At 38.5% G+C, this 144,179-nt stretch overlaps 10 protein-coding genes and 2 pseudogenes across 10 annotated transcripts; 5 read left to right on the top strand and 7 right to left on the bottom strand.

The window, feature by feature from the left end:
• Positions 1-4,141: 4,141 nt before the first annotated feature.
• On the bottom strand, positions 4,142-5,101 carry LOC130880533 (olfactory receptor 52R1-like). Its single transcript, XM_057779612.1, has one exon. It carries the CDS (start codon positions 5,099-5,101, stop codon positions 4,142-4,144), a length of 960 nt encoding a protein of 319 aa, XP_057635595.1.
• A 15,670-nt stretch (positions 5,102-20,771) lies between these two features.
• Positions 20,772-21,728, top strand: LOC130879984 (olfactory receptor 51F2). The gene has a single exon (XM_057778795.1). It carries the CDS (start codon positions 20,772-20,774, stop codon positions 21,726-21,728), a length of 957 nt encoding a protein of 318 aa, XP_057634778.1.
• A 6,198-nt stretch (positions 21,729-27,926) lies between these two features.
• On the bottom strand, positions 27,927-28,871 carry LOC130880402 (olfactory receptor 52R1-like). The gene has a single exon (XM_057779409.1). It carries the CDS (start codon positions 28,869-28,871, stop codon positions 27,927-27,929), a length of 945 nt encoding a protein of 314 aa, XP_057635392.1.
• Positions 28,872-40,813: 11,942 nt separating this feature from the next.
• LOC130880685 (olfactory receptor 51A7-like) lies at positions 40,814-41,727 on the top strand (annotated as a pseudogene).
• Positions 41,728-47,664: 5,937 nt separating this feature from the next.
• LOC130879032 (olfactory receptor 51S1) lies at positions 47,665-48,636 on the bottom strand. Its single transcript, XM_057777014.1, has one exon. The coding sequence runs from the start codon at positions 48,634-48,636 to the stop codon at positions 47,665-47,667; it is 972 nt and encodes a 323-aa protein (XP_057632997.1).
• Positions 48,637-80,840: 32,204 nt separating this feature from the next.
• LOC130880714 (olfactory receptor 51H1-like) lies at positions 80,841-81,797 on the top strand. The gene has a single exon (XM_057779891.1). It carries the CDS (start codon positions 80,841-80,843, stop codon positions 81,795-81,797), a length of 957 nt encoding a protein of 318 aa, XP_057635874.1.
• A 9,884-nt stretch (positions 81,798-91,681) lies between these two features.
• LOC130879983 (olfactory receptor 51H1-like) lies at positions 91,682-92,586 on the bottom strand (annotated as a pseudogene).
• An 8,952-nt stretch (positions 92,587-101,538) lies between these two features.
• Positions 101,539-102,549, top strand: LOC130879045 (olfactory receptor 51T1). The gene has a single exon (XM_057777037.1). It carries the CDS (start codon positions 101,542-101,544, stop codon positions 102,547-102,549), a length of 1,008 nt encoding a protein of 335 aa, XP_057633020.1. The 5' UTR covers positions 101,539-101,541.
• A 7,171-nt stretch (positions 102,550-109,720) lies between these two features.
• LOC130880587 (olfactory receptor 51A7) lies at positions 109,721-110,659 on the top strand. The gene has a single exon (XM_057779698.1). It carries the CDS (start codon positions 109,721-109,723, stop codon positions 110,657-110,659), a length of 939 nt encoding a protein of 312 aa, XP_057635681.1.
• A 6,498-nt stretch (positions 110,660-117,157) lies between these two features.
• Positions 117,158-118,096, bottom strand: LOC130879792 (olfactory receptor 51G2). The gene has a single exon (XM_057778610.1). The coding sequence runs from the start codon at positions 118,094-118,096 to the stop codon at positions 117,158-117,160; it is 939 nt and encodes a 312-aa protein (XP_057634593.1).
• Positions 118,097-128,139: 10,043 nt separating this feature from the next.
• Positions 128,140-129,099, bottom strand: LOC130879982 (olfactory receptor 51G1). Its single transcript, XM_057778793.1, has one exon. It carries the CDS (start codon positions 129,097-129,099, stop codon positions 128,140-128,142), a length of 960 nt encoding a protein of 319 aa, XP_057634776.1.
• Positions 129,100-142,797: 13,698 nt separating this feature from the next.
• On the bottom strand, positions 142,798-143,739 carry LOC130880404 (olfactory receptor 51A4-like). Its single transcript, XM_057779413.1, has one exon. The coding sequence runs from the start codon at positions 143,737-143,739 to the stop codon at positions 142,798-142,800; it is 942 nt and encodes a 313-aa protein (XP_057635396.1).
• Between the last annotated feature and the right edge of the window lie 440 nt (positions 143,740-144,179).

Below are 144,179 nucleotides of genomic sequence, written 5' to 3'. Positions count from 1 at the left end.
GTGTGCAGGCATGTGTGTGTGTGTGTGTATGCGTGCGTGATTGTTTAATTCTAGTCAGGTTTTCATCACTGTAACAAGTTACCTGACATGCAACTAAAGAAAAAGAAAGTCCTACTTTGGCATGTGGATACAGAGTTCTGGTTCTGCTCACTTGGTTGTGTTGCTTTGAGTTGATTCCTCATGGCAGGACGGCCTGCTGGAGGCCTGTTCACCTCATGGCAGCTTGGAGGTCAAGAGAAATAATGAGCTGGGATCCCTAATGACCCCTCCAATGTCAAACCCCATGACATAATGTTCTGTTGTGGATCCCATCAGCTTCCATTGCCTTCCAGTACTGCCAAAGTCTTAAAACATGTGTCCTTTATTAGTATGCAAAATTTCTATCACAACCACACAGAGATGACTTTGAACCAAAATCAGTCAGAAGAGATAGAAAAGGACACTTTATACTCATCACAGGAACCATCATCAAGATGAAGTCTCAGTCCTGAACATCTATGCCCCAAATACAAGAGAACCCAGATATGAAAAAAATTACTAAAGTTTAAATCATACATCAAACCCCACACACTAATAGTAGGAGATTTCAACACTCCAATCACCACAACGGACAGGTCAGTCAGACAGAAATCTACCCCTGGATCAACATAACAACAATGGCAATCCTACCACAAGCAATCTATAAATTCAAAGCAATGCCCATTAAAATCCCAACACAATTCTTCACAGACCTTAAAAGAACAATACTCAACTTCATATGAAAAACCAAAAAAACCCAGGATAGCAAGAACAATTCTGTATAAAAAAGTAACTTCCAGAGGCATCACCATCCCTGACATCAAGCTCTATTATGGAGCTACAGTAATGAAAACATCTTGGTATTGGTGTAAAAACAGACAGATTGACAGATGGACTCAAATCAATGGCTGGATATTAATCCACACACCTATGAACACCTGGTTTTTGATAAAGAAGCTATAATTATATAATTGAAAAAAGAAAGCATCTTTAACAAATGGTGCTGGCATAACTGGATGTCAGTATATAGAAGAATGCAAATAGATCCATACCTATCCCGTGAACAAACTCAGGTCCAAATGGATTAAAGACCCCAATATAAATTTGACCACACTGAACCTGATAGAAGAGAAAGTGAGAAGTAGCCTTCAATGCATGGGAACAGGAGACCACTTCCTAAATATAACACCAGTAGCACAGACACTGAGAGCAAAAATAAATAAATGGAACCTTTTAAAACCGAGAAGCTTCTGTAAAGCAAAGGACACAGTCAATAAAACAAAAAGGCAGCCTAATGAATGGGAAAATATCTCCACCAATCCCACATCAGACGGAGGACTGATCTCCAAAATACATAAAGAACTCAAGAAATTAGACTTCAAAATACATAATAATTCAATTGAAAAATGGGGTACAGAGCTAAACATAAAATTCTCAACAGAAGAATTGCAAATGGCTAAAATAAACTTAAGGAACTCTTCAACATCCTTAACCATCAGGGAAATACAAATCAAAATGACTCTGAGATACCATCTTACAGCAGTCAAAATGGCTAAGATCAAAAATACCAATGACAGCTTATGCTGAAGAGGATGTGGAGTAAGGGAACACTCCTCCATTGATGTGGGGAGTTCAAACTTGTACAATGATGCTGGAAATCAGTATGGTGGTTTCTCAGAAAATTGGGAATCAACCTACCTCAGCAATACCACTCATAGGCATATACTCAAAGGATGCTCAATCATACTACAAGGACATTTGTTCAACTATGTTCATAGCAGCATTATTTGCAATAGCCAGAACCTGGAAACAACTTAGATGTCCCTCAACCAAAGAATGGATAAAGAAAATGTGGTACATTTTCACAATGGAGTACTACTCAGCGATAAAAAACAATGACATCTTGAAATTTGCATGCAAATGGATGGAACTAGAAAAAAACTATCCTGAGAGAGTTAACACAGATCCAGAAAGATAACATGGTATATACTCACTCATAAGTGGATACTAGCTGTAAAGCAAAGGATCACAAGCCTATAGTCCACAACCCTAGAGAAGCTAAGCAACAAGGTGAACCCTAAGAATAGCATATATAGATTCCCCTCTAGGAAGGGGAAATAGACAATATCTCCTGACAAAATTCAAAGCTTGGGGATGGAGGGAGAAGGGAGGGAAGAAGGGGAAGAGGAGGTGAGTAGGGGAGGGGAGCTTGAGCAAATGCGGTAGTCGACATTGAGGAAGGACAGAGATGGAAAACAAGGAAAGAGATATTTGATTGAGGGAGCCATTGTGGGGCTGGAAAGAAACCTGACACTAGAGACATTCCCAGGAGTCCACAGGATGACCCCAGCTAAGACCCAAACAATACAGGAGAGGGGGCCTGAACTGGCGTTGCCCTGTAGTCAGATTGTTGACTAACTTAAATGTCGCCTTAGAAACTTCATCCAGCAACTGATGAAAACAGAGATAGAGACCCATGGCGAATCACTAAGCTGAGCTCCCAAAGTCCAGTTCAAGAGTGGAAGGAATGAGAATATGAACAAAGAGGTCAAGACAGTGGAGGGGACACCCACTGAAACAGTTTACCTGAGCTAATGGGAGCTCACCAACTCCAGCCGGACAGGGAAGGAAGCAGCATAGGGCCAAACTATTGCCTTTGAATGTGGGTGACAGTTGTGTGGCTGAGGCAGACTGCGGGGCCACTGGTACAGGCACCAGGATTCATACCTACTGCTTGTTCTGGCTTTTTGGGAACCTATTCTCTTTGGATGGATACCTTGCTCAGCCTAGATATAGTAGGGAGGGCCTTGGACCTTCCTCAAAGCAATGCGCCTTACCCTCTCTGAGGAGTGGATGGGGGCTGGGGTTAGGAGAAGGTGAAGGGAATGGGAGGAGGGGAGAGACTGGAAACTTGGATTGGTATGTAAAATGAAAAAAGTTGTGCATTTTTTAAAAAATAAAATAAAAAATATTTTTGCAAAAAAGAAAACTAAAAGGCTGTAAGCCTTTTTAACAACAATAGGTATTAACATTTATGTGTCTTTATTAAGTAAATTCAAAAGATGTGTATTTATTTTACAATTAGCATCGAGAATTATAGAAATTAAATTTATTTTATCTAAAATTTAATAGCACATTGGTAATTTTTTATATCCTATTACACATAAAATAACACCTATTATTCAATCTCATTTCTTCCTTTGCTTTCATTTATTTTTCTCTCCCACCTACCCTCTTCCCCTCATTTTCTTCTCTCCTCCCCTCCCAGTCTGCCTTTCTTCCACTTCCATCTTCTTTTCCCTCCTTCTTCCCGCCTCCTTCCCTCCTTCTTCCCCTTCTCTCTTCTTTTGTTTTATTTTACTGAGATAAAGTTTTTCTATATAGGCCAAACTGACCTCAAACCCAAATGCCCCTGCCTCAAGTTCCCTAATGCTGTGATTATTGGCATGGATCACCACACTCAGTTCTTACAGAAGAAGTTGTATGTTTCCCTTTGTTTTTAATATCTGGATTCAGGCAGGACTTTGAACTTATATCGATTTCTAAAATAATATTTTTAAATAAAGAGATTTCCAGATGGAATAGAAAACTATATATTTTTTAATTGATGACATCTATAGATTCCTTCCAAATTGTATGACCGTCTATTTAAACTATGGCAACCCAGTGCAGTATTACTGACTGAATGGATGACAAGTTAATTTTTTTTTCATTAAAAAAATTTACACTTCCTCCCCTCCTCCCATTCCCCTCCCGCTTCCTCACTCACCCTCATCCCTCCCCCTCCCTCCTTAAGAGAGGGCAGGAAACCCTGCCCTGTGGGAAGTCAACAGTTAATTTTTTCAAGAGGAATATACTGCCACTAAGTCTATATTACATATCACATCTCTCAGATCACTTGCTGTAGGGACCATGAAATTTATTTTTCCTTGTTCTAGAAGGTTTTCAGCCTCTAGACTAGCTGTGATTATAGGGATGGCTTTGCAATGGTGGGTAAGAGCCTGGAACTGCTCCTCATCTCTGTGGGTACAAACTGAAGCACGAATGCTAGGCTCCCTGGTTCAAGGGCCTTTTCTACAACACCCTTGGATAACCCTGTCCCTGATCTGCTGGGCTCCCTGGTTCAAGGATCTTTTCTACAACACCCTCGGGTAACCCTGTCCCTGATCTGTTTGGTTCTGACTCCATAGATGATGGGATTGAGCATGGGAGGAACCAGCAGGTAGACATTAGCAAACATGATGTGCACAACACGGGGTACATGGTGGCCAAAGCGGTGGGTAAGGAAGGTGAAAAGGGCTGGAATATATAAGGTTAAGCTTACACCAATATGAGAAGCACATGTACCAAAAGCTTTGAGGCGGGCTTCACCTGAGGGCAACCTCAGCACAGCTCTCAGAATCATCACATAAGATACACTGATGACAATTAAATCAAAGCTAGCCACAGAGAAAGCCACAAAGAGCCCATATCCACGATTGATTTTGGTATCAGCACACACCAACTTGAGCACAGCCATGTGCTCACAGTAGGACTGGGGAATGACCTTGCTGGGACAGAAGGGCATCCTGGAGATCATGAAGCAGAAAGGGCTCACCCACAGCAGCCCTCTGACCATCACAGCTGTCCCCAGTTTGATGACTACAGATGTGGTCAGGATGCTGGAATGTCGGAGTGGGAAGCAGATGGCCACGTAATGGTCCAAGGCCATAGCCATGAGCACCCCAGACTCCACAGAAGAAAAGGTATGTATGAAGAACACCTGAATGAGGCAGGCATGGTATTCAATCTTATGGTCATGAAACCAGAGTATGGCCAGCATTTTAGGTTGTGTGGAGGAGGATAGGACCAGGTCAGTGGTAGCCAGCATGGCCAGGAAGAGATACATGGGCCCATGTAGTGTGTGGTCTATCCGGATTATGTGTAGGATGGTGACATTTCCAGTCACTGCCACAATATACATGACACAGAATGGAAAGGCAACCCAAAATTGATAATTCTCCAGCCCTGGGATTCCAAGCAAGATGAAGAACGTAGAATGAGAAGAGCTGTTCCTGGAATCCTGCACAAGAGAATGGGTCATCTTTCCTCTGTAGTGACGTTCATCTGCTTTCTGAGGACAATAACATCCAAGAATGATTATTTGCACTTGTGTAAAACTGCAATTTATTTCACAACAGATTGTAGTAAAATCATCTTTTACAACAAAATAATATTTTGGAACATAAAATGATGCTACTTAATATTTTATTAGTACTTGTAATAGTCAAAATATTACAACATGGTAGGATCAGGGGAAATTATTTTCTAAAGAAAAAATATTTTCTTCGAAGTAGAATCTGTGAAGGGCAAATTACTGTGAAAAATTAGCTATAATAACCATTGCCATTTTCTAGTTAACAAATTACTTGGTCAACATTTCACACAGTTCCATTTCTCTCCACGTTGGGTCATTTCAACATCATTAGCTCAAGGCAGGAAGGGAACATAGATTAAAGGACCATAGTAATTTATTCTTGTACTATCTTTGGTTATTTAAGATAGTAATCATCTTGGTTCTAGCCTGAAGAAAAAGATGGACCATCTGTGTGTTTGCAATTATATGTATTATCTTCAATTAAAATCATAAAACATGAATATATTGTTTGTGTTATGATTTATTTGCTCTTTAAATCAGTGTCTTTTTCTGTTACAGTATAAAAGTAGGCATGGGTCACGTGTTAGTGCATGTCTGCTTCTATATTCTAACCTGGATTTGCTTATACAAACTGCAACCTGAGTTTGATTTGTTGACTGTACTTTATTCAGGGATATCCTGGATGGTAAATAATTCATGAAAATGGCTTTGAACCTGTCACTCAGCCCAGCTCCTCTGTTCTTGATGATGAGAAGTTGGGTACAAGTATGGCGAGGGAAGTATCTAATAAAGGCCATTATTCAGATGTTATAGACCCATTGGCTGATTCCCATTAAAAATATTCCCAACTAGAACTTTCCTTAACCAGAATCCCTTGACCCCTGTTTGAGCTATGTTTATTAGTGTTATGGCTGTTTATCATACTAGAAGTTATAGAGAACTTTTTGAGTGCCAATTTTTACATGTTCTTGCTTAATTAATGTTGCTTGTTTTTTTGAGGTCTGAGCTCTCTAAGAAACACAACTTGTGACAAAAAAAAAAAACCCTGTAAGACATAGGTGACAAGCGATTTGGTTCTTATTCAACATGTCTTCTCTTAGTCTTTGCTGCCGTGTGTTTTGGCTTGAGAACCTCAGTTTTCACCTCTTTCTTAATGGGAACCTGATGAGAAGAGCATCCTTATAGGTTCCCTTAACAAATACTTGCAAACTAACAAATATTTTATAGACTTTGAGGATCCTGAATGGGGTTCTTCAAGATTTCAATCAGGCCTCATATCTTTATTTACACCCTTCATTTATAATGATCTGATGTTGAGGGGGCTCAGATTTTATCAGTCTCTTCTAGACCAGAAAGCTAATCAACCTTCTAGCTAATAATCATGAGATATACCGAAAAAAAATACTTCTTTGAAATCTCCAGTGGCAATTAGATACTCACATTATCTGGAACTGAGGGTCTCTGCTTTGCTTCCTTTTACTAGATTCAATCTGCTCAAATAGTACCATATTTTCTGTTTAAACAGGAGGGTACATATTTACCTGCCCCTGGCCACAATATGTCACTCTCATTTGGTGGGAACGGTCATCAGGATTAAGAGTGATTTGAGAAAGCATACTTAGATCATCTTCATTGTCGTCCCCAGGTGCTGGACTACATAGATGCTGGCTGAAGCTTTAGCTTTCCAGCGTGCTAGTTCCTGCTGATTAACTGTGGAGGAGGGATTGTTGGATTTTGAGACCCTTTACTAAAGCTCCTTTAAATTGTTTGTTTCTAAATTATGAAAAACGTCTGTGTCATCATTTACCATGAGGAACAGTAAGAGCCCAGAGTCATTAAATAATCTGTCAATGATCACATACAAAATTGTTGTCAGAGTACATGACTCTTGGACCAGGGCTTTTAGAAGCATACAATACTGTCTTTGTTGGTAATGAGTAGTTGAGAATCCTGCTCCAGGTGGGTCAGGAAAATTGTTAACCTGTTATGACTACTGTTCATAAACAGGGTGCTTAGACAATATACTGAATTAGAGAATTTGAATTTAGGATTGTTGCTACTTCCCTGGACTAGGTTGGACTTTCAGTGTCTTTGACAATGTATTGCTTTCTCTTAGATCTTTCCTCTCTCCCTCCCTCCCTCCCTCCCTCCCTCCCTCCCTCCCTCCCTCCCTCCCTCCTTCCCTTCCTTCTTTCCTCTATCTACCCTCTATCTCCACAGGGTCTAAATATATAGTAGGTAGCCTAGTTGCCTTATAATCCAGAATACTAGGATTTTCTGATTGTACAGCCATTGATTTGAGATAACATTCTTATTGGCTTTTTCTACTATTCTTGGTAGGGGACTCACTTATTTTACATAGTTTGGAAGTGGGACACCCCCCATGTTGCATGGCTAAATCCAGTTTTCCTCTTCTGGTCTCTCTAAATTATTTTTTCTCAGACCCAGAACACTCATGTCAAGAGACAGGTCTCAGTCTTTCATAATCTAATCTCTTTGGTCTGACTTTATGCTCTCAGTGTTCACTTTTTTGAGAAACAACAGAATAACAAAAATCACCCAAGAGCTACCCTTGAAATGGGAAATGTGGCCTCATCCTGTGTCTGTTTTCTCCACGAACTTTTCCTTCATGTGCCATGGAATCTATTGTCCTGACATTTGGAAAATTTCTCCTGTTTCCATTTCATTCTTAGTAACTGAGCACATGAAGATTTATGAATACAAGCTATGTTTAATGGACAGGAAGTTTGTTGATCCTTGGTTATTTTTGCTGCATATGAAATGATTTCATTATGAAGAGAACAGTTTATCATCTGCTTTGTTTGAAAGATGTGGTTGAGCATTCCTTAGAAAAGTGGAAAAGGACATATAATTTTTCTCTTTCTCAATATTCATTGCTCCTCTACTCCTTTAAAATATATATTTTTCTATTTTTACCGGAAACAACTATTACTTGCATACTATATAATACTATACAATATATTCTGAAATAAAGTTATATACTTTTAAAACATTAGTGAAAGGGTGGTGAAAATTTGATTCTGATTGTGGAATATCTGAACCTAAGTGTAGAACATGGAGGTTCAGAATCAGTCTGCTGCTGGAGAGCTTCTGTCTGGAGGGCATCTTCCTACCTTTCTAGGTCTGACACAGTGGAAGCCATAATTCTTCTTCCCATCTCAAAGGGTGGCTCGGTGGACTTGGATCTCTAGATGAGGTGTTCCCATCAACTCAGAAGTTTAAATATGGTACATGACTTTGCCTTCTACATTCTTGAAGAATCCACATCTCCCACTGATTTTTGAGAAGGTGAAAGGAAAAACTCTCATAGAGATCTGGTTTCTCTTTGAACAAGCTGACTATAACTAAAGAAGTTCTGACAAGCACCTGGGATTCAGTCTTGGGTAGAGACCTCAGGTTGGGGTCTATTTAAAGAACTGTGCGTTCTGTCTGTTCCCCCAAGCACTAGTTCTTTCCTTCTTTCTAAATTCACTGCCTCATATTCACAGTAACTACAATGACTCCCTCTGAGACTAGAAGCTAAAGCTGGAAGCATTAACCCCTAACTTTCCTCTCTTGTCTGTGTACAGAAATACAAAGACATGATTAAAGAATCTACAAGTAGCTGTGTTGTTGGGATTGCATAAATTATCTTATGTTTATAATTACATTTTCTTTTAAAGTATTTATAGCTCACATTTTAGACATATTCTGTGCAATATGGCAGCTCACTTATCCTTCACATATGTTTATGCATGACTATGAGAGGTAGCCTATAAACATGAAAGGCATTGGTATGGATATGTGCATATGTGTATATATGTGAAGTGAATGAAATTTATGCCCTGGCAATGCTAAAACGTGCATGGGAAGTTCATGCATATACGTGAAAGTGTTGATAATTATTTAAGTATATATAATTAATGTAGTTCCCTCATTCAATGGCTTCGTGGTTACTGAATGCACAGGGTTTGTGTAAGTAAATGCCTAATTACATTTCTAATAGTGTAAAATAATATATCATGATACATACTTAAAATGGATCTAAGTTTATGGTATTATTTTAAAATAAGACTAAAATGATTATGGTGGTTAGATAAGACTCTAGTGGAGTATGATAAATTCCTAGTCCAAGATGACTGAAGTCCTTATCTAAACACAAAACTACACACACACACACATACACACATACACACATGTTTTGTGAACAAAAAGGCAGAGATCAAGGTGTTGCCCTATAAATACAGGTTTACAACAAACTATCAGAATACTGGAAGAGAAGAACATAAGAGATTCTCCTACAAAACCAAGAAAAATGAAGCACATCTAGTAACATATTGATAATGGACTGGAGGCCTTTGGTCTATGACAAAGGGATTTCTTCGATTAGGTCACTAAGCTCGTAAGTCTTTATCAGAAAGAGCCTAGAATAATGATTGTGTCAATACCTTTATATAGATTTTTAAACATTAAAGAAATTTTATTGACATAATTTCTTTATTGATTCTTTTGGAATTTTATAACATGCACACCAATTCTGCACATTTTCCAGTCCCTCCATATCTGCCCTTCATCCTGGCATCACCCCCACCCCCCAAAAAACAAAGAAAATTAAAATTAAAACCAAACTAACCAAACAAACTAACAAAACCCTCAAAACACTTTACTCCTTTCTTTCCTGCCTCTCCAGCTGCTCTTCATTCACAATAATGACATTGGGAACTGCAATCTGCCATACAATACACCCCTTGCCTATCAGTTTTACTTGCAAATGTTCATTGCAATGAATCATTGGTCTGATTCAAGGTCTCTTGTTTCTGGTACATCATCATCACTGGACCATCACTGAAACTGCTCTTAGCTATTCCATGGCTGCCTTGAGTCGGGGCGGAGCTCCTGTGGAGCAGAAGCGGTTCCTTCACATGTTCCAGTAGGTCATAGATAGGGTAGCTATTAGGGTGGGTCAACCCACGGCCTTAGATGTGGGCCTGGATAATCAGCTGAGTTGGTCAGACCTGTGTGCCAGGGCTGCCTCTTCAGGTGCTGGGCAGAGTCAGCTCTTGTATGTCCATGCCCATGAGAGGGGCAGTGCCATCTCATAGAATACAGGGGCCCAGCTCTGCCATGAGAGTTGGGGTCAGCTCTCTTGCTTCAGTGACCAGTGAAGGCAGGACCAGCTTTCCCAGGGCCAACAAAGGGCAGGCCTGACTCAGTTTGGCCCCTGATATTTCACGAAGTGTGGTTCTTAGGACCCTCTGTGGTAACATGAGACATGGACATCAACACAGACCCCTAGCTGCTGCAGGGCCACGGACACAAACATGGCCCTCGGCACCACTTCAGACTCAGACGTCATCATGGCCCCAGGGTGCCAATGCAGGTCACCCACATTGGCATGGCCCCAACAGCAGCAGGGTCCTTAGACACTGGCATGACTACAGGTGGTGGTCCAGAGTGGGACGTTGACATATTTTTTGATGACAATATGGGCCATGAATGTTAAACACAGACCCTGGTTGCTGCGTGGACCCAAACATGGTCTTCAACGACAACCTGAGACTGGAGATCACCATGGCCCCGGGTGGCAGCACAGGGCACCCAGACCAACATGGCACATCTGCAGCATGGTTCTTGGACACCAACATGGCCTGGGGAGGCAGACCAGACTCTGGGCATCTCCATGGCCTTTGGTGGTAACATGAGCCCAAAACATTAACTCAGACCCTGATTGCGGTAGGGCCCTGAATCCGTGCATGGCTCTCAGCTGCAGTTCTGTCCTGGATATCACCATGGCTCTGGCTGGGTGAAGGTCACTTAAATAGGCAAGGCCCTGTGCTGGCACAGCCCTACTTCTCCTGCATGGCCACAGGTAGCAACCCAGATGCTGGATGAGCATCCTTGTGGCCTTTGAAGGCAACATGGGTCACAGAAGTCAATACAGACCCGGGCTGTGGTGGGAACCAGGTAGGCCATTAGTAGCAGCATGGGCCCATACTTTACCATGTCCCTGGGTGGCAGGCTGTCTACCCATACCAGCCTGTGCCCCACCGCCTTTGCTTCATGCATTCTACCTCTTTCCACAGCACACGAACCATTCCATTTGCCTTTCTCTCCCATTGCTCTACTACACACTTGCTTATCATAAGCACACTCTCCTACCTGGGACTACATGTCACTGGGTGGACCCAGGCTGGCCAACGGGTGGCTTCCATCCACCTGAGCCAAGCAGCATTAAGCAGGCCTATTCTTTATATTTATTTTGATGAAGCTTAGCATACAAATAATAGTATGAAGTCATAGCATTGTTTATCAATGCCCTTACATCATAACATGAATTTTAGTCATTTTAATGTCCATTCTCCTACCCCTCTCTCCCTCTTACACTGGAGGACTTCACGCATCTCTTCCTACTTTCGTATGTCTTGATCGGTGGCCCCACTGGGATTAGTAAGTCCTTCCTAGGTGTAGGTGAGAGGTAGCAGTGGAACAAGGGCACTTTATTTGTGGTACACCACTGGAGAAAATGGCACTCATCCCCTAACAACCAGTAATTATCAATAACTCTTGGGAGGGGGTGTGGTCTCATGAGTTTCTTCACTAACCATGAAACATCTAAACTGATAGAATTTTAGGTGTTGCTTTTTATTTTCCTTACATTTGAGTTTATAATAGAATTAATTTTTCTTTCCTTTCCCCCTACAAACATCCCATACACCCCTGCTGCTCTCATTCACCATCTCTCTTTCAAGTTCATGGACTGCTTTTTCTTTCTCTTTCTTTTTCTTTTTTTCAAGACAGGGTTTCTCTGTGTAGCTTTGGAGCCTGTCCTGGAACTAGCTCTTGTAGACCAGGCTGGTCTCGAACTTGTAGAGATCTGCCTGCCTCTGCCTCTTTCTTGAGTGCTGGGATTAAAGGCGTGCACTACCACTACCTGGCCTCGTGCTACCATTGCCTGGCCTAGACTTTTTTTTTCCTCTTATTAATGTTACTGAATGCACAAGTATATTTGTATAGACATATACATTCCTAGATAAAATATAATCAGTCTGTATAATGTTATGTGTATGTTTTCAAGGTTGATGCTTGGTATTGGATAACCAGTTGCTATTCTTTTCCCTGGGGAAAACTACTTTTACGTCTCTCAGTGTTGCTTGTTTGCCTACAGTTCTTTGTTAGGGATGAGATCGCATGGGCTCCCCCTGTCCACTTCGGCTGTCTATTGTTGTTCTTTTCAGCTTATGTTTGGCCGTCGTGATGGGAAGACTTTATGGGTGCAGCTTCTCACATTACCAGGAGACACAGTCTCACAGCTAACTCTGATCCTCTGGCTCCCTTCTTTCTCTTCTGCATTGCTTCCTGAGACTTAAGTATGAGAGTTAATTTTTTTTGGTATGTGTATCCATTAGCACTGGGTCCTCAACTTTTAATCTTATTAGTGAAGCATAATTTTAATGAGATTTTTTTTTCTAGACAGAAATTATCACATAATTTCTCAAGTGTCCCATATATCTTATGATTGATCTTATATTTGTGGTAGGAGGTGATTTTATTTTTAAAAATGATAAAGTGAAAATTTCCTCAGTGTGAAATTAATTGATTATAAATAGAGGAGACAATGCAGTTAATAGATACTGCAATAGTGTTAGAAATGCTGAAAACATGTATTAAAGAATGTACCACAACTTTTATCTAAATATTAAAAATTTATATGAGACAAAAAAATAAACATAAAAACATAGAACTAAAGTTGAAACTATTGCTCAAAGCAATAATGGTGTGCATATGTTTTTGGACCCTGTAGAAAGAGAAGAATTCCCCTTTCTAAAGATTTATTTTCTCATAATGTACTTCTGGCTGCAATTTCTCCCCCCTCTATTTATCTCAGTTCTTCTACCACCTCCTCTCTCTCCCAAACACACTCCTCTTCCATTTCCCTTCAGAAAAGAGCAAGCTTTTCTGGGATATCAGCTCATCATGGCATAACTGTGGACAGAGTTTCTCTGTTTCCTGACAGTTGTTCCCAAATAACCACAAAGAGGCTTATTATTAGTTACAAATTCTTGCTCAATAGCTCAGACTTATTACTAAATAGCTCTTATAATTCAAATTAAACAAATTTTTATCTAAGTTCTACCAGGCATCTCATGGCTTATTCCCTCATTTTGTACACATCCTGCTTCCTCTATGTCTGATTTGAGGCCTTTCAGACTCTACTCTTCTTCCCAACATTCTTTCTGCCATGAAAATCCTGCCTAGCTCTCAGTCAATCAGCTTTTTATTAACAATGAGGACAACACATTTTCACAGTGTGTGGAAGGATTTTTCCACAGCAGAAATGAATAGAAACTGATTTTTGTCAATTTAAAGGAAGGTTTTTTTTTTAAAAAAACTTTAACATATTAAAATTATATACAAAAACCAGTTATCAAGTACAGTTGCAATATCCAGTCCATTTGTGTTTGACAAAATTTGAGAAGTCTATTATTTATCTTATCTATGTGAATCTAAAGTCTTAAACCCAATTTATTTTTGTAACCAGAGTTTTCCTGTTCTGCTACTCTCAAATAATAACTCAGATGCTTAATATTAATTACAAATGCTTGGTCAATAGCTCAGGCTTATTACTAACTAGCTCTTATATTTTAAGTTATGATGTAACTTATTTATGATCTGGCACATGATGGTACCTTTATTAGCATGGCAAGTTTATCTCCTGCTCTCTCTATATCTAGATCACAACTCCAAACTCCACTTTTCTTTCTCCCAGCATTCTCAGTTTGGTTTTCTTGCCCATTCATATCCTTTTCAGCTACTGGCCAGTCACTTTATTAATTAACAAGAATAATACATATTCACAGTGTACAGAAAGATTATTTTACAAGTTACAATAAGACTGGGCACATAAGGCTGCATGAGACAACACACTCCCAAGAACAGGTGATACTCCCACTCCCATTGTTAGAGGAGTCCCACAAAAAAATACCAAGCTAACAAATATATTTGCAGAGGACATAGAACAGACCCATGCTGGCTTTATGACTGTGACTTCAGTTTCTGTGAGCCCATGTGGGCCTTGCTTAGTTGATTCTGTGGGCCATGTTCTCTTTATGTCCTTGACCCCTCTGGCTCTTACAAATCTATTCCCCCTCTTTTGAGAGGATTCCTGAGCTCTGAGGGGGAGGAACCCTGTTGAGATCTCCAATTTGGGCTCTCTCTGCCTCATGTTTGGCTGTGGATCTCTGCATCTGCTCCCACTAGCTGCCTGAGGCAGGTTCTCTGAAAGAAATTCTTTAGAATACAAAAGGCACTAACTATGACAAGGAAAAATAGAACCAACAATGGACTTAATCAAGAAAAAATGTTCAATTATAAAAATGAAAATGCAAAACATGGTGAGACTATTCATAATGAAATTATCTGACAGAGAATGCCTCATGATCCATTCTTAGCAAAGAAGAAAACTTATTAAAGGCATTAGCAACTTGTTTAAACAAGAATTTCATAAAGAGAGATAGGTGAAAGGCCACTTTGGAGATGAAAATATGCACAACACTCTTACTCACTAGAAAAATAAAAACAAATTAAAATGAGATATCAATGTACATCTTTAATGTGCATAAAAATCTGCCAGTCATGGGTTTTGATCCTACTGCATGTACTGGCTTTGTGGGAGCCTAGGCAGTTTGGATGCTCACCTTACTAAACCTAGAAGGAGGTGGGAGGTCCTTGGACTTCCCAAAGGGCAGGGAACCCTGACTGCTCTTCGGGCTGATGAGGGAGGGGAACTTGATTGGGGGAGGGGGAGGGAAATGAGAGGCGGTGGTGGGGAGGAGGCAGAAATCTTAAATAAATAAATAAATAAATAAAAATCTGCTGGTCGCAGACTAAGCCTATTATTTTTAAATTTTCTCAAGTGAACACCCACATGGAGAAGAAGACCTGAGATAGACATATGACTGGATATAATATTGTGTAACATTTTAAATAACTTGTCTGAACATATTTGTGGCTTAATTTAATTTAGTGGCTAAGACTACTTGATCTGTAGTCATCAAGAGGGCCAGTAGTCATGTCCAATATATTGACACGAACTTAGAATATGCTCAGGTAAAATCATTTGTGGCATAGATTCTTATATTTTCAATCTAGGTATAAATATAACAAAAAAATAGAGGGCTTATAATAGCAAGAATGCAGTGTAGTTTTCCTCTGAAACACATTAAAATCTGGAGCAGATGCTGCAATGAATAGACAAGACTTCAATACTTTGAACTCATGATAAGTAGTAGAAGTGCATGGACTCAGAGACCTCCCAGTGTACATACAGGAGTGAAACTGGTGTGGCATGAAATCTGCAGTGTGTTACCGTCTTGCATATGGTGTGACCTCAGAGCTGGAGAGATGTCAGAAACTCAGAACACAGTCTCCACTTCTGACCCCGAATCATGTTTTTTTATATTAACAAGATATAGACATTGATATTCAAATCATGATTTTCAAAGATTTAACTTTTTATAAACTAATAGTCATAAATAATGATGTAATGAAGAAAGCTTATCCTTTTGTAGCTACAATTTGAATTTCTAAGAAAAAATTTGCTTCAGGAAAACATGGTCTAAAATAAATTAAAATTTACATAACAATGAACAACTGAGCCACTGTTAAGAGAGTTAGCTTTCTTCTCATTGCTGGATGACTTGAGTCATTCTTTCGTAGACACAAGGTTAATTCTGTTTTATCATTATTGTATATTTAAAATTCATTTTTCTAAAGAAGGGTCTTCTGTAACCCACACTGTCCTTGGATTGAGTGTGTAACCAAGGATGGACTCAGACCCTAATTCCCTTGACTTCTCCCAAGAGACTAGGTTACAAGTGGGCATGACATGCTGAACCTCTGTAGCCACTGAAATTTAATTGTATTCCAGTCAGAAGTTAATTACTTTTCAAACTTGAATAACTTAAACACAAACATGGAGTAGTAATTATGAACATATGTATTAGTTTGTGTGTATTGTTGAGAAAAGCATTATGGTACAGTAGTTCAATTTGAATAAGAATAGGAAAGGGAAGGAGGGAAGTTCTCGACATTTATCAAAAATTATAATCTACAGATAATGGGAAAGGACAGAACATTTATATTTAAACATATTATGAAGATAGCAAATGAGAGGCAGAAGTAAATAGGCATTTTTGACCCGCTTAGTGCAGTGTGAGTAGCCTCCTGGGTAATTCTCCTTGTCAACCCTCTTTGGAGTCCCATGGGATATTTGGCAGCAGGCTTGAAGAATATGCTGGGATATTTCTTAGAGGGTCAGGTCCGTGAAGCGATAGAGCAACCAGTACATACGTGTGGGAAGCGCAACAGTCCTTGTGTTGGTAAAACACCAGGGGCAGGTAAGATACTAAGACCCTTACAATGAGGCCCATGAAGTAGACTGCTGAGGTCCAACTGGAGGGTGGGACAAAGGGACAGAACAAAGCAAGGAGGCACAGGAGTGGGAGGGATGTTTGGAGCATAAAGACCACAGTTGATAGGTGGAAGAGGACAACCTGTGGTGGTGCTGGAGCAGGCAAGTTTCTTTCCAGGAGACAACATCAGAGAAAGAGAAAGTCAACAATCACTGTGATTCAAGGCAGTCCTAAAAGTGACATTCACCATGTATTTTTGTTTTTCAGTTTTCATTCAGCTTTGGGATTGGACTCATTTCTGTATCTCTCTTTGCTTTGTCAGGAAGAACACTCTCCAGCAGGTTTAATTCTACATCAGTTCTAGTCTTGGCTGTAGAGTGTATTTAGCATGGTTTCTGTGCCTAACCCTCTCACCCTCAATTAGACAAAATTTAGTCTATTGCAAATTAGTGACCTATCTTCCCCAGATATTGGATTTATTTGATGCTCACCGAGATATAGCTTTATATTGTTTTTTTCATTTTCTCTGCCATTTCAGTGGCTGTATCAGTTTGATAACTGATGCTTCTTATGAAAATAGCTACTTTATAATATAGTTATGTAATTATACATGGAAATACTTTTATATATACTATTCCATCATTTTAAAGGTACATTTACTTAATTATATTGTTTTTATTAACTTTTACATTACTTTTCTGGATGAGTTTTTTTGGTTTTTTGCCCTTTTCTTTATTCCATTTTATTTTATTTTAGATAGGCTCTTTCCCTGTGTAGTTCTGGCTGCCCTGGCATTTGCTCTGTAGACCAGGCTGGACTTGAATTCAGGGATCCACATGCCTCTGCCTCCAGAGTGCTAGGATTAAAGGTGTGTGCCACCACAGCTGAGTTCTGGATGAGTTTTTTAAAAGTTCACCTAATATTGGATTTATTGTTAATGAGTTTATTTTAACATTTTATATCTATTGACTAGTCTTTTTGATGTCTACTTAATAGTTTCCTAGTTTTTTATGTTGACAACTTGAATATTTCTTTTCTAATAAATACATATTCACTAGGTTATCATTAGACTTTCATACTGATATGTAGTTTTCTTACGTTACCCAGTTTAAAAGATAATTTTCCTGAATCACTTTTTTTTCTGGTATCGATGAAATACTGCTTTGGGGGCATTCTATCTTTTTTTTTTTTTTTTTTTTTACTTATTTATTTATTTTTATTCTTTTTTAATTAAAATTTCCACCTGCTCCCCATTTCCAATTTCCCTCCCCTCCTCCCAAATATTGCCCTCCCCCCACTTCCCTCCCCTTATCCCCACTCCTCTTCTCCTCCCCCCACTCCATTCCCCCTCCCTCTCGATACTGAAGAGCAGTCCAAATTCCCTGCCCTGCGGGAAGACCAAGGTCCTTCTATCTACGTCCAGGAAGGTGAGCGTCCAAACAGGCTAAGCTCCCACAAAGCCAGTTCATGTATTAGGATCGAAACCTAGTGCCATTGTCTTTGGCTTCTCATCAGTCTTCATTGACCGCCATGCTCAGAGAGTCCGGAATCAACCCATGCTTATTCAGTCCCAGACCAGCTGGCCTTGGTGGGCTCCCAATAAATCAGTTCCACTGTCACAGTGGGTGGGTGCATCCCTCGTGGTCCTGATTTTTTGCTCATGTTCTCCCTCCTTCTGCTCCTCATTTGGACCTTAAGAGCTCAGACCGTTGCTCCAAATTGAGACTCTGTCTCTACCTCGATCCATCGCCAGATGAAGGTTCTAAGGTGATATGCAAGATATTCATCAGTATAGGATAGGGTCATTTCAGGTTCCCTCTCCTTAGTTGCCCAAGGTACCAGCTGGGGACATATTCCTGGACACCTGCGAACCCCTCAAGAGTCAAGTCTCTTGCCAACCCTAAGATGGCTCCCTTAGATAGGATATATACTTCGCTGCTCCCGTATCCATCCTTCCTATATCCCAACCATCCCAATCCTCCGAGCTCCTCCCATCCTCCCCTTCTCATATTTCTCATCCCATTTCCCCTTTGCCCCATGCCACCTCAAGATCCAGTAATACCACTATTGGGAATATACCCAAGAGATGCCACATCAAATGACAAAAGTATCTGTTCAACTATGTTCATAGCAGCATTGTTTGTAATAGCCAAAACCTGGAAACAACCTAGATGCCCTTCAATGGAGGAATGGATGAAGAAAGTGTGGAATATATACATATTAGAGTACTACTCAGCAGTAAAAAACAATGACTTCTCGAATTTTGCGTGCAAATGGATGGAAATAGAAAACACTATCCTGAGTGAGGTATCCCAGACTCAAAAAGAGGAACATGGGATGTACTCACTCATAATCGGTTTCTAGCCATAAAATAAAAGACATTAAGCATATAATGTGTGATCCTATAGAAGCTAAATAAGAAAGTGAACCCAAAGAAAATCATATAGTCATCCGCATGGAGAGGGGGAAGTAGACAAGATTCCAGGGGGCATTCTATCTTATACCAATATCCTAGTATTATCCTGAAAAAACAGAAAATTGTAATTTTTTGTAAGTTAACTTAGTAGTTTATGTTAAACTATATGAAAATTTATAAGAGACACTGTATTCAAGGAAAGCTGAGGTAGATACAGAAAGAAATATTAAAGTTTGAGTAGAAGTACTTTGATAATTGATTGGAAATGGTGCCAGTTAAATAAATGAAACACAACAGTAACATTTTTAAAAGCTGGGCCATTTCTGTGGAAATAATAATTTATAATTCTAGTGTATATAATATATTTATATGGAGATGAAAGCTAACGAGGGAAGTTATTAATTATGACAGAATGATAAAATCCATTGCATGTTAGTACTTCTATTTATGAGAAACCATGTAGATTTTACTCAAAGAACTTTTATTTTTATGTTTAGATTCTGGCAACCAGAATTGGTCTTTCAATATTTACTTGAATTTTTTCTTTCTGTAGATGAAATGGAAGTTGGGAAAATGGGCAGGGTACTTTTTTAATGCCTTGACAATAGGCAGAGAATTGATATCAGAAAAAATGTAGGCAAAGCTGCAACATGGGTTTTATTGGGAGAAAACAAAAGCAAAACAAAAAGGAAGAAGAACTCTATTGTCTTGAAATAGCCAATAGAGACTAGTTTCCTCAGAGGATGGGGAGAGAAATTTTCTATGAAGAATCTTTAAGAGTACACACTAAAAATTTGCTGGTCACTAAAATGAGCCTCTGGATTCATTGGCTTCTGTTGAAAGCGTAGCTTGAATCTCTTGGCACAAGATGGAGCATCAATACTGAGGTCACTTCCCAGGAAAACTAGAGTTCCACACCTGCACAACTTATCTGGAGTTGTATTTGGCACATATAAGTCTCCACCTAAGGAAGCATAGTGACTGCAGTGTGTCTCTAGAAAGGTACCTATTTGGAAAGAGTTCATCAGTAGCTTTGTCATCTCAGATGGTAGATAGACTCCTCCCATGCATTTCTGACATATAAGGAGTGGAAGGCATTAGTATCAGAATGAGAAAGTTCATCCATTCTCTTGCCTAATTGTATACTTTGAGGAGACTTACTTAGTTCACCACCCTTTATATATGTATGAGAGAGGGAGAGGAGAAATTTTACTTCACTGAACAGTTATGATGATTGGATGAATACAGATAATAAAACAATAGCCTCTTCCACTTTGTGTATGTTCTGGGGACAATACTTCCCTGGATTTCAAAAATATACTGTATCAATATTTTATAACACAGTGTTTAATTTACCATGTTAAAAATAAGGTCAAGGATGTCTTTCTCCCTTCCTCCTTCTCTTCCCTTACCTTCTTCTTCCCCATTTCTTCCTCTTTCTCTTCTCTTCTTTTGTCTGTCTTTCCTTATATTTTGCTGTTATACCTTTTTTCTCTATTTCTTATTTTTCTCTAAGTATTGTTTTGTTCTCAAGAGTCAGGCAGAGATTTGTCAAGGTAGTAGTGCAATTATTTAATGATTCAATTTCTGAGATATAATTGCTTCATCTGCAAAATACATGTGCTGGGAGAGAAGCCTACAGTTCCAGGATATCAGTAAATATAAAGATTATTTAATAATTAGTCAATATTTAATATTGACTAAGCACCAGAGAGATATTTATGTGATAAGCTGTACATGAATTGTTACATCCACTTATCTAATTACCCTTCTCTTCCCAGCCTCCACTATGCTCATCCTCAATAATACCAATTCCCAGCCTCCAACATTTCTCCTCACTGGTATCCTGGGTCCGAGAGCAGCTCAGGTCTGGATCTCCATTCCCTTTTGTCTCCTGTATGTAATTGCCCTCTTTGGGAACAGCATGATCCTGCTGGTGATCCTTCACGAGCACAGCCTTCATGAGCCGATGTACTATTTCCTCTCTATACTCTCAGTCACAGACCTAAGCCTGTCTCTCTGCACACTTTCCACTACACTTGGTGTCCTCTGGTTTGATGCTCGAGAGATCAACTTAAATGCTTGCATTGCCCAGATGTTCTTTCTCCATGGGTTTACTTTCATGGAGTCTGGGGTTCTTCTGGCCATGGCCTTTGATCGTTTTGTGGCCATCTGTGATCCGCTAAGATACACCACCATTCTTACCAATGCCAGGATTGCACAGTTTGGCATAACCGTACTGATAAGGAATGTTGCTGTCATGTTGCCAGTCGTGCTCTTTGTCAAGAGGCTGTCCTTCTGCAGATCGTTGGTTCTTTCACACTCTTACTGCTACCATGTTGATCTTATTCAGCTCTCATGTACAGACAACAGAATCAATAGCATTCTTGGTCTGTTTGCATTGTTCTCCACTACAGGGTTTGACTGCCCTTGTATCTTGTTCTCCTACGTACTGATCATTCGATCTGTGCTCAGCATTGCTTCCTCAGATGAGAGACAAAAAGCCTTCAATACGTGCATATCCCACATCAGTGCTGTTGCCATCTTCTACATCCCTCTCATCAGCTTGTCTCTCATACACCGCTATGGCCATTCAGCACCTGCCTTTGTCCACACCATCATGGCCAATGTCTTCCTGCTCGTCCCTCCTGTGCTCAACCCTATCATTTACAGTGTGAAGACAAAGCAGATTCGAAAGGCTATTATCAAATTTTACCTCAGAAACAAAGCCAAATGTAAACAATAACCATCTTAGTGGAAAAGGATATTTACGAATAAATGATTCTATAAAATGGGGTAATTTTACTCAGAGTACCAAACATACTTTTAAGATGTCAAGCTATGAAACTTCTAGGAAGTATGATATTTGCCTACTCAGTTTCTTTGTCAGTAAACTTGTATTAATGCCATTTAAATTATGATTTAATATAGCATGAGCTAATGTAGGCTAAAAACTACTCATATTTATAAATAAGCTGTGGTATTAATCTGTGTAAAGTAATAATTCAGATTCTCCATACAATTAAAAAATGAATTTTATGTGTGAAATTGTAGATGAGTCAGTTGTTCTATTTTAAATGATACAGAAAAATATTTCAATCAGTCTTATATGTTTTACTGAAAACTTTTGGTTTTCTCACTGCTTCCTAAATTACTACATTATTGGTTAAATCCTAAAATACATATTAGCAATTTGAGTCATGTTCAGTGAATCTGTCTTGTCTTTTATTGTATGCAAGAAAATATAGATCTGGGTAAAATCTGAGATTTTTCTCAGATGCTACTTATATTAATCCCAGTTGTATGCTTAAGCAGTTGAAGATTAATCACAGTAGATTGGAAAAGTCATTGGGTTTACTATCAAATAAAAAATTTCTAGAACTCTATTAATCATTTGCTTTTAACAATTTTATAAAAAGTGATAGTTTATTTAGGTGCTTATTTTGTTTCAGTAAATGCAAGTAGGAAGAAATTTTGTTTGTTTGTTTTGTGTTTCATTCTTTTTTCTAGTAATTTCAGTAGACAGCTTATTTTCTCCTGAGATACTAATAAAGCTTCCTTGCTTGTTCAGGCTTTGATGAGACCTAAGCTGTGATTGGCCAGGGTGCAATGGGAACTGCTTGCACAGTTCTCCTGGAGGAAAGATGTCATGTGTGAGGCACAATGTTGAGGTTTGACTTTAGTGTGTCCTAGAATAGGAAAAGCTGAATTTCCGATACTTTATCAGATCTTCCCCTAAAGATCATTCAGCCATTTGTCAAATAGCGCCGGCTCCCTTTCCCTTAAATCATCTCTCTGAGAATTTGCATTATTTGATCTACATGTGTAGTTTTTTTCCTACCAAAGGAATCTAAAGAACTGGATTTTTATTTGGAAAGTCTAACTAGCCTTTTTTCCCCTCAAGTTTTCTGTGCTGAGAGCAAGTTCCATAATTTTAAGAGCTATTATTCGCAGGTAAAATTGGAAGGCGACATACAAGAGCCACAGTCACCATATAACACATTTCTTATCTTTTAACTGAAATTTGCCAGGTCAATTATGAGTGAGAATCTTTCTGATTTAGCCTGCCCTTTCAGTCCAAATATTATATTCAGCCTCTGAGCACAGGAAATAGAATCTAAGTTACAAATTGCTTATGGTAGTAATAGTGTTACTGTAGGGCCCGAATGGGAGAGGACTCATGTCAAATAGAGGCTAAGATTTAAGATGGTATGTTAGATGCAATGTCAGATTATAATAAATAATCATTAATATGGAAGCAAAGTAGTGAGGAAGTGAGCAAATAAGAAAGTTAACCAGAAATGTACATAATCTAGAGGAAATAGATACGAAGAACAAAGAGTGCTGAGATGGAACTGCCAGGGTGAAGCCCTTATTCCATTCTTTATGTCTATGAAGTCATAGAAGGGCCTTATTTTTGACACTTGAAAAAATATCTGCCCTCTCTATTGCCAGAAAAGTCCTTCCATACAAAGATGCTACCGGGAGAAGGGTGCTGTACCTGAAATTTGTAGACCCTCTCTACATGCATATTCATTCATGTCTCAGAGAGCTGGTGACAGGGCATCTTCTCAGCATGAGGTTGTGTGCTCAGGTTTCCAGATTCTTAGTTATATGGAGCCTTTAAGGTACATACCCAGGCCAGAGTAGATGGAGCAGGAGCTACCTCAGCCAGAGTGCGGCGCATTATGTATGTGGGTCTTCTGGTTTAGCCATTGGTGTCACGTAAAACAGGTGAAGAAGAATGTGGGTGGTTCAGTATTGAAGAGATCTGTGCACTGGTGGAAATATTTCTGGAAAAAAATGATCCAAAGCTTATCTTTTAACATCATCGTAGCCAGTTACAAAGAAACTATGTGGAGAACTCTCTTTCTCCCTGTGTTCCTTCATTACCATCAACTGACAAGAACTAACACTATACCAGATGGTAAAAGAAAAACAAGTTATTGTGTCCACACCATTGTCACAGGACAGACAAAAGGAACGTGTAACTGAGAATTGGCAAATCAAACTGAGCCAGGCACTACTATGAATACATATTGCCTAATCTTGCATATCTATGTGTGCATATTTATCAAATATATTTGATGATTGTCTACCTAGGAAATTAAAAAGGGAGTGATTTATCAGTCAGACCGTATCTCTCCATGGCCAAAGTTTACCTCACAGCTCCCCAATTTCCTCAACACATCTGGATGAACCATGAATGAGTGCTAAGCAGTGACAGTGGATGTCTCATGCCCTCAACAGGTGCACGGTGCTGTTGTATCATGAGGTGTTCTCGTGTTCTCCAGAGCTTATCACGATGATGATTGCATGTGGGTTAGTTACTTTTCTTGTTGCTGTGACTGAACACCTGACAAGAATCAACTTGAAGTTTTATTTACTCATGGTTCTGATGAGAGTAGCCATCACTAGAGAAGGCATTATGGAAGAAGTGTGAGGTAATTGGTTACATCATGACCACAGCCAGGAAGCAGAGAAAGGTGAATACTGTCACTGAGTCAACTTCCTAGCCCCCTTTATTGACTCCAGCATCCCAGTCAATAAGATATGGTTATCCAGATTATGGTTGGACTTCCTCTTCAATTATGGAAACACTGTCATAGGCACACTCAAAACATGCTGCACTAATATCCTTCCTGAGTATCATGTCTTAATGTAATCACACTGGCAGTTGAAATTAACCATGGAGGTATGATTGCTATAACAGTGATTGGAAGATGAGGCAAAATGATTTGTTACTGATGCTCTAGAAATCAGTGATAATGAGATAAACTCGAAGCATGTGGGTATACAGATATGGTCGCATCACCTTGAGACATCTGAATCGTTACTCCTGCTGTCATGGGAATCCATGCTTGGTCTTTTTTTGTTTTTGATATTGTTAATCTGATATTTTTATTGTTTAAAAATTTTGCAATGCTTATAACTGTGTTTTTATCAAATACAGCCCCATTTCCTCCCTTCAATTTCTCCCCTATCCTCCCTACTACTTTCCCTCTTGACCCTATGTGTTCTTATATTTTCTTTTAAGCCTACTGTGTCCATTTAGTGATACTACTATTGCATGACTATAGAACCATCTACTGGAGTAAGAATAACCTTTCAAGGGCTGCATCCCTGAAGAAAATTTACTCCTCCTTCCTTAATAGGCATCAATTGACAGTATCTTCTCAGCTAGGGGTGGAACTTCATGAGTCCCTCCCTCATTCATGCTGAGACTTTTGTGATTGCCTTAATCTTGTTCTCTAGTTCCAGGGGACCCAAAGCCCTCTTCTATGTATGTAGTGCACAGACACCCATGAAGGTAAAACACTCTCATGTATAAGAAATATATATATATAAAAGGAAACAAAATAAATTTAAAAGCTAGGCATAGTAGCATGCTTTTGTATTCAAAACCCAGGGATATCGAGGCAAGTGGTTCCTAGGATAGTCAGCCTAGGCTATATAAAGAGTTTGAGCCCCTGAATAATCCTGTCACATTATTTATCTTGGTTTATTTGTGGGACTCCTATCAGTGGGTTCAGGACCTATCCCAAACTCTTAAGCTGGCTTTTGGGAACGTGTTCCCCATACTAGGTTGCCTTGCCCAGCTTTAATACAAAAGGAGAAGCTTAGTCTTACCTCAGCTTGATATGTTGTGTTGTGTTGACACCCATGGGAGACCTGCCCTTTTCTGAACAGAAACAGAGGAGGAATAGATAAAGGGAGGGTAGAGGGGGAGGAAATGGAGGAGAAGTGGGAAGGAAAACTGTAGTTGAGATGCAAAATAAATGTAAAGAGTTAATTAAAAAAGGAAAAATCCTGTCATAATGAAAATGGAGAGTGGTATCTAAAAGAATTGCAGTCATGGTTCTGTAGTATCCACATACATGTGCATACATTTTTGAAATGAACATACTTATGAAAAGTGAAAGTGAGAGAATTGCCAGGGGAGAGGCAATGCATTGACTTTGAATATATGTGTTTTACAAACTTTATAGTTTTACCTTTGTTTTAATATTTTAAATTATATGTTATCTCTGGGGTGAGAAAGTGAGAAAAATGGCTCATATTTAGAAGTAGAAGCTACCACTAGTGGAATTCCAAGATTTCTAAACTCCACCATATAAAACATTTGTCTGTGAGTAGGTTGGAGCTATAATGCACAGTGCTGAGACATTTTACCCGCAGGAAGTCTCTCCCACATGTTTGCCAAGTCTTTAATGGATCCAAAGGCTGCGTGTTTTATCTGCCTCCTCTCCATTATGCATCAGAGGAAAGACTTTACTAGAAAACACTTCACCAGTTCTCAAGGGTGTTCTGAAAAAAATTCCATTAACATTGGTAGGGAAGAAAGCTCAGCTATTCCTGTGCAGTGACCCAAAGAAATCATGCTTTAAAATACTCTAAGATGATAATTCTGAATGAAATTAAAATTTAATTGTGTGATCAGAATTTTAAAGACTTTCTTCTGAACTTAAACCTTATTTTCCAAAGAATCTGTTCTTCATTCTGAAATTCATTTTTCTCTGAGAGTTAGTAGATTTTAGATATGAGAGACCAAATTTTCAGTTCACTTAATACTCATTGTTAAAGTCTCAATAAGTTGAGATTTGGTAGCAATATTGTCAGAAAGTTTGCAAAATATTGTGCTTCTTAATGAATTATGTCATCTCTTGTACTCAGGTGTAGTATGAGCTATGGGCCTGCTTTCCTGCTGGCCCAGCTCCTGGTCGCCTGGCTAGCTTATGCCCCGAAATAACAACACACAAACTGTATTCTTTTAAACACTGCCTGGCCCATTATATCTAGCCTCTTCTTGGCTAACTCTCGCACCTGGACTAGCCCATTTCTAATAATGTGTGTAGCACCCCAAGGTGCGCTTACCGGGAAGATTCTAGCCTACGTCTATCCTGGGTGGGAGCTTCATCGCATCTGCCCTTGAGAGCAGAGCTATGGCATCTGAGCTTACTTCCTCTTCCTCTCAGCATTCTGTTCTGTTTACTCCACCCACCTATGTTCTAACCTATGAGGGCCAAGCCGTTTCTTTATTATTTAACCAATGACCTTCCTCCATCACTCAGGGACCATTAAAGACTTTCCCATAGTTTTTGGCATAAACATTTTTGCATGTGTTTGTTGAATTATAAAATACTTTTCTCTCCTACTATCATCAGCTCTATCAGTTGAGGATTATTATTAAAAATTAGGGTTTAAGTTTCCCTTTAGTATGCAGAATTAAGCATTTAACCAAACAAAATAAAACACAGTGTTTTTTAAAGAATAAAACTGGAAATCTACAATATTCCTCCCTGTGGCTATTAACAACATTACATTGACTTTATCAAAACTTTCCCTCTGCATATATTCTCAGTTTCTCAAAGTGCTTCAAGACTTCCTGATAGTTTTTTGTCATCATTGTTGTTTAGTGTTACATATCGATGAGTTTCACATCTTTGTATAATTGTGACAGTATAGTTAAGAGACACACAACACTCAATTGTTCTTTGTTTTACCTGGTTTTATATTTATTGATATAAATAACAACTTTACATAGGCTTTTTAGACATATTTTAGTTTTGAAAAAAAACATTTCTATAAAGAGATTCCAAGATGGGGAAAATGTATGAACTGTCATCTGTTTAAGAAAGATTTTTAATCTCTATTCAAACTACCTGTCAAATTAATGTTTTCAACTTTAATCATCTGTAGAAGACAGCATTCTTTTAAAGTATTCAGTGCTTTAATATAGGAAAAATCATATTTGTTTTTCTTATAACAAAAACAGGTTAAATAAATATGCATTATTCATTAAAGGTCACTAAACTCTCATTCTTGATAACTTGAAAGTTATCTTCTGGAGGGATGCCAGATACCTTGTAAATGTATAATGACTTATCAATGTTTGTCGATTATGTCATTTGATCATTTACCTGGGGCTACTGGGATGCTTGGCTCAAGGATCTTTTCTACAGACTCCTCGGGTAACCCTGTCCCTGATCTGTTTGGTTCTAACTCCATAGATGATGGGATTGAGCATGGGAGGAACCAGCAGGTAGACATTAGCAAACATGATGTGTACAACACGGGGCACATGGTGGCCAAATCGGTGAGTGAGGAAGGTGAAAAGAGCTGGAATATAGAAAGCCAAGATAACACAGACATGGGAAGCACATGTTCCAAAAGCTTTGAGGCGGGCTTCACCTGAGGGCAACCTCAGCACAGCTCTCAGAATCATCACATAAGATACACCAATGACAATTATATCAAAGCCAACCACAGAGAAAGCCACAAAGAGCCCATATCCACGATTGATTTTGGTATCAGCACACACCAACTTGAGCACAGCCATGTGCTCACAGTAGGACTGGGGAATGACCTTGTTGGGGCAGAAGGGCATCCTTGAGATCATGAAGCAGAAAGGGCTCACCCACAGCAGCCCTCTGACCATCACAGCTGTTCCCAGTTTGACAACTACAGATGTGGTCAGGATGCTGGAATGTCGGAGTGGGAAGCAGATGGCCACGTAACGGTCCAAGGCCATAGCCATGAGCACCCCAGACTCCACAGAAGAAAAGGCATGTATGAAGAACACCTGAATGAGGCAGGCATGGTATTCAATCTTATGGTCATGAAACCAGAGTATGGCCAGCATTTTAGGTTGTGTGGAGGAAGAGAGGACCAGGTCAGTGATAGCCAGCAAGGCCAGGAAGAGGTACATGGGCTCATGCAGTGTGTGGTCAATGCGGATTATGTGTAGGATGGTGACATTTCCAGTCACTGCCACAATATACATGACACAGAATGGAAAGGCAACCCAAAATTGATAATTCTCCAGCCCTGGGATTCCAAGCAAGTTGAAGAACAGAGGGTGGGAAGAGTTATACCTTGAAGCCACCATGGGAAGATAGTTATTGTTTTCTCAGCAGTGAAGGTAATCTGTTCTCTGTGGATAATAACAACGGAAGGAATGTTATTGATTATAATCTTTTGAATGATTCTATTGGGGTTTTATCCAAAATGTTAAGGATTAATACAAACAACTTTGTAGACTGAAGTGATGTAGCTCATTTCTTTTTATTGACATGTTGATGAGGAGAAGTTTTGAGCATATGGACTCTCATACGCTCTCCATATCAGTATTTCCAGCACAGTAAGTTACACTAGTGGGAAAATAATATCTTGACCAATAATGCTCCAGTCAGCTCCATGTTTCTATTATTTACAATAGAAGAGATAATTCAGTCTTGCCCATATGACCACATCCCTCTCATGGAAGACAATAATCCTTAAAAGACCCTAGCTATTTAGGGCTGATGACTTAACATTAACTCTAAGTGAAACCTAGAGAAGATTTTGGAGTGTAGCAGAGCTGACTGACCTAGTGTACTCCTGTAACTAAACACAGTACCATCACTATATGCATCCTCCTAGACCAGTGTACACCTGTAACTAAACACAATACCATAGGTATATGCATCTTCCCAGACTGGAAGTCAGGATATGCTTTCTGTAGAGGTCAATTAAAATATCACTGCTTCTATAAGCATTATAGGCTCCATTGCAACTAATCACTTTAACCTTGAGTACAAAGAGGCCCTACTCATCAAAGTGTGTGTGTCTATGTGGTCCAATAAATCTTTATTTTTTAAAAAGCTCACAAGCTGCATTTATCCATCAATTGCAGTTTACCAGTCCTGTTCTTTAGTCAGCCTGGAACCCTGTTCTACCTCAGTCACCTCTGTGCCTCATACAGAGTAGGACTTTAATAAACGTTTGTCAAGGGGAAGGACAAAAGAACTCTGTTACTCAGTAGCAACAGACATTCATTACATAGCAATATCCTACATGTCTCGTTATAGCTCACATAACCCTGCTTTGAGCCATACCCCCAAGACAGGCTGCTTTATCTTTCTTTTTTTATTAATTTTGTTGAGTTATACATTTTTTTCTGCTCCCCCACATTCCCTTCCCTCCCCTTAACCTGTTCCCATGATCCCCATGCTCCCAATTTACTCAGGAGATCTTGTTCTTTTCTACTTCCCATGTAGATTAGATCCATGTATATCTCTTAGAGTCCTCATTGTTGTCAGGTTCTCTGGGGTTGTGATTTGTAGGCTGGTTTTCTTTGCTTTATGTTTAAAAGCCACTTATGAGTGAGTATATGTGATAATTGTCTTTCTGGGTCTGGGTTACCTCTTGGAATATGATGTTTTCTAGCTGCATCCATTTGCCTGCAAATTTCAAGATGTCATTTTTTTCTGCTGTGTAGTACTCCATTGTGTAAATGTAGCATATTTTCCTTATCCATTCTTCAGTTGAGGGGCATTTACATTATTTCCAGTTTCTTTATCTTTCTAGAATTTGCCTTGCATCATCGTACTTTTGGGTAAAACCTCTCTTTGCTTGTGGTGTACATGGGTTAATTCTGCTCTGATGCTACTGTGGATTACAAATTTTCTCAGTGAGCTGTACAAGGACTCTCACTTGCCTCTCCCTTGGCCACTTCCCTCTGCTTAGTTTCAATAGAAACTGTGTCTTCTTGATTTGAAAGCTTTAGTTATCATCCTTCTTTAGAAACAAGCTGTTAGCAAAAAAGTAATTTGAATGTATACCTGTTAGCAACTCATCCTTAGGAACTAACAAATGTTTCAACTTCCTAGTCTAGATGGTGCCTAAACCTGAGTTGTTCTTTCCAGGATCACAAATATGCTTAACCTCCTTCTAATTTTTCCTAGATTTGTTGTGGTTTGACAGAAATGGAGCTCAGAGTTTATAATGCAGACTCTAAGTTGGACATTTTACTTTTTTGAATAGTTGAGAACTATAGGTTTGTGTGTGAGAATCCACAAGCACACACCTGGGTCAGGACTTATGCTGTGTGTTCTCTTTCCAGGCCACCTCTTCTCATCTCGAAAGTCCTGTCGATCCAGGCTTTCTCCTCTTCAGTTTCTGGTCTATGTCACTGTGAGCTCGTTGGGACCTAACCACTGAATACTCCAGCCACTCACTTAGAAAAACTTCCTGGGATGAGACCTTCCTTGTTCCTGGTGAAAACAGGAGGAGAGGTCTGGCTAAAAGCACAACTTTCCACTGTGCAGGTTGTCTCTAACTGTGAAAGCATTGCTGCCTTTTGAAAATTTATAATACAAAGCATAAAATCAACTCTTTCCAACTCATGCAAACACCTTAATCTTCACTTTACCATGAGAAAAATAAAGTCAGAACCATTAAATGATTTATTTACTATCACATACTAAATCTGCATGAGAGAACTCTCTTGCAGTCAGAGCCTCTGGGGGCACGTGCTGCTGTCTTCACTTGCAATTAGTTATTGGGATTCCCACCCTGGTTGGGCCAAGTAGGAGTGGTCGCCTATCGTGACAAAGGCTGATATAAAAGGAATTTGCACAACTGTATACTGAATTGGGGACACACATATGTTTGAACTAGGACCCATGCTACTTCACTTGCCTGAATTCTGTGGATCAAGTTCCAGCTCGTGCTACTCTGGGCTTCTCTAAGATGTTATTTCTTCTTAGTATCTGTGACTCGGTCTTGGAGGTTAGATGCAGGAGTCACTTATTCTGTATGTTTTTGTAGTCTGGTAATCCCCCTCCACACACACACCATTTACTGTCAGTTATCCGCAAACAATTTCTTTAAAAATCCGTTTTGTCTCTCTTTTGTTTACAAATCCCCCTCAACAATGGACCACCACAAAAAAGACATGCTTACTGTTCTCTTTTGCTAGCTCAGAATCTGATTTCCTTACATGGATACTATAGAAAAACAAAGCCAAACTAGGATTTGAGTGTGAGTGGGAGTTTGGGTGATTACTACGTGCCTCTGTTTCTTCACCATGCTACACCCTCTGAGTATTATAGAATTCAGTTCCTTCCCTATTGTAAACTCCTTTGCCTGTCTCCCTCACACATACTTAAAAAGGAAAGATAAAAATCAAAGACATTTCATGGACAGTAAACAAGAATTTGACATATCTTGCCAATTATGTTCAATGTGAGAAACATTCAACATGGAAACACAATTTACCAAATTACTATTAGCTTTAAGGATCAGAATATACATTTTCTAAGCATATAGAAAAAAGAACAATGTAATTTGCTGTCACAAATATGCTTTTTTTCTCTAAGTTGTTATTAAATATATTCTCTTATTTTTTTCTAATATGATAGATTTCTTACTATCATAATGTGTCTTGGTGTAATTGAGTCATCTACTTTGGGATCATTATGGCTAGCATGATCACACCATGGGTTTCTGACTCAGCTTCTAAATTCTCCACATAAAATCTAACTTGTAAAAAATGTGTAGAATTTGGTTAGGGAAATTTAATTGTAAGAGCTGTGACCCCAAGTTGAGGACAGCTTAACTTGTATCAGTGAATGTGGGATGAATCCAAGGTACCTGTTGGCTCTGTTGGGTATTCTTCACTTCACCCGTGCAGGGAAATTCTTGTATCCTTCAGTCGAACGCGCTGCTGAAGTTAGTTAAGAGGTGACAGAAAAAACTGGACAAGATCTTGTTACTGAATAGCTTCAGAGAGATGGAAGCATTGTTTTCTCACTTTAAAGTATCTAATCTTTCGGGTAAAGTTTTAATAACTGAGCATGTAACCTTCTTTCAGGTGGGGTTGTGTCTGGTGTAGTCTTCCTACCTTTTTAGGTCTCGCTGTAGAGCACAGTGGGGATTGTTATCCGTTCTTCCCATCACCAAGTGCTGGTTGGCATTCACACACCTCTGGAACTCAAGGTCCTAGGGATGTACAGTTCACAGCTTTGCCTTCTAGTGTCACGGAGACTCTGTGAGTCCCACTGCTCTCTGGAAAGGGCAGATATGCCTATGGCTCAAAAAACACTTACCCTAAAGACTTTTCATTTATTGACTAAGCTGAGCATGTCTACAAGCAGTTCTAACAAGCCCCTGGGATCCAATTTTTGGCAGAGACCTTAAATTAGGGTTTATTTGAAGGAACATGCCTTGCTTTCTCTTCCCTTTGATAATTCTGTCTCCATTTCTAAGGCTCATTGTCTCATTCTCATCTTGGCTTCCTCTGAGACTAGGTTGCAAAGATGGTGTTAACTCCTAACTTCCCTTTATCCTCTGTGCAAGTGAACATAAAGACTTGAGGTTAGAATGCATTGCAAGAGTTGTGGTATGATTACAAGAGTGTGAGCAATTGTATACACTCATTGTTTAATTAATCTGAGAGTATATGTGAAATTTGAAAGTTTGTTCATATTCATGTTGATATGTGTATATGAGGTTTGTTAATAAATATGTAATTAAGGGACTGAATACAAACATAACAAATATATATTTATGAAGTTAATGTGCAAGTGTATTAATAATGCATATTATTGTTTTATAATACATATTGGTGTGATAACATCATTTTTTATTTAATGACTACAGATTACATATACTTTGTGAATGCATGGTCCTAGCTGATAATGTGGGATGGCATCTGTGTGTGTGTGTGTGTTGTGCATGCCAGCAATGTCACAGTGCTTCAGTGTACACTGTGGTAGCTGTGATTGCAAGGTCTTTTTTGTGAGGGGCTGATGATCCAGAGAAGAAAAGAAATTTCGGCAGAGAATCTACCAGTCCTTCCTGGGCCTCTCTATTACTGGAAAGCCCTCCTCATTTAACATGAATATCCCAAACCAGTACAGGCTCCATCTCTGGTTCTATTTTTTTTCTGTCAGTAAATCTTAAATTTTTTTAAAAAGGTGGCAGAATAGTGAGAATAAAGAATTTACAAGCAAAATAAAATCAGGAGGCACGCCCCTCTAACCCCAGCACTGAGAGGGTGTAAGTATGACAGGCATTATCTGTCTTGTTTCTTCTCACCCAAACAAGAGTTTTGTTAGTTTTCTCTTCAGCTCCGAATCTGATCAAATTAGCTAGGGAGGAATATTAGTTTACATTCTATCTGTTAAATTCTAGAGGATTCTGGATTGTATTAGTAGTGAAATGAGCAGTCATGCTTCCAGAGAAAACCTATGTGTTCTGACCAGTCATTTATCATGTTTTACTTTTATCCCTCTTACATTAGTATGACATTTCTTAAGTCCTGTCTCGCAGGGAGATTTACCTAATAAAATATCATTGTAGATGTGACTTTTTCACTTGAGATCATCCTGGATGGCAATTACTTTCTCCTCCAATTTGACTATAGTCCTCGTGTGATAGTGGGAACATGGACACAGAGATATACTGATGGGTGCTGCGTGGATGAGAGATGGATACAGAGACACTCCCACTGTTGGGGTGCTGTGCGGATGAGAAGATGGACACAGAGACACTCCCACTGTTGGGGTGCTGTGTTGTTTAGATATAGACACAGAGACACTCCCACTGTTGGGGTGCTGTGTGGTTGAGAGATGGACATAGAGACACATTCCACTGTTGGGGTGCCACATGGGTGAGAGATGGATACAGAGACACTCCCACTGTTGGGGTGCTGTGTGGTTGAGATACGGATACAGAGACACTCCCACTGTTAGGGTGCTGTGTTGTTTAGATATGGATGAAAACAGAGACACTCCCACGGTTGGGGTGCTGTGTGGTTGAGATGCAGATACAGAGACACTCCCACTGTTAGGGTGCTGTGTTGTTTAGATATGGATGAAAACAGAGACACTCCCATGGTTGGGGTGCTGCATGGATGAGTAGCAAACTAGCAGTGTTGATTACATAAGCTGAAGTGCCCATGAAGCCAACCAGCAGACTGGAATATACAAATTCTCTCTCAAAATCCAGAACAGAAACCAGTCCCACTGACACCTTGACTCCTGCCCTCCTGAACTGGGCTGTAACAGACCTGATGTGTAAGCTACCTGAAGGCTAATTTCTCTGTATTTACTCACCTAAACACGTGCTGCAACTTAAAAAAAAACCCACAGAGAAAGTAAAAGATTACTTTTCTATATCTCTATAATCACATTTCCCATTGCAATTACTGCTAATATTGGCTCCATATGAAACTGTTATGCTTTAAGTATGCTTGTTTATTCCTTGAACTTTGTAAAGTTTTCTTTGACCATTCTAATTTCTCTTCATACCCTTCCCCCAGGTCCTCCCTAGCTTCCCCACTCAACTTTCCTCATGTTCACTCTCTTAAAAACAAAACAAAGCAAAATAAAATATAGAATCAAGGTTTTAAGCATACAAAATTTGATTACTTATATTCACATATAAGCTAATTGCACTTAAGGATATTAGGGAATGCCAGGAATTGGGAAAACTCATGAACCATCTTAGAATTGACGTCGAGTGTGATCTCAGAGCAGCAGCACCACCAGAACTCAGACCTCCATCCAGAGCCACTGGATCCAAAATTTCTCCACAAGAAAATACTGTTGCATGGTTCTGAGATACACCCTACCATTTGATTGTCCTTGTGAGCAGATGGCCACAGTTATTACTGAGATACTGTAAAAATCTGTGAGCAGACAAGTGAAAGAAAATTTAAATTCTAGAGAATACATAAGTAGTATTCCAGGAAGCTGTGATCAAAATTAAACAGAAATTTCACATAGCTTTGGACAATTGAGTCAGTATGAAAGGCAAGGATCAGTTTTCTTTTGGGACTCAGTGTTGTTTCTTCCAATGATTTTTGTGAGCAAGGGTAGTGTGACCTCCTTCTCTCTAGTCATTACATGTATTCTCTGCTTAATTGTCTAACTGTGCATCAGGCATAATTCATTTGCTTTTAAAATGTGAATAGCCTAAATAAAATCAAACATGAAGACAAAGCTATAGATGGAATGTTACTTGATATATCTTCCCCAGGGATGCATCATGCTGCATTTGACTGAATAGAAAAGGAGGAAGAGGGAACCAAGGAAGCATACGAGCCTGCTGACTCTATATAGCAGAAAGTGGAACCAAGTCCAAAGGCAGAGAAAACTGAAGCCTGGTATCAGTGGCCATCAGGGAGATGCAAAGCCGACAGCGTTCCTACAAGTGAACACTGGTGGAGTTGTACACTCTGAGGTGGGATAAACATTAGTGTAATCAATATGGCAAATGCTATGGAGAGAGCCCTAAAGACTAAATATAGATCCACCATGGGATCCAACTCATACAGTGTTGGGCATTCAATGGAAATGACCTCACTGCCCTGCAGAGCTTTGCATTCTCATGTTTAGGTCGGACTGTTTCTAACAAACAAATAAAACATGGAGTTGACTGAAGTGTCTATCCACAGACAAATGAATGAAGGAAATTCAGCAGCAGGAAGACACCTCGTCTGCTGAGAACTAGGTTGGATGTAGGTGGACGGTCACTATTTCTAAATGCTGGGCTTTATTTGATATGGCAGAAGTTTAGTCTTCCAACTGGGCACCAATTCAAAGCCGCACAAAGAAATCCTATATTGTGAAGATAGAGTCATAAGCACTAATCTAGTCTATCAAGAATATTGTTTTTTCCCCCCTTGTTTGTTTAATAAAGCCAAAAACTAAGCAACAGTGCTTGGTGAATGTGGGCTGACAACGCTCTCCACAAGAACCATAGACCATCAAAACCCCAGTGCCAGTGACATCCTTTGAATGATTGGTCAGGGTGGTCCAAGTGACCCTCCAAGTGACCTTGGTTGCCTACTGAGTGTGGGCAACGCTGCTGAAGACATGACATACTTAGGATGTGAGAGTCAGATTTGAGCAGGATTTCCTGAATTTCTCTCTCCAGTGGGCCTTTCTTCACAGTAGCCAAAAATATCTATTTATTGTTATATATGTTTTGGTGTGTGTATAGACATAGATATACTTACTAATATGATTTTTAGTTCATAGAGCAAAATGTAATATAAAATATAACATTCTTTAAACTTTCTTATCTACTCACTCACATGTTATTTATGGTTTGGGAGGCTTTTTGTGAATAACCAGAGCAATAATTTTCCATCTTTTAGTCTCCTCTAGATTAGGGCTTCTCAAGTATGGCTCTATAAACAATTGAATGGACTAGTCCTTTGTTTTGAGGGAAGAATGTGTACATTTTAGGGTGTATAGTAGCATTCTTGGGATCTACTTTCTAGATTCCTGTAGCATGCTCTCCCATGTTATGACAATTAAAAAGGACTTCAGACATTACAAAATGAAACTTTGGGAGAAATTTGACACTGTTCTTGCTAGATCATTTTTAAGTGAGAAATGCATATGTATTTTTCTCTTAGTAATGTTTGAGAAATTACAGTAGTGCTGTTTTCAAAATCCTCGACCAAGATAAGCCTTGGCCATGGGCAAGATGAGGACTCGTAATCTTGACTGATGTTCTCATTTGATTATGGCATGCTGGGAAGACTATTTGAATATCATTAAGTTGTGAGTTCCACGGGATGCAAAAGCAGAAACTGTAAAACTATAGGATAGGAAGAATTTCCACCTTTGATTCAGAATAAGGCAAATGTAAGTTAGTAGGTCCTAGAGACTTGAGATTGTTAGATTAAATTCACCAGTGTAACATGATGTTTTCTTGTAGAAACTCCACTTATAGAAATCGTTCATGCATTATAGAGGGTTAAGGGTAAAAAGACTTCTGAGATTACACAATCTAAGGATCAAGGTAACTTTGAAGAAGAGTTCATGCCTGAAAATCCTATGGCCCTCTGCGGGCTAGAGTACTCCTATGTATTTGCATGATGAATGCAGTTGACAAAAACAATGTTTGTCAATGACAACTTATTTCCTTAGTTAAGTGACTTAGCTTGGGGGGGTAACAAGTATGACCTTAGACATAAGTCCTTGGCAAGGCCCATGGGGAGGTGAGAGCAAGACATACACAGTGCCCTTTCCCTCTGCATGAACTGGCCAGCAGCTGGCTTACTTGACTTCTTTGATGTAGAATTCTTATGTTTTTCTTTTTGAGATTATAATATAATTCCAACAATTTTTCCTTCCTTTCCTCCCTCCAAATCCTCCCATGTGCCTAAGCCAGGTACCAGGGATTCCAGAGGTACTATTCCTAGAGTTACACGCAGAGTCAGTTTAAACTACTGTGGACCGAATCACCACTAATGATGAGTAGTAGTTCCTGTTGCTTCCCACATCTCTATACTTAAATATCCAACAAATATAAGTGGAGGAAAAACTTATTTAGTTTATATCTCAAGGGATGATACAGCCTCACTTGGCTCTCTTTCTAGGCCCATTGTGAGGAGAATTATCATGGTAGTGGGAACGTGTGGTGGAGGGTCTTTATGCTGGACAAGATGCTGAGAAAATCTGGAAACAGTAGAGGTCAGAAGAAAATATAGTTCTAGGACTATATCCTCTGTGACCTGTTCCTCCAACTAGATTCCACTGTATAAATATCACTGCCTCCCAATAACACAATCATATTATGAATATATCCAGGGACAAATCATCCATCATGTGAGAAATTTCATTAATTGTCTTTGGAGATAAACTCACCGATGCATTTTGAAGTGTGCTGAATTCCCCAGGCAGATCTTAATCCAATTTAATCCAATCAAGTTTATGATCAAGATTAATTATTAATATAGAGATGCAGAATACAAGAGCAGCCAGGAAAGAATCCAAGATTAGGCAAGAAAAAGGGACCAGGGTTGTGAACATTCTGAGTAGGACCAATAGCAATGGCCTGAAAAGACTTGCGTGCTTTAGAACTATGCAGTGGCAGCGGTAGGAAATCAGCCTGTCAACAGCATTGACCACGCTGTCACCATTTGAGACAGTGGGGTAAAATGCACCAACACTGACTAGATAATAGATTCTCCTAATCAAGGTTTATCGCTTCTGTTCTGCATAAGGAATGTCCACATATTCTACCGACCCTCTTAATAGTTCTTAAATCAAGCTAACTTAAGGAAAAAGTCTTCAAAAAAATCCTTAGTAATAAAAGCTGCTTCCCTTTTCCTTCACTTCTTCTTCACTGTGCCCTGTTTCTAGTCTTTACCAGCTAATTCCTGTGTGTATTCAAGCTTCTCTTTCTCTATGATAATGTGAACTGTTCAGAGTCCCTGTGAAGGGAATGCACTTATGCATGTCATTTCCTTTATAGTTCCTTGACTAGTGATAGCTAGCATCAGAGGTGTCCTGCCTCCCTGTCCCTTGTGGGGACATCCTTACATGCTGGTAACTGTAAGCTCTGGCAGGTGGCTTTGGGTACTTGAGTTTTTCTGAGGTTGTGAGTCTGTGGGTCTGGGAGATGCTCTGTAAGAACTGTCAGAGTGCAAGCCTACAGGATGTAGAGTATTTTATGATTCAGATAGATAATTGTAAAGATTTGAGTATTTGTGTATATGATTTTTATTTTGCTCATTTGAGTGAAAGAAATAGAATATCACTCTTAATTCTGAAATTCCCTTTGGCTCATTGTTCATCCTCACTGTATTAATTTACAATATCACATCTGTGTGTACATATGTGTTTCATGCAAAATTTTCTATTCTAAGAGTCATCAAATTTTTCTACAAAAGGTCAGAATTTAAATGATTTACAATTTTTAGATGAATATAACCACATCATTTCTGTCCAAATTGTTTATTTCTCTTGGTCCCATTTCTTTCTTTACAAATACAAAAAGGCCCCGAATTTGCACAATAGTCAAAGAGCTGAGTTTGTTTCAAACCTCTGTGATAGACCCTTAACCGTTACATAACCTGTGCCGTGAATTGCAACAGATGATGAATGATACTGTCAATAGTAAAGAATTTCTTCAGATGTCTGGGTCTTCTCACATAGTACTGTGGCCTGTGTGAACACACCCCCACTTTAGGAAGTGTTTCCATGCTACAAAATACTATATTTAACTTATTTAATTTGTCTCTTAAGAGATGTTGTTTGAGATTCTGGGAAGATGATTCTGTCACTTAAGTGTTTTCTGTGAAAGCATGAGGACATAGGTTCAGTTCCTCATGCTGGGTATTGGGGTATGTGTCTCTAATCCCGGGACTGAGGGGGAGAGCAAGGGAGATCCTGAGGTTGGTTCACTGGCCAGCTAGTCTAGCTGAAATGCAGAGTTCCAGGTTCAGTAAGAGACTTTATCTGAAAAAGTACTATGAAAAATAGTGATAATTCACTTTTATTTTAATAAATAAAGCTTACCTCAAGTTCAGAGAGTAAAACAGCCATACTGGTCAGCCTTACAGACCAGGCAGTGGTGGCACACATCTTTAATTCCAGTAGCCACACTAGTTTGCCATAGAAACCAGGTGGTAGTGGTGCACGCTTTTAATCCCAGCCGTAGAGAGGAATATAAAACTGGAAGAGACAGCTCTCACTTACAGTCTCATTTTGAGATTCCTTAAGACAGAATCACCATGTTTGGACTGAGGTAGAGGTAAGAGCCAGTGGCTGGCTGTTTTGCTTTTCTGACCTTCAGGTTGAACCCCAGTTTCTGTCTCTGGGCTTTTATTAATTGTGCTACAGAAAGACACAGAGGAATACACTTGAAGTATGATCTCTAGTTGTCCATATGCATGAACCCGTGCAAATGCATTTAAGAGAGCCTGCATATATATATATATATATACATATGAATACAAAAATATATAGGTGTTTTTGTTGCTTAATGGAGGTACCAAAACATTATTGTACTTTCTAGCTTTAGAGTTATTTAAAAATATATCTGAAAATAAATATCTATATTCAATTATTGTAAAATTCTTAAATAAAAGTATGAAAAAATGGTTTAAGTATATTTCATACTTTTAAAAAGTTATATTATTTTTATCTCCTAATCTGAGCTATATTAAATTTAACCCAAGTTGTCATTGCAACTGAGATAATTTATGTCGATTATTGATATCACCATAGGTCCTGGATCAGCTGAACAATATGCATACTTGGATGCTTCTCAACCTCAGCAGTTGATGCCTATTCATTCCTACTGATTGGGATCCCAGGCCTTGAGCACACGCACATTTGGGTCTCCATCCCTATTTACCTCATGTATTTTCCAGCCTTCCTGGGAAACTGCACTATCCTCTGTGTCATCAGAACGGAGCCTTCTCTGCATGAGTCCATGTACTATTTACTCTCCAGGTTGACCTTGTCTGACCTGGGCCTGTCTTTCTCCTCCATTCCCATGATGCTAAGAATATGCTTGTTCAATTCCATGGGGATTTCTGCTGACATGTCCATTGCCCAGGAATTCTTCAATGGATTCACAAATACAGAGTTTTCAGTGCTACTCATTGTGTCCTTTGATTGCTTTGGCACCCACTGAAATACAGCTTTGTCCTCACAAGCTCCAGAATTGTGCAAATTGGGCTAGTCTTCGCTGTTAAAAGCATTATCCTGGTGCTCCCCCTTCCATTGACTTTAAGGAGACTCAGACACTGCCACATGCACCTGTTATCACATTCCTATAGTCTCCATCAGGATGCCATGAAACTGGCCTGCTCTGACAACAGGGTCAGTTTTTACTATGGTCTGTTTGTTGCACTCTGCATGATGTCAGACTGTGTATTCATTGCTGTGTCCTATGTGCTCATCTTGAAGACTGTGTTGGGTATTGCACTCCATGGAGAATGGCTCAAAGCTCTCAATATTTGTGTCTCCCACATCTGTGCTGTGCTCATCTTCTATGTAACTACCAGTACTTTAGCTGCCACGCACTGCTTTGCAAAGCATAAGTCTCCATTAGCTATGATTCTGATAGCAGATGCTTTCTGGCTGGTACCACCATTGATGAATCCCATTGTAAAAGCTCATCAGATTAGAGTAAAAGCTTTAGAAAAACTGGGTCTGCATTCTAAGTAATAGACACGATATTCTCAGAAGCTCCATTTTCTCTACAAGTAGTTACTTTAGAGACAGGACAGTGTTTTATCCTCAAAGGAGATCCACTTACTTCACAGTCCCATAGCTTGTTTCAATCAGTTAGTTCTGTCACCTTTCTGGTCTAAATGAGGAAGAGACTTTATATTCCATAGAGCCTCTGTGTTTGGATGGTGGAAGGCATCTCTCCTTAGACACAAGAAGGAAAAATAAGAATTTCCACAATCTTTTAAAGAAAACATTGGACATATGGTCTTTCGTTGTTTCTGGAAGTAACCTGAAAGATTCTGGAACTGTTAAACATCTTGCATTTGTCTCTAATTTTGATCCCTCCTCATGTTGTTGTAGAAAAAGTGTCACCTAGAGAGCCGCTGACACTGCAGAATCAGCACTGCTGCAAGCTTGGGAGCCAATACTCAGAGAGATCCCAAGCAATTGACATCCCAATTAATGTCTGAGGATTACATTCTAGAGTGATGTAAAAGAGGAAATTTAAAAAAGGCCTATTATTTGTCCATCCTGATTTATGGTGAAATAAATATTAGAGGGGTAAATTATGGAAGGGTTTTGGCATTTGGCAGCACCACAGTGAAAGTCAAGGGACAGAAAAGTGGATCTCAGGAGCTGGGGGCCAGTTATAGCTCTCGCTGTGCATATGTCTGTCTGTCATATCAAATGTTGAATTATGAATTCCTACACAGCAAAGAGGAAGATTATTAACTTTCAAATCTTTTATCAGTAAAGGAACTTTTCTATTGTATATGCCTGTTGAATAGATACCAATTTCCTTGGAAAGATTAAAGTAAATGAAGAAATATTGGTAATTCGGTAGCACAAAAAGATATAGAATTAGGAAGCTGTTATAGTTTAATTTCTTTTGTTATTCTTTTGCTGTGATACAACACCCCACCTAGAAGCAACTTGTGGGAAGATGTGCTTGTTCGTCTTACTCTTCCAGGTCGCAGTCTGCCACTGAGGGCAGTAAGGATAGGAGCTCAAGGCAGGAACTTGAAGCACAGTGGAAAAATGATGCTTACAGGCTTAACACAGTTTTGAGCTCAACCGTTTTTCTTGTAGAGTCCAGACCTACCTTTCTAGGACTTGTGCTGCTCATGGTGATCTGGGTCATCTCATAGCAATGATCAGTCAAGACAATCTCTCCTAGAGATGAGCACAGGCCAGTCTGATCAAGGTGATACTTCAGTAGAGATTTCTTCTACCCTGGTGAATCTAGGTCCTGTAAACTTGACATTAAGAACTAACCAAGGCAAAACAAATAACAAATCTAGACATTTCTGTGAAGAGAAAAAGCTTGATTCAGATTAGCAAAGTGTATTCAGAAGGTAAGGAAACCGAGGGCCAATGTTCCTCTGGTTCTGCTGAGGTAAGCCAGAATCGTCATTACCCTAACTCTGTTAAGACTTTCTACTTTCTACACATCAGTGTAAGAAGCTATTACTGCAGGGATAGAGTGAGCCTTGTGAGATACAGGGGTCCTTCCACTGAATCTACTCCACTCTAAAGAAACCCAAACTGTTGAAGCTCGTATACATATGGATAGGAATGGAAAGTTATACAGAGCGAAGCGGCTCAGGCCCAAGAAGACTATGGTGGATGCTCTTTTTATATGTGAATTCTAGCACTGACTGACTAGTTTTGCTTGTTTATCTTGGAGTATCTGTAGAAGAGGAAAAAGATGGAAGGAGATATAGATGAATTGCTTTATGGAAAGGGATAGTAGAACATAGGTAGAATGAAAGAAGAGTGAGAGAAGCTTGTAGGGAAAATGTTTAAACAGGGAAAGGTTTGGAGACTGAGGAGAGAAGTGTGTATAGGAATGTTAACCAGAGAGAAGGTTGTATGAACAAGCCATATGAAACCCTACTATCTTGTAACCTAATTAAAAAATATGAAAGATACATTGAAGAGAGGTGCATTGCATCGGTAGATAATGATACTCCCTGAAGCAATGGTTACTACAGAGTATTTTCAGTGCCATATAGAGAACACTACTGTGGGAGTCATTGGTCAGGAAGGTCCTATAGACCTCCCAAACAACACAGGCTCTTGTTGGTTCTTTTGTTGTCCATCAAAGTTAGGTTATAAGACCATATTGTTGAAAAAATAACACTTGAGTTGCAAGATATAGAGAAAGTAGGTAGAGAGCTGTATACTTCCTCCCAGTGGGCTTTAAAGGTTCTAAAAGGTGCTATGGAGGCTTCTCAGGGAGAAAAGACATAAATGGTTTTATTCAGTTATAAGTCCTACAAACTACAAAAGTGGGCAAGATATGTTCATTGTACAACAGTGGCACTATTATGGAAGGAACAGTCAAACACACTCTGGTTGCATTTGAGGCTCATACCACAAAAGGGAGACTTGTCTGGTTTTATAAAGCTGGGCAGCAACCCATACCATGGAAGTCCATAGGTGCAAGGGGGGAAACACACAGCTGTTGTTTAGTTACACTGACAGCATCAAACTTTGTTCCACATCTCTGTGTATATCCATTGAAAAAAACTACTCTCATACTTAAGACGGGAATACTCTCTTTGCAGTGAATGACAATGAATTTAGAGACCCTAGGGTGAACAATATGCTAAGAATAAGTGGTGACGGAGGGATCAACCCTAGGTAAGACCGTGAAACATTCTCTTCTGCATTAAAGGAGAGGGGACATTGAGAAAGAGGGAGATGGGGACAATGTAAGATCTTGAAGACAGGGAGAATGGCTGTGAAAGGCATCATCTAGGCATGGTCTAGTAACTGTAATCATGAGTCTACAGCAACTGTGTTTATGTGCAATGGACCTAGGCCAGATAGGTCTTACTAACAATCAATCAGGAATGCGGAAGGTGCTCATACTGCCCTACCCCCCTACTGCTCAACTATGATTTCTTATTGCTAGATTCTGACAAAAGGGTAGTCATTGTCTTCAGTTGTGCATTAACTTCAGAGCCAGTCTTCAATGTTTTGCACCAAATCCATGGTCATGGGGATTAAATTCACAAAACAAAGCAGACATGACTGTGAGAAAAAGATTTGTGGGGAAGAGGGAGGGTAAATGGGTAGAAGGGAGGTAAGAAAAAGTAAGGTTTGTATGTAAAAACAATCAGTATGCATTACATGCTTGTATTAAGTTGCTAAGGAAAAATTTAATTAATCAAAAAATATGCATGCAACTATAAATTTGTAAAAGAATGAAAAAGTGAAATTAGTTATGTAAAATTATTTCACAGTTGTTTGATAAACAAACTTAAACATAAACAACATAATGGGAAAGATATGAAATTAAGATCATTTACACATTTGAACTTAAAATATATAAAAATAGAAATTATATAAGTGTTTCTTTATAGTAGATTTTTCATTGTATAGGATGCAAAGAGAAATAGAAAAATTCATATACATATGAAAGAAATTATTTTTAATTATATGGGAAAGTCAAAATAAAGAGACATAGCTATAAAATTAATAAGGACTTAAAAGCAAAGTTATAAAATTAATGAGATTTAAAAATACTACAACAGTCACTTTCAGATATGAAAGAAAACTACATTCTTCTCTAGGGCGTAAAAATGCATGCATATGATCTTTTATGAAAGGGCTATCTACTGAAAATTTAAATTTCTAGTCTTATAGAGCCATTAGTAGTAACCTAGAGAACACCCTTGCAGAAATACTAATGTAAATACTCATAAGGAGTTACACAGGGATTTTAGAGCACTGTTGGAAGCAGCAGTAAACTGAAGACATCTTTAGTGCTTATCAATAGGAAACAATTATCTAAACTTATAATTCGTTCAGGTTATTAAATGTTATATAGTCATTTGACTCAATGAAGTCTGCATTAATTGCCTTAGAGGGATTTCAACTACCAATAAAAGCAGATGAAAGGAGGGAATATGATCATAACATATTACATGCAAAATATCTTCTTTATTAAAAAAGCACCAAGCTCAGTTTAGAGCTTTGCAAAATATTCCATGCACCTCTGAAACCATCATTCTTGTTGATCTGCAAGTCACACTGTCTTCTTATATGTTTGTTACCTAGAGTTCACTGAAGAAAAAAGTGTGATTCTGTATCCCCAAAATACATGTAGAATACTATTTAACTATTATGTTATAAAAAGGCAAGCTCCTCATAGAAGCTTATTAATAGTCATGATAGCATTGAGAAAACATTTTGTGTTTGTAGAATTGGAAAGAAATTAAATTGTGTTATCTTATTTTTGTGGGACACTCTCCACAAAGCTTCATTTGCACACAATCACAGTTCTTGCTGTAATCACTAGATGCACTCACAAGATGGACAGATGCCCTCTTGATCTAGACTGATTTGAATTAGTGGCTTTGCTTCAATTGTGCACATAGCAGGCACTTGCCTTAGGGCTATACTTTGCTCAGTTATAGTGATATTTTATTTACATTTTCATGAATAAAGTTTGCCTGAAGACTAGAGGGTGAAACTAAGCCACTAGGGGCCAGGCAGTGGTGTCACATACCTTTATTCCTAGGATTTGGGAGACAGAGGCAGATGGATCTCTGTGAGTTCAACATCACCCTGGGTTACACAAAATCCTTGCAGAAACAGATCCAGGTGGTGGTGGCTCACACCTTTAATCCTAGTAGTAGGGAATCATATCATATGCCTTTAATTCTATCACTAAAGGGAATATAAAATGGGAGGAGACAGAGGCTCAGGGCTCATTCTGAAGTCACTCAGCCTTGGTAGGGGTAAGACTTTTCTAGTGGCTTTATCTTTTTGCTTTTCTGATCTTCAGCTTGAGCCCCAACATCTGTCCCCGGGTTTTTATTATTCATGCTATACTCAGTTCTATACCATGCCTCATTCTAGAGATCAGGCAGAGGGGGAAGGAAATATTAGAGAAGCTCTTTCCACTCATAGTAAATTGAATCCTATTGAAGACTCCTTGCTTCATCACCTTTATTAACACCATATTTAGCAAATTGAGATATGCGTAGAACATAGAAAATCAGGTGACCAAGATCAAAACCACAGTGAAAGCAGCTGGTATGGGTGAGAATATATAGAAGTCTTACTTGGAAGTAAAGAGCTGAGAATGAAAACATCTTATGCACTATCCATAAGTTGTATATACTTGTACAAATGCATGCACAAACACACATACACACTCATTGTATGTAGCTTTGCTATGTAGCTTATGCAGGCCTTGAGTTTATAACTCTGCTACCTCAGTCTTCTAAGTACTTGGATTAGAGGTGTTTACTATCACCCAGGACACTATATTTATTACCATTAACAGCCCAACTATGGCTAACTTTGAATGACGTAAGTTTATTCATTGTTCTGAATTGCAGAGGATTTTAGCCACAAATATACATATACTAAAACTTTTTTAAAAAATTTTAAAATGGAATAATGAAAAAGATCTGTCTCTTTTCCAGGCTGATGAATAACATGGCCTTTCTCTTGGTTTGAAGAGCATGAATAAGAGATGTTTGTTCCTCTGAGGATCACTAAGAATACTATTATGAGTGGCAACTCAGGTGAAAAGCCTTCATCCAGCTGTGCAAGAGGCTCATCTTCTCTTTCTTCTCTCAAGCAGCTTTAGATTCTCCACTCTTCTCAGTTGCCTAGTATACAGTGATGGAATTCACAACCATGTCCCATGCTAGGATGACTGTGACAAGCTATAGCATCCAGCTCTTTCTAACGCCGTGATAGGTAGTGCCATAGTGATGGATCACTTCTTTTCTCTGGAGCTTTTATGTGTTCTTCAGCATGCACATACACATTTGTAGAACAAAGTAGCTAATGTGTGTACAGGTATGCACGGACTTACATGACCAATCATGCATAGTGAACCGAGTTTTCATTATGGAGGCCTTTGTTTGGGGAGCTCCATACCACAAGCATAGAGGGCACCTTCCTTCACTGAGAACAGCCAACTTTTGTGGGTAGTACCCTTTTGAGAATTTTTTCTCTAATCTCCTTCATCTTGACACTGTAGAGAATTGGGTTTATCAGTGGAGGAAGCAGGAAGTGGACATAGGAGAGAAGAGTATGGGCAGGCTGCGGGAGTGGCAACTTGAATCGGTCAATGAGTGCCAAGAGAATCATGGGTATGTAGAAGAGGAGCACAGCGGAGAGGTGGGCAGCACACGTCTGACCGGCTTTCCAGCGATCCTCAGTAGACCCCACACCTTGCAATACTCTGCCAATCAGGCCATAGGAGAAGAAAATAAGCAGAGGGTCTAGTGCCATGGCAGACAGTACCACAACCAGGCTGTAGACTGCACCCCATGCTTCTGGGCAGGCTAGGCGAGCCATATCTGGGTGCAAGCAGTAAGAATGTGTTAGGACCGGTGGACGGCAATATGGCATGTGAGCCAACAGGAATGGCAGGGGTAGATGGAGACTCAGGCATTGGAAAGCAATGGCCATGCCAATCTTGCTAATGGCACCATTGTTAAGGAGTGCTGGGTAGTGGAGAGGGCGGCAAATGGCCATTGCCCTATCAAATGCCATGGCAAGCAAGACGGAGGACTCCATAACAGAAAAGACATGGACAAAGAACATCTGTAGGAGACAGGCTGAGGCAGGGACAGCATGAACATCTGCAAAGGCCAGGCCTAGCAAGGTCGGCATTAGTACAGTGGCCAAGCCAACATCAGACACACTGAGCAAGAAGAGGAAGAAGTACATTGGGCGATGTAGTGCGGGCTCCAGTGCAATGATCCAGAGGATTGTACCATTACCCAGGGCAGAGAGAAGGTAGACAGTGATGAGAGGAATTGTCCACAAGGATGGTGCAGCTTCCAGGCCAGGCAGGCCCACTAACAGGAAAGTAGGGGCCATTGATGTGTTGCTATTTGAGATTTCCTGGGTAGATAATATTGACATAGTTCAGGATCTCTCCGGAACCTAAAAAGTAATTAAACTTATTTGAACACAGCATGATACTTTTTTGGATTTTATATATATTATAAATATTTGGGATGATACCCTCTACCACAATCTGCCTCTCCCCTCTAGGCATAGGCTCATTTAAATAGTGCACACGGGTCCACCCTGTCCTGTAGCTTGTTTTGTATAGCTATGATTTGTGCTGATATATATTCCTCTAACCCTGTTTCTGTACCTTCTCCTAATTTAATGTTCTTCTTTATTTGACACACGGCCAGGAGAAGATCTATATTAACATGATTATTTCTTTGTTCTCTTCCTAACCGTAGACAGCCTGTCTTCTGTGTTCCTAAGCAATCACATTTGGTCTCCTTTACCAATTCTCACTGAAGTCACCAATTACTACTCTGTTCATAAGTTAGACAGTCATGTGCTGTTTTTCATGTTCTTGTGTTGAACTTTTTCATACACTATATTTTGATCATGCTCTTTTGTTCTTCCCAACTCCTCTTAGATCCTCCAACCTCTCTACCCACCCAACTCATCTCTCTCCCTCTCTCTTAAAACAAAAACAAAGTCTGAAAATCAGAACAAACAGTCCTGTAAATGGGATCTGACCTGGAGAGAGGCTGGTAAATCCACTGGTACTCCATTGGAGAAAACTGATAAAGTGACTTTTAATGACATATTGATAAATTAAATATTTTCTTAAATGATTTGTTTCTCAAGAAGCCTTGGCTTTTATGAGCCCCCACCTCTTTACACCTCTCAGATTTAGCTTTACAGTTTACTATAATCCTAGGATGATCTTGATTCTAAACTCAGGCAAACATTGGAAAGAAGAAAACCACAGGGAGATCTCTCTAAAAATGTACTTAGACTTCAGAAAAGATACACCCTTTCTACTTGCCTTGAAAATTATGCTGAGGGAGTCTTAGTTACTGATTAAAGAGAGATGTTTTAGTTCTCAGTATGGCTAGAAACCAATGCAACAATCTATCAACACAGACCATAAACCCATGTGTAGTGTCTCTTGAAGTTGTCTAAAACATATTGATTAAAATGATGAATGAGTTTAACAAACCACAGAATATAAAGGTCACCATCACTGATCATGTTTCCTTATGATAGAACTGAGGAAATCTGCTATAAATTAGGAAAGTAATTTTATTCGTGATAGCATTTAAAAAGTATAAGGTGCTTAAAATAAATCAAAGTTTGTATTCTGAAACTTGCAAAGAAATACTAAGGAATTGAAAAGCTCCAAAGATTGTAAAGATACTCCCAACTCATAGATCAGAAGATTCAATGGATAAAAGATCAGAACAGGCCAGCAGGCCTTTCTGTTGCAACCAGTAAGCCTATCCAAAAATTTAGATTTAAAAACTATGAAACATATCATATCATGGAAAATTCTTATCTGACACTAAATAGAGTATATTTAGTCCATAAATTAAAATAGCAACAAATGTAGCAATGCTGAATTAAAACAACCATGCTAGGTATGGTGGTATATAGATGTGATTTCAGTACTTAGGGAGTGGAGATAGGAATTGTGACTTTGGGGGAACTAAATAACTTAGAAAGACCCCATCTTGATCAAACCAAGCCATGCCAAACCAAACCAAATCAAACCAATGAAATAAAACAAAGGCAACATTAACTGTATACCATATGTACAGGTAAAATATAAGGGCTGAATGGGACAATAATTTTATTCATCAGAAAATAAGATTTCAACCTATATTACTAAAAGACGTTTAGAATCTGGATTATCTAAAGAGCTATAAGTAACTAATAAATATATGGTAAAGCTAATATAAAAGATGGCCATGCACAGCTAGTGAATATTATAGGGAAAAATGTACAAGTAGTAAGTAAACATATAATAAAATGAATTTCAGTTTTACTGAAAAAGTCCATATTTTAAAAGACAAAGCCTGTTTTTACACATTCTATAAGATAAAAAGATATTTTTAAAGGCTGAAAATTTCTACTAGAACAGATGTTAAAAACTACTTTAGGTTGAAGTTTTTCCATTATGGAATTGTGTAGTCCCGCTGGGAGCAATTGAGCAGCCCCTAATGAAATAAACTCATTATTAGTCTAGGCAGTTAAGTTGCTATGTCTGAGGCTTAGGCTTGTGTGACATAAAGAGGTATGGGGGGGCACGTGTTTCTTAGGGGGACCACATAGAAATCTTCATAAAAGGATAAATAGTGAACAAAGACCTTAAATGAAAGTGTCAATTGAAGACCTGTTGCAAAGTTTTAGAAAAAATGCTCAAAATAGTTATGAATTATGTATGTTTCTAAAACCTCAAAAACTAACCAGTATCTTCCATATAGTTCAGTTGTGTGTAAATGCTAGAGAGTGACGTGGATGGATATGCCAGGATTTATTCTGTTTCAATTACTGATGGTGTGGGGGCAAGAAAAAGACAGAAAACAGAATCCGTTCTAGAGTTGTAGACTGTGGCCTCAGCTCTAGTGCTTCATTTCCTCTTTGTGTGGCATGATCTCATCTCAGTCACTGGGGGATTACATGGCTGCTCCTCAGGATTTCTACCTTTTCTACTCAGCAACCGTGATACACTCTTTGTTGGGACCTTCCTTTGCCACACCCCAGGCTTTGCTGTTAACTTATCTGCCTTCTTATCCTTACTATATATAGTTTCCTATTTCTCATTTGCAATTGGATCTTGTGGCTCTCTCTTCTTGCCTAAGATCCTTGGTTTATCCAATGCTAAAAAAAAAAAAAAAAGATAGAAAAAAAAGGGTCACGTCCTTAGATTTGTTTGTTTTTGAGACAGTTTCCTTATGTACTCAGGCTGATCTCTGACTGATGAGTTCATGTGATCCAGTACCTCATCTTTCCAAGCATTTGTTGTCAGAGACCACTGTAAAGCTGCCTCTGTCTGTTATAAACCCCTTACCAGCTGGATCCAGACAAGGACTATTAAATCACTTCCATTGTATGTCATCTGAACCCTCTGGAATTACTGTGATTCTTTGGATAGGTAGATGTGTCATTGCTTTTTATACCTTCAAATATGATTTATTTTTATTTTTTTTAATTTTTTATTCTTTTTTAATTAAAATTTCCACCTGCTCCCCATTTCCCATTTCCCTCCCCTCCTCCCAAATATTGCCCCCTCCCCCCAGTCCCCTTCCCCTATCCCCACTCCTCTTCTCCTCCCCCCACACCATTCCCCCTCCCTCTCGATACTGGAGAGCAGTCCAAATTCTCTGCCCTGCGGGAAGACGAAGGTCTTCTATCTATGTCCAGGAAGGTGAGCGTCTAAACAGGCTAAGCACCCACAAAGCCAGTTCATGTATTAGGATCGAAACCTAGTGCCATTGTCCTTGGCTTCTAAGAGAATGTTCTTCCTCTCTCCATCCTCACACCTCATGTGCATCACAGTGCTTCCTCCCTGCATCCTCATGCCTCATCTGCATCACAATGCTTCCTCCCTGCATCCTCATGCCTCATCTGCTCCAGTGCTCCATGCTCAATGCTCCAGTGCAGACTTTCCTCCCTTTGTTCTCCTTTCTTCACTTCATCTTTGTGTTAGGGAACAGAGTGTGATTTCATCCTGTCATCCTTCATTATTCACCTTTTATTCTTTGTCTTTTTTTATGATGAGCTTTTACCTTCTCAAGAGATGGTTTATTATTTATTGCTATGAATATTATCCCTTGCATATTTCAACTTCAAATAAAATGTTTCCTAAATCCTCTACACTTCTTTGTAGCATTTTCTTCACTGTGTTTCTCTGAATTTTTCTTCTGGATTCTGTATCTATGAAATGTTTTGATCCCCATTTCTTTCTGAAAACATCCCCATCCACTCCCTCCGTCCTGTTTCCTCACAATATTAGTCTTTCTGTCACTATAGTCCTTTCTAGTTCCCGCTGTCTTCCCCTGGATGTTGAAACGTCTTTGCATGACATACACTCTAGAGAATGCTTCTGAATGGGCTTGTAATCAGGACAACAGAGGTCCATGTGCACCTCAGCGAACATTCCTGAGCTTCAGGAATGTGTCAAGTACTGGGTGTGCTTAGTAGAACATAAAGCAAAAGGGAGGTTTGAGATTGGTGCCTTCTGAGAAAACCTGCAAGGGTTTTGTGGGCAATTTCAGTAGATGCATATAAGAACTTCTAAATCAAAATGTCTCATCCTGCCTCATCAAAAATTGATCCATACATGCTCTGTTCATATGTACTATGTCCATTTACACACCAATATATACATTCAGTAGGCAATGTGTGTACTCACGTGTAATGGATATGCACAGCGCTCACATACATCACACAGTTTACAGACATATGCATTCAAACTTAGATACTTATTCACTCACACACATATACAAATGTAGTTTATATTTTACCAAAGTTACTGTGGTTTCTATGAATCAAACTAAAACAAAACTGTGTATTCCAACCCACATCACATTCATGGGGAGAAGTAACAAATATTTGCTTAGTTTCTGAGACAAATAATTCAAAAAGTGTATTGATGTTTAAACATGTACTTACATGAAAAGTCCATGTGGAAATAAAAGCAATGGACACACACACACGCATATATATCTTATATATGCCCATCTTATATATGCCCATGGAATAAAATCCTCAGTGCTGATTGCTGGTCGCTAACATCTTATCACTTCACACAGCTAGGAAAGCACAATTACTCTATGACTCACACATATGCAAATAATAACTTCTGTAGCTTCACATACATATATGTTCATAGGAACTTCATAAACATCGATTTTCAGAACTCACACATGCAGTAAATATGTATTCAGGTACACACTCATGTTATATTCATGTATATATGCATCAACGCATGAATGCATGATCTCATAAACATGTTCCTCATGATAGTATTTCATATCACAGAAACCACCATCATTCTTATTTTATTTCCATATAATAAATAGCTACATAGACAAGCACATCTCCCCCTGAAATCTTGAATTCTGTGGATTTAATTTTAAATAACCATTACAGACAATGAAGACGTTGTTGCTGAAAGACATTTGTAAACGCCACACAACATTTTCTAGAAGACAAAGGCTTTGGACTTTATGAAGTTAGTTTCCTGTCCCCTGAGACTCAAATGACTGAGATGATTCAGTGATTAGGACAGGACCGTGAGTCATACTGGAGAGTTAATACTGGCACAATGAAGATGATTTGCAGACACACCAAAGTGGCAGACACCATGAAAAATTGACAGTAATTTGTGTGCCAGGCCTAGCCCTGACATTTAAAAGCTTCGTGAATTTTTTTCCTGACATTTCCCAGGCCAATTGGTTTAGACAGCATCTTTGTTTGCAGCTGAGACATTGCTCTTTTCTTTCTCAATTCTGTAATCCTAGGATGGCTTTAGAGTGTGGGCGATATGATAGAATTTATAGCACCAACTGCCCAGGGGATTGTGCAGTCTAGAACAGGCCACAGTTGGAAGCATGCCCAACAGCATGAATTTCTCTCGAAAGCAGTGATTGCCCTCCATATCCTGAGAGACTCCCACATGTCTCAACATTATTTCATAACATAGCAAAAAAGTTTCCTCAGTACTGAGCACTAGTGGAAACAAAATATTTTAAGTCAGGTAAAATTTAAAATATGGATTGAGAAAATACCTATATGAACATAAACAACAAGATAAGAATAGTTGAATAAGGGAACAATCTAAGAATGATAAATAGGTAGTCATGTTATAGACTATTGATGTAAGTGATAACCCTAAGTATTATTGGCCCCGATCTCTGTGGGTGGTTGCATTCATGGAACAGGTCTATCATAATATATTACATTTTTTTTTCTTATGCTGTGTCTTCATTAGTGACATCTATGGGATTTGGCTTTTCCCTGAAAGACCTGGAGAACAGAATCCTAGCAGATTTCATGGGGGAGGGGGAAGAAATCAGAAAGCAGCTCAGATTCAATTCTCCAAGTTCCTCGAATTTGCCATCCAGGACAGCTGACTGCCAGAGATCTGACTAAACTGCCTCTGCATTGTGAAGCTGTGCATCTGCACTTAGTCCGGGCAGCAACGTCTGCTCTGAATAAATTACATTTGCCAAGTATGTTGTTCAAATCCAGAGCATTTTATCCTCAGGCGTCTAAGACTTTGTCCAGTTTAGTTTGATGCTGGGCGCTGCTTCCTAGGACTTGTCCTTACATGCGCTGCTGTATCTGTCTCTGCATTTTACAACACAGTTTAAGATTATTGGGATTCTGGGGCCCCCAGATTCTTTGGGCATTGTGATACATTGCTCCTTCATGGGTACTACTCCACGTATTACCATTTCTCTGTGCTATTGCACACATCCTGATACCTGCAGTCAGCACAAGCCTGGCCACAAACTCCTCCTACTCTGTAAGTGATTTAAATACAAAGCCCGTCTTCTCTGCTTTCTTTTGCTGTAACAGCATCTATCCATCGCATCGGACACGGCTGAGCTTTCCAGCTCTAGTTCACTTATATTAAAAAAATTAAAGTAACATTCCATGAAGAGTCTTTTCTTATCTCTTTTCTGAGCTTCCAGGCTTAAAAATGGAACCTCCATACCAATCTCCCCTTGCTCTTTCTCTCTCATTGACTGCACCTGTCTCTGTGCCCCTCCCACGTGCACTGCCACTTGCACCCCTGGCATTGGTCATCCTCCCACAGTGCTTCTGTCCTCAATAGTTGACTCACCACGCCTGGCTTCTCCCAGCGACCCTCACACACTCCAGACAGCAGCAGACTGCCTCTGCTGTATTCTGTATGTTACGTCTGCTGCACCCAGTCTAGGGGAAAGGGTAGGGTGCGGGGTGAAGGAAAGTCGAGCACAGGTGTCCAGACCTGTCTTTGCCAGAGCCCCATGGGGAAGCCTCAGTGAGAATGCTGTGGTTAGTTAGGAGCCCCTTTGTCCCAGCAGAAAGACCTCTGAATTACAGCAACAACACAAGGGTCCCTTTATCACCAGCACCCAGCCCTGGTTTTGAAAAGGCAGGAGCAGGCCCCTTTCCACCTCAGGCTATTTTGATTCTCATAGACCCAATAGGCCTAGGAGCCCTATCCTCCCCAGAGCTGTCTGGCCTTTGACCATTATCACATTTACCTAGCCTTTTGTTTTCAGATAATGGATAATGAGCCTCAGAGAGTTCCTCTGGCTCAGTCCTTGGGGACCCCTCCTGGTTTTGTTGCTTCTGGTTTTGACTAATTGCCATTAACACAGTGTGGCACCACATGGTGCTAATGAGACCCAGGTCACAGATCCAGTCTCCTCAGGGACCGCCTATGCGCTTTGCTTTGCTTCCTCAAGTTTAGGTAGAATCAAGGCATACCTACAGCATGGTGTCAATCCCCAGTGTGATTGGATCTCGGCCTCTATATACGTGCAGGTTGTTATACACAAAATCATGTTTACCTAAAGGACTCCCGTCTCTCAGCTAGCTCCTCGAAGTCTTTTGAGCCAGTCACGGCATTCCTTGTCCTCTCTCCTCTGCACTTGACACCGGCTCATAGCCCTTCTTGTTTGTAACAGACGCTCTCTCTCCCAGCGGATATGATATGTGGTTACCGTGTCGCCAGACATGCCCATTCCCATCCCAGATCACACCTGTGACACAGTCAGTCTAAATCCCTTGAAGTAGCTTCGGTACCCATTGTGTGCGACGCCATCAGCTGTTCTTCCTTTACCTTAGACCTCCCAGGAGTACTTTTGTCCAGTAATTCCTGCCACAGGACCAAGTAACCAAGTCACTGACATATCTTGGCTCCTCTATAACACTCCAATACCTGTTTCCGGAGAGCATGCATTAATCTTTCTGTCCTCAGAGCACAGCCATGTGTGTCCTGAACCGAGGGACAGCACCCCTCCTACCTCTTCCCTCAGGACCAGTCTAAGCTGTGCAACCTGGAAATGACTTTCGAATTTAGCAATTATACCTTAAGTACTTGGTAAAGGGGTCAACTGGTCTTAGTTTCCTCAAACTTTCTTATCCAGTCCTCATGCCATCTATAGATCTTTAATTCTGATTAATAATATAAATACAAAATATTAAAGTTACAGGATTTTGTATTTTAAGCTGATAACTTTAATTGCATAAAAATTCTGCCCTGTACAACCCACTCTCACAACCAATGATTTTTCTGATGTATTATATAATCATTGACCTAGATTTGTGGTTTTTAATGGTTATATTATTTTTAACCATATATACCAAAATTTTAATAAAGCCATTTAAGATACCTGTCCAAATTTGCTTTAATGCAAAGTGCCTGCTTTATTTAACTTCCTATTGCTCTGTGCTTCATTGATTTTAACTTGAAGAGCTCTGATAAGTTTCTACAAAGCAAGTCTTTAGTTTTAGTTTTCTCAGAATACCCTAATTTCTCATTTTTGGAAGACATGAATGCTGAACACATGACTTTTGGTTTGCAGGGTTTTGTTGTTCTTATTGTCTTGCTCTTTCTGGACCTTTCCTGTTCAGCATCTGCATTGCTTATTTACAACAAGATTTTTGCTGAAAACCGATCAATCCTCTCCTAATCTGAAACCCCCCTCAATGGGTTTAGCTGCTTCAAGGCATCCCCAAGGCTCCATTTCCTCTTTTAATTAGACAGTTTCCTTATAAAGGGTTCCAGAATAGTCCTTTTTGGCTTTATCTTAACTGAAGCTATCTGAACCTCTTAGATTTATATGTCCACTTTCTTTCTAACATTTGGGTTATTGTTAATTCAGATCACCTGTGTTCTTCGTTCTCTCTCGTGTCCTCTGCAGTTATAATATCAAGTGTATTTTATTAACTTATTTGATAGTATTCTATAAATCCATTTAATTATTTACTTACTTCTTTCCATTTTTGTAACTCTAAAGATTCCTAATGACCTGTCTTCATGTCTGAAAGCTGTTTGCTCTCTCTTCCAAGTCCGTGCTACAGTGAACTCTTCCTTGGGTCTTTGTATTGTACACTCCCAGATCCTCTAATATTCCCTTGTAATTGATACATCATTATCCTCATTTTATTTTCCATTATTTTTATTGTTTTTGTTTAGGCAGTTTATATATTATATTTCTTCAAGATTTATGGAGTTTAATTTTGATTCTTTTATTGAGTTGTTTCTTTAGGTGTCTTGTAAATTTTTTTGTACTCCTTGTATTTTTTCTGCTAATATTTGACCCTTTGAGAAAATATTCTATTCTTCTGGTTTTTCATGCTCGCTTCCTCCAGGGCAATTCCCTCTGGTACTATTGTAACCCATCAATCATCAGTCTTAGACTCTCTCAAGTCTTTTACCAGTCTCATGTCCCCCCTACTGTCTGCTTGTGGTACCACAGCTACAATGCCCATAGAGTAGTGCTTAACTCCTGCTTCCAGGACCTCCAAGCTATAGGTTGTTCTGTACACAAAGCATGTTACAGTTTACAGTAGGAATTGGGGAAATCATGGAAATGTTGAACTTTATAATGCTATTTTTAACTTTTTGTGTTTATAGTATACTCATATATGTACATGTGGGTACACAATGCACATGTATATGTATGTATGTGTGTGATGAAGGTCTTCTACATGTAGACACAGCTGTTAGTTGTTCCTGATCATAATGACCATGTCATACCCAGTAGATAGCGCTTCATAACCCCTCTTCCTATTCTCTGTCTTGTACAGCCTTTGTGCCTTCTCTCTGTGATGTTCTCCAGGCTTCTCAGGAGGTCCAGGGTGGGCCACCTCACAGTTTCACCAGCGATGAGGATTTACATAAAGAAACCTCTCTGTCAATGCTGGACACAGCACTAGCTCACAGTTTATACCTCTCAGCATAGTTTAAAATACAAATTCTCTGTAGCATTTTTTTGACAATTGAATGAAATTAGGATAAACTCCCCAATATTTTATAGATATTAATAATTGCATCTAGAGCATATAAGAAAAGACAATGAAACAAAAACAGGCAAAATTTATTTGGGAAAAGTGAGTAAAATTGGAAAGAACTGTACTACTTGGCTCCCAGGATTCTGTAAGACCATAGTAGCTAGGAGAATGTGAAAGAAATAGACGCATAGATTGGCGTGCAGAACAGAGTGTAGTGATATTTCCTTTGTATTTTAATAAATAAATCTTGCCTGAAGATCAGAGGCAAAGCGAAAGCCACTAGAAGTTAGGTAATGGTGACACACATCTTTAATCCCAGGATTTGGAAGACAGATGCAGATGGATCAAGGCTACTCTGGGCTATATAAGATCAGTGCAGAAACAAATCCAGGTGGAGGTGGCCTACACCTTCAATTTCAGTACTGGGGAATTGCACCTTTAATCCCAAAACAAGAAGGAATATAAAATGGGAGGAGAGAGAGGCTTAGTCTGTTTAGTTTTACTGTTGCCCAGCCTTGGTAGAGGTAAGACTTTTCTAGTGGCTTGACTACTTTGTTTTTCTGGTTTTCAGGTTAAACCCCAATTTCTGTCTCTGAGTTTTTATTAATAGTGCTTTACAGAGAATCTGGAAAGATCCACAGAATATATTTAGACAAGAGAAAAACAGCAAAAATAATGCAGAAAGCAATATTCTGTTATTAAATAGTTAAAGCAGATCTGACATTTTATACAAAAAGTGACTTAAGAGGGTCATAAATCAAAATATGAAAGCTAAAACTGTAAAACTTCTAGATTTATACATGGTGTATAAATACATAAAAGCAGGCTCAACATCACTCATGGTTTTAGGAAATATAAAACAAAATTGACATGAAATTGTATTATATAACTCTTTACACGACTGCAGGAAAACTAGAATACTCTGATATTGAGATAGACATGCAAAATGATACAAGCCTTTTATAAAGCACTTTAATTTTTTTAATAAAACTAAATATACTAAACATTTTTCTGGATAATTTTTTTCTAATTTTTTAATCAAGAGAAATATAAATTTATATACTATAAAACTTACACAAGTGCTTTAGAAATGGTATGCATAACTAATTATCCTTTAATTGTTGAAGGAATGATCAGAAAATTTTCTGTGCATGGGATGTCAATTAACAATGGTTTGGATACATAACAACTCATGGTAAGGGAAGGAATCTAGCTACAAAAGGTTACACAGCATGCACTTTGATTTATGTGATATTTTAGGTGAAAAAACAGTTAAAGAATAGTTATGGGCAGCCTTCCTGCAGGCTGCACCCAAATCCTCACCGCCCACTTGATGCTATCCTGCCAAGACCTATTCTGTTGCTTAATCCCAGCTACCTGAACATCTTTCCTGTGGTCAGTCCTCCCCTGCAACCCCAGAAGACTACATAGGCACAGTGCAGACCACACCAGTTGGAGAAACATGCACAGGAATTAGCCACACTGGTTGGAAAAAAGATGAGTAAATGTTGGTGTAAGAATACAGTCAACAATTGAAAAAGCAATATTGCACCACTAGAACCCAGTGATCTGACAACAGCAAGATCTGAAGATTCCAGTGCAGCCAAAACACACAAAAAAAATCTTAAAAATTACTTTATGAAGATAATAGAGGTTCTTAAAGAGGAAATAAAAAATTCTCTTAAAGAAGATGAGGAAAAGACAAACAAAAAATCAAAAGAAATCAATAAACCCATTGAAGAAAGCAAAGAAAGCCAAGAAAAGCAATCAAACAGGTGACAGAAATGGTTCAAGACTTGGAAACTCAAATAGAAACAATAAAGAAAACACAAACCAAAGGAATTCAGGGAATGAAAAATGTGGGAAAGTGAACAGGAACAGATGCAAGTATCATCAACAGAATACAAGAGATGGAAGAGAGAATCTCTGATGTTGAACATATGATAAAGGAAATAGATTCATCAGTTAAATAAATGTTAAATCCAATAAATTATTAATGTAAAATATCCACAAAATATGGACCACCATGAAAAGATCAAACATAGGAATAATAGGGATAGAAGAAGGAGAAGAATCCCAGCTCAGAGACATAGAAAACATATTCAGTAAACTCAGAGTTGAAAACTTTCCCAACCTAAAGAAGGACATACCTATGAAAGTATAAGAAGCTTACAGAACACCAAATAGACTGGGCCAAAAAGTCCCCTCACTATATAATAATTAAAACAGTAAACATAGAGAAAAAAGAAAGAATTTTAAGAGCTGCAAAGGGAAAAAGTCAAGTAACATATAAAGGCAGACCTTTCAGAATCACCCCTGACTTCTCAGTGGAGACTCTGAAAGCAAGAAAGTCCTAGATAGACATTTTGCAGACACTAAGGGACCATGGATACTGGCCCAGATTACTATACTTAGAAAAATTTTCAATCAACATAGATGGAGAAAACAAGATATTTTATGACAAAACTAGATTTAAACAATGCCTATGCACAAATCTAGTACTACAGAAAGTACTAGAAGGAAAACTCCAACTACCTCAGTTACATACATTTTTATGGATATAAAAACTCCAGCAATAGATAATCTCACAATAGCAAAAATCAAAGAAGGGAAACACACACACTATTATCACCACCATTCAAAACAAAAATTAACAGGAATTAATTATCACTGGTTAATAACATCTCTTAATATCAATGGACTCAGTTTACCTGTAAAAATACACAAGCCAACAGAATGGATACAAAACCAAGATCTATCCTTCTGCTGCACACAAGAAATATACCTCAACTTCAAAGACAGGCATTACCTAGGAGTAAAGGGTTGGGAAAAGATTTTCCAATCAAATGATCTTAAGAAGCAAGCCAATTTTTAAGGGTTGGGAAAAAATTTTCCAATCAAATGATTTTAAGAAGCAAGCTAATATTTAACAAAATAGACTTCAAACTAATAATCAAAAAAGATGAGTCCTTCACATTTCATATTCATCAGTGGAACCTGATGAACATCCATCAAGATGAAGTCTCAATTATGAACATCTATGCCCTAAATACAAGGTCATCCACATTTATAAATGAAACATTACTAAATCTTAAGTCACATATAAAACCCCACACATTAATAGTGGGAGACTTCAACACCCTACTCTCATCAATGAACAGATCTACCAGACAGAAACATAACAGAGAAATGAGGGAACTAACAGATATTATGACTCAAATGGACTTAAAAAACATCTACAGAACATTTTACCCAAACACAAAAGAATATACCTCTTCTCAGCACCTCATGGAATATTATCCAAAATCAACCACATACTAGGTCACAAAGCAAGTCTCAACAGATAAAAAAAAATAAGTAACCCCTTGTATCTCAGTGGATCACCATGGGTTAAAGCTAGAGTTCAACAGCAACACACATTACAGAAAGCCTGCAAACTTATGCAAACTGAACAACTCTCAACTAAAGCAACAACTCTCAACTGAACTACCCCTAGTCAAGGTATTCTTTATTTCTGTAAAGAAACAAAGACTTCCTAGAATTGAATCAAAATGAATGCACAACATACCCAAACTTATGGGACACTAGGAAAGCAGTGCTAAGAGAAAAGTTCATAGCACTAATGTCTACATAAAGAACCCGAAGAAATCTCACACATGCAACTTAGCAGCACACCTAAAAGTTTTGAGCAAAAAGAAACAAGCTCAGCCAGGAAGCATAGATGGCAGAAAATAATCAAACTCAGGGCTGAAATTGATAAAATTCAAACAAAAAGAGCAATACAAAGCATCAATAAAACAAAGAGTTGGTTCTTTGAGAAAATCAACAACCCTTACCAAAACTAATTGGAAGGCAGAGAGAGAACATCTAAATTAACAAAATCAGAAATGAAAAGAGGGGAGCATAACAATAAACTTTGAGGAAATGCAGAGAACCATTAGGTCATACTAAAAAAATCTATACTTCACAAAATTGGGAAATCTAAAAGAAATAAACAACTTTCTTGATACGTACCACATGTAAAAATTAAATCAGGACCAGATAAACAATTTAAACAGACCTGTAACCTCTGAGGAAATAGAAACAGTCAATAAAAACCCATCCAAAATAAGTTCAGGGCCATTTGGTTTCAGTACAAAAGTCTATCAGAATTTCAAAGAAGAGCTAATACCAATACTCCTCAAATTTTTCTACAAAATAGAAACAAAAGGAATACTGCCAAATTCTTTCTGTGGGGCCACAGTTATCCTGATACACAAACCAAACAAAACACAAGAAAAAAGAGAATTACAGACCAATATCTCTCATGAACATTGATGCGAAAATATTCAGCAAAATACTGACAAATGAAATCCAAGAACACATCAAAGAGACCATCCACCATGGTCAAGTAGGCTTCATCTCAGAGATGCAGGGATAGTTCAACATATGAAATTCTGTCAATGTTATTTACCATATAAACAAATTAAAAAAAATACCACATGATCATCTCATTAGAGGCTGAAAAAGTCTTTGACAAAATACAACACCCCTTCATGATAAATTTTCTGGAAATAAAAGTGATACAAGGAACATAGCTAAACACAATAAATGTAATATACAGCAAGCCAATGGCCAACATCAAATTAAATGGAGAGAAACTCAAAGCAAATACACTAAAATCAGGAAGATAAAGCTATCCACTCTCTCCATATCTATTCAATACTGTTCTTGAGATTTAAGCTAGAGCAATAAGGCAACAAAAGTAGATCAAAGGGATACAAATTGGAAAGGAAGAAGTTAAACTTTCACTATTTTCAGATGAGATGATAGTATACACAAATGACTCCAAAATCCTACCATGGAACTCCTACAGCTTATTACCTTCAATAATGTGGCTGCATACAAGAGCAGCTAAAAAAAAAAAGATCAGTAGTCCACCTGTATACAAATGATAAATGGGCTGAGAAAGAAATAAGAGGAACAACATTCTTTACAATAGCTACAAATAACATAAAATATCCTGGGGTAACTAAAACCAAACAAGTAAAATACCTATATGATAATAATTTTAAGTCTTTAAAGAAATAAAATTGAAGATTCCAGAAAATGGAAAAATCTCCCATGCTCTTGGATCGGTAAGATTAACATACTGAAAATGTAAATCTTACCAAAAGCAATCTACAGATTCGATTCAATCCCCATCAAAATCCCAAAACAATTCTTCACATACCTTGAAAGAACAATACTCAAATTCATATGGAAAAACAAAATACCCAGGAAAGCTTAAACAATCCTGTACAATAAAAGAACTTCTGGAGGTATCACCATCCCTGATGTAAAGCACTGCTACAGAGGTATAGTAATAAAAACAGTTTGGTATTGGCATAAAAACAGACAAGTGAATCAATGGAACTGAATTGAAGACCACACCTATGAACACCAGATTTTTGACAAAGAAGCCAAAAAATATACAAGGAGAGAAAAGATAACATCTTCATCAAATGATGCTGGCATAACTGGATGATGATATCTAGAAGAGTGCAAATAGATCATATCTATCACCATACAGAAAATTCAAATCCAAGTGGATCAAAGACCTCAACATAAATTCAGCTATACTGAATCTGATAGAAAAGAAAGTAAGACATAACCTTGAAGGCATTTACACAGGAGACTACTTACTGAATATAACACCAGTAGCACAGACACTGAAATTGATAATTAATAAATGGGACCTTCTGCAACTGAAAAGCTTCTGTACATTTTTAAAAAGACAAAACTGCAGCCCCAGATTGGGGAAAGTTCTTCACCAGCCCCGCATATGACAGAGGAACGATATCCTGTTGGAGAACAGCTTCAACAAGTATACCACTTACCAGGGTAAGGGCATGTGGATTAGAAAAATAAATAAAGAGAATGAAGATGTGAGTGGAAATAATAAAATAGGAACATAGGATAGTACTAGGAAGGAGTTCTAGTGAATACTGAAATTTCCATCTTTAATTTTTCATATATTTTCACTCCCCAATAAAACAGGGGTGAGAAAGCAAAAGAAGACTGCTATAACATGATACAAAGGACAACTAGAACAGTTACTTGTCCCAATACTTGAGACATCAAGCCATTAATTCTTGAGAAAAGCATTCTGTTGTTTAGGCAATGAACCTATCCTAGACCAAGTATCCTTAATGCAGCCACTTCCTTGGCCAAACCTCCTAATTCAAAAGAAGGAGCAAGAGTATACTTTAATTCTCTTATTGGTCAGGATGAAGTGGATCTACCTATTTGGGCCAACACAAAGCAACCAAACCCTAGGTCAGGGTGTGTAGCCACACTTGCTATCAACAACTTTGAACAAACTAAAACTCTCTGATCTTCAGACAAGGTGGAAATAGGCTAACGGTTTTGGGCCTACATAATATTCAAAATATATAAAGAACTCAAGGGGCTACACATCAAAAAAAACCAAATAATTTCATTTAAAAATGGGGTACAGACTTAAACAGAGAATTCTCAACAGCAGAAATCTTGAATGACTGAGATACACTTAAAGAAGTGTTCAACATCCTTAGCTATCAGGGAAATGTAACTCAAAATATCTCTGAGACACCATTGGTGTGGGAGGTCCTTCTATGTGTTGCTTTCATTGGTTAATGAATAAAGAAACTGCCTTGGCCTGTTGATAGGGCAGAACTTAGGTAGGTGGGGAAAACTAAATGGCCTGCTGGGAGAAAAGAGGCAGAGTTAAGAAGCTGTCATGGAGCCAGAGTAAGATACTCTGAATCTTTGCTGGTAAGCCACAGCCACGTGGTGATATACAGATTACAGAAATTGGTTAAACTAAGATGTTACAGTTAGCCAATAAGAAGTTAGAGCTAATGGGCCAAGCAGCAATTTAATTAATACAGTTCCTGTGTTATCATTTTGGTTCTGGGTGGCCAGGATGAACAAGCAGCTCCTTCCTTGCAACATACCATCTTACACCTGCTAGATGGCCAAGATCAAATGCTAAAGACAGCCTATGATAGAGAGAATGATGTGGGAGCACCTTCTGTGTGCTGTGATTACCATTAATGAATAAAGAAACTACTTTGAACCTATGGGCAGAACTTAGATAGGCAGGGAAAGCTCGGCTGAATGCTGGGAGGAAGAAGGGCAAAGTCAGGGGGATGCCATGGAGCTGTTGCCAGAGGTAGACATGCTATAATTTGATGGTAGGCCATGGCCTCATGGTGATGCACAGATTAATGGAGATGGGTTAAATTAAGTAAGAATTAGCCATAAGAAGCTAGAGCTAATGGACCAAGCAGTGATTTAATTAATATAGTTTCTCTGTAATTATTTCAGGTCTAAGCTAGCCAGGCAGCCAGGACAAACAAGCAGGCCCTCTCCCTAAAAGATAATATGGAATAAAGGGACACTCCTCCACTGCTGGTGGGAGTGCAAACTTGTACAGTCACTATGAGAATCAGTATGGAGGTTTCTCAGAAAATTGGGACTCAATCTACCTCAAGACCCAGTGATACCATTCTTGAACACAATACTCAAAGGAAACTCAATCAAGCCACAAGGACACTTATTCAGCTATGTTCATAGTAGCATTGTAACAACAGCCAGAACCTGAAAACAACCAAAGAACAGATAAAGAAAACATGGTACATCTATACAAAGGAATGTTACTCAGTGGGAAAAAAACAGTGACATAATGAAATTCGGAAGCAAATGGATGGAAGTAGAAAAAAATCACCCTGAGTGAGGTAACACAGACACAGAAAGCAAACATGATATGTACTCACTCATAAGTGCATATTAGATGCAAAGCAAAGGATAATCCTCAACCCCAGAGAAGCTAGGTAACAAGGCTAGGTAACAAGGAGGACCCTAAGAGTGATGCATGGATCTCGCTGGGAAAAGGATATATACGAGTTATCCTCAATAAAGTGGGCACAGTGGGAGTAGAGGGAGGGAAACTCCAAGAAATCCACAAGGATGACCTCAGCTAAGACTCCTAGTAATAATGGAGATGGTGCCTGATTGTCACCATGGAGCCTTCATCCAGTACCTGGTGAAAGTAGAAGCAGAGATCCAAAGCAAGCACTTGGCCAAGCTCTGGGTTTCTGGGAATTTCCCTAGTGCCGGGTTTTTTCCTAACCCCATAATGACTCTATCATGATATCTCTTTCATTGCTCTCTCCCTCTGTGCCTCCCCCAACTCAGCCTTCTCATCCCCTCCCTTCTACCTTCCCTCCCAGTTTATCTAGGAGGAGATCTCTCCAATCCTTTAATGTAGGCCCTTTGTGCTATAAACTTTTCTCTTAGCCCAGATTTCATTGTGTCCCATAAGTATGGGTATGATGTGTATTCATTTGCATTCAATTCTGGGAAAGTTTTGATTTCTAGCTTTCTTTCTGTCTTGACCCGCTTTTCATTCAGTAGAGAGCTATTCAGTTTCTATGAGCTTGTAGACTTCCTGCTCTTTCTGTTGTTGTTGATATCCAGCTTTAATTTGTGGTGTTCTCATAGGATGCAAAGAATTGTTTTTAATTTCTTCTGTATGTTGAGACTTGCTTTGTGTCTGAGTATGGGTCATTTTTGGAGAAAGTTCCATGAGGTACCGAGAAGAAGGTATATTATTTTGTGTTTGGGTGAAATGTCCTCAGTGTCTGAGATTCTTCCATTGCTTGTATTCTCTTGGTGAAGCTTGCCTCTGTGGTGCTGTTTACATTCCCAAATATTCATCTCCAAAGTTCCCTCAGTTTTGTGTCACATTTATCACAGCACATCTTGCAGACAAATTGTGAGTCAAAGGTTTTGTGGCTGCGTTGGTGTTCTAGTCCCTCTACTGGAAGTTACAGAAGGCCGCAGGTTCAGTCTCCATATCTTCCATTACTAGGAATCTTCACCAGGGTTGCCCTCATGGATTCCCGGGAGTTCCCATTGCACTAGATTTCTACCCCACCTGTGAAATGCCCCCAATTCCAGTGCTCTATTTCCCCATACCCCACTTGATCCCTCTTGTTCCCATTCCCACTTGCCCCTAGTCCACTCACAAAGTCTATTCTATTTTCCCTTTCCATGGAGATCCATGTGTCTTCCCTTGATCCCTCCTTGCTACTTAGTCTCTCTAGGTCTGTGGGTTGTAGATGATTATCCTTTATTTTTACATCTAATCTCCACTCATAAGTAAGTACATGCCATTTTGTCTTTCTGGGTCTGGGTTACCTCATTCAGGATTACTTTTTTCCAGTTCCATTCATTTTCCTACAAATTTCATGGTGTCATAACAAAAACAGTTGAGTACCTCATGTTTTAAAATCCATTCTTTGGTTGAGGGACATCTAGGTTAGAATTTGTGTGAGTGGCCAACCAATGACTAGTCCAACATAAGACTCATGCCATGAGAATGAGCCCATGACTGACACTTCCTGGATGGCCAGGAATCAGTGCCCAAATATCCCAGAGACTTAGGATAGAACCAAACACAAACTGACAAAAAAACCAATGAAATGATTTTTGATTTCTCCCATAGGCCAGAACTTAATATAATCTTCATCAGGGAGGTTTTTTCCACCAACTGATGAGCACAGATTCAGAAACCCACAACCAGACATTTGGCAGATCTCGGGGAATCCTGTGTATGAGGGAAAGAAAGGATTATAGGAGCCAGAGGGGTCAAAGACACCACAAGAAAATTAGAATCAACTAATCAGAGCTTATAGGGACTGTAGCTTGGTGTTCTTACGGGGCACTTAACAGTGGGAGCAGGGACTGTCTCTGATTCTTGCCTGTGTTTGGGACCCTTTTCCTCCTATGGTGTTGCCTCTCCTAGCTGTAATATGAGGGAAGGGATGTGCCTAGTTTTATTGCAACATGATATGCCATGTTTGGCTGATATCCCTGAGAGGCCTGACGTTTTCTGAAGGGAAACAGAGGGGGAATTGATCTGGGGAAGAGGGAAGGTATGAGGAAGGGACTGGAAGGAGAAGAGTAGTAGAAACTGTAGTTGATATGTAATATATGGGAGAAGAATAAATTAAAAAAGAAAAGAGAATTCCCTCAGTTTGTGTTGTCTTTATTGCCTCTTTCCACTTTCAGGTCTTGGACTGATCTATTCCTTTCCTTGTTTTTTTCTTGGCTCTCTTTAAGGGATTTATTCATTTCCTCTAGTTTTTGTGTTTTCTTCGGTTTTAAAAAGAGGTTGCTTTATATTCTTCAATTTTTTTTGTTTATGTTTCCATGGCTTTCTTTAAGGTATTTACTTCCTCCTTAAGGACCACTACCATCATCATATCTTTTCCTTGTGCTTCAGTTATGCTGGAATATTCATGGCCTGCCATAGTAGGATAGCTGGGTTCCAGTGGAGATATACTTTCCTGGATGTCATTGATTGTTTTTACACTAGCAACCAGGAATCTGGGCTTGGGATAATTATAGGTCTAGGTGTTGATTTCTGGATTTGTTTTTGTTGAGTGTGTGGTTTTTTTTTTTCTTGTTTTCTGTTTCTTCTCTAGATTTTTGGAGAGTGTGATGGCTATGTGCTGCCTGTTCTACTGATCTGCTCAGCTGGTGTGGTGGCTGGGATACAGGGTAAGGGAGGATAGAAGAAGATGGCCACCTCAATGTCCCTTGACCAAAGAATGGATAAAGAAATTTTGGTACATTTACACAATGGAGTACTACGCAGCAGAAAAAAAGTAATGACATTTTGAATTTTGCAGGAAAATGGATAGAGCTAGAAAACATGATTTTGATTGAAGTAATCCAGGCACAGAAAGACAGTTATCACATATACTCATTCATAGGTGGTTTTAAAACATACAGCAAAAAAAAAAAACAAACAACAACAACAACAAAACAGCCTAACAGCCTAAAAACCACAATTCCAGAGAACGTAGACAACAATGAAGACACTAATAGAGACTTACATAGATGTAATCTACCTGAAAAGTAGAAAAAGACAAAATCTCCTGAGTAAATTGGGAGCATGGGGAGTGTTGAAATGGGGGAGGAGAGAGGCAGGGAGGGGAGCAGAGAAAAATGTAGAGCTCAATAAAAACAATAAAAAAAGGGGGGATGGCCTGTGGCATCCACAGGGATGTGGGCATGAGGGAATAGGGGCTGATTGGGTTTTGAGGAACAGAGAAAGAGGACAAGGTCTGTGGGCAGCCTACCTAGTTTTCTGGCAGCCATGGCCTAACAGTGGGTACCTACTAGAGTTAAAGGCTGGGACACAGCGATGAGTAGGGGGAGGGAGATTAGGAGAAGATGGCCCCTGGGGCTCCCAGGAGATGTGAGGGTGGGGAAGGGAGGCTGCAGCTGGAAATCTGTTGCAACACTATGGCTGAGACTGAGAGATTGGGTCTAGAGCATTGACTCTTTTTTTTTTTTACTTATTTATTTATTTTTATTCTTTTTTAATTAAAATTTCCACCTGCTCCCCATTTCCCATTTCCCTCCCCTCCTCCCAAATATTGCCCTCCCCCCACTTCCCTCCCCCTATCCCCACTCCTCTTCTCCTCCCCCCACTCCATTCCCCCTCCCTCTGGTTACTGAAGAGCAGTCCAAATTCCCTGCCCTGCGGGAAGACCAAGGTCCTTCTATCTACGTCCAGAAAGGTGAGCGTCCAAACAGGCTAAGCTCCCACAAAGCCAGTTCATGTATTAGGATCGAAACCTAGTGCCATTGTCCTTGGCTTCTCATCAGTCTTCATTGACCGCCATGCTCAGAGAGTCCGGAATCAACCCATGCTTATTCAGTCCCAGACCAGCTGGCCTTGGTGGGCTCCCAATAAATCAGTTCCACTGTCACAGTGGGTGGGTGCATCCCTCGTGGTCCTGATTTTTTGCTCATGTTCTCCCTCCTTCTGCTCCTCATTTGGACCTTAAGAGCTCAGACCGTTGCTCCAAATTGAGACTCTGTCTCTACCTCGATCCATCGCCAGATGAAGGTTCTAAGGTGATATGCAAGATATTCATCAGTATAGGATAGGGTCATTTCAGGTTCCCTCTCCTTAGTTGCCCAAGGTACCAGCTGGGGACATATTCCTGGACACCTGCGAACCCCTCAAGAGTCAAGTCTCTTGCCAACCCTAAGATGGCTCCCTTAGATAGGATATATACTTCGCTGCTCCCGTATCCATCCTTCCTATATCCCAACCATCCCAATCCTCCGAGCTCCTCCCATCCTCCCCTTCTCATATTTCTCATCCCATTTCCCCTTTGCCCCATGCCACCTCACCCGCAAGTTCCCAGTTTTTGCCCTGGAATCTTGTCTACTTCCCCCTCTCCATGCGGATGACTATATGATTTTCTTTGGGTTCACTTTCTTATTTAGCTTCTATAGGATCACACATTATATGCTTAATGTCTTTTATTTTATGGCTAGAAACCGATTATGAGTGAGTACATCCCATGTTCCTCTTTTTGAGTCTGGGATACCTCACTCAGGATAGTGTTTTCTATTTCCATCCATTTGCACGCAAAATTCGAGAAGTCATTGTTTTTTACTGCTGAGTAGTACTCTAATATGTATATATTCCACACTTTCTTCATCCATTCCTCCATTGAAGGGCATCTAGGTTGTTTCCAGGTTTTGGCTATTACAAACAATGCTGCTATGAACATAGTTGAACAGATACTTTTGTCATTTGATGTGGCATCTCTTGGGTATATTCCCAATAGTGGTATTACTGGATCTTGGGGTAGGTTGATCCCAAATTTCCTGAGAAATCGCCACACTGATTTCCAAAGTGGTTGCACAAGTTTGCATTCCCACCAGCAATGAATGAGTGTGCCTCTTTCTCCACAACCTCTCCAGCAAAGGCTATCATTGGTGTTTTTGATTTTAGCCATTCTGACAGGTGTAAGATGGTATCTCAAAGTTGTTTTAATTTGCATTTCCCTTATCGCTAAAGAGGTTGAGCATGACCTTAGGTGTCTTTTGGCCATTTGAATTTCTTCTGTTGAGAATTCTCTGTTCAGATCAGTGCCCCATTTTTTATTGGGTTCATTAGCATTTTAAAGTTTAGTTTCTTGAGTTCTTTATATATTTTGGTGATCAGACCTTTGTCTGTTGCAGGGTTGGTGAAGATCTTCTCCCAGTCAGTGGGTTGCCTTTTTGTCTTAGTGACAGTGTCCTTTGCTTTACAGAAGCTACTCAGTTTCAGGAGGTCCCATTTATTCAATGTTGCCCTTAATGTCTGTGCTGCTGGGGATAAACGTAGGAAGTGATCTCCTGTACCCATATGTTGTAGAGTACTTCCAACTTTTTCTTCTATCAGGTTCAGTGTGTTCAGACTAATATTGAGGTCTTTAATCCATTTGGACTTGAGTTTTGTGCATGGTGATAGATATGGATCTATTTTCATTCTTCTACACGTTGACAACCAGTTCTGCCAGCACCATTTGTTGAAGATGCTCTCTTTTTTCCATTGAATACTTTTAGCTCCTTTATCAAAAATTAGGTGTTCATAAGTTTGTGGGTTAAAATCAGGGTCTTCTACTCGGTTCCATTGGTCGACTTCTCTGTTTTTATGCCAATACCAAACTGTTTTCAATACTGAGGCTCTGTAATAGAGTTTGAGGTCAGGGATGGTAATGCCTCCAGACGATCCTTTATTATATAAGATTGTTTTGGCTATCCTGGGTTTTTTGTTTCTCCATATAAAGTTGATTATTGTCCTCTCAAGATCTGTGAAGAATTTTGATGGGATTTTAATGGGGATTGCATTGAATCTATAAATTGCCCTTGGTAGAATTGCCATTTTTACTATGTTGATCCTCCCTATCCAAGAGCAAGGGAGATCCTTCCATTTTCTGGTATCCTCCTCAATTTCTTTCTTCATTGACTTAAAGTTCTTGTCAAATAGATCCTTTACTTCCTTGGTTAGGGTTACCCCAAGATATTTTATGCTATTTGTGGCTATCGTGAAGGGTGATGCTTCTCTGATTTCCATCTCTGCTTCCTTATCCTTTGTGTATAGGAGGGCAACTGATTTTTTGGAATTGATCTTGTATCCTGCAACACTACTAAAGGTGTTTATCAGCTGAAGGAGTTCTTTGCTGGAGTTTTTGGGGTCGCTTATGTACACTATCATATCGTCTGCAAATAATGAAAGTTTAACTTCTTCCTTTCCGATTTGAATCCCTTTGATCCCCTTATGTTGTCTTATTGCTATTGCTAGAATTTCAAGCACTATATTAAAGAGGTATGGAGAGAGTGGACAACCTTGTCGTGTTCCTGATTTTAGTGGAATAGCTTTGAGTTTCTCTCCATTTAATTTGATGTTAGCTGACGGCTTGCTATAAATAGCTTTTATTATAGTTAGGAACGACCCTTGTATTCCTAATCTCTCTAAGACCTTTATCATAAAGGGATGTTGAATTTTGTCAAATGCTTTTTCAGCATCTAATGAAATGATCATATGGTTTTTTTCTTTCAGTTTATTTATATGATGGATTACATTGATAGATTTTCGTATGTTGAACCAGCCCTGCATCTCTGGGATGAATCCTACTTGATCATAATGGATAATTTTTCTGATGTGTTCTTGGATTCGGTTTGCCAATATTTTATTGAGTATTTTTGCGTCGATGTTCATGAGTGAGATTGGCCTGTAGTTCTCTTTCTTGGTTGTGTCTTTGTGTGGTTTTGGTATCAGAGTAACTTCAGCTTCATAAAAGGAATTTGGCAATGACTTCTCTGTTTCAATATTGTGAAATACATTAAGGAGTATAGGTATTAGGTCTTCTTGGAAGTTCTGGTAGAATTCTGCATTGAAGCCATCTGGACCTGGGCTTTTTTTGGTGGGGAGGTTTTTTATAACAACTTCTAATTCTTCGCGACTAACAGGTCTATTTAGATTGTTCACCTGGTCCTGGTTTAACTTTGGTATATGGTACTTATCTAAAAAAGTGTCCATTTCTATAACATTTTCCAATTTTGTGGCATACAGATTTTTGTAGTAAGATCTAATGATTCTCTGAATTTCCTCTGAGTCTGTGGTTATGTCTCCCTTTTCGTTTCTGATTTTGTTAATTTGCGTATTCTCTCTCCGCCGTTTGATTAGTTTGGATAGGGGTTTATCAATCTTATTGATTTTCTCCATGAACCAGCTTTTTGTTTCATTGATTCTTTGGATTGTTTTCTGTGTTTCTATTTTGTTGATTTCAGCCCTCAATTTGATTATTTCCAGTCTTCTACTTCTCCTAGGTGAGTCTGCTTCTTTTTTTTCTAAAGCTTTCAGGTGGGCTATTAAGTCTCCAATGTGTGCTTTCTCCGTTTTCTTTAAGTGGGCACTTAATGCTATGAATTTTCCTCTTAGCACTGCTTTCATAGTGTCCCATAGGTTTGAGTATGTTGAGTCTTCGTTTTCATTGAATTCAAGAAAGACTTTAATTTCTTTCTTTATTTCTTCCTTGATCCAGGTGAGGTTCAGTAGTTGACTGTCCAGTTTCCATGAGTTCATAGGCTTTCTGGGGATAGCATTGTTGTTGAATTCTAACTTTAATCCATGGTGATCTGATAAGACACAGGTGGTTACCGATATTTTTTTGTAACTGTGTAAGTTTGCTTTGTTACCGAGTATGTGGTCTATTTTCGAGAAGGTTCCATGAGCTGCAGAGAAGAAGGTATATTCTTTCCTATTTGGGTGGAATGTTCTATAGATGTCTGTTAAGTCCATTTGATTCATTACCTCTCTTAATCCTCTTATTTCTCTGTTAGGTTTCTGTTTGATTGACCTGTCCATTGGTGAGAGAGGAGTGTTGAAATCTCCTACTATTAGTGTGTGTGGTTTGATGACTGCCTTGAGTTTTAGTAACGTTTCTTTTACATAAGTGGGTGCTTTTATATTAGGGGCATATATATTCAGGATTGAGATTTCATCCTGGTGAATTGTTCCTGTTATGAGTAAAAAATGTCCATCTCCATCTCTTTTGATTGATTTTAGTTTGAAGTCGACTTTCTTAGAAATTAGTATGGCCACACCTGCTTGTTTCTTAGGTCCGTTTGCTTGATAAACCTTTTCCCAGCCCTTTACTCTGAGTAGATGTCTGTCTTTGTGGTTGAGGTGTGTTTCTTGTAAGCAGCAGAATGTTGGATCCTGTTTTCGTATCCAATCTCTTAGCCTGTGCCTCTTTATAGGTGAGTTGAGTCCATTGATATTAAGTGATATTAATGACCAGTGGTTGTTAACTCCGGTCATTTTTCCTTTCTTTCTTTCTTTCCTTTGGTAGTAGAGTTTGTGTGTTTCCCTTCTTCAAGTTGTGCTGGTGAAGGGTCTTTAGATGTCTGAGTTATTGTGGGCATTGTTGGACTCCTTGGTTTGTGATTTTCCTTCAATTACTTTCTGAAGGGCTGGATTTGTGGCTACGTATTGTTTAAATTTGTTTTTATCCTGGAAAACTTTGTTTTCTCCATTTATAGTGAACGAAAGCTTGGCTGGGTATAGTAGTCTGGGCTTGCATCCATGGTCTCGTAGTTTCTGCAGTATATCTATCCAGGACCTTCTGGCTTTCATGGTTTCCATAGAGAAATCAGGTGTAAGTCTGATAGGTTTACCTTTATAGGTAACTTGACCTTTTTCCTTTGCAGCTCTTAATATTCTTTCTTTATTCTGTATGTTTTGTGTTTTGATTATTATATGACGAGGAGATGTTTTTTTTTGATCCAGTCGATTTGGTGTTCTGTATGCTTCTTGGACCTTCAAAGGAATATCTTTCTTAAGGTTGGGAAAGTTTTCTTCTATAATTTTATTAAATATATTTTCTGGACCATTGAGCTGTACTTCTTCTCCTTCTTCTATCCCTATTATTCTTAGGTTTGGTCTTTTTATTGTGTCCCAGATTTCCTGAATGTTTTGTGATGAGAATTTGTTGGTTATGCTGTTTTCTTTGATGAGAGTGTTTATTTTCTCTATGGTATCTTCAGTGTCTGAGATTCTTTCTTCTATCTCTTGTAATCTGTTGGTGGTACTTGTCTCTGTAGTTCCTGTTCGTTTATTCAAATTTTCCATCTCCATCCTTCCCTCGGTTTGTGTTTTCTTTATTACTTCCACTTCGTTCTTCAAGTCTTGAACCGTTTCCCTTACCTGTTTGATTACTTTTTCTTGTTTCTCTTGTTTTTCTTGGGTATCTTTGAGATATTTATTCATTTCCTCTACCTTTTTGTTTGTAATCTCTAATTGGTTGTGGCAGTTTTTCACCTCCTGTTTAAGGTCCTCTATTATTTTCATAAAATTCACTTTTGAGTCGAATTCTTCTAATTCTTCTGTATTAGGGTTTAGACTTCTCATTTCGGGATTCCTGGATCCTGGTGATGTCACGTTGCCTTTCAAGTTGTTGGGGGAATTCTTGCATTGGCGCCTGCCCATCTTTTCCTTCAAATGGAGCCAGGAGAGGCCTGATGTCTTGGACCAGTCTTTGCTGTGACTAACTCTCTAGGTGTATCTCCTCAGTGTAGGGGCAGGAACCGTTCCCTTCCAGGTGAACTCCTCAACACCAAAACATGGATGCGTGGTATTCCAATGACCCGCGTAAAGAAGGCCGAATGCAAGGGGTCGGGCGGGGTCCAGTAGAACACAGGCAACACTGCAGTACAAGCTGGAGGTGCCTGCGCTCCCTTTCGGGGGTTGCTGAGGCCTGCCCGCTGCTCTGGTTGGGTAGCCTTAGTGTAGGGGCGTTTGTGCTCTCTACCGGGACCGTCCGCCCCAGGATAGTACACACTCACCCGTTCCGATGAAACTTCTTGGCACCTACACAGGAACTCCTGGATGCCCCAATGAGCCAGGGACTAATGGAAGTAGGGCGCAGGCAGAGCAGGTCCAGCAGATCACAGCAGAGACTGCAGCCCCAGCAGCAGGGGCCCGCTTTCCCTGGCGGGGACCTTGAGGCCTGCCCTCTGGTCAGGGACTCACTGCTCTGGGTTGGTAGCCTTAGTGAAATGGCAGGAAACTGTTCCACAGCTAAGGACCTTGCAGACAAGGCAGGTTTGGGGGTGGGGGTGGGGGCGGGTGTGTAGGAGAGCAAGCCCTGCAGCAGGAGCTGGGGGAGGGGTGTTTGTGCTCTCTACCTGGACAGTCCGCCCCAGGATAGCACACACTCACCCGTCCCGATGAAACTTCTCGGCACCTACACAGGAACTCCTGGATGCCCCAATGAGCCAGGGACTAAGGGAAGTAGGGCGCAGGCAGAGCAGGTCCAGCAGATCACAGCAGAGACTGCAGCCCCAGCAGCAAGGGCCCGCTTTCCCTGGCGGGGACCTTGAGGCCTGCCCTCTGGTCAGGGACTCACTGCTCTGGGTTGGTAGCCTTAGTGAAATGGCCTAGAGCATTGACTCTTAATCTTCCTAATGCTGTAACCCTTCAATATTGCTCCACATGTTGTGGTGACCCTCAAATATAAAATTATACTCATTTCTACTTCATAACGGTAAATTTGCTGCTGTAATCTGAGGTTATCCCCATGAAAGGGCCATTCAGCCTCCAAGGGGTTGTGACTCACAGGTTTAGAACCTTTGGTCTGGGGTAATAGAGAAGGAGGAGAAAGTCTGTGGGTAGCTTACCTCTTCTTGTTTATAGAAGTATATCGTGATACCAATAACAGATTTTGCTTTCAACTGAGTTAGCAAGTAAAATAATAAGTGGCCAGTAATATACTGGTGGATAGAAAGCTGTGTTTTTTATTAATCAATATATTAAAATAAAAATGATATGGTGATGTTTGTTGAAGTTTTATACTTGTGCTGATGTGTCATGACAGAAAGACAACAGAAATTAGATTTTATAGGGATGCACTTGATTGACTTAGATATGTAATAAAATAACATTGGTTAAGCATTTAAAATAAAATTATGATGATTCAAGTATACCAACACTTATGTGGCTGGAATGAGAAAAACTGATTAGCAGCACAACTGTATTGCGAGATAGCATATTTACTAAGAGCACTGAAATGCACATGTTGCAAGCAGAGCAGCGTTCTTCTTCATGTTCTTAGCTTGATAATCATACTGCCTCATGATTCTGTGATGCAGAGAACTTCGAGTCTGGAAACTCAACATTCTGAGGGACTCTGGGATTCAGAGAATGTAGGCATCATTGCTGAACAAATCTGGAACTAACATGCAGATAGCACAGTAGGTGTGGAGCTGGGCTCAGTGCATGACCTTCATTTTTGGTCATCATTTCTTTCTGCCCTTTAAGATCTCAGGACTCAAGAATACACTTTGGTCAAAAAAGGCACCTTCTTTGTTATTTCTGTAATTTAATTCCTACAAATTCACCAAGTCTGGGCCAATTTCTTAAGCGATCTTTTATGAAGAAGAGGACAATCTACTTACCAAATTTATAAAGATCCATTTATATGAATGAGTAAACTATAAATAAATTCAACAAATAATATTATAGAGTACACTGTTTATTATGATATGTTGATATGTGGCTCTTTGTTATTATTATTTGAAGTGATTAATTGTATATTGTAGAATTCATTCTCTCTTGATTGATGGAGACATTGATCAATGACTTCCTAAATGTCCTCTTGCTTGCCTTTTATAAGTATCATGACTTATGACTAGATTTACATGGGTATAAATGACTGAAAAAATGAAGGTGAAAAATAAGAAAAAAAATGAGAAAATCATTATAACTTTGGAATTTTTTTCATATGGGGTAATAGTAAAAGTGCTTTTCTTTAAATTTTTTTAAAAATTTGGATGCATTTTGGGATAAATAAAAAGTGAATACCATTTGTTCATTGCATGGAAATCATGAGATGACTACGCTGGCCATGAAAAGACGTCATGGGGTAGCAATCGTGTTCTGGAACTCCCCTACCTTCTTTCTTAGTAGTTCCATCAGCTTACCTCATTTTTTAAAGATCTGAGTTGCTAAGAGAGGTTTAGTTGCCCTAGAGAGATCTCTGATTTGGAAGCCCAGGGGATCTGCAAGAGTCTCCATGGCACAGTAAAGGGAAGACTGTTGGTGTATGTCAGTACATAAAAATCCTAATGGTGTCATGGCAAGTTTTGCCAGGTGAACCTCCACTGTGCTGTTTAACATCTTTATCTAGTTAGGGTTCGGTCAGGAGTCAGGTAAGTGTGAGAGAAAAACAAGAAGTAAATCTTGTCATGGGAAGGAGATTTAAAATAGCTCTACAGAAGCATCCTTGAGAGTCCCCTTTATCTCTCCCTCTTAGCTTTGATTTCACAATGAGAACAGCCCCTACCTTGTGTATTCTCTTTCCTATTCACATTTACTTGTTCTCTTTCTCACTCACATCTGCATTCAAGGAAAGGTGAAACTGACCTTCTGTAATCTAGTGGTATAGACGGGGGGATACAGACCATCTTCCAGAGTGAACACACTGACTTTGAAGCAATGGATTTTAGCCATGGAGTTAATGTTGGCAGAAGATAAATGTCACCTATGGATTATGTTGTGCTTATTTCTATATTTGGAAATTTCTATTCTTGTGGTGGGCATTCACGATTTTATCAAGTGAGGGTGGTTATAATTAATCTATTGGGGAGGGTTTTATTTTATTCTTATTTCTTCAATCTTATCTGCACTTTATATATCTAGAAAAATGAAGAATAAATTTATACTTTTAATTTCAATCCTCACTGTGGTCTATTTTAAAACAATACCCAGGAATGCCTAGAATCCCAGAAGTTACTTACTACTTTATAGAAAATTAAAGTTCATTTTTGTGGCTCCATCTGCTTCTTCAATCTTTGTGCAGATGAACCTGAAGGACTAGTGGAGCCTAAGGTGCCTGTGCAGAATGTTTACAGGGCCTGGTGCCTCTTCCACCAAACCACACATGACAAAGCTATGGGTCCAACATCACAATCTTCAGAGAATACAGTTGCATTCCATCTGTTTTCTAAATATTAGGTAATTTAGAAAAATAGCAAGTCTTGAAGATTCTTGTCAAAAGAGTACCTGCCAAAAGCTGCAGTGACTGACTTCTCTGAGTCTGTGATTCCTCCTGGCCCTTAACTGTAATTCTCAACAAGGCTTTGGAGATCCTTACCTCTTATTCTTATGAAAGTTTCGCTCCTAAATGAATGAAAGAATGGTATCAATTAATAAATTACTAAGTGCATCACGTTCTGTCTCTACTGCTCTTGTAATTTCTGTTTTCTTTCCCCTTCTTTTCTTCCACGCTGCTTACCCCACTTTTCTTTGCTCACTTCTTAAAGTTTCTTTTATCATCACTCTGTATTACAGGCATTTGTTTGATAAGAATTTTCACTCTCACAAGGCACTCAGGCTCTTCTGGCTGAGAAGCATACCACGACTTTATATACATATGTGTGTGTGTGTGTGTGTCCGCGCGCGCTATAGGTAATATAAGCATAAACTACAGATTTCCATTAAGGTGACCATGTCTCTCCCCCATTCAGGGTGTGTTACTTGATAAACGTGCCTTAGAAATAGAAAACTGTAATATGATACCATCTTTAGGGGAGACCCACTATATCTTGTATTGATAGCTTACTGTGGAAAGGATTTTGCTGTTGCTTCCACAATCATGGTTTAGTCTGCCTTTTGCTGAAATCTTAATGATTTAGAAGAGACAAATATATTCATTTTAATGTTTGATGTGGCTAAACTTGGATTCAGGACAAATCTGTGCTTATATCCAGACTCTGAAGAATAAAGAAACGTTGTGCTTTGAGTAGAAAAATACAAATATGAACTAGGTTCTGTAAGAGGCCTGAACCCAAGGAGGGGGCTGGTGGGAGTGGCAGTCATTGTGACAAATTGGAATTTCATAGTTTATACTGCCATCATTAGAATTGTCCTCTGTAATTATCCTCGGTCAGTCACGGACACTGTATAGCACCAGGTGTGATTCACATAGAGATTGCACAGGGGGAGCTGGGGTCTGCATGTATGTTTCTCAGCTCCTTAGTAAACTTGAATCTAATCAGTTAATAAAGAAAACTGTGTCTTAAGGTTGAAAGATTTTCAAGGAGGATGTTCTACCTCCTCAGCTGCTGATTACTCGACATAAACAACATTGATGAGGAAGAAAGGATAGGAAAGGGGAAATTTTTGCTTTATAGATTAGTAGTATACTGCATTCTTAAGCTGATATATTCCTGAGTGAGTCATTTTTCCATGGACCATTAGAAATGTCTTCAAACAGGATCTTCCTTAGAGTGGTAATTTCAGGGACTCCACACTCACACTCATGAGGAAATAAAAAGGCTGCACTCCTAGGGAGGTCAGATTGTAACATACCAATAAACCCCACCATTTATTTTTAGGAAACAGCTTCTCAGGATTCTCTAAGTTCCTCTCCACGCCACGCCTGTTTGTCGGCTTCATGGCAGACCATAACCACTCCCAATTCCAGCACCCTTACTTTGTCTTAACTGGAATCCCCGGACTTGAGCAGAAGTACTACTGGATGGCATTCCCACTGGGTGCCATATATGTCACTGCTCTCTTTGGCAATGGTATTATCATCTCTACAATCAAATCCGAGTCATCTCTGCACATTCCTATGTACTACTTTCTGTGTATGCTGGCGTTTGCGGATATGGGGCTCACCCTCTGTACTCTGCCCTCTATGCTCGGCATATTCTGGTTTAACTACAAATTCATCACTTTTGATGGTTGTCTTACTCAGATGTACTTCATTCACACCTTCTCAGCCATCGAGTCAGGAGTGCTAGTCGCAATGGCCATTGATCGTCTTATAGCCATCTGGAGTCCTCTCAGATACGGCACCATTTTAACCAATGGTGTGGTCTGTAAAATAGGGATACTCATCTTGTCAAGAGCAGTCTGTGTGGTCTTCCCTGTGCCTTTCCTCATCAAGAGGCTTCCGTTTTATCGCTCCAACATCCTTTCTCACTCCTTCTGCCTCCATCAAGATGTCATGCGCCTTGCCTGCGCCAGCACACGTGTCAACAGTCTCTATGGCCTCATAGCTGTCATCTTTACCAAGGGTTCTGACTCCCTCTCCATCCTCTTCTCCTATGTGTTCATTCTCCGCACGGTGATGGCCATTGCCTCCGGGGAGGGCCGGCTGAAGGCTCTCAACACTTGTGTTTCACATATCTGTGCTGTACTTATTTTCTATGTGCCATTGATTGGGGTATCAGTCATCCATCGCTTTGGAAAGCACTTGTCACCACTGACACACACCCTTATGGCCAATGCCTACCTTCTTGTCCCCCCTGTGCTAAACCCCATAGTTTATACTGTCAAGACCAAGGAGATACGAAAAAAGATTATCCAGATATTTGTTAGAACTAAAATTACTTCAGAGGGTTAAAACTTACCAGTTTGAGAGAGAAATAATTATCTAAGAACTTAAATCTAACTATGAAAATAAAGAATGTTTATTTTTCAAAGTTTTCTGTGTGAGTTGAATTGTGAAAAGACATACTTTCCTGCTCAGAAGACAGATACTTTATTTTGCTGTGCCAAATTGTCTTTTACTTAATACAGAAAAGGTAACATACATATGAACTGTATTTCTCTGTAAACATTCAGTTAAGACTTGCTAGACACTAGATGAAAGCAGGGATTATTACCAATTCTATTTTGAAAATAATTTATTGGTCAAAATAAGACAAGGGTTGTTGCCTTTTAAGCTATAGTTACTGTAATGAATTTTATCTAACGTAATAATTTAAGGGATTTCTGTTATGGATTACTTGCATGAATGCAGTAGATGGGAAAAATTATTAAATAATAAAAAAAGGAAGAACACTATTAAATTAATTTTGAAACAGAAAATGGCCAAATTTTATAATTAAGAATATAAATGTAAATTAAAGTACAGTTTGATAACCATTTGAGGGTGTCTTTTCCTAGCTGTCCCGGCTGAGCTGGATGACACCAGATCTTATGTTAATTTTCTTTAGGTATAGTTTCAGGTACTGAATATGGAAACAATATTTCTTGGTATCTACAGTAATTGTGAACTAAACTGAACATGAAATTTAATAAGAAGCCATTATTAGTGCTATTTGTGAGCTACAAAGTACTATGTAAAAATAAGATTTCAAGAACATTGAGCACCATGGAAGATAAGAACCTTCATAGACTACTAAGTAAAAGGCACAGTGCTAGATAATTTTGCATGTTAGCTCATCTGAGGATCATAGTATGTCTCTCAAGCAGGCATTAATTCCAAGAGAAAAAAACAAGTCACAAAGTGATTTATTTTGTAAACCAAGAATATTGAGAGTCATAGTAGACAGAGAGATATTATTTGAAGGTTAGCTGAGATGTATATTTTTGAATATGTATATTTTGTATAATATGAATGTTTTGAGTATTTTGAATAAAGGTTTCATTGACATGTTGAGTAATAAGCAAGTTCAGGTTTGTTTGAGTTCAGGTTGTTTGGAAGGCTGTAAATTGAATGAAAAAGAAGTCATTAAAAAGAAGCTTGGTTATCAGTCAAGGTATCTAGTTTCCTGAGTTCTTTAAATACCTTGAATATTAGTTCTCTGTCGATTATAAAGTTGCTAAAACCCTTTTCCCATTTTCTAGGTTACTGCATTGTTGAAATGATGATGCCTTTTGCTTTGCTGAAACTTTTCAGTTTCCTTAGGTCCCATTTATTATTTGCGGATCTTAGTGCCTGTGCTAACAGTGTTCTGTTCAGAAAGTCTCCCGTGCCAATGAGTTCAAGAATATTCCCCACTTTCTCTTCTATCAGGCTCAGTGTATCTGCTTTATGTTGAGGTAATTGATCCATTTGGAGATGAGTTTTGCACAGGATGATAAGTATAGCTCTATTTGCATTCTTCTACATCAGCGATCTCGTTTGACTAGCATCATTTGTTGAAGATGTTTTTTTTTCCCCAGTGTTTATTCATGGCTTCTTTATCAAAAGTCAGGTGACCATAGGTATGGGTCTTCAACTCAGTTTCATCAATCGGTTTGTTTGTTTTTGTACCACTATCATGCTGGTTTTATCATTACACCTTTGGAGTATAACTTCAAGTTGGGAATGGTGAGACCTCCAGCAGTTTTTTGGTTGTTCAGGATTGTTTCAGTTATCTTTGCTTTTCTGTTTTTCCATATGAAGCTAAGAATTGATCTCCCAAGAGCTGTGAAAAATTGTGTTGGAATTTTGATGGGGGTTTCATTGAATCTGTAGATTGCTTTTGGTAGGTTAGCCATTTTTACTATATTAATCCTATCCATCCATGAGCATGGAAGATCTTTCCATCTCCTGATATCTTCTTCAACTTTTTTCTTCAAAGACTTGAAGTTTTTAATCACATAGCTCTTCCACTTGCTTGGTTAAAGTTACCCCAAGATATTTCATGCTATTGGGAAAGGTGTGTTGTCTCCCTGTTTTCTTTGTCAGTCCATTTGCCATTTATATGTAGGAGATATACTGATTTTTGTAAGTTACTTTTGTATTCAGCTACTTTGCTGGAAGTATTTATCAGCTGTAGGAGTTCCCTAGTGGAATTTTTAGGGTCACTTATATGCATTCTATCATAACATCTGAAAATAAATATGTGTTAGCTTCCTTCTTTCCAATTTACTCTTGATCTCCTTCAATTATCTTATGTTCTAGCTAAGACTTCAAGAACTATATTAAATATGTATGGAGAGAATGAGCAACCTTGTCTTATCCTTAATTTTAGTGGAATTGCTTTGAATTTATCTCTATTTAATTTGATGTTTCTATGGGCTTGCTGTAATGTATGTCCCTTGCATCCTTAATCACTCCAGGACTTTTATCATTCTAGGTGTTGGATTTTGTGAAGGTCTACTACTACTCTAATGATAAGATCATGTGTCTCTTTTTCAAGTTTGTTTATGTGTTGGATTACATTTTTTATTTATGTGTATTGAACCTGCAACTGTGGAATGAAACCTACTTGTCCATGATAGACAATCTTTTTTATGTATTCTTGGAACCAGTTTGCAAGTATGTTATTGAGAATTTTTTAACTATGATCATAAGGGAAATGGGTTTATAATATCTGTTCTTTGCTGTGTATTTTTGTAATTTGAGTATCAGGATATGTTCCTTAAGTTTCTATTTTGTGGAATGATTTGAGGAATATAATATTGTCATTAACACTTCTTTGAAAGTTTGGTAGAATTATGTGCTAAAACTATCTGGACTTGGGCTTTTTTTGTTTGGGAGACTTTTTCTGACTACTTTTATTTCATTGGGGTTTTTAGGTCTGTTTAAATTTCTTATCTGGTCTTGATTTAACTTTGGTAAGTGGTATTCATCATGAAAATTGCACATTTATTTTAGATTTTCCAATTTGGTGAAGTACAGGTTTTTAAAGTATGTCCTTATGATTCTCTGAATTTCTTCAGTGCCTGTTGTTTTTTTCCTTCTTTCATTTCTAATTTTTAAAATTTGGATATTCTCTCTCCACCTTTTAGTTAATTTAGGCAGGGGTTTGTCAATCTTATTGGTTTTCTCGAATAATCAACTTGTTTCATTGACTCTTTGTATTCTTATTTCTTTCTATTTTATTAATTTCAGTACTGAGTTTGATTATTTCTTACCATTTACTCTTTTTGAATATGATTTACAATTTGAGTCCCATAATTTTAGTTATGTTGTATATTTATTTTCATTCAATTCTAGAAAGTCTTTAATTTCTGTCTTGACTCATTTTTCACACAATATTGGTATGTGAGGGTCAATATGCGATTTAAGCTATAGTAGTGTTTCTTTTACAAACATGGGTACCCTTGTGTTGGAGGCATAGATATTAAAAATTGTAATGTCCTCATTATAGATTTTCCTTTGATGAGTATTTAGTGTACTTCCTCATCTCTTCTGAATGGTTTGGTTTTGCTAGCAAGACAGTTGCTTCTTAGGCCCATTTTCTTGGAATATTTTTTTTTTTAATCCTTTAACCTCAAGGTGATGTCTATCATTAATGTTAAGGTATGTTTCTGTTGTAATAAGAGCGGCGGGGCTGTGTTCCGCCGCCCGGCTAGCTCAGTCGGTAGAGCATGAGACTCTTAATCTCAGGGTCGTGGGTTCGAGCCCTACATTGGGCGCCGCTCTTATTACAACAGAGAGAAGAAGGGGGTAACTGGTTTTTTGGGATGATTGGTATTTGTGAATTACTGTTTATAGAAAATTGTACTGGTACTGTTTCTTGTATATTGATATATTGAATATTGAATGTGAGTGTTCCTACCTCTATTTTTGTATGAGTATGCTTATAATTCTGTCTATATTGTATTGATACATCTACCATATTACATTGTACATTTCTACCTCTGATACTATGACATTGTTTACAGTTGAAGATCATTGTCTTCATATATTGCACAGTTGTTTATTCTTTTAGTCTTCAAAGTTAGATAGGTATTGAGAATTATATGTTTGTCATATTTATTTTTAAGTTTATCAGGTCTTTTAGTTACATAGAGATTATATTTAGTATGATCTTCAGCCTCTTCGAAGAGCTGTAGAAAATGACCTTCAAATCCACACCAAAGCAAATTATTCATATCTATATCATGTTTCTGGTTGAATTCATTCTATTAGTCTGTATCTTTTTATTGGGGAATACATACCACTGATATTAAAAGATGCTGATGAACAGTGATTGTTTGTTCCTGTTACTTTATTTTTGTTGTTATTGTTGATGATGATGTATGTGTGTGTGTGTTTTCTTTTGTTTTGATTTGCTAGTCTGGGATTGTTTAATCCATGTTTACTTGGTTGTATTTAACCCTTTTAGGTTAGAATTTTCCTTTCAGTGCCTTCTGTATGGATACATTTGTAGATAGATACTACTTTGTTGCAAGGAGAGGCCTACTTGTTTGTCCCAGTCACTCCGATAGTTTACACCGGAAATAACCACATAGAAACTGTATTAATTAAATCACTGCTTGGCCTATTAGCTCTAGCTTCTTATTGGCTAACTCTTATATTAATTTAAACCATTTCTATTAATCTGTGTATTGTCATGTGGCAGTGACTTATCAGGTAAAATTCCCAATGTCTGTCTCTGGTGGATTCATGGTGTCTCTCTACTCTGCTTTCTTCCTCCCCGAATTCAGTTCTGTCTTCTCTGCCTATCTAAGTTTTGCCCTATCAGGCCAAAGTAGTTTCTTTATTAACCAATGAAAGCAACCCAAAGATAAAAGGACCTTCTACACCATTACTTAAATTTGGTTTTGTTATAAAATGTCTTATTTTCTCATCCTATTGTCATAGAATGTTTTATTGGGTTTAGTATTCTAGATTGATATCTGTGGTCTCTTAAAACATGTAGACTATCAGCCCAGGTCCTTCTGGCCATTAGAATGTCCATTGAAAAGTTAAATGTAATTCTAATAGATTTTCCATTAACTATTACTTGGTCTTTCCCTCCTTGCTTGTGATGTCCTTTCTTTGTTTATTGTTTTGATTATTATGTGACGAGGGAAATTATTTTTTATTAGTTCAGTCTATTTTGTATTCTGTATGCTTCTTGTACTTAGACAGACATCTTTATGTTAGGAATATTTTTTATGAGTTCATTGAAAATATTTTCTGTCGCTTTGACCTGGGTTTCTTCTTCTTCTTCCTCTATTTCCATTATTTTTAGATTTGGTCTTTTCATAGTGTCACAGATTTCCTGGATATTTTGTGCCAGTATTTTAGATTTAACATTTCCTTTGACCAATGTATCCATTTCTTCTATCATGTCTTCAATGCTATTTCCATTATTCTGTTAAGGCTTGCCTCTGTGGTTTCTGTTCAGTTCCTAAATTTTTTATTTTCAGATTTTCCTCAGTTGAGTTTTCTTTATTGACTCTATTTACATTTCAGGTCTTGCGCTGTTTTATTCATGTCCTTCCAGTGTTTGCGTTCTTCAAGGGTTCATTCATTTCCTCTTTAAGAATCTCTGTCATATTCATAAAGGTTCTTTGAAGGTCTTTTCTAGTGACTAAGCTGTGTTAGAATATTTGTCTTCCTGTGGTAGGATTGTTTGTCTCATGGAGACATAGTGTCCCAACTGCTATTGATTGTGTTAATTTTTTATTGATTATGTTTTTATGCTAGTGTCTAGGAATATGGAATTTGAAAGATTGTAATTGTAGGTGTTGATACCTGGTCTTGTCTTTGCTGGCTGGGTGGGTGTTTTGTTTTTGGTTTCAGTTTCCTCCCTGATTCTCAAGAGTGTGGTGACTGTGTGTTGTCTGGTACGAAATTATTCTGGGATCTTGTTTGGTGTGTCTACTAGGGATTCAAGCTGAAAACTTTTTTTTTTTCTGGATTTGAGAGCTTAGGAATGGAGTTTCTGAATTTAGGAATGTGGATGAACTGGTGCTATGCTGAGCTTGTGCACAGCAGGGAGCAAATCAGGGCATCACACCGGGTCTACTTATCCCCCTGGTAATGGAACACTGAGTGAGGAGAGGCCACAGCAGAACGTCTTCTACAGAGCTCAGAATAAGACTGTGAGATTGGGCTTTGAGGAATGCAGGGAGAGGCGAGGATTTTCAGTTTGCCTACCTACTTCCTTAGCTGGAGTAGCCTGTGGGTTCCAAGGGAGTATCTTCTGGAGTTGGGGGCTAGGATAAAGCAAGCAGTGAGGGGATGGAGGTTAGAAGAGGGAGCCCTGAGGGATCCACTGGAAATGGGACATGGGGAGAAGGTGGCCACCATTAGTTGTCTGCTGTAGAGCTGGGGATGAGAATGGGGCATTAGATTTTGAGCAGCTGAGGGAAAATTAAAGAATCCACAGTTAGCTTAACTGTTTCCCTGGTCAGAGTCAGAAATCTGTAATAATTACACACACATACACACACACACACACACAGAGAGAGAGAGAGAGAGAGAGAGAGAGAGAGAGAGAGAGAGAGAGAGAGAGAGAGAAGTTTCTCTGGTGAGTAATGGGAGATATACTCACACTCACTAGCCTTTGGCTATAAAGATAAAAATGTAGGTGACACTTTAGTACTATGTTCATTTATCAGAATAACAGTACTAGGTTCTCACCTGGAGCCTATGTTCAAACAGCCTCAGCCTTAGGTTTTTTTTTTTTTTTTATTTTCAGATATATAGGTTTTATCTTGTGGGGTGGGCTTTATATCCAGCAAGATTGGTTACTCCCCTAACACTCCACTATGGCCTGACACAACAGAAAGATTTAAACCTCTGCTTGGTAGGGTAGTATATGGATTAAAATTCAGAGTGAATGGATTAATTTTTATTTAATGATCTGACATATCCAAAGAAGAAAATTCAACACTGTTTCAATGCTCTTCAAAGTATCTCAGTCTCACAAAAGAGAAATATCAGGAAGTATGAAGTATTGATAGATTATGTTAAAATAAAGGGTGACTTGGTCCAGGACAATAATATTGGAATTAAGATTTAAAGACCACAATTAGCCTTATTATCCCTTACTGATTTTTATATATCCTCAAAACTTACTGATAAATTCATTTTTTATCTTTTATTTTCTCATATATTTCATAGGGACCAAAGTTTTCATTCCCTCCACTCCTCCTTGTCCTTTCCAGTCCTCTCTTTTCTCTCAGATGAACTCTTGCTCTTTTTCCCTTACAAAAAAAAAAAAAAAAAAAAAGAAAAGAAAAAGAAACAAAGAAAGAAAGAAAAAAAAAGAAAAAAAAAACAGCAAGCAGGCCTCCCGGGATATTCAGCAAACATGGTCTAACATGATACAATAAGGAAAAGAGTTTCACACACAGTCAAAATAGTCAGGGACACCCCACTCCCACTGTTGGGAGTCCCATAAGAAAATCAAACTATACAACCTATACAAACTATAGAACCTTCTCTTGAGGTACTTCTCTGGCTATGCCTAGGATTTGACTGTGGGTCTCTGCATCTTCAACCATCAATTTATGGTTTTATGGAGTCTTAGTTTAATTAAAATTTTAGAAAGACAAGGAAGGAGACAAATGCAGATGTAGGAAGTGAAAGAGAGGGGAAAAGCTAGCATGGGACATGGAGACATAGACATGCTCGAAAAGGAACGGAGGGTAGAAAATGGAAAGGTTCTGAATTTACTAAACAAGACTAAATGGAATTGTAGATACTTGAATTTTACCCAAAGAAATCAAGTTCAAAGGGAGTTCAGAAGAAATAGTTGAGTTGTTACATGGAAGGAGATATGAACTGTGAAGACATTAATGGAGGCAACGCTGAGCCTAGAGAAGCATCATGTGATGAGCTACAGAGAACTTAGGTGGATGCTTGTGTGGTGAGCCACAGAGAAAACACATACAGAGGCTTGCAGAAAATTTTGAGATTGATTTTATTTCCCCATAGTCCCATTGAAGAATAAAAGGGCAGGCAAAATAGAAAGGGCACCAGAAGCCTCTGTTTTCACAGAGTCTGAACACTACAAATGTATTTCCTGAGCAACTGTTGCTTGCTCTCATCTTAGATGCAATGTAATTATATTTTATGGTTGTTAAACTACTAAAGTTGGTATTGAATAAAACAAACACATCTCTAAATACAATTATATTTTATAGGTAATCATTAAAAATTATATATAAACAATATTATAACAATGTATATCATACACGGCAACATAAAAAATGCAGTTTTGAAAGATGAGATACATAAATGCAAGTAAAGTTCTATTATTTTTTTCTCTTAGATCAATATATTATGATTTCTGACATTCTCTTTGAGGCTTGTTTCCCATTTATATTGCATCAATATTGAGTCCTTGCTTAATGTAGAATAATGCTTAATAACCTCCAAACACATACAATCAAAATCTTTATGAATCAGGAATTGTTAGATAAATTTGGTGCCATCATAAACTCAATCCTTCAGGATTACCCTTAACTGACTCTGTCTAGTTTATCTTGTCGAGGTGAAGCTCTTGCTTAAAGCTTCAGCAGTGTGACTGCTCTTGCTTCTCTGACACCTATTGTAGGGCCAGAAGGTCCTTTTTCTCTTTGGAATATGCTTGTGAGTCCTGGAAACCCTGAGGCATGGGCCCAATCTCAGTTGACAGGTTTCAGGGAAGTAGTTTGACATTTGAATCCAGCTATGCCACTGAGAAGTGGTGCAACCTTGACAAGTTACTGCTCTGGATCTCAGTTTTCTTCTGTAGAAAATGCTTGTCACAACTCTTTCAAAGATTGTTGAAGAATTCAGTGAGATAGCAGGTAAATTATGTAGCTGGATTGGTTAACTACACATTAAATACAGAATTCCAATATGATCTTGTTTGCACTGGAATCGTCTGAGTGCACTTGTTTACAGAGAAACATTACAGAATTGAGCAGAAAAATCGGGTGTGTTTCTTTGTATCCTTGGGATCCAGCATAATTACTGACATTTCTTAGTGTTAAATACATAATAATTTATGGTTAAATGGCCTAACAAATCAGTTGCCTGACACTAAAGTACTGTTAAGGCAGATATTATCATAAACACAAGAACATGTAACATATTCTTCTGAAAGTGTGAACTCTGCATCTCAAATCCTTCACTTATGTTCAGTGTTTCCACTAGACTTACACTTTATTCTGTCAACTTTTATCAAAACCTCAGTACACAGTAATATTGTCAACAGTCTTGCTAGTTCGAAAGAATTCTGTATGATTGTATTAGATATGTAAAGGAAAATCATATATTTTTTAAGAAAAGGTATGTACTAGGAATAATGTGTCTGATTTAATTTATTGCAGAACCCTTTGAAAACATAAATACCTAGACATAAAGGTAATTGAATTGTTGTGTTACAATATTATAGCAGTTTCTTCTCTATTAAAATATAATATTTCATAACCTAGTTATTCAGTAGCATTGTGGGAATTATTAAATCATTCTTGATGCAACTATTGCTTAACTAATACATCAAATATTGCTTAACATTAAAAGAATAAATGCTCAAAGACCCAACAAAAAGAACAAAGAAAACACTTATCAGGGTTATCTGTAAACAACAATGATTGGTGCTTATTCCCACTTTTGTAGACAAAAGTATAATATCACCAAATTAAATTTAATTTATGATGGAAGATATATAAATACATGCTTTCTAAATTGAATACAACCCTGACAAAAAGATGTGTTTTATCTTTGCCTATAGCCTTGTTCACTCCTACACTATATTCTAATCAGATTTTAAAATTTGATTGTATCATAGCTGCTGAAAGTGGAAATATGAATTACTCTGGTGTTAACTTAATTTTTATTTTACTTATGATTCCATTTGACTAGGCTCTGCTCTTTCTCCCCTGGAACATTCTCATGACCCGACCTCTTATCTGCTTGTCCTTCACACTGTAGACAATGGGGTTTAGCACAGCCAGAGAAGGTAGATAATGGCCATGTGCATGTGCACAATTGATGGTAAATGTTTCCCAGATCTGTAGATCATGGTGGCACCGATGAGAGGAATATAAAAGAGAAGCTCAGCACAGATGCGAGAGAGACTGGTGTTGAGGGCTTTGAACCTCTGGGCTCTGAGGCAATGCCCAGCACTGTCTTCAGGAAGAGAATGATGGGAGCATCGAGCCCTGATGTGAGGATGACGACGATGAAGCCGTAGAGGCTGCTGACACGGTGCTGGCACAGGCTAGGCATAACCTGGTGCAGACAGTATGAATGATAAGACATTGGAATGACAGAATGATAGCCAGAAAAGGCACAGGAAGACCACACAGACTGCCTGGGCAAAGACAGCTAGCCCAATCTTTCCAATAACACCATGAGTGAGGATTGACGCATAATGCAGAGGTTCTCAGATGGCCACAAATCTGCCGAAGGCCATGAACACTAGGACTCCAGATCCTACTACTCCAAATTCATGAATGAAGAACATCTGTGTTACACATGCATCAAAGGGAATCTCAGGGGCGTTGAACCAGAAGATACTGAGTATAGAGGGCAGAGTAGACATGGAGAGACTAACATCAGTCAGAGCCAATATGCAGAGGAAGTACTACAAAGGCTCCTGGAGGCTCTGCTCCACCTTGATAACCGCTAGGATGGTGCCATTTCCCAGGACGGTGAATATGTAGAGAAATCCCAGGGGAAAGGCCATCCATGGGTTCTTGTCTGGGATGCCTGTCAGAATGAAAACTGGGCGACTGGCATGTGATCCATTCAAGTTTTTCATAGTGTTCTCACCACTAAGTAAGCTAACTCTTTCTAGTGTTTCCACACTCCAAAATTGAAATATAGTCTCATATGAATCAAATAGCTTTATGATTGGATAAATAAAACAATACATGAAAGAATATGCTTAAAAACGTCTGCACATCTTTTATATTACATTGCCTTTATCTTCCTTCTGAAGTTTCTATGTGGTAAGGTGCCTGTTCCTGGGCTTATTTGTTCACCTGGAAAATAAAAATGAGACTAAATATTCCATATTTGTACATTAAAGAACTTAAATATCTCTTCTTTTGACAATTTTCAAGGTTTAAAAGAAAAGCAAACATGCAACTTCTTGTTAACCTAGAGAAAAGAGCTAAAAATAGCAATTTAAAAACTACTAAACACTTAGTTCCACACTGACATTTAATTTCACAAGCCCACATCCACACAAACTCATATACACATATTCATATGCATATATATATATATACAGACAGTTCAAGCATAAATTCATATGTATGCCTATATGAGTATATGCATACAAACAATCCAAGCATACATTTATATGTATGCCTATATGAGTATATACATACAAACAATCCAAACATATATTCATATTTGATCTGCCTCACATTGACTCCAGTGTATTCACAATGAACTCTGTGGACAATAACTTTTTGTTGGATAAAACATTTTCAAATTAACATTTCCTGTTACAAATTTAAAAAGAAAATGGAAGTTTCCTTCACCTTATTTTAATATAGCAAAGCACATAGCATAAAATTTACCAGCCCATATGCAACCACATGTAAAACATACAGGAATATACCACCTGCATTTTATATAACACCATAATATAGGTACCATTCTTAAAACCTAAAATGAACCTATTTGCAAAAAATTTTATAAAACATATAAACATTGCAACCTTCTGTCTTTCTGAGGACTAAGCAGCAGAGTGGAATTTTTTTTAAGGTTCTCTTACTGATCACTTATATCCACTAAGGTTTTCCAGAGTCTTAGACCATCTTTGCTTTCAAGGTAGAATCATTTAACTATTACACACTTTGTTGGCACAAAAATCACACCATTTTTTCTTCCCTTTGGTATCTTCAATTCATACAAATTTTCAATTATGTTATCTCAATATCTATGCTATGAAAATAGGAAGCTAGTAGTTAATATTTGCAATGTCTCTTCTGGAAGAAAAGTAGAAAGAAATTGTTAGGTAATATCTGGTGGGGTTTTTTTGGTCAATATATCTATTTCTGATTTGGATTCAAATTGTCATATTGCCAGAATTTCCATAATAGAAAGTGGCAGACTATCATATACTAATAAAGGAATTTAATCTCTCTGTCTTTTAGTTCCACAATGATTTAGCTATATAATTTATTCACTTATTCCAAGATTTTATCGTTGATAGAATGGCTGTTTTCCAGGGCCTTTTAAGAAGAGTATCACTGATAACCAAAAAATGAAGCAGAGGGCAATAGTGCCTATAAGTATGGAAATGTACCTGTAGGGGTAATAGGCATTGGTGATAATCTTACATGGGTTGAAATTGAAAAGTGCCAACATTTTGATTTCTCAGAAAATTAGGAAACAACCTTTCTCAAGACCCAGTAATACCACTTTGGGTATATATTCAGACGATGCTCAATTGCGCCACAAAGACATGGGTTCAACTATGTTCATAGCAGCATTTTTTGTCATAGCCAGAAACTGGAAACATCCTAAATGCCCTTCAACTGAAGAATGGACAAGGAAAATGTGGTACATTTACACGATGGAGTACTACACAGTAGAAAAAAATAACGACATCTTGAATTTTTCATGCAAATAGAGCTAGAAAACATCATTTTGAGTGAGGTGACCCAGAAAGACAATTATCACATGTACTCACTCAAAAGTGGTTTTAAAAAATAAAGCAAAGAAAACCAGCCCACAAATCACAATCTGAGAGAATTTAGACAACAATGAGGACTCTAAGAGAGACATACATAGACCTAATCTACATGGGAAGTAGAAAAAGACAAGATCTCCTGAGTAAATTGGGAACATGGGGACCTTGGGAGAGGGTTCTCCCAGAGAGGTGAGAGGAAGGGAGGGAAGCAGGGAAAAATGTAGAGCTCAATAAAAATAATAATAATAAAAAAGGAAAGTGCCAGCCGGGCGGTGGTGACGCACGCCTTTAATCCCAGCACTTGGGAGGCAGAGGCAGGCGGATCTCTGTGAGTTCAAGACCAGCCTGGTCTACAAGAGCTAGTGCCAGGAAAGGCTCCAAAACCACAGAGAAACCCTGTCTCGAAAAACCAAAAAAAAAAAAAAAAAAAAAAGGAAAGTGCCAAAATTTAAACTATTCTCCTCATAACAAATTTAGTCATAAAGACCTATACAATGCAAAATAAAGACTATTGCATTTTAATTGCAAACTTTGTTTTATGAATAAAGCCATCAATATTAAGAAATTTATGAGTATTGTGGCTATTGTAGTATCTTTAAGGAAGAAACATGACACAATTGTGCAGATATATTCTGTATCATATTGAGAATAACAAAAAGAAGACCCTCTAATTTTCTGTTTCTCTTTGCGGTATGAAGTTATATCAATCAACAAAGTATCCCATTGGAAATGTATAAAAATGTATATCTCAAGACATGAGGATTTCCAAAATATAGTAAAAAAATATTACGTTAGTAACTTATCAGTTGAGAAAAGAATCTATTATATCCCAAGTGAATGTGTATTAATTGAATTATTTTTACTTTCTCCTTCCTTCCTTCCTTCCTTCCTTCCTTCCTTCCTTCCTTCCTTCCTTCCTTCCTTCCTGCCTGTCTGCCTGCCTTGTTTCCTCTAGCTGGCCACTGAATGCAAGCACTATGCATCTGAAAAACATGTTTTACTAGTGACCTATACCCCAGGTACACTGACAATTTTTAAAAACATAAAATGTCACTACTTCATAAATCTTTACATTTGGGTTGCTATATTGGAGGCAAATACACATTTTAATAATACTACATAAGTAAATGGAACATATTTATGGTGTTCTTAGGATTAACTTAAATATTTAAAATATGCAATTAGTACTTGTGAATCACATCATCATTAGCATCACCTGGGCAACCATTAAAACATGATACCTAAATCCCTCCCTAATATGTCAAAATAAATCCAACCATTTAGAAAAGGTGCCAATGCAACTGCTTAATCTACATCAGTCTCTTTTTCTTTTGGTAATTGTTTGTGATTTGCTTGATATTGAAGGCATTAGAGACAGGAAGAAACAGCACTGGATATAGATCTCTATGTCTGGAAGCTTTGACCAAGGAGAAAACACATGGCTGAAAACAAAAACAAAAACAAAAACAAAAAAACAGAGCCTAGTGTGATGCAGCCAGAGTTGCAGGAAACTGGATGCTCATTCTGCCTATGAGCTCACCACCTGTTAACCCCACGATTTAAAAACATCTCTGTTTTGCCCATTTTTAGTTGCTCCTGTGATGGTTTATAACAGCTTGACTGATTTTATATGCTGCAAAGTAGGCACAGTCCTTATATGAGTGGGAAGGGAGTGCAGAGCATAGGGTCTCTATAAAAAGGTAGAACTGGGGTCAAATTTAAAAAAAATTAAATTTCCTTTAAAAATACCCTAGAAGTATTTATATAAACCCTCTCCCAAGGTCCCCATGCTCCCAATTTACTCAGGAGATCTTGTCTTTTTCTACTTTCCATGTAGATTAGATCTGTGTATGTCTCTCTTAGGGTCCTCGTTGTTTTCTAGGTTCTCTGGGATTGTGGTTTGTGGGATGGTTTTGTTTGGTTTATGTTTAAAAACCACTTATGGGTGAGTACATGTGATAATTGGAGGGGAGAGGAGGAAGGGGAGAAGAAAAAAATGTAGAGCTCAATAAAAATAATTAAAAAAAATAAAAAAGGAAGATATGAAGGCAAAGAAGGAAGGTTTTAAGAGTCCCAGAGGGAGTAGGAAAGGGATTTGGGATATAAATGACGAAGATACAGTGTATATGAAATCTTCAAAGAATAAATAAAAATATCTTTTTAAAATAAAAAGGGAATATTTATATCAGTCAAATTTAAAGACAGTGTGAGGAAATAAAGTATACAGTGTCTCTGTGTGGCCCACACAGGAACTCTACCCTATATCTAGTCCATATCTAGTTTTTGATGTTTTCTCCTGAGAAAAAAGATTGCTTGCAAATGAGTTGCAGGTTTCTCATTCAGCTCCCATGATCTTTAATTTGTGCTTCTTCCTCCAAACCCGTCATCTAAACATCTCTGCTCTTTGATTTGCATTCCTTTACTACGACGCGCCTTCCTCCCCACTTCTTTCTGTGTTCCCCGCTCTTTCTCTTCCTTCCATCTCACTTTTCAACGTGCTTGGTCTATCTGGTCCTCGCATCTTACCTGGCTCTGACCTCTGCTCGATCATTGTCCAGTCAAGTATATATGCACATGGCTCCTGCTTGTCTATAGGAACTAAGAACACAGGGAACACTGCCCTAGGTGCCCTTGGTACGGTAAGCTAGGTACGGCAATTAGACGTTCCCAGGAGGCTCCATACACGATTCTGAAGAAAGTCAAAATAGTAGACTAACATCTCCAATTTAGTTACCTTTTCTTTATAACAGTTTTCAGAATCTGATTAATATGTTTTCATTGGCACACTAATGGGATTTGATGGGCTACTTCAACACATGCCATAGTGTATGCTGATTAGGTAAGGGCTGCAAGCAACAACCTTTTACAATTGGTATGGAGGCTTTAAGTTGTCTCTCTTCCAGATTTTCACAAAGCAGATAAAATACTATTTTAAGTTATAACCATCCCACTGTGGTGTGGAATATTAATAGAGTAGTTTCCACCCTCTCTGCCTTTTCCATGCAGTCAAACCTATTCCACATTTGAGCTGGCGTCACTCCATTATAACCACGCTGCATTCAGTGGTGAATGTGGCTCTTTGTTTTCTCGTGTCTTCATTTATCTGTTTCCATAGATATTATAAAGCCTGTGGTGTGGAAGGAGTTATAACCAAGAGACAAAATGTTCAAAAAAATTGCATGAGCAAAGGACAGTGCATGCACTGAGCTAGAAGCTGCATTTCCACACTTTGATAGGTTTGTTCTTATGCCGATGCCATACCCTTTTTATTACTATAGTTCCTTAGTGTAGTCTCAGTTTGGGGATGACGATACCTTCCTCAGGTCTTTTGTTATCCAGGATTGTTTGCTATCCTGTGTTTTTTGAATTTCTATATGACGCTGAGAATTATCCTTTCAAGATCTGTGAATAAATTCTGTTAGAATTTTGATGGGAATTGCATTGAATTTGTAGATTGTTTTAGGTAGAAAGGATATTTTTGTGTTTTTTTTTTTTTTTTGGTTTTTGTTTTTTGTTTTTTGAGGCAGGGTTTCTCTGTGTAGCTTTGGAGTCTGTCCTGGAACTCACTCTGTAGACCAGGCTGGCCTTGAACTCACAGAGATCCTCCTGTCTCTGCCTCCCAAGTGCTGATATATTTTTGTTAGGGTAGTCCTACTGATCCATGAGCATAGGAGATCTTCCCATCTTCTCATATCCTTTTTAATTTTTTTCTTCAAAGGCTGGAATTTTTTTCATACAAGTATTTCATTTGTTTGGTTAGAGTATAATATAAACAAGACAGTTTATATTACTTGAGGCTATTGTGAAAGGTGCTGTCTCCCTGATTCCTTCATCAATCCAATTGTAGCTTGCATATAAAAAGCTGCTACTTTATTAAGACAGATGAAACATATATTTTTTATATATTTCCTTTCTTTTCTGGAATCAACATTTTAAGTCTTGTTTGAGATCTCAGCATTTGTGGGGAATCATGTATTTGCACACAAATTGGGACTTTTCCTAATGTGTAATATGTGAAATTACTCATCTCTAGGTACTTATTGTGATACAACTTTTTTATTGTGCATTCATGATGCAAGAAACTATGAAAATGTTTAAAATAAGCAAAATCCTGGGAAAATTAGTTATTGTAAAGATTATTAATTTATTGCCAGCATCAGAAAGTTGAATCCTAGTCAAAATAAGACTTAAATTGAATGTGTTTTTGCAACTGGAATCAGGAGATCTAAAGAATGGGTCAATTGAGAATGAAGCATTGAAACCTTACTTGATGTGGATAAAACAGTTTACTGAAGAGGGTGTCAAAGCTGATTGAGTAAGCGCCAGAACCTTGCAATAAGCTATGAACTTAAATTCCTGCTCTGTAATGTGCTAGCTTTTACATAAAGTTACACAAAACCTCTGTGGTCTTTAATTCCTTCAGGTGTGACAAAATGAAGAATACCTCTTAACCCACTAGGTTGATGACAAATGCATATAACAGTGTGTATAAAAGTATGGTATAGTTTCTGTACTCATCAAATATTAAGTTGCTTATACTTATAAGCTAAGTAGAAAGCGGGCATGAGTGGAGTATTATGGATTCTCAGGAAGTGTTCCAGTATTAGAGGAAGGACTGGGGAATTGTTGGTGAGGCATTAGAACTTGTTAGACAAAAGGTGTATTAGCATCATAGAAGAGAGGGATTGCTTTTTCAACTATGTCCTAATTAATCTCTGACATTTAGGGTGCTTCTTTGGCTGATAATCTGTAGCCCAGAGCTGGGTGAAGAGAAATAGATGCAGTTATCTGACACAAGCAGGCTGTTTCTGTAGACACTTATTACAGTCAGCCTCCAGGGCTAGGTCTTTGCTCTTAGCTTTGATAGATGGGGTTTGTTTGAGCCTGAAAGCTGTGTGTTAAGTTATGCCTGAGTGCTTTGGGGGGGAACAGTTCATATTGATCTCATCACTCTTGTTTTCATCTAGTGTACTTCAGTAATCAAGATTACTGCTGTCTGGTGACTCTATGAGACTCCTTATATATTCTCCTCCTTGGCAACTGGTTTATCTCTGCTATGTGAAGAAACTCAAGAGATGTGACCAGGTAAGTGGAGTGTGCATATGGGGAAGGATTGAAGGGAAAAAAAATGAAAGAGTTAGAGATGGAAGGAGGGAGATCAAAGAAAACTCAAGAAAATCTTGGAAGATGGAAAATGTGGTTGAAGAAACAGAGGGATATTGTTAAATACTCATAGAAATTGAGACAAAAGACAGAGTACAGGGAGACAATAAGGAAAGAGAAAATGAGCTAGAAGCATGATTATTCTGCATTTGGTATTATTAATCAAAGCTTTCTGTTGTTCCAGATTGTGTATCACTAGCTAGCACTGAAAGATGTAAGACACTCACACTCCAGATTGAAAGAATGGCACTTGCGTGTACCAATTTCAGTTTCATTTCTGCCTTATAATTAAAAATTTAATCCAATGCCCAAGCATTGTGGTACAGTTTTTAGTAGCAAAGGAGGATTTTCAGTTTAGCATGCTCTGGTGCTAAGTATGTTGTGGATTGTGAAATAAATATAGAGTATTGACAAATGAAATTTTATGTAGTGTCTGAGAACCACAGAGGTTGGGGTCTGTCACTGTTGGTGCTGGAGGCAGTGATTTAAGCCTTTGGATTACTAAAAAATAGAATAGTGTGGATCATAACCAAGTCATTGTCTCCTCTTTCTTGTATGGCCCAATGTTACCTCCAGTATGGTTGGTCAGATAGAGACTTGCGCATGCAATTAGAAAGCACTAATATTTTTTTCTGGTTAGTTGTCTATGTAGGGAAAATGAGAATGCTTCTAGAATAATGTTCAAGTCTTGACAGGGCTCTTTAAAACAGTATACTTGCAGCAAGTGAGTTTAAAGTCACATGCTTGATCTCAAAGGAAAGACGTAGAAACAACAGTGCAAAGGTGTTCTAAGGAGGAGAGAACAGAGGCTGGGTGGTTTAATGGGGCTGGAAAGTCACACAGAGAAACAGAAGCAGAGATCAGTGGGGACAGCTTACGAATACGAGAGGTGGGCAAAGGAAGACTTACTGGAATTCTTTCAGTTGTAGGAAATGAAACAAAGAATCGATGATACTAATAGACTAGGAGAGTAGAGGAAAGGGTGACCAATGATTCAACTGCACGGCAAAAACTCAAAACGTACACTAACAGGGTCATCACACTGTGTGCATCATAGCAGTGTGGCACTGAGGTGCTTCACTCGTATTTGAGTGCTATCTGTAGAAAACCTCAGCGGCAGCTTAACTACTCAACACAAAGTCCTATCAGGTTAAATTATGGCTATTGCTATTTTATAGTCTACATTTATGTGATAGATATCTATAAGATTTTATCTCATCTTGAAAATAAGATGAGAATGAACCTAGGATAAATAATTTATACAGGGGAAAGATTTATTTAGTCTTATGACGTCATCTATGATACTTGACTTGGTTGCTTATATCTGTGGCAAGGCAGTACACCATGTTAAGAGCCCAAGATGAAGAAAAATGGCTCATTTGATGGCAACCATGGGACAGAGAAAGGGAAGAAGAGACAGGGATCAAGCTACAACCCTTCATGGCATATCCTCCGTGACTAACTTCCTTCAAGTAGATCTTATTACCTAAATCTTTCTAAACTTCTTTATATCTTATTAATCTAACTGGATTAATACACTCATGATTTCAGAGATTTTATGATTCAATCGATTTTCAAAAGCTCAACTATAAATAGTGTGTCCTTGGGACCAATAATTCAACACACGAGCTTTTGAAGATAATTGGAGTCTAAAATTCGAGAGACAGTTATATCTAGAGGGAGCAGAGGCAAGAAAATGAGGCCAGACTCTAACAAGAATGGTCCAAGGTACTGTAGAAATTAGATTAGAGATTTTAATTCATATTATGGAGATTTGGGAGTTCTAAACGCAGAATATAGATGTGTAATTTGAGAAAGACCTACAAATGCTTGGGAGATTGTAGAAAGGATCTGATGACACACAGTAGTATTACTTTTTCTTTTCAGAGTATATTTCAACTCGCCATGCTGATCTTCAATAACACTACATCCTCCTCTTCCAGTTTTCTTCTTACTGCCTTTCCTGGACTGGAACTTGCTCATGTCTGGATCTCCATTCCTGTTTGTGGTCTCTACACTATTGCACTCTTGGGAAACAGTATTATCTTGTTTGCTATTATCATTGAACGGAGTCTCCACAAGCCCATGTACTATTTTCTCTCCATGCTCTCTGTTGTTGACCTGGGTCTGACCATCACAACACTTCCCACTGTCCTTGGCGTTCTTTGGTTTCATGCCCGGGAGATCAGCATTAAAACTTGCCTCATTCAAATGTTCTTTGTGCATAGCTTCTCATTCCTGGAGTCATCAGTGTTGGTGGCTATGGCCTTTGACCGCTACCTAGCCATCTGTAGCCCTCTGAAGTATGCTACTTTCCTCACAGACACGATGAGCTTGGTGATTGGACTGATCATCTGTATAAGACAAGTGTTTTTCATGTTTCCCTCAATTATAGTTGTGAACAGTGTGTCCTTCCAGGGAGGCCAAGAGCTTTCCCACCCATTTTGTTTCCATCCAGATGTGATCAAATTCACATACACCAACCCCTGGATCAGCAGTTTTTGGGGAATGTTTCTTCAGCTCTACCTGAATGGTACTGATTTATTGTTCATTCTTTTCTCCTACATCTTGATCCTTCGTACTGTTCTGAGCATTGTGACCCCCAAAAAGCAACAGAAAGCTCTCAGCACATGTGTCTGCCACATCTGTGCTGTGACCATTTTCTATGTGCCAATGATCACACTGTCTTTGGCACACCGTCTCTTCAGTTCTACCCCCAGAGTGATCTGTAGTGTTTTGGCCAATATGTATCTACTCTTGCCTCCTGTGCTGAATCCAATCATTTACAGCCTGAAGACCAAGGTTATTCGACAGGCCATATACCGACTACTCCGAATCAAGAGTTCAAGGGACTATAGTGTGAGGAGCCTCAGAGAAAGGTGGGAAAGAAGGAGACAGTTTTCTAGTACATGAATTAAGGTTAAAAGGGAAGATGATTGGTTAGTGTTATCTTCATGCATTATGATTAATAAGCAAATCCCAACTGAGTTACAGGAGAAAGACTTTGAGTTTATGAGTTTTTAAAAACACATTTCAAAGTCAATTTGTGAGCAAATTTGTAAAATGATGGTATTTGGAACACTTATATGGACTCTCATGTGCAGAATGATATTTTCCTAACCCGTGAGGTGGCATCATGAGTAGACACAACTGCTGTTAAGTCTGAAGACCTGGATTTGATCCCCTGAACCAATCCTGGGGAGGAGAGAACTGACATCTGTAAATTGCTCTCTTACCTGGGTCAATACCATGGCACATATGCATGTATGCTTGCACACACACACACACACACACAGACACACACACAGACTAAAGACTACTTAAAATCCTTTCGGTAGACTTGCTATCTCACTGTAAAGCAGGAATAGTTAGAACAGAACAAATGACAATGTTTATATTTTTGTGTTTTACTAAGTAAGCCCTTCTTTTTCCTCACTGAGGTTCGCATTCTCCAGGGAGTGAAGAAGTTTTTTTCCCCCATTCCTGCTGTTTGGAGGAAAAGTCACTCATATGTACAAAGACACAGACATAGACACACATAATTAAAAAGTCTAGAAAAGGCTTGAATGCTGTTTTCAGTTCAAATCAGAGTCCTGTTTCCTTGCACGGGCACTCTTCATTTGTTAACCCGTTTAATTTTCTTAGCAAAGACGATGCCTTTCCTATTTAAATTGCTTATGTATTTCCCTTTAGTACAATACATCAAGTTACATACTGCCTTTCGTTGCTGCTGCATGGCCTAGACATGTCAGGATGTTTCTTAGTCTCTAGTTCTTCTTCAGTGCAGACTCTGCTTCAAAACACTCACCTTTGTTAGAAAGTGTTTGCTGCCTTCTGCCTGGCTGTTTCCATCTCCCACTGCTCTAGACACGGTAGTGTTACACAGGGACTGCAGTCTTAATTCTGGCATCTTGAGATCACCTTAACTAAGGATATTTGTTTTGTAACAAAATAGCCTTTGGTGTGGTGTTGGGAGGACATTGGAATTTTCTAAAATATTCTTCCACTTATGGAATTAGGAAACTTTATTTCCACCTAGAATAATCCATGTCTGAACACAGGAAAACAACAGATAGTCTGATCTGAGCCACCTGATTCCTTAGAAAGTAAAGAACACCAGCCCTAATCTCTGGTGTCTGAGTTTTCTGGAGCCCTCCACAGTGCTGCAGAAACACTGGTGGAGGGGGACTCTGATTTGCTTAGCTCACTATCTATCTTCTCAGATAACCACTGCCAAGCAATAGTCCCATTACTCATGGCTAAAATTATTTGTATTAGTTACCTTTAAGCAACACATTCAAGCGTGTTAGCTATTTAAGCAGGTTCATGTTCCATCAGAATAAGTCATTTGTTACTCATTTATGTGTACTTACAGTTTCCACATTCCACCAGTAAATTTAATTATTAATTTAATGCTCTTTCCACCATGCTGTGAAAACTTTGATATCAAGACTTTACCTTTAGGTAATCCCTAACCCCTAACATTTAATTTAGTGAACATCACTTAGTTAATACTGTGTGGCAAATATATAATCACAATTTATGTTACTAGTTGCTACTTTCAATACTTCAGTAATTCTCTAAATAAATTTTCACAAACATGTATCTGATATTATCACCTGTTATATTCTTAGACGCTTAGAAACGGAAATCTTAATTTTAGAAGGAGACATAATTATTGAAAGTTCAATATAGTGTGTAAAGTTGCTATTCTGGGCTTAGATTCAAAGACTAAATAATTTAGAAATATAGGTATTTGAAAAGTTTTTAGATCAATTTTTAAAGCTGTAACTTCTTACTGTAGAACAGGAGTAATGATAAACTCCTCCTCTTTCAGATGCTCACACTGAGTTCTGGAACTCCCACTGTAGACCAGGTTGGCCTTGAACTCACAGAGATCCACCTGCTTCTGCCTCCTGAGTGCTGGGATTAAAGGCATGTGCCACCACCACCCAGCTCAGTTTATTTTCATAATCTAAATAAAATTTAGTTATCTCAACATATTTTATATCCTTGTGAGGAAATATCAAACCTACACTTACTAGCCTTAGATTGTCATTGTCTTTCCAGTGTTATTTGACTAGTCTATTTTGTAACATGTTGTGATATTTCTCAGTGTGTTAAACTTTATAGTATTTAATAACGTTTGAATTTTTTTGTTTGTTCTCTTCATTGATTTATTAAGGAAACACAGAAATTTTAGCTGGACTGACAGTGGGCAAACCTGCATAGGACCAAACCAGGCCCTCTGAATGTGGATGACACATGTGTGGTTGGAGTAGACTGTGGGGCAGTGAGACCACGATTTATCCTTAGTGCTTGAACTGGCTTTGGAGCCTATTCTCTTTGGAGGGATACCTTGCTTGGCCTAAATGTAGAGGGGAGGGCCTTGGTCTTGCCTCAAAGTGATGTGCTGGACTTTGCTGACTCCCCACGGAAAGCCTTACCCTCTCTGAGGAGTGGATGGGGGTGGAGCAGAAAAGGAAAGTGAGAGGAGTGGGAGGAGAGGAGGGAGTGGGACTGGCATAGGCATGTAAAATAAGAAAATATCATTTAAAAATAAATTATTAATAATAAAAAATAAATAAATGTCATCACATAAACCCAGCATCTATTTGTTATTACTGTTTATTCACTGATACACTTTCATAAATTCAGTTTTAGAATTCCTTGGGCAAATTCTGAAAGAATTAATATTGTAATCTTGATAGGAAATGTATGGAATCTATAAAAAGACTGAGAGGAAAACAATTTTTTAAGTCTATTTACTCTTTTAGTGCAAAAATAGTCTACTTGATAAGGATTTAAATTTCTGAATTCAGATAAAAGATTAAGAGGGGAATAAACATTCTGTTTTGATTCTATTATGGCAATATGATTTCTCTATAGTATAATAGAACATGAGTTATTTTTAGGAGCAAATTCATTGAGTTTAAGATTAATCTATCTGTCTCTCAGTTGTACCAATATGTATTTTCTAATATGAGTGTGGTGGTTCAGGCCTGCTATCCCTACTATAAGGATGTAGAATTAGAGACTCAGAAATTAGGATATAACAGTTAGAGGCTGACCTGAGCTACATGGTGAAATCAAGGTCATCTTGAGCACACACTGTAGCCAAGCCTTAGAAAACTAAGTTCTCAGAGTATAGTCAGTGGTGAATCCATCACCCAAAAGTTTTATCCCCACCACAATTTGTGAAGAATTAGATCTTTTCTGAATATGTGTCTCTTTCTCAATCTGATTATGATTTTAGTCAATCATTGGAGATACAGTAGTAAATATGACCTGTCTAATTCTTTAATTAAGACAAAACACAAATTAAAAAGCTGAAACTAAGTATTGTGACGTAACTAGAGAATATTTGGAGCCACTAAAATACAATTGAGAATTGTAGCCTAGAAAGAGGTGCAAAAGGTTTTGCTCCAGGTAATCCCGGAGTGTCAGTAATGTTCACATATCCAAAAATAATAACTCCAGCAAACTGCTTTGGGGCATAAAACCAGGAACATTTAACCACTAGAAAATAACTTTGTCAAAATTGTTCTTTAGAACAAAAATTAGTTGCAAGTTTAAATTAAACTTAAATTTAATTTTAAAATTAAAATTTGTTGACAATTATTTTCTAATTTATATACAATTTTTCAAAGTATTGAATTATCTTAGATACTTTTTGACTTCATATAGCAGTGAATAATCATAAATAGAGGTAGAATGGGAAACAAAATTATTTGAGAGACCCAATCATCTTTAGTTAACTTCTTATCTTGTTCAAATATGGAACCATGTATATGTGTATCTCACACAGACACACACACACACATGATTTTTTGCTACTAACATATGAATACTTTTGATTATTTTAAAACTATTTCTAGCTCATTAGGTGCACTTGACTATATCGTATTTTGAAATACAAAATATTAAAAACCCACAAAACCTTTTAGTTTATAACAGGAATTTTGGATCAGTTAATGAAAATTCCAGGTATTTTTAAAATGCTGTATTTTTTTACATCTTTTCTAACTTACCAATAATGTAGTCCTTTTTCTTTATCCTACAAATCACAATCCCAGAGAACCTAGACAACAATGAGGACCCTAAGAGAAACCTACATGGATCTAATCTACATGGGAAGTATAAAAAGACAAGATCTTCTGAATAAATTGGGAGTATGGGGACCATGGGAGAGGGTTGAAGGGGAGGAGAAAGGAAGGGAGGGGAGAAGAGAAAAATATGTAGCTCAATAAAATCAATAAAAAATAAAAAATCTGAAATATTGAAGGACCATAAAAGAGGCAGCTGAAGTTGGCACACATGTATAATCCCTACACTCAGCAACCAAAGCAGAGAGGTCATGAGTACAAGGCCAACCTGGGTGCAGAGTGAGACCCTGTCCTGAGGAAGGGAGAGGGAGGGGGGAGGGAGAGGGGGGGAGGGAGGGAGGGAAGGAGGAAGGGAGGGAGGAAGGAGAGGGAGAGAGAATGAAAGGGCAAAACAACCAAAGACAAGAGAATAAAAATGATAAACGATGCATCTCATTGGTGATACCAACATGCCCCAAAACAGGTTATAAAACCAAATTTATTTAAAATAGTTGTCATTTTATAGTATTTCAAGATATCAGGAAATCAGTATGTATCATGACTATGCAGCAGTTACTGTAGAATTTACAAGAAATATCACCAAAACGTGGATGAGGGTATGGTTCAGCCAATGCTTTCACATTAAAAAAAATAAATAAAAAGAATATGTGGCACATATGTAAAATGGAATATTACTCAACACTGAAGAAAGATGAAGCCACATAATTTATAGGAAAACTATGAACTTAGGATCTATATTAAGTGAGGTCACACAGTCTCAGAAAGAAGAAAACCCCATATTCTCCCTCATATGGATCCTGCTCTATTGTGTATGTGTGTGTGTGTATGACTGAGAGGGAAAGAGATATGTTGTATACATTAAGCAAATGCACATGTAGGTGCACTATGACATAAATAAAGGAGAACAATAAAGGATAAATATTAGGTGACCAGGGAGCTATGTGAATGTCATTTTAATTCCCACTGCTTACCTTTCATATATGTAACCATCCAGTTGTTAACCTGTCCTTAGTTCCTCCTGAGACCTGGAAACCAAGGAGTTAACCTACAACCCACCATTTTCTTCATAAGTGCACTGGCCAGTTCCCCCAGGACTTCCCTGTGTTCCCAGTGGCCTGTACTCCAGAACAAACAGGAGAGACTGATCTAGATAAGGCCAAGGACAAAGCAGAGGCTCTTGCTCTTATCTTTCAGAGAAGGGAGCTTCCAGTTCTGGTAAGGACAAGGAGCCAATTATTCCATTGAAAACTAAAAATTAAGGGTTTGTTTAGCACCTTATATCTGGATAAATAATTATGGAACAAGAGGAAGCAACTTTGGCCTATGTTTGTGTGTGTAGGGATATTTGTGTGAATAAGCGTATTGTGTGATTTGTGAGTTTATACTTGTGTGCACATGTGTTTATGTGTATCGGTGTGCATGTATGCATGTGAATGTGTGTGTGTGTGTGTGTGTGTGTTGGATGATCTGATGGTCAAATAGCAAGGTTAATTACCAGGCTATTTATCAATATTCTGACATTCATAATATCTCATTTACTTGATAAAATTTTAAATAAAAGTAACCCTTATGGGCAATGAAAACAACAGCATCTGATTGGTCAAATATGTGATGTCATAAAGAAAGGCTAGTCATTTTTTTTTGGAATGTTTGTGAAAATAACTGCAATTGCTGATTATCTGCATTGTGTTAGAGACCACATCACACTGCTAAAATACCTCTGAGTAGAAATTCTTATGTACAATATTCAAGGTACAGGATAGTACATTGGGTGTCTTAGATTTATAGAGTTAAGTTGACTGGCTGAGCTTTATATTCATGCAAATCATCTGAGCTCTTGTTTCTTAACTAAACTATAGACATTCCAAGTGCTCTGGGAAATGCCTGATTATGTATTATTCTTCTCAAATCATCCGTCTTCCTGGGAACCTACAACATCCATTAAACTAATCTTTTTCCAACTCTGTTTCTAATATAGGACACTCTCAAAAATCTTGCAGCTCCTAAGGTTCTGTGAGATTCAAATTTGTATTTTGTGCATTTTTTCTATCTTTGATGATCTCATTTATTCTCACAGTCCCAGATACCAACAATGCCTCTTAATCTAGTGTTTGGGGGCTGTAAAATTATTCTATAGCGGTTCTGAAGTATAAGGATTTGTTAAATGAAGGTTAATTAACCCGTCCTTGTTGTTCTGGTCTTTCCTTGGTTCGTCCTCACTGTTTTATTATATATAATGAAACCAGTGTGTAAACAATGTTAATATTTAAAAATGTTGTAATGTTATAAATTTAGATGTGTCTTTGATTCTTCACAAATATATATATAACATAAAAATCTAAAGAGATTAGATAAAATTTACTAATATAAAATGAGGGTCAGATCAGTCAGATAGAATAAATAAATTAATACCAATTAAAGCTGTGGCAATTATGCTTGAACCACTTTCTTATTTTTATTCTTATAAAGTTCCTAATGTATTGATTCATGTATATTATGTGCATAATGAAAACCTACATCTTAAGAGTAAGACATTAATTAATTAAACTTGCTTTCTAGCAGTTATTGCTTTCCAAACTATTTTCAGTGATCAATAAGCATTTTAGTAAATTATTGTTTCAGACTTTCTTCTGTGAAATTCAGGGTTTTGTTGTAAAGCTAACCTGAAAATTATTTAAGGTTGTGTGTGGAAAGCAGTGCAAAGGATTCTGGAAATATTTTAAACTGATATAAAAAAACAGTTGAATTGCCAGTAATTTAGAAAAGTTGTGATTTTGTTGCATTGAAGGATATAAACATGAAGGACTTACAGTAACTTTGAAAGAACGCTCTAGCTGTATATGCTAAATATGCATATGCTTTAATGCGACGTATAGAACTCATTTCTGTAAAACTGAATATCACCTAAAAGAATGATTGCTTTTTTTTCTCACATGGTTTCAGATATAGTTAAAGAGCTTCTAGTCCCCCACATCCACATGTCTGTCCTTAACAACTCCGAAGTCAAGCATTTTCTTCTAATTGGGATCCCAGGACTGGAATATGCTCACACGTGGCTCTCCATCCCCATCTTCCTCATGTACCTCATTGCCATCACGGGTAACTGCATTATCATTTTTGTCATCAAGACAGAGTCCTCCCTTCATGAGCCCATGTATTATTTCCTTACCATGTTGGCTGTCTCTGATATGGGCTTGTCCTTCTCTTCCCTTCCTACCATGTTTAGGATCTTCTTTCTCAATGCTATGGGAATCTCATCCAACGCCTGCTTTGCTCAAGAGTTCTTTATCCATGGGTTCACTGTCATGGAATCCTCTGTGCTTCTAATTATGTCTTTGGACTGCTTTCTTGCCATTCACAATCCCTTAAGATACAGTTCTATCCTCACTGGCAGCAGAGTTGCCAAGATGGGACTAATGCTAGCCTTCAGGAGCACAGTTTTAGTGCTTCCGTTTCCTTTCACTCTAAGGCGATTGAAATACTGTCAGAAGAATCTCCTCTCTCATTCTTACTGCCTTCATCAGGATGTTATGAAACTGGCCTGCTCTGATAACAAGGTCAATTTCATCTATGGCTTCTTTGTGGCTCTCTGTACCATGCTGGACTTTGCCTTGATTGTTGTATCTTACCTGCTGATCTTGAAGACAGTACTCAGCATTGCATCTCTGGCAGAAAGGCTCAAGGCCCTAAACACCTGCGTCTCCCACATCTGTGCTGTGCTCATCTTCTACGTGCCCATCATCACTCTGGCTGCCATCCATCGCTTTGCCAAGCACAAAAGCCCCCTAACTGTAATCCTTATTGCAGATATGTTCTTGTTGGTTGCACCATTGGTGAACCCCATTGTGTACTGCATAAAGACTCGGCAAATCAGGGAGAAGGTCTTGGGAAAGATGGTTAACTTATGTATGAGATAGAACTTGCAATACATTATCTGCCAGTAGGTACTTACTGGTACTCAGTGTCATAGTGGTTATAAACTAGTTAGGGATCAGAGCAGGACACTGAAGTTCTGTGAAGTATAGAATATGGAGTTGTGAACATTCTGAATAAGGGTAGAGGAAACCATAGAGAGATACGGTGTGATTTAGAGAGGCTTAACTAACATTTAAAAAGGAGTTTAAATAAAAACATTCATTTGATTGAACTGTTAAATCAGTGTTTAAAGGATTTTTAAGATTTTAGTAGACATGTTATCATTCAATTAATATTTATAAAATATTTCTATAATGCACAATATTTGTACCATAAAGGAAATCAAATTAGCTGAGCACATAATTTGGCAAATATTGAGTGAGAGTTTTGGGTTAAATAACAAGTAAGAGTTTAGGAGTATCTAAAAAGAGTTGAACCTAGATATATTTGAAAGTTTTTTGGGCTGAAAAATAGCAACATGTCTGAACCATGTTCAAGATAAATTGATTCTGGGAGAGACAAGGAGACTATTCAACATTCCTGCTGTGAAGTGTTAGTTCCAGGATGGTAGAGAGAGGATGCAGTTTTTGCTGCTGTTGGTTTGTTCTCATTTTTGTTGTTATAAAATAAACATGTAACTTATATAAAATTGACACATTCCAGAAAGTGCCTAAGAAATCATTTTTAACCCTGTGGTGTTTCTGTTTAGTCTTTTATATCACAGTATTTGTGCCTTTCACATAAAATGTCGTTCTTAAAATTAGATTTCTACAGGTCACAGAATTTGGTACCAATATACTCCTTCATCAAAACTTATTTATTAATGTTTTTCATGAAAATAAGAACTATTTTAAGGAACGATTAAAAGGTTGATTCTGTACTTGAAAGTTCAGTTGGAAAGAAAGCTAGGTGTTAAGCTTGTCATGAAATTCTATCTAGGATGCTGAGGCCACAATTTTGTTGTGAAATCACATAAACTTTTTAAAGATGCTAGAAGTTTAGATGATGGATCTAAATTCTTTTTGAGAATTTGTCTTGGGTGACTGAATATTAAGTATAGTATCCTAGAGAAATCTTGAAACATGAAGCTGGTGTGCTGCTTACCAGTTACTAATAAAAATTAGCATGGGTCCTTTTTGGAAGACAACAACACTTGTGTGTAGATGTGGAGTGAGCTTGTATACATGGTTCAGTCATCAATCTATGAAGACCTTCCTTTACTGAGGGGCATCTCTAATGTGCTTCTTCACTCATTGATGCCCATTGCTATGTTCTTAGTTCATACCCAAAATTAGTCTTCATTTTAAATCTTAAAATAGTTCTCAGTAATTTATACCACAATGGCAGGTCTCCACACAGTCATTCATATAATTTATGGATGTTCTTCTCTTCTCTATGCTAACACTGTCTGCCTTGCTCTTCTGCACAGCAGCATAAATGCACCTCACATCTAGTTGGTTTACACCTTAGCCTCTCCTTGTAGTAAACTCTGCCATGCTATATTTGTTGTCTCTTACTGCATAACAAAACATCATCCATTAAACAGTTAATACAATAGACATGCTTTCATCCGTTAGTCACTTAGTTCAAAATACTCGCATGAGTCTTACAAGGTTAAAATCAAAAGTAGACAAGCCCATATTTCTTTCTGAGGCCACTGAAAATAGTATTTTTCTTCACCTTTACCAGCTTCTAGAAATCACCTGCATTTTAGGGTTCACACACCCTTCCTCCCTCCTCAAAACAAACAGCATCGCATCTCAACATGCACTCAACGCAGTCCATAACCATGTTTCCAAAACTGGCCACTGTCAGAAAACATTCTAAGGATTTGTGTTCCTCAAAATAATATCCTACTCTCAATAGCTGTAGCTCTAATTATATATGCAGAGCATCAGCAATTCCAGAAGCTAGAGTGCTCAAAGCATCGGAGAGTGTGCTTTTCTGCTTACTCTAAGCGTATTTCCTTGGTTTATTTTTCTCTCTTTCATTCTGTAAAAGGGAATCATGGGAATGATTATTGAAAATTGAAACTTACACTAAAAATGGATTAGTGAGTTTGTGAAAATCATGATAATGATAATAAATTCATATTAACACACATGGCATCTTTCAGAAAGATAACACAACAAAATGAAACTAAAATAATTTATTGAAAAGAGGCTATTGAACTTTTTTAACAAATTGAATTAATTTTCAAATTCAGTAGAAGAAAGATGGAAGAAAGGTCAAGTATTACACATATATTTAATCTATTGCAATAGTATATCATTTGGAAAAACCCTGAGTGTGAGTGTGACTGATTGCAAAAGAAACTTTAAATAAATCCAAATCATCTTAATACTGTTACAGAAATAACTGCTATTTCAGAAACTGACAGAAATTGTCTAGAAACTATCCAGGAATACCATAAAACACTTTCATCTTCTAAGTGAATCCAAAGCTTATAAAAGAAATGAAAGAGTGATAGCATATGAACAAGAGAGACTTTAGCCTCCTCCCTTAAGACAGTCCACACCCTTCTATCAGGGTAGAGAACTGTCTGACCACCCAGTCATGTGTTTATGGTAGGTCTGATTTGGAAGCTGAACTGAACAGGGGCTGTCAAGGTGATTCTGAGCCACAGGCCAGACTTAAGGCACCACACCTTCACAGAACATGTTTTTGCCTGCATGTAATGTCACAAGTTGAATGGGCCCTCCCATTCCTCCCAGACAGATGAGAAAGAATTCTTTCAATTGCTTAGATATATTTTCCAAGTCATGGTTATTACAAAGCAGTTAGTTATATATGAATTAGAAATTAATTCAATGTTGAAGTAAAGGAATAATGTAGGGGCTTAGGATATTCTCCATTCCTTCTATCCTCTCTGCTTCCTTCACCTTCAGTTTTCCTTCTAGGAGCCATAGAGATCCTTGTACATGGCTTGATAAAGAACAATATTCCTCCATAATGACATGCAAACTTCTTAATGTCAACTTTTTAACTAAATTCATCATGTTTACTTGGAAGATATAATCATTTACCTATGCTGCTTTATTACCCTTTGATCCCAACCAGAATTTCCTGGATTGTTACAATAACCTCCCATTTCCTCCCATAGGCAATTCTTTATGTGTCATATCCATGAAAACAATTTTCAGTGACTTCCCATCTCATTATGATTGAAATTCAAAACCTGTCAATGACTTATTTGCATCATAAAGAAACAGCACCTCTCTTCCTTTCTTGCTATGCTCTTCCTTCTAACGGTGCTATGTGCAGTGGTATTTTTGACACAAATCCATTCAAACTTTAGATTTTCCACATACTCTTCTAGCCATCTGGAACCCTCTCCCTTCCTTCAATAGCCTCATGCCACATATCTCTGATGGGGAAGAGTCTTCTGTTTTGTGTTAATTTCATTGGTTAAATAAAGAAACTGCTTTGGCCCTCTGATAGGACAGAAAATTAGGTAGGTGGAGTAGACAGACAGAATGCTGGGAGAAAGAAGCCAACTCAGGCAATCGCCATGATTCTCCCGCCGGACACAGACGCAGGTTAAGATCCTCCCTGGTAAGCCACCAGCTCGTGGTGCTACACAGATTATTAGAAATGGGTTAATCAAAGATGTGAGAATTAGCCAATAAGAGGCTAGAACTAATGGGCCAAGCAGTGTTTAAAAGAATACAGTTTCCATGTAATTATTTCGGGTAAAGCTAGCCGCGTGGCGGGAAGCAACCTGCCGCCGACCCTCCGCTCCTCACAACATATCTCTGAAACATTTCCTTCTCAGTGAAACTTTCCTTGACCCCTTATAAAACTGCAACCTTCCAGGGTCTATCTTACCCTTCTTTTCCATATAAAATTTTCTGTCTCTATCATAGTATGATCTTTCTTCATTTTCATGTTTGCTGATGGCCTAACCCTACCAGAAGTTCACAGGGCAGAGTTTTGTCTGCTTTGTCCACTGTTCTGTTCCTAAATCCAGGGAAACTGGTTGGTGGGAATAGCCACTCAATATATACCAAACCTATACTCCTTCAAGTGCTGACCCATGAGTTCCTGGCTGTAGCTCAAGGTGTCCTCCCCATGTCATCCCTATCACTTTTCCTTATTTTGTTTTTCATAGTATTAGGGATCACCTAGGGCCTCACAAGAACTGAGGAAGACTGCCAGTGAGTTAGAACCCCAGCCTTGAACAGTTCTTAGCAAAAATTAACAATAGTACCATTTGCTGCATTTTTGCCTTTTTTTAAAAGGGAATTCTTGCTTTATTTACAATACAACTTCTCTTCCATCTTACCTGGATCATATCAACATGATGTACAAGATTGAAACTAGAGGGCATTCTAAATACATTCTAAATAAAATGTGCCAGATCCACTCATTTATAAATGCCTCTCTGGAAATTCAACTCTGGCCCTTTTTCTCAGGGTCATTTCTGGCCTGTCTTACTTGTTTATCATACATTTTCTATGCTATGTTTGACTTTATGCTTCCTTAGCTTGTGTTTGTTTAATAAATAAAAGAAACTGGAGTTTTGTTGTAAGTCAAAGAAATCTGCTAAGAATTTCCTTTGAAACTTTCTTTTCCTTAAGTTTCAAACTTAGCAGCCTCAGTGTACCCTGATTCTTTTTTCTCTTATTTTTCTAAGGAAAAAAATTATATATGTATATGTAATATATATATTATTGTTTTAGATAGCATATACATTGTGAAATAGCTAAATTAAACTAGCATGCATTATCTTGTCTATGTTTTTGTTGAGAACTCTTAAGATCTAATTTTAGAAATTTGTCCTGTAAATGATGGAAACAGTTTTGCAAGATGAAAATTGTTAGCTATGTTTTAACAGAAAATTGAACTCAAACTATATCAACATAATTTTGTCGAATACATTAATGCAATTTAAGCAAGTTACATAGAAGCTAAAGTCTTCTAAACATGACTGCAACTTATCCGCGTAACTCTTTAATTCATTAAAAGGTATCAGAGGCCAGGACTATCTGTACTCATGGTACTGGAATTACAAGCCCAAGCCACAAACATGGAGTTCAATGGTAGAATTACACACAAACCTCAGAAATCTCAGGCTTCATGTTTCTGTGAAGTTTGTGTGTTTACAGACACCTATGATCTAAACCACTTTGAAGGTTCCATCTCATAGTTTTCTATGCACTGATGGTCTTAAGTTCCACACGTGATGATGCTTAAAGTACACCCATAGGCACTGTTGTAGAGTAAAAGTGTTCCATTAATATGTGTTTCTCAGAAAGTTACTTTTAATATCTAGCAATGTTTTGGTATAATCACGATGCACATATGAGGGGGTGTAAGGAACACTTTAATTGGTGTGTTTATTTATGACTTTTATGATGTTATCAATGATTGGCCACTTTCCACTTCCCTACCCTTGTCCTCAATCTTCCTAGATATACAAGGGAACAGCAACAGCAGCAAGAACGTTAACAAAAATGACTGGAGAAATGGTTCAGTGGTAAACAGCACTTAACTACTTAATTATGAGAACTTGAATTTGGATCTCACCACCTAACAAGATGGACATCCCATAAGCACCCTAAATGTCATCTCTGAGGGACCTGATATCCTTTGTATACATAGGAATGAGTGTGTATGTGTGCACATTTACACTCTGACTAATTCTCACACACAGGTAAATAAATAAAAATTAAAAATAAAAATCAATCTAGTTAATTCCCTGGAGACACTGTTTCTTGTTCATCTCTACTCAGCTTTGGACATGCTGTTCCAGCAGCTTGGGAGATATTAGCCCCTCCCTCTGCAATTGTCAATGATCCAGCTCCCACATGTCTGCTAAGGTTGACTGCTGTCACTCCAAAGAAAGATTTCTTTATCCTCTCTTTCCTGAAACATCATCTGATTGAAAATCCTGTCTCATTTCTGTTGCTATTCAATCACACTTTACTTTGAGCAACAAAATCAAAAACTGATCCAAAATCTAGTCTCTTCAAAATTCTTTTCTTTACTAACATGTATTAGGATTGGGTTCACAGTAGAATTGATTCTGTCACTGATTGTCCACTGGAAAGGCTAGACAGATAAGAGCTGGGATAATCTGAATTATTTCCACTCACTGGTGTTGACACTGACTTAACTAATGTTCTTATATGAGCTTTGTAGGTGGAACATGTACATGTGATCAGCCCATGGGACTTGGTCTTCTCATTGTGGTGTCTGGGCTCCACAAGAAGGCTCCAAGCAGAACGTTTACAAATAAAGATATAAATAAGTGAATAGGGGGAGAGAATAGTAGCTTTCATCTCTTCCATTTCTTGTGTGGAAAGTAGGATTAGCCATATTTCTGCTGACATAATGGGGCAATATGATTTACCACACAATTATGAATTATATTAATCGACATCAGCTGTAACAAGATAATTATTAAAGATTTATTCAGTCTTCTATATTTCTTGATTAAACAAAAAATTATCTTCTCTATTTCAAGCCTTGGCAGAAATAGCAAATTATGAACTAATCTAGTTACAGAAGGCATGAGTTACCCTATCCCGAATCTGTTTGGTCTTGACGCTGTAAACAATGGGGTTCATCACAGGAGGGATGAGAAGATACACAAAGCCCATGACCACTTGCACCAGATGGGGTGCCTGCTTTCCAAAGCGGTGGATTACAGACAAGCCAATCATGGGAGTATAGAACAGAAGTACAGCACAGATGTGAGAAACACATGTGTTGAGAGCTTTGAGTCTCTCAGCCCGGGAGGCAATGGACAACACAGTGCGCAGGATGAGTGCATAGGAGAAAAGGATGAGCAGGGAGTCCACCCCCACTGTAGAGACAATGACGAACATGCCGTAGATGCTGTTGGCCTTGATGTCTGCACAGGCCAGTTTCATCACCTCTTGGTGGAGACAGTAAGAATGCGAGAGGACTAGGGAGCCACAATAAGGAAATCGCTTGAGCATAAAGGGCAACGGGAAAATGAGCGCAACGCTGCGGCCCAGGGAGGCCAGGCCTATTCTGCCAATCACCGTGTGCGTGAGAATGGAAGCATAGTGCAAAGGGCGGCAGATGGCCACAAAGCGATCAAAGGCCATAGAGAGAAGCACAGAGGATTCCAAGAAAGACAAGCAGTGGATGAAAAAAAGTTGGGCAAAGCAAGCGTCATGACCAATGTCTCGTGCCCCCACCCAAAAGATGCCGAGCACGGTAGGAAGGGTGCAGAGAGACAGACCCAGGTCAGTCAGAGCCAGCATGGACAGGAAGAGGTACATAGGCTCGTGGAGGGAGGGCTCTGTCTTGATGATAAAAAGAATTGTGCAATTGCCCAGGATGGAAACCAGATACAGGAGGCACAGTGGGAGGGAGATCCAGATGTGCATATGTTCCAGCCCGGGGATGCCACTCAGTAAGAAGGTAGAGGACATGCTGCCATTTCCTAGGGGTGCTGGTGTCATTGCAAATGGAGAAATGGGTCAGTTGGAATCTGTCCAAATCCTGAAATGAATTGTAGAAACGTTAGTGATGGATTGAAACTGGCAAAATCAAAATTCAGAACAACAACAACAAAAAAAGATTAGAACCAAATAATTCTAGAACTGTATAGCTCCCTCAAGAGATTATTTCAGTCTTTTTCTGGTTTATTCTTTTGATTAAGACAGGGTCTCATGTGTACCAGGCTGGCCTCAAACTCGCTGTGTAGCTGATGATGACATTGACTCCTCATCTTCTTGCCTGATAGCTCCAGTGCTGAAATTATGGGCATGAGCCACCCTCCTTAGTTTATAAGCATCTATTTGGAGAAAATAGTTTGCAGTCTCACAGTTTCGATGAGTAACAAAGACACAGTAGTAAGGAGACTTTATTAGCCTGTGCAGTTCCTAAGAGCTGGAATAGAGAAGCTTTTGTGTTGACGAAACTCCTCTCCCCTTTCTTTCTCTTGTCTGCTCTGGCTTTCAGATCAGCCCTCTTAACCCACGGATTTTTACTTTTTGAATTATGACATTGTTATGTCCCAGACTATCTGGTCTTGTCTCTTGAGCTGAGGCGATCTTGAGTGTCTGGCCATTCAGGACTCTGCAACTGTGCCTGCGGAATATTTCTCATGCGTAGGGAACTGGAAGCGCCTTGGAGAAAGGGTTATAAAGCAGGAAAAAGTCAGTTCCATCCCTTAGTGTTGTGGTATTTTACCATGAAGACCATGGATTTTTTGGGGGGAGGGAGGTTACAGCAGCCCACCTTCTTGGTTCTAGGAACTTCTCTGTTTGCTCTTCCAGAATAAGTGGTAAGTTTTCTTTCCCACACTTCTGTTGAGCCTGCACCCTCTGAATGCATCATCAGTCAAGCCCTCACACACCTTTTCTGTCAGGTCTTTTACTAAGGTTCCCACTTTTCTTTGATCTTCTGTTTCCTTCACTTACATTACTATGCTTTCTTTCCTGTATTTTGATGGTTTAACTTCCTGTCTCTTCTCTGTTGCAGTTTCAGCCATTGTATAGAAGATATAGTACATAAAGTCCTTCACTTGTTTCTGCTCTTTGGTCCTGCTAACATGGAAGTCTCATCAGCTCTAGTTCATAAATCCTGCTCAATTCACAGGACTCTAGATAGACCTGGAGGGTGTGTGGCAGGGTTTGCCAGACTATGCCTGACTTCTACAGTGTGAAACCAGAGCCCTTCACTCAGTCAGCTGCTGTATAAACTATAAATTCAGGAATTTGAGTGATGTAGACCTATGCGTTAGGTCCCCTCTTGCACACCAAGTGTTTGAAAGTCTATAGAATAAAATCCAATGATGCTGGTAGGGTCCATCTTTCCATAGACAGAAAAATAACCACATAGGAGTTCAGCCATTGAGCACAGGTCTATTTCCAGTTGGTTCCTTGACTTCTACTGTAGCGATACCCCATTCCTAATGCCGATAAAATATAAGCTTAGGCAGAGCGGAGCTTTGCTTTATTCACCTCTGTGAAATATGACAGGTGATAAATATATTTTCCTTTCTGATTGAAAGCTAACTTTTTTTAGTTAATCATTAGTAACTTAGAGAAAGTTACAGATGTTTCTTGGATTATAGAGAAGAATGGGATGGAGCAACACTTTCTTTTAGTGTGAGTTCTGAATAGCTGTCAAGCTTTCTGTTACAGAATGACAAGTTAGAGACAAACAACAGCAGTTAGCATAAAGCAAAGGGTCTAACAGACCTCAACAAATACTGGTTCTTTAAAAGATTTAAGAACCTGATGCTGGGGGTATCAGCTTTGGGACCCTGTGCTGTGTCTCCAGACTTTCTTGTTCCATAGTTAGTTAATGTTATTTATCAAAGGGAACTCAGAAGAGTTGCAACAGAAGCTTCCTTGTCATCGACAGTAAACCTTTGACATCCAAAGCTCGTCAGGTGAGGGCTGCTGAAGTAGGGAGAGTGGGTTTTCTTCAGGGAAATGGCGCCTGTTAGATGGCTCTACATCCATGTATACAAAGACAGCATCGATTAGACTCAATGGACTATGATTTTTTTTTTAAAAGTGGTTGGGAGGGGGATGAGGCCATGACAGTTTGGAGCTGGAGGAGGAGTATGTTTTGAACTAAAACCTTACAGCCTATTTCTACTTTTTCAAATTAAGGCAATAACACCAACTTACAAAACTTTCTAAGATTCCATGGAGAGTATTTGTAGACTGCTCTTGGCAAAAATTAGATGTTCATCAGGGATTATATATTTTTCTTCTTCATTCTGTCCCATTTTAACATCAAAAATACATTGTTTGGTTTCCTTTTCTTAGTTGAAAGTTTTCTTCATTTAGAATTCTTAAGGCATTAATTTTTGGAAAATCACGAACATGTGTATAAGGTATTATGATCCTATCAAATCCTACATCACATATCTGCCCAGAAAAGCAATGGAACTCAAATCTCTGTAACTAAAATGTTCATGGTGAAAGCTGAAAAAAAAATAGATCAGTGAACATTTCCAGGTAGATGCTTAGCAGCCTGGAGGTTAAATAACAGAGGACACACAGATATATCAAAACTTTCCCATTCCTACCTTCTATTTGTTACAAGCTGAAGCTAAATACGCTCTGGAATTACAAATTGTTCTTTTAATTGTAAGTGGGCAGCACTGAATAAAAATCAGCAAACATGATAAGGGTAGGTTGGAGCAGGGGGAATAGAAATTAAATAAAATCCAGAAAATGAAGCCAAAATACATTAACTTCAGAGTGAAAGTCTTTTGGCTGACTTGGGGTTTGGCAGGGATTGAGACTTAGTAAAGTAACTATTAAGAGCTCAAGGAACGACTGTCAGAGTATACACTTTCCATCAGAGGAAGGGTTTATTGTTCTCTATCATTACCAGAACAGTTGCTATAGGCAAGATTGGGAGTGGAAATACATTTAACCTATGATTTTTTTCTATAGTTTTTCTGCTTGGAAATCTCTTTCTGAATGAAGTTTAGCAACTTTGATGATGTCTATTATTGCTACTCTATAGTGGCTCAGAGAGTAATCATTTTATGTCACAGAAAGATTTTCTTCCAGGAGGTCAGTCAGCTTCCTGGACACCTGTACTTCTCTTTCTTAGACAATTCCATCCTTGTTGGCGGTTGAAGTGGTAGATGCTGAACTCAATAGCTAGTCCATCTCCTCTGGGTACCTAGGTTTTACTGTCTCAATTTGTCTCTCCTTTCTCATCACTATTTCTGCTATTACCATATAAAAGGCAACTTCCTGGGCAGGAAGCTGAGGGAGTGGAGAAAGCTGCTATTTGCTTTCTGAGAATGCTTTGATATCAGACCTGCGATTCCACGCAATCAGGAAGACTGGTTTCTGTAGCTGTCATGTTCAGGACATCCTTGTCAGTATTCTGTGGTCAAAATCAAGGCCAGAGTGAGTCTTCCAGGGTCTTTTGGTGCCGCAGCTGAACGCTAAACACCTTTCTATTGAAATGACTTGTCACAATACCAAGGCTCAGTCCAGAGGCTGCAGAGCTCACACCAAGGAAGAAGGAAGCTGAAGCTAGGAGTCTTAAGCTTAGAGAGAGACTGGAGATACAGAAATCCCCAACTTTTAGTAACTGAGGTGCCACTGAGACATTTTCAATTGCTTTTAATCAGCTCCCTACTGAGACTGGGCTCTTGGGCCTCATTATCTCAGACTCTGGAAGGAAAAGGAAAGGGAGTCATGAGCTCTTGTGAGATAAGCATCTCAGTGTGTCCCAGGCACTTGGACCCAACCCTACAGGATATGGAGAAGTTTTACACATTCTCCACTACTTCAGCAAAGCAGAGTAGGTGCTGCTCGTAATATTTTATGTATGATAGGGCACTGTTCAATTTGAATACATTAAACATGGAATGCTAAGGATAGATAAGCACATATGATATTTATAAAGAAAAGTTTTGCTATAAAGGGGCAAAATAGGAGAGGGACTTAACTGAAGAGTGGTAAAGAGTAACAGAGAAGGAGAGTGAGGAAGGAGGGATAAATAAATGAAGGATCTTTGAAAAGGAGGAAACTATTTTATAAGCTTGTTTAAAATCACATTATACATATAAAATGGAGTTAGTCCACACAGGTGATAATTTCCCACCCAAGAGCCATAAACTGACAGATACCCAGTGCCAAAAAAGGGAAGTCTCCCTTTAGTAGTGACCAGAGGGTTCCAAGAAACCCCAAACAATATTGCCTCCTAAAATGTGATTGTAAGTCCCTGTTGCTGAAGACGCCACAAATATTGGACACAACTTGGAGGAATTGAACTTGCATTGACCTGGAAGAATCTTGCTTGAGGGCTAGCTCTCATGTATAAGGAGATGCTATATAAGTTGTCAAAGGAGAAAAATAATAGCTAGTCTTTGTCAGGAGCCATGTCCCCCCCCCAAAAAAAAAATATTATAGGGATCACCGCCCTGAGGAGTTTTGCAGAAGGCTCTACTTCCCAATTGTATTGAGAATTGTTTTATTGACAAAGCCTATCCCACACCCAAATTGTCTGTTAATAGAGATCTATCTGTTAGCAGAACCTGCCTCACACTCTAACTATCTAGAGAACTAGGTGTGTCAACTCGTGACTTCCTGGCCAAGGAATCATGACCTGACCGATCGTAACCTCTTGGCCTATGTGACCGACTTGGACCATGTGGCAAGATCCCGTGCCCCAGCCTCCCAAGCTCCTCATCCAGGGTCTATTAAGCTGCAACCATGACTCTAATAAACGGAGGCTTTGACAAGAACTATGCTTGGCCTTCTTCCTCTCTCTTGCCCATGTCTTCTCAGGTAGCGCCTCTCCGTGACCATGGAATAACTGACCAGCCAGGCGGGTTACAGACCCTAGATAGAGTGACCCGCCAAGGCAGTCGACAAGTCTTGTCTGGTGGTAAAGTTTATAAAGCATAACAACCACCACCCCAGAAGATTCTCACAATGGTTCAACAGTGATCCTTATATCCTGGGATTAACCAATAGCTCTCTAATTGAACTAGGAGTCTAATCAGTACCACAATACTCATGCACTGTAAATCTAGCCAACTACTCATGGCTGGAGAGGTTAGAGACCCTAGAGAAGAATCTACTGCTGCTGTTTTCCTAAATAAATACAGCTTCTCGTTGTATTCTAAATATATCCTTATACCTGCATGTAAGTATGGCTATCACCTCTTAACAAAGGAGCTTCTTTTGAAGTAGTTGAAGTTGAAGTAGATCTGCTACATAGATCTTTAACTGGAAAAATGTATAGAATACGTGTGAAGTGTCTAGTCCCAACTGATAACACAACCCCTACAACCAAGGCTTGGAAGACATTGTGGAAGACAGGGATAGAAAGATTCTAAGAAGCAAAGGTTGGTTTTGTTTTTTTTTTTTTTTGGTAGATTGTGTCTTCTAGGCCTATCATGGATGCAGAACCCATGAAACATTGATGATACAGTTGCCTAAAAAAAGATCTGACTAGTGAACACATAAATTGACATGCCAATGTGTTTTGGAACAGTCTACAAAGTTCTGTCCTTAGGAATTTCAGTGGGAAGAAGTGGGGGACATAGAAAGTTTTCTCCATGTATGATCAACCTGATAAATTATCCAACTGCAGTGATCAGCCCTAAACACATGGACATATGAGCAACACTGAATTGACATAGCAGGGAGTGCGCTTGTGTGTATGTGGTGAAGTGATATAATAAATAATTTTATAAAATCAACAACATAGTCAGAAAATGAGGTCACAAAATTGGGAAGTAGTGATAGGTTATAAGGGAGCAGTTGGAGATAGGAGAGGGAGGGATAGATCATGTAATAAAGTACTCATGTATGAAATTCTCAAAATATATAAATAAATACAATCTCTTCTTTTAGTGAGGGAGCTCAGTTGACATCACTCATACACAGAATCTGAAAATTTGGTCTTGACAATGATGAAAGCATAGTAATCTCCAGAGGCTGGTGAGTGTAAGGTTGAACTGAATGGGGAAAGGCTGATTAGTGAAATCAAAACTGTGTAGGGGAGTAGACATGGGTTCTGGTGAGGTATTGTACATTAAGGTGACTGTCTCAAAACTGTAAAGAAGTTGGGGATAGTATTTCAGTTGTTGTCAGGAGCCATATCCCCCCAAAATTATTGCAGGGACCATTGCCCTGGGGAATTTGCAGAGAGCCCCACACCCTAATGGTATTTAGAACTGTTTTATTGGCAGAGCCTATCCCACACCCAATTATCTGTTAACAGAGAGCTATCTGTTAGCGGAACCCGCCTCATATTCCAACTATCTAGAGAGCTAGGTGCATCAACTTGTGACTTCCTGACCAAGGAATCGTGACCTGACCTATCGTAACCTCCTGGCCGACGACCTCGTGACCGGCTTGGACCATTGCGGCAAGATCCTTTCCTGCCTCTGCCCCCATGCCAACCCAAATTCCTCATCCAGGGGCTACATAAGCCACAACCATGACGCTAAAAAATTGAGGCTTTGACAAACCCTGTTTGGCCTCCTTCCTGTCTCCTGCACATGTCTTTCCGTAGCGCCTCTCCGGGACCCTGGAATAACTGACCAGCCAGGCGGGTTACAATCCCTAGACTAACTGACCCGCCAAGGCAGTCTACAAGTTGTAGAATTCATTCTTAGTTTATATGAGGACCTGAATCCAATCTTGGGGATCAAATTCAAACAAACAAAACCAACATTTTTATATGATGATTCACAGATATAAAGGAGTAACCCTTTATTATCTGGCTCTGGGAAAGATTATGAAGAAACCATTATAAAGAGAGGAGTAGATGCAATTTCAATGTTTAGTAATTACTCAACTAATTGTATTCATTTTTTGGAGTGAATTTGAAGGGATTTCTCATAGTCCCCAACTCTGCTGCATTTTATTCCCATCTGGTGATTTGGCCAAAAAGTTCCTCTGTGACATAGTCCACTATATTTTTGATTGAGCACACTGTTTGTACAAGGGTGTTATGAAGCCGTGTGTGTTCAAATTACAGTCCTCTGGTGATCTAGAGACTAGAATTGCCTCTCAAGCTTGCGATCATGCAAATGACTTAGCCTCACCCTTACCACAGTGAATCAGAAAACTCAACATTAAAGATCATTACAAAGACTTGGGTGTTTTGTGTATCTTTATCTTTGTGATTTGTTTCAACTCTGATTTCAAACTTTTTTTTATAAAATAATAATAAAATTGTTTTTATAAAAAATAATATCTTCACATTTAGTCTGGAGTTACTTCCAAACCCAATTGCCTGCTATATTAATTGAAGGATGACATAACTAAATACTGCAGATTAGGGAGCTTTACAGCAGCAGGTTTTCCCTACAGTCTGGAAGGTATCAACATCCAAGAACAGGGTGTATACAGCTCTGATCATCCCTTCTGGGTTTGCATGGGTCATCTTTCAACAATGGTCCTTATCTTTCACCCTGTGCCCATGCAACCTTGCCTTCTCTTTAAGTGTTCAAATCACTTCCTTCAGTCCATTATTTATCAGATGTTGGCCCTACTTTATTGACTCCATTTTATCTCATGACCTTGTGTCTAAATATAGTTCCATACTAGATTCTTGCAAGTTAGAAATGATTCAACCTACAATACTTATTTATCCTCAGTTCTGACAACTATTTATTTATATATTTAACACATTTTATAGCAAAAATGTTTTATGTACAATAAAATAATACATTTTATTCTTCACTTCCTGTTACAATACTTCATCAGCTCTAAACCTGAGCTCTTGAATAATAAAATTAGTCTTAGAAATATTTTGTCTAAGTTTGAATGCCACATTATAAAGTGGGAGGGAAAAAAGAAATGGAAATAAAGAGACAGAAAGAAAAAAGAAGTGTGATTAATCTTTGATTCACTTTTAATAATCTTTATCAGAAAAAACATAGAGAATAATTTATATTACAGACAAGCTTATTCTGTCAACTTTAAGTCTCCATAAAGTTTTTGTAAGTTAAAAATAGAATATGATATGGAAAAACTAGAGTTCACTAAACCTAAAGTGCACAGTTATAAGAAGTACAGCTTTTTAAATAAGCAGGCTTGGGTGTGGTTCTAAGCACTATTTTATTAGATATATGTAATATTGATTACAATAGTTGATCTCACTGCTTATTGTGAGATAAGCTTATGTGATAAGCTTATGTGATAACTGGAAAGGAAATAATCCCTTTCATGGTTGTGGATGCTGTTAAATAAAAATAATTTGAGAAAATTACAATAAAATGATTATTTTTGATATTTTATTAGATGAACATTATGACCATTTTAAAATTACAAGCATATCTTTTAGTTAGAATTAAGATTAATAACTTCCACTAAAAGATTACAAAATCAGAGCCATTCAAAACAAGACATGGTAAAAATAACAATAAATTAATTAATTTGAGGAATAAGAGTCCCCATGTACCTGAAGAGCAGTATAGAAGGATTAGATATGAAGATCAATACCAGAGGCTATAATATACACAAAGACCTGAGTTCTATCTCCAGAATTATTAAGAAGAAGAAAAAGAAGTAGCTACTAGGCACTGCCATGCAGACCATTCTGTGTAAGAATGAAGTTGTGAGAATAGGGGTAGCAAACATAGCAAACATGCAGCAATGTTGTAAGACCTTTTTTGGAGTTGACAGCTGTGTCAGATCTAAGCTCATGTGTAGCTGCTGTAGGCAGAGAGATGGGTGTTTGCTTGTTGGGCAGGGAGGACTAACACAAACTTCTGAGTCAAAGCTGTCCTATCTATGGAATTCTGATAATTATGAGGATGCAATATATCTCAAATGGTGGGACGTGATCACTTGATGGTCTTAGGCCTTCATGAGAACTGAAGGAACAGTCAATATAAATAAGGAAAAGCTGAATTCACTGGACATTTGCAGTAATTAAATGATGATTGACTAGAAAGCAGTTGGGCCACATGAAGGGTGAAATCCCTTAGGATGTGTGTTCATAGGAATCTATATATTTTAAGTGTGTAAGCTCTATATTTGTTTATGTTGCTACACGTGCTTATGTATATCATGCAAGTATAACTACTTTCATAGTTTTATATTCTGTTGCCTTCCCTACATGTGGAGGACCAGAACCTAAGACTTATCATGTTTTAAATGAAGTAAACTTTCTTATAGTGTTGCTAGTTTTATCTACTTTCTATTCATAATGAAATGTTACATCTTTTTGTTTCTATTACAATAGCTTCCTTTACTGTATCTGGAATTAAGACACTGGACAAAACGAGATTGTTGAACCAAACCTTTATAGTTCTAGTGACTCTAAGTGAAGTTTATGAAGAGGGTACTTTGTTCTGTGTCAGAATATGAAATACCATGGTTTGTTGTTTATTTATCTAGACAAATGTGATAATAAACAAACTGACACAAACTGGACAGCAACAACATACATACCAAATACAAATAAGCAAGGCGCAGAAAACATACAAACATAGAAACAATAAGAACAACAGTGTGAGTGTGCATGTACACACATGTGTGCCTATGCATATAAGAGGGCTCAGGAAAATTCACTACTGTAGATATGGGTTCAGATATGTGCAAATGAATAGAAATTGTCATGATAATAAGTCAATAAAATGCATCAAAATGTAAATTAAAAAGAACCACTAGTTAAATTCCGTAGACCAGCGAGGACTGAAGGAGAAAACACATGCCAGTTTGCACTTTCTCACATTATAAACATCGGTAAACATGGAGAATTTTATATTTGCCAAGTACTGTTACAGATTTCTATGAATTGCCTCATTAAACCTTTGCAGCATCCACATGGGAAAGGAAGGGATATTTATTTCTATGTTCTTTCAATTGTGAAAACTAAAGAGACAGAGAGGTGGGTAACTCCCTCAATGCCACACAGACTGCCAATTGCACACTTACTATTTTTATGGTTGTTAATAAGTGAGATTAGAGTATTTTCCTACAACATAGCTGAACCTATAAAAATAGTGCCCTATATGGCCAAACTTTTTCTTCAATTTAACCTAATTCTACTGAAAACACCTAGGTGACTTTACAAACTCAAACTTCTTGATAATACGCTGGCGTATTTGCTGGGTCTTGATGCTGTAGACAATGGGATTCATGAGGGGTGGTACCAACAGATACACATAAGACATCAGAAGATGTACAATGCGGGGAAGATGCTCACCAAAACGATGAACAAGGGATAAGCCGATCATGGGGATGTAGAACAGCAGCACTGCACAGATATGAGAGATGCAGGTGTTGAGGGCACGGAGGCGCTCCTGGCGGGAGGCTTTGCCTAGTACAGCCTGGAGGATGAGGGTATATGAGAGGAAGATGAGCAGGGAGTCCACACCCACAGTGCAGGCCACAACAAAGAGTCCGTAGATATGATTGACAATGATGCTGGAGCAGGCCAGTTTCATGATCTCCAGATGCAGACAGTAGGCATGGGCGAGCACATGAGATCGGCAATAATGAAAGCGCTTAAGTAGAAATGGTAACGGGAGAATGAGGAGTGCACTTCTCAGCACTGAGCTCAGTCCCATCTTCACGATCCTTCTGGATGTCAGGATGGTAGAATAGCGCAATGGGTTGCAGATTGCCACGTAGCGGTCAAAGGACATAGAGAGCAGAACCGACGACTCCACTAAAGACAAAGTGTGAATGAAGAAGAGCTGGGTAAAGCAGGCAGGGATGCCGATCTCTCTGGCATCAAACCAGAAGATTCCCAGCACGGTGGGCAGTGTGGAGAGGCAGAGCCCCAAGTCTGTGAGGGCTAGCATGGCCAAGAAATAGTACATGGGCTCATGGAGGGTGGCATCAGTCCGGATGACGTGGAGAATGGTAAGATTCCCTAAAATCACTGTCAAGTAGATGGAGAAGAAGGGAATGGAGATCCAGCCATGGAGCTCTTCCAGACCTTGAAAGCCTGTCAGAAAGAAAGTGGCCTTTTGGAGACTGCTGTTGTAAAAGATGACCATGGCTTTATAATCTTATATCAGCCAACCTAAGGCATAAAATATAGTCCACATAAATGAGTGACAGTGCTAAATCCCCTGTCATCTAAATGTTCAGGGCTAGGTAGTCAGGACAAATATGCAGGTGGGGGACTTTCTACAGTGGCAGAGTGGCTGATCATAGTAGATCTCTATAGCCTATAGATTCTATGATACTTAGCCTCCAGTGTTGATCTCTCTAATATTCAATGAGATAACCTCATATAATACTTTGTGGCGTATTTATCCTTTAGAAATATTTTCTATTTAATAACTGAAGCATTCATAATCGCCTCATATGCATGATAAACTCAAACTAAAAAGTGCCATGCAGAATTATCTACTGGAAATGGAGCAGAAAAGGTGAGCATCAACTCTGCACAAAGAACAGAGGAAAGGGAGCCTTAAATCTATTGCCTAGACCTCAGCTCAGAGTGAGCTATGTGTCTTGGTTAGAATTGATATGATATCTTGGCATAGTTGCCTATAATGGCTGAACAGGGTTGTTTTGCTATTCCTTCAGAACCAATGCATTGAAAAGCAGTTGTGTCCTATGCACAGTGTACAGGGACTAGTTACTATCCATCACAGCCTAGAAAGTTTGAACTGGTGTTCATTCAATGATGACACTAATTCTGCCACAGAAGTTCTATTCATAGGAGCCAAATGCCAATGAGGGAGCAGTGACAAAGAGGTCAAATGATCTGGTTAAGTTTCCTGGCCAGGAAAGAGCTGAACATGAAATCCAAACCATGATTTTATCCAGAGTCAATGCTGTTGTTTCTCTGCACTGATGTTGCTGTTGCACAGAAAATTGTTGTTGTACAAGAACCAAGCAATTCAAAATAAATTTAGTGCACAGTGAATTCCCTATTTTGGATGTGTCTGCATGGCAATTGGCAATTTATAACACAATAGTAAGTGAACCAAGACATAAAGTAATAGTGAGAAAACAAATTTGCTAGATGCAGTTAAGTTTGGGGCGTATTGAATGCAAGATTGAAAAGTGATTCTAGAATTTCTAGGAGTATTAATGGGGGTATCTAGAATTTATATATATATATATATGTGTGTGTGTGTGTGTGTGTGTGTGTGTGGTATGCTTGGTTTGAGTGAGAGTCTATACTATAGGGCAGCTGCCATCTGTATGGAATAATTGGTAGGAGATACAGCGTAGAAAGCAGAGTTTGGGGCTTATGTCATAGCTCTGGAAATGCTAAAATAAAGATGGTCAATAAAATTAGATTAATTTTATTAATGGATACAGTAGAGAATCACAAGGAAAAATGGGACAATATAAATAAGATCTGGTTATTGCCGGTAATTGTATAAAAGATGAAGAAGGTTGTTTTAAAAATACTGCAGTGTGAAGTCCGTAGTGACTCACAGAAGGTTTTTATAAATTGGAGATATTAAAGAATTTGTTCTTGTTGGATTTTAGAGATTAAGAGACAAGTGAATATTCTTTATGATTTTTTCGGTGAAAGAAAATCTGTAGTTTGGTGTGATATCAGAAACATTTATGGAAAAAGTATAGGACGTTAATGATAGTCTAACTTTCTTTCAAAACTCTTCTTTTTTGAAATGCAGAAAGACATGGAAAATAAAGCATATAATTCTCTCTCCATCTTTGCCACCCATAATTTAAATTAAAAGAAGCAATAATGAAAAAAATAATTTTATGATAACCCCATTATTTTATAATTCTTAAAGAAAAAGAAGATCACTACAAGGAAAGAAAGTTAGGGTAAATAGCATGAATGCAAGAGAGAAGAGGAGGCTTTGGGATGGAGGAAATGAGGAGCAGAGAAATGAATAGGGGATTTGGAGAGCCTAATGCCAGTAGCTGGACCATGGTGCAAAATTATCCTGAGAATGAGAATGCCGATCAGGAGAGAAAATGGCAGAATGGAAATCTGCCACCAGTTAGAAAGAGATGTACAGATTCCCAGTGAAGTTTGTGCTCATCCACCCGACTCTACTTCATTTCAGAGTCTGAGAATAAGGGCTATCAAGGGGCCATCTTTTTCATCCCTCCATCTTCAGACACAGAGGATGCTTCACCCAAGGCATTCTATTCTAGTATGACCTTGATTTCCAAACATTTTCCTTGCATCTTTTATTTTTGTTATTAGTTATATTCAATTGTGCCAAGGGAGAGCAGGGAACAGAAAAAGGAGAGGAAATCTTGGCTCACACCAAAGGGACAGGTTGGCTTCATCCCTGGAGCTCTCAACTCTGGCACAGACATGGAACCTAGTTACAGACTTGCTGCATAAATTTGTAAGTAAATGAGGAAGATGGGACAGAGTAGAAATAAAAAGGAATAATTCTTACTGCTGGTCACTGTCACTTCAGACCAATGCGTCAGCTGATTCCTCTAACTCGCTCCTACAAAGGGATGTCATCCATGTCTGTAACAGAACCCGCTTCTTTTTTTTGTATCATTATATGCAAATATATCAATTTTTAAATGAATGAAGCTTTTTATCATTACGTATTTTTGGCTTTTGCTGTTGTCATCGATCTTTAGTGATGTCACAAAACAGAGGTCTCGTTATTTTCCTTTGACTAACACAGTCCTCTCCGGTTTCCAGCATTCTCATTCTCTTACCAAATGTGAAGTGGAAAGAGCTGTGAGCCAATGACAGGCTTTCTTTCTACCTCGGGAGCTAGGCCACAGCAGGAGCAGGTGGTATGAACAAGGCTGTCTGTGTTAGTGCTCTCTTTCTCTCTCTCTCTTCATCCTTGCTCCTCTCCTATTCTGCTCTTCCTCTGTCTCCTCTCATTCATTCCTTTTCCTTCTTTCCTCCTTAGTATCTACCATTTACAACATTAAAGAACTACAAAATTCTCCCAAGGAATACCATAACCTAGTGTGGAGCTTGAATATTCCAAGCTGTTACAAAATTCACTGTAGTCATTAACTATCATAACATGCGTTTAAGTAAGAAAGGTATCGATTACACTTGCAATTTTAATAATCAAAGAACTACACTCTGACAAAAAGAGCAATGAGAGATTAAGTAGAAAAGTGAACATTCCTTTTATAAGAACATGCACAGTAGCTAACATTGGACTATGCCTCTAAGTTTCCTGTCCCACGTTCACCCATCAAAACCTTCTTGACTAGCATGGTGTGGGGACATGGCTAGAACGCAGAGCTCAGTATACCATCCAGGAGTGCAGTTTTCTCTTCTCCTAACTGCTCCATGTGACTCTGCTTATAACGTACCTGAGCAATAATAGCTGGTGAGAGAAGGGCTTGGATGGCATGCTTCAATCCAGACTCAAATTCAATGGCAGATTAGCTACACAAATAGTAAGCAGTTTCTGTTTGAAATGTCTGGTCCTTTTAAAGTGTCCAAAGCTTCTTCTCAGGGGACTCAGCTGTCACTAACAAGTCCCCAAACAGTTTCCATGCTGTTAACAGAGCACTCAGGGAGGGGACTGGAATAAGAATCAACAGAAGAGACCAATGTTGAAGAGATAAGTGTATCTGGTCTTGGGGCAAAGGTTAGCATCACGTTAGGATGATTTCAAGATTTGATACTGACAGTGAAAGCAAAACCGTCTGTGAACAAGAGTCTTATATTTGGACTTATATCACTCCTCTTTTTGCCAGTATACTTTGTTTTCATCAAACATTCTTCTATGTTCTGGTATCAACTGCCAGGATTCTAGGTGAGTGATTGTAGACCAAAGTCACACTACAGAGACCATGTGCTGAAGAGACACACTTGTGTTCCTCCCTTCTCATAACAGACAATCAGATTAGCATGACTTTTGCAATAATATTTTGAAAAGTTAATGAATTTAACAGGAATGAAGGAGTCTGGAGCTGAAGCTGATACATGAACAGATACAAAAGGCTTTAATTATATATCAAAAGGAGTTGCTGATAAAGAACTCTGCTGGGCCTGGAATGTGTGGGAATCATCCATCCCACACAATTGTTTTTCTTTCCTTTTCAAAGTGGAGGTTCATTAAGACTGCAATTTCTTCCAGCCAGACTCAACACATCATCATCGATAGTAATAACAGCTGCTGAAGCAGCGACAACAGTCTGTTTTTAGTGACAATCATAGCAATGACAGCTGCCTTTTATTGGGAGATTAAATTGCTAGGCCCAGTATAAGATATTTTAAAACAAACTATCAATTTAATTCTCATAACAACCCTGGTTATTGTTTCATATTATCTGTATTTTAGGAAAAAAGAAACAGAAACAGAACAACCAAACTTAGCTAGATACTTCTTGAAAGAGGCACTCCTGTCGTTGGAGAGTTAGTCTGTGTTGGGTCCAGGGGAGTCGCACAAAGATGAGAACACCACCAAGTCTAATACACCAGAAGCAAACTTTATTCCAGACATCAGATCCCAGGAAAAACAGAAGCAAACTTAAAAATAAAAAATAAAAAACACTGCAGGGCACAGAAGCTAATCAGCTAGCTGAGACCACAGCCAGAGATGGTGTTTGTTAGGCTGTGGCAAAAGGCTGGTTTCTGAACCCACTTTTTATAGTAGGGGCACCAAGCATTAGCTCTGAACAAAAGAATTTTTATAATCTTGCCCTGACCCTGTGGGTCAGTCAACATAGACCCTAAGGAGGGGAGTGAGTTTTAATGTCAATGGGTAACTAGGCAGCTATCATAAAATATGTTTGGAGTAGATTACAGCGAAAGTCACTAATTGCAAGAAAACAGATGTCTTTAGCAATTAGTCAAAAAAGGGACTGCTAGTAATACCAGAAAGTTAATAAATTAGAATTATTAATAAATTAGAATTAACTAGTTCTTAGACTGAGAACGTAGGAGATGGCAGAAAGCTTTTCACACTATCTCAAGGTAAAACTCAGACACAGACTGACATACTTTACAACCTCCATTATCAGAGTTCATTAGTCAAATCTGTGTTTATACCTTGTTCAGTGTGTCTCCTGGCACCTCCAGGCAGTGTATACTGAAGCCCCATGCCTCCCCATTAATGGTGCCAGTTTTCCATAACAAAGACAGTGCCTAACCCAGAGTTCAGTATCTCTATCTCCTAAAGGTTAACTAAGTTCACATTCTTTGTTTATCAAGGATGGCCAGGACACTACTCTCAATTTGCAGGGGGAAGCTCTGGCCTTGTAAATAAAGCAGCCAGTTGTAAAATGAAATGACCTAAGCTGCCGGAGGTTTCCCAGGCATCTGAGAAAATAGTTTACTGTGAATGACTGACCCTTGATCTGCTGAGAAAGCTGCTGATAGTCTGCTCTCATTCTCCTGGACTTATAACTTTATATACATATATTTTTTATTTTTACATTTTTATTTTTGGAATCTATATTTTTATTTTCTTATTTTTGGACTCTTCAGTTTGCATGACAAATGCCTCTGCTAATGACAACATGACCTCTTATTTTTCTCTATGTTAGATTTCCTTTTGGAAAACTATATAATTGACCTAGTTCCATGCTGTGGGACAATGGTCTTTTATCCTATCACTTATATTATTTTTAATAAAATGCTGATTGGCCAGTAACCAGGCAGAAAGTAGGTAGAGGTGGGATAACCAGGCAGGAAGTAGAGGCAGGGTGATGAGAACAGGAGAATTCTGGGAAGAGGAGAGATACAGTTTGCAGTTATCACTCAGTCAGAAAGGAAGCAAGATGAGAATGCCTTGCTGATGAAAGGTACCAAGCCACGTAGCTAACACAAGAATAATGGGTTAATGTAAGATGCAAGAATTAGTTAATAAGAAGCCTGAGCTAATAGGCCAACCAGTTTATAATTAATGTAGGCCTCCATGTGTTTCTTTGGGACTGAAAGGCTGTGGGACCGGGTGGTTTAGAAACCTCTGTCAACTGTTCCATTCAGGAAAACAGATTTTTTTTTAAGATTTATTTATTTATTATGTATACAACATTCCTTCCATGTATGCTTGCACGCCAGAAGAAGGCACTAGATCTCACCACAGATGGCTGTGAGCCACCATGTGGCTGCTGGGAACTGAACCCAGGATCTCTGGAAGAGCAGCCAGTGCTCCCAACCTCTGAACCATCTCTCCAGCCCCTGAAAGCAGATTTTAAAAAAAAAATAATTTGGGACATAACACATGATATCTAAGGATTATTTGGGTCTTAAAGATGCAATATTAGTGATGAAGGAGACCATAAAATAAGAAAGTAGGAATGAATTAAAACCTAAGGGTCACCTGTATCCTACCAATGAATTCATTTTCTGAAACTAAGGGACCCAGGGTGAAGATAACCAGGTCAGGATAACCATTGGTCAGGAACTGATCTACAGAAAGAATAGAGACGTGAACCATTCCTTCGGTGTGTAAAGCCTCTCCCATTCCCCTGTTACATAGCATGGAGAGAACTGACTGAAGCTAATGAGGCCCCATGTTTATGGGCAGTAGATGGATGAAGTGGTCATAAAGCCAAGTAGCTGTGGATAAAAATCTTGCTCCTGATTGCTGGGTAGATGTGATGAGAAGGTTAATGAAGGTGAAACAAAAGCTGAGCTCGATGTGGCTGTTCCTTTCTGAGAATATCAGGCCAGAGATTATGTGTACTTCTCACCCAAGATGTGTAAGAGGTGGACACTGGGCTAGGTGAGGAATGGAGCCATTCATAGCATCACAAAGAGACCAGCTTCCCAGGAAGTGCTTGTTTGGTCTCTGTGATGCACTGAGTGTCTGGCTCCATCCCTCACCGTGCCAAAATGAATATAATAAGATAAAACAAGAACTATGACATTGAAGTTGGACAAGACAGACCAATAGAAGGAAAAGACCCCAGGAGAAGGTATAGGAATCAGAAACTACTTGGTTTGCACGCAGACTTGATGGAGGTGGGTCTTGTATTAAAATGTTGCTTTCATCAGTTAATTAATAAAGAAACTGCCTAGGCCCATTTGATAGGCCAACCCTTAGGTGGGTGGAGTAAACAGAAGAGAATGCTGGGAAAAAGTAGCTGAGTCAGTGAGTCGCCATGATTCTCCCACTCCAGACAGACGCAGGTTAAGATCTTTCCTGGTAAGCCAGCTCGTGGTGCTACACAGAATATTAGAAATGGGTTAGAACAATATGTAAGAGCTAGCCAATAAGAGGCTGGAGCTAATGGGCCAAGCAGTGTTTAAAAGAATACAGCTAGCCATGCGGGCGGCTGGGTGCCGGGGACGCAACCCCGCCGCTCTTATTACAACACAGACTCTGGAATCCCATAGAAACACTAACAGGAAGCCTTAATATAAACTAAGAGGACCTGGTATAGAGCTGTGCAGGTCCTATGAATGCTACTTCAGTCCCTGTGAGCTCAAATGAACTTTAGCAATGTTGATTTAGAGGGCCTTATTTATTTTTGGTGTCCTTCATCCCTTCTGGCTCTTAAATTCTTTCTGCCTCTTCTTTTGGGGTGTTCCTGTGCTCTGAGGGGAGGGATTTGATGGAGACATCCCATTTAGGGTTGAGTGTTCTGAGGTCTTACTCTCTGTGTAATGTCTGGCTGTGTGTCTCTACTTGTTCTCATCTGGTGCAGGAGGAAGCTTCTCTGATGATAGCTGAACAAGGCACCATCTATGAGTACAGCAGAATACCTTTAGGAGTCACTTTATCACTATTTTTTTAAAACAGTATTATTTGATTTTACCCTAGTTCTGTCTTGGCCACCCGAGCAGTGCTGAGTATGGGTTCCATTTCATAGCATGGTCCTCATGTCAAATCAGTTATTGGTTGGTTACTCCTATAAGCTTTGTGCCACCATGGCCCTAACATATCTTGCAGGTAGAACACCATTATAGATAAAAGGTTTGTGATTCACTTGGTGTTTACTTTCTCTTTGAATAGTGTACAGAGTACCTTTCTATACTGAATAGGCAGGAATATAGTGGTGAAAGCAGCGGCTAGACATTTCCATGTTCAGGGAGTTGTATAGGTACAAGTGGTGTGGACCATATGGCGACCATTGCTGCATTACAAAGTTCTAGCATTTCAGTATTCCAGCCCACACTTCTTCAGCACTTTTTTACTTTCATTTTTAGTGGTTCTCAGTTTCAATGCCTTTCCTTTTGGGGAATTTTGTGTGGGTTTTGGTAAAGGACAAAAATGTGTACAACGTTGGCCTCCCTGAACAAAATAATTCTTTTGAAAAAAAAAAAAAACCCTGCCACTGTGAAATCAGGAATTCCAATATACCCCCCCTACTTACACCAAGAACAGGAAAGTTAGAGATTTCATAGACACACCTGATCCCAAAGAAGAAATGCCTATATTTCAGATCCTCAGCCTGAGCCCACTAAGGGCAAGAGCTCCTTAATAAACACAGAGAAATCAGAATGGTATGGTATAATGGAAAAGAGTAAGACATCAGGACCTTCCCTTTTGGGAGCTTTATGAGGTGAACAGGCTTGCATAGTAAGACTAAGACACCTTGTCCAATCCTCAGGAGTCCTTTTCCAAGGTCAGGCATTTGAATAAGGCTCTCCAGTTCCCTGGGGGTTTGAGGAAAGTTCCTGCTTGGTAAAGCTGTCACTCTTCTTATCTCTAACAAAAGGAATTTGTGACCCTTTCATTAACAGAAGACTAGTGCCTGTTGTCTAGATCAAGGCTGGTTTCCTCAGTCCCTGATTTCAAGCTCCCCGCCCCCACAGAAGCAGGCCTTCACAGCGGTGTTATCTTCAGCACTGGGGCCTTGTGTCAGTTTGTGGAGAGTGATCCACACTCTTGGCAACAGCCTAGGTTGTTTTCCCAAACAACCTGTGGGGTGCCTTTGGCGAGGTTGTTCTAAAATTTTGCCTCTTCTCACTAGAAGCATTTCCACAGTAGTTGTGGCTTGTCTTCCAGGACTGCTGAAACTAATTGAAGTCAATGTTGTGTGGTAGCCTTATTTCTTGTAGTCCACATTTTCCCCATCTTTGTAACAAATGGCGAATGCAAGATATAAGATACTACTGCCTACTTAATATCTTTTAGATTGTTCATACCTATAGGTATCCATCTATATTCTTCAGATCCTTTTGAGTACTTAGTACTTTATGATTTGACTGAGGTGATTTCAGGGTAAGGAGCTAAAACTCTTGGTAAGTCATCTCTGACTCTGACAGGTATTGGTGATGCTAAATTCTGCCCTTGTACCTTCTCTCATACCACTGTTTTTTATAAAGCCTGACTTTCTTGACCTGTGAATATTTCTAATGATTTCTTTGGCTTACATAACCTCTTGTCCTCATTCTGCACATATGATTCCAAGGTATAAATTTTTTCAATTAAGGATAACTTCTCATCCTTGGATGTTATTTGGATGGCATGCAGATTGCCATCCTGAAGAGATACTCTATCTGCTAAGTTATTGTAACTTTCTAACAGATTTTGATTGTCAAATTCAACAGTATGAATTTTTTCAGATAATTTCTCAGCACCCTTTGACATGGATTGTATTTTGTCTGTAAATTAATGTTGTCCTTTTTAATGGTATTAATTTTTTCATCTAACTTTTGATTTTGATGGTATTAATCTTGTCAGTTAGCTGTTCATTATTAGTCTGTAAAAACTATATAATTTCTAAAAGTGCCTGATTCTTAATTCTGTTATCAAACCATTTTCTTAAGGAAACCAAAGGTAAGTCCCAATATCTAATAAATTGGTATATCAGAAAAACCATACAAGCCTTGCAGAATATTATTCATAATATAAGCAAAAGGTTACTAAATTCCTGTATGATAATATTGTCTGTAATTATATAACTTTCAAATTTATTGATTTATTTATTCATCAAATAAACTTTCCTTTGTTATAAGATTTCAGTAAATTGTTTTAGATGTAATAATCTTTATTGGCCATCAGGTGTCACGATTGCAGCAAAGTGGCAGGGAAATGTGACCAGCAGAGGCGTGAACAGAGGTAGAAACATGCTCTTAACTTGTTACCATATTTGTCAATATTTAAGCAGGCACCTACGGGACTGTTCCTATAATGCCAGCACCATTTCCAACAGTTAATTTTTAATCAAGTCAGTCATAGAAACATAGAGCCAGCTTGACAGTATATAAATTTTCTTTCTTAAGGTTTGTTTTTATGGATCTATTATATTTTAAAAGTTCCCTTCAAAGTTTCACCTTATTCTTCTCTTCTTTTTCTGGAACACTCAGAAAGTATTACAATTTAAAATAAAATTTCCTTTTTTTCTTCCCTTAACAAAGCCATGTCTTTCACACCTCATACTTTTCTTCCTTCAGAAGACCTCACACTCACCTTGCATGTTTTTGCTTTACTTTAAAATGCATTTAATTACAATAGAATTACATCACTCCTACCTTCTTTCCTCAGTCCAGAATCTCCCAGGTACCCTTGAATTCCTTCTACAACTGTCACCACCTCATTTATTTCGGACTTTGTGGCAGGGTCTCCTGTATCCACTCATGCTGGCCTTGCACTCGCTGTGCAGACCAGGATCACCTTGAACTCCTGATTTCTTGTTTCTGCCTCCTGAGTGGAAATACTGGGACTCCAGGTGTATACCACCACACCAGGGTAACATGGGACAGGGGATCAAACTCAGGGCTTCTTACAGGCTACACAAGAACAATATATGTGAGATACATGCACAGACCCCTTGTATACCTATGATATAGAGTTATCGTATTACTATTTTTGCTAGCTCTATTTACATATATTGATTACACTTCTTAACCATTAGAGACACTCTTTTACAGAGAAACATAGGAATAAGACAACTAGGAATTGTCATGAATCAGTTTATAATACCTTAGAAAATTCACCTGATAATTTTATAATTGATAGAGACATCTGATTCTTCTTACCATAACTTTTAAGTGAAACATAGACATATTTTACCTATTTAGTTTTGTCTATCATATGAAAAATAAGTTTGCCAAAAGTACATAAAATTAAAGTAATTCACTGTGGTATGTGTTCCTATCTAGATATTTAGTAACTATTTATTTGATAATAGAATTTGAAAGTTGTAAGACACCTAAAAGCATTTGGAAACCGAGTCATGCAAATTATGACACTAATTTTAGCCATGCTTTCAGTTAATTCCCTGTTATCTGCTTTTATTGTACACACATGTCAGGCAAACATTATATACCAAAAGTAGTTAAGTGCAAAGGATTTGTTTGGGTATGGAGCTTGGGTGCTTATTTAATATTAGGCAATAGTTAGTATTAAGTATCCTCTTTACTCCTCTTATATTCATGCATTCACTTTAGGCTGAACTGCTAGTGCTATGTACATAAATGTCTTATTCAATTTGTATATGCCTTTATTTGTGTATAAGTAAAAAGGAATAGAATTCATTTATTGTATTTGGACTAATTTTGTAATGATGGCTAGTGGTAGAAAATATTACTCATGTATAACTTACAGAAATACATATATATATATTTATATAGACACAGAAGGGAATTTTATAAATGTTTATCCTGAGTAAAAAGTGTAGTAAAAAACTTACTTGTTTATATAAATGTTATATCTTAAATTTACTATACTTTATACTTGAATTCAAACTGCATTTTTGAGAAAATGGGACAAAATGAGCTTACTGACTTTTAAAAGAGTAAAATACAGATTTTAAGTTTTATAAAAATGATATATAATTTTGAGACAGGGTTTTAAGTAACCTAGCCTGACTTTAAAGACACTGTAGAGACAGGATAACCTTGAATTCTTGATTCTTCTTCTCCTGAGTGTTAGAGAGATTATCTCTGCTGAGATTAGAGAGGTGTACCATCATGCTTGACTGTAATGATACTGTTTAATCAAGTTTGTGGAGAATACTTTTAAGGTTTTTGTCTCTATGTGTAATCAAATGGAGATTTGAACTACCTTTTAGGTGATGCTTGAGAAGACATCCAACAGCTGTTTGATTGCTTCCAAAGCTAATACAGATAAGTATTCAGTTTCAATTAGCTGGTGTCTTTAATGATCAGATTAACACTTTTGTTTTGGTTGTAGAGAGGCCTGAGCCTCTTGTGGGTTCCAGAGAGCTTAGTGTTATAATATTCTAGTAGTGACAGCTGATGGGCCAAGGTGGGGAGGAAAATGTGTCAGAGATGGACAAAGGGGAGGATGGTGTCAGATCAGGAGCAGCAGTGGAAGGAAAAGGGGAATTGAAGAAAAATTTACAGTTAAAGGCAGAAGGAAAAACAGAAAAGTGAGAAGGAGTCTTGTAAGGGTGACAGTGTAGGTAGTGGTGAGATTCCCTAAGGAGGCCACTGAAGGTTCGGACTATTCCCCACAAATGTATGAAAATGAAAAGTCAGCAGAGTTTATGGATACATTGTCAACAAAAAATCAAGATGACGTGTAAACAGAGCCCATCTAGACTTTCCTTGGAAGGATTTGAGTCAATTGGAAAGAAAGGAAGATCCTTCCAAAATCCAGGGGCAACAATTCCCATCCCCATGGTCAGAGAACAGATCCCACTCAAAACCAGGATTCAGCAAGAATATCCAGCATGGAGGAAGACATTCTTGCTCAAGCCAGAGTCAGAAAGGAGAACCTCCAGCTCTGTATGGAGCCTCTCAAAAGGAAGCTTGTGATTTTAGCCCAACTGTGAGTGCCTAGGATATTAGTACAACTTATACACTGTACTCAAATCCAAAGAACGAAGAGCTGTCATTCCTGTGATTCAACTGATTTTTCCTAAGTACAGTGGTTCAGACATTTGACTTGTCAATGGATCTCTAGTCAAGAGTTGAAACTAAGGGCTCAAATATGTGAACATAGAGCCGTTGTTGGGTGTGGTTATCAGTCCAATTATTTAGTTGTTGAGTCTTGGCATCATGAAACTTTGTAGTATATAAGTAATTCACTTATGTATCTAAGGAAATATAAGCAATGAAGAGATTTGGTTAAAACAACTTAAATTCTTACTAAAATTATACAATGTAAAGATGAGAACGGAAGTGGAAAATGGAGGCATAGTTGGGAAGAGTGTTTAAGTGAAGCTGAGCAATCTGCTCAAGTGTCTTCTCCATTGTGTGTAAATGCCATAGAGACCTGAAGACAGCTGCCTGTCTGGAGCTTGGACCAGATGATTACATTTGAATGTTCAGAAAGGAAGTATTTAAGAAAGTAAAACTAGTGAATAAAAATAACTTCTCCTGTCAAAAAATTTATTCTTAATGTTTGCTTTAGTGATTTCATATGTAAATTTGTCATTTTCCAATTAATTTTGGTTTATGAGCTGTATAGTTAAATTTTTAATTCCCAAGACAATATCTGGAAGATGATTAGTTTAAATGAAGAGACTATCTTCATCATGTTTTTATCACCAACCCATTTTACTTACAAATGTATATTGTCAGTTTTCAAGTAAACATATTTAATATTCCTTTAAGGATGAAAACTTTTCCAGCCTGGTCTACAAGAGCTAGTTCCAGAACAGGCTCCAAAACCACAGAGAAACCCTGTCTCGAAAAACCAAAAAAAAAAAAAACTTTTTAAGACAGATAATTCTATTTTTATAAAAGTAGAAATAAATTCTATGCTTACATTAATGTCTCAGTCTTAAATATTAAATAAAAAATTTGCAAGGCTGATTCTTTGATACTAGTAAAGACATGGAAAGATGATTCTGAAGAGTTAACATTCAGTGTGAATCCTTACTAATTCATTCTCCTTGGTTTTCTGACATCACTGATTGAATTTTCATGAGATTAAACATATTTGTCATTTTTGGTTTTGACACAGTTTCTCTAGTATCACATTTCTTATCTGTTGGCTCTTCACACAATATATAATGGGATTCATCACTGGAGGCACAAGCAGGAAAATGTCAGCCATGAGGATCTTGGTTATAGGAGAACTGTGTTTGGCAAAACGGGAGACAACAGAGAGGGAGATGACAGGGACGTAGAAGACAAGCACAGCACAAATGTGGGAGACACAGGTGCTGAGAACCTTGAGCCTTTCCCTTTGGGATGCAATGCCCAACACTGCTCTCAGGATCAGTGCATAGGACAAGAAAATACATGTTATGTCCAGGATACCTGAGAGAGCCACAAATAAACCATAGATGGCATTAAACTTGTTGTCTGAGCAGGCCAGCTTCATCACATCCTGGTGGAGGCAGTAGGAATGAGACAGCAGATTCTTCTTGCAGTATCTTAGACGCTTTAGAGTTATAGGAAAAGGCAGGATCAGCAAAACATTCTTGAGAGCAAAAGCAAGCCCGATTTGAAGAACCCTGGCACTGGTAAGGATGGAAGTGTATCTCAGAGGGTTACAGATGGCCACAAAGCGGTCAAAGGACATAATGAGAAGTACAGATGACTCCATAGCCGAGAATTCATGAATAAAAAACTCCTGGGCAAAGCACACATCGGGAGAAATTTCTGGAGAACTGAACAAGAAAACCTTGAGCATGGTAGGGAGAGAGGAAATGGATAGTCCTAGGTCAGAGAGAGCTAACATGGAGAGGAAATAATACATGGGTTCATGCAGAGAAGGCTCTGATCTTATGAAAAAGAGGATAGTGCAGTTGCCGAGGATGGCTGCAGTGTACAGGAGGCATATGGGGATGGAGATCCAAATGTGTGCGGATTCCATCCCTGGGAACCCAACCAAGTAGAAAGCAGGAATTTCAGTAACAGAGATGTTGAGAACAGACATGCCAGCGTGGCATGTGTAGCAATCAAGACGAGCAACTCCAAAGATATGTGTTGTGGTGCCGAGCATAGAATAGCTTAAATGCCTGACTTTGTCGTACTGAAACTTTTAAGGTGCTGTTAAACCAACAGATAAAGGAAGATATCCTTAGAAATGTATCCAACATGAAGGGAAATAGCTCAGAAAAACTATAGGAGTATGTATCAGTATCTAAATATGCAGTACATATCAGTATCTACATGAGCATAGCAGAACAAGTCAGTTGGCAAATCTTAATGTCCATTACATGAAGGAATGCTCTTAATTTTTTCTGATTTAAGTCCATTATTTCCCTCTATTCCTTTCTCTTATACATCATTACTTTCTGGGATAGATAGATTCTTTAGTGATTCTGTGCTTAATGTTGTTTATTATACACATGCAGGTTACAAAGCAATCTTCCA

Source organism: Chionomys nivalis, chromosome 8 (genome assembly GCF_950005125.1).
Source record: "Chionomys nivalis chromosome 8, mChiNiv1.1, whole genome shotgun sequence".
Classification (NCBI taxonomy): Eukaryota; Metazoa; Chordata; class Mammalia; order Rodentia; family Cricetidae; genus Chionomys; species Chionomys nivalis.
The sequence above is the reverse complement of the archived record's forward strand: the minus strand, read 5'-3'. Positions and strand labels throughout refer to the sequence as shown.

What these genes read in the sequence shown, in the direction of transcription:
- LOC130880533 (XM_057779612.1), bottom strand. Translation starts at nt 5,101, where the DNA reads ATGACCCATTCTCTTGTGCAGGATTCCAGGAACAGCTCTTCTCATTCT.
- LOC130879984 (XM_057778795.1), top strand. Translation starts at nt 20,772, where the DNA reads ATGCTCATCCTCAATAATACCAATTCCCAGCCTCCAACATTTCTCCTC.
- LOC130880402 (XM_057779409.1), bottom strand. Translation starts at nt 28,871, where the DNA reads ATGGTGGCTTCAAGGTATAACTCTTCCCACCCTCTGTTCTTCAACTTG.
- LOC130879032 (XM_057777014.1), bottom strand. Translation starts at nt 48,636, where the DNA reads ATGTCAATATTATCTACCCAGGAAATCTCAAATAGCAACACATCAATG.
- LOC130880714 (XM_057779891.1), top strand. Translation starts at nt 80,841, where the DNA reads ATGGCAGACCATAACCACTCCCAATTCCAGCACCCTTACTTTGTCTTA.
- LOC130879045 (XM_057777037.1), top strand. Translation starts at nt 101,542, where the DNA reads ATGCTGATCTTCAATAACACTACATCCTCCTCTTCCAGTTTTCTTCTT.
- LOC130880587 (XM_057779698.1), top strand. Translation starts at nt 109,721, where the DNA reads ATGTCTGTCCTTAACAACTCCGAAGTCAAGCATTTTCTTCTAATTGGG.
- LOC130879792 (XM_057778610.1), bottom strand. Translation starts at nt 118,096, where the DNA reads ATGACACCAGCACCCCTAGGAAATGGCAGCATGTCCTCTACCTTCTTA.
- LOC130879982 (XM_057778793.1), bottom strand. Translation starts at nt 129,099, where the DNA reads ATGGTCATCTTTTACAACAGCAGTCTCCAAAAGGCCACTTTCTTTCTG.
- LOC130880404 (XM_057779413.1), bottom strand. Translation starts at nt 143,739, where the DNA reads ATGTCTGTTCTCAACATCTCTGTTACTGAAATTCCTGCTTTCTACTTG.